This window comes from Oncorhynchus mykiss, chromosome 11, assembly GCF_057628025.1.
Source record: "Oncorhynchus mykiss isolate SJ-2025 chromosome 11, ASM5762802v1, whole genome shotgun sequence".
Classification (NCBI taxonomy): Eukaryota; Metazoa; Chordata; class Actinopteri; order Salmoniformes; family Salmonidae; genus Oncorhynchus; species Oncorhynchus mykiss.
In genome coordinates this window covers 82,281,816-82,425,994 of record NC_143032.1, presented here as the reverse complement: position 1 = coordinate 82,425,994, position 144,179 = coordinate 82,281,816, and the positions used below count along the sequence as shown (strand labels likewise).

Genomic DNA, 144,179 nt, shown 5'->3' with positions numbered 1-144,179 from the left:
TTCAATCTGTAATTGCCATTTAAATACATTCTCCGATTGACCTGACGTATTCACCGTTTACCATGGATGCAGCCTCCGCCGAACGCCTGAACCATGCCTTTAAATTTCAATGGACCTATAGCGCCGAACTTCAGCGATACGCTATAGCCAGCGATACGCTATAGCCAGCGATACGCTATAGCCAGCGATACGCTATAGCCAGCGATACGCTATAGCCAGCGATACGCTATAGCCAGCGATACGGGTTAAATTAAGCCCTAAATTACCACGAGGACAAAAACAACTAACTTTGGTTGCAGGGAGGCATTGTAAAACTGTTATTGTTTCAGAGACAGATTCAGATCCAAGTATCTTGTGGTGGGTTTATTTTGAACATTTTAGGCTACAAAATAACCCATATGTAAGCGTAATTCTTCATCAAAAGTATATATATATATATTTTGTTGTTGCTTTATCTCATGTATTCCTGCCTGCTAGAACATCAACCTCATATCAAAACACAGAATACAGTGTAAATGTATTTAATGTAAAACAGACAAACATTTAAAACAACTGGGTGCGATACTTAAAATTAGACGGCATAATTTGTGTAAATAAAACATATGTTTTAACGGTCTTGTTAACAAATGATTATGGCCATTACCATTGAGACGTGCTGAAGATAAGGAAAATTCTCGAAGCTGACTTTGGACAAATTAACAAATTGTGTATGCACCATTTCTGAAAAACATAAAGGAATGCATTTGTTAATGGAATAGACAAAATGTAACGTAACATTATTTTCGATTGACCTTTTAGTTGTAGCTGATTCACCAAAACTTCCTTTCCTGAGTGCTTAATAAGCATGTTTGTCTTGTCAGAAGTTCCACAGAGCCCCCCATACACGATGCATCAGAGCCCCCCCCATACACGATGCATCAGAGCCCCCCCCCATACACGATGCATCAGAGCCCCCCCATACACGATGCATCAGAGCCCCCCCCATACACGATGCATCAGAGCCCCCCCCATACACGATGCATCAGAGCCCCCCCCCATACACGATGCATCAGAGCCCCCCCATACACGATGCATCAGAGCCCCCCCCATACACGATGCATCAGAGCCCCCCCATACACGATGCATCAGAGCCCCCCCCATACACAATGCATCAGAGCCCCCCCCCCCCATACACAATGCATCAGAGCCCCCCCATACACGATAAATCAGAGCCCCCCCCATACACGATGCATCAGAGCCCCCCCCATACACGATGCATCAGAGCCCCCCCCCCCCCCATACACGATGCATCAGAGCCCCCCCCATACACAATGCATCAGAGCCCCCCCCCCCCACATACACAATGCATCAGAGCCCCCCCATACACGATGCATCAGAGCCCCCCCCATACACGATAAATCAGAGCCCCCCCCCCCCATACACGATAAATCAGAGCCCCCCCCATACACAATGCATCAGAGCCCCCCCATACACGATGCATCAGAGCCCCCCCCCATACACAATACATCAGAGCCCCCCCCATACACGATGCATCAGAGCCCCCCCCCCATACACAATGCATCAGAGCCCCCCCCCATACACAATGCATCAGAGCCCCCCCATACACGATGCATCAGAGCCCCCCCCCCATACACGATAAATCAGAGCCCCCCCCCCATACACAATGCATCAGAGCCCCCCCCCCATACACAATGCATCAGAGCCCCCCATACACAATGCATCAGAGCCCCCCCATACACAATGCATCAGAGCCCCCCCCCATACACGATGCATCAGAGCCCCCCCCCCCCCCATACACGATGCATCAGAGCCCCCCCATACACAATGCATCAGAGCCCCCCCCCCCCCCCATACACAATGCATCAGAGCCCCCCCATACACAATGCATCAGAGCCCCCCCCCCCCCCATACACAATGCATCAGAGCCCCCCCATACACGATAAATCAGAGCCCCCCCCATACACGATGCATCAGAGCCCCCCCCATACACAATGCATCAGAGCCCCCCCCCCCCCCATACACAATGCATCAGAGCCCCCCCATACACGATAAATCAGAGCCCCCCCCCCCCATACACAATGCATCAGAGCCCCCCCATACACGATAAATCAGAGCCCCCCCCATACACGATGCATCAGAACCTCCCCCCCCCCATACACGATAAATCAGAGCCCCCCCCATACACGATGCATCAGAGCCCCCTCCCCCATACACAATGCATCAGGGCCCCCATACATGATGCATCAGAGCCCCCCATACACAATGCATCAGAGCCCCCCCCCCCCATACACGATGCATCAGAGGCCCCCCATACACAATGCATCAGAGCCCCCCCCCCCCATACACAATGCATCAGAGCCCCCCCCCCCCATACACAATGCATCAGAGCCCCCCATACACGATGCACAGAGCCCCCCCCCCCCATACACGATGCATCACAACAATACATTTCACAGGTGCAATGAAGGGACTTTCAGAAATTGCAATGCACTATGGGACATCACATGGAATCTAGGGCTTCTGGTTAGTTACCTCTGATTTTCTGGAGTGTCATCATAGCTGGTTCCCTAAGTTTAGCCACTAGTCTTTGAACAACGCGTTTAAATTCCATGTAGTTAGTGAATCCTGGCAGCTCACTTCCCCTGTGCTTCAGATCATATTCATCCACCACTTGTTGCACTACTTCGTGGTCTAAATGGAGAGAAAAAATACAGAGATTTAGAGAAATTGTTAAATGTTAATAATTTTGGAAAATATAATCGATTATAATTACTTTTTGTATGACGTTACTATTAGTATAATAACAATAATATTGTGATTGATTAATTCTGTTGTACACAGTGGTGTAGTAGAGGGTAAATGCCTGTAGGTGGCGTTTCGCAGAAAAATGCTTTGAAAATACAAGGGACGTTTTTTTTTTTTCTTCACCGCGAACAGCGATCAATGTTTACTCACCAATTTATTGTTGTGCATCTTACTGGTTGTGTGTCTTACACAGTTAACAGTACTAGTGTACATGTCTGTGTACGTGTACTGTAGTATCAGTACAAGTTATGGATATAGACATGTTGAGCTGTAGCCTGTCTATTCAAAAGTGTACCTACAATCTGGCTTGGCGTTTTGAAGACTTTTCATCCAATCTGCAAATTCACTTCGCATGAGGACAAATAGATTTTCCTCGACAGTATTATCCCCGGTGGACAGACGAGTAATCTTCTCATTGAACTCTGTTATGATCTGAAGGGAGAAAAATAACATAAACAACTTCTGACTCCTCTGTAGTTCACATGATAATCCTCTTTTAAAGAACTAAAGTTAGTTATAGTATTACTTTTAGTAGCAAAGTTTATTAATTTTTTTATTTAAACTTGATTTAACTAGGCAATTCAGTTAAAGAACAAATTCTTATTTACAATGACATCCTACCAAAAGTCAAAAGACCTCCTGCGGGGACGGGGGCTGGGATTAAAAAATATATATATATATGTGTAAAACTCTAGGACAAAACACACATCATGACGAGAGAGATTACACAACATTACATAAAGAGAGACCTAAAACAACAACATAGCAAGGCAGCAACACATGACAACACAGCATGGTAGCAACACAACATCACAACAGCATGGTAGCAACACAACATCACAACAACATGGTAGCCGCACAACATCACAACAACATGGTAGCCGCACAACAACATGGTAGCCGCACAACATCACGACAACATGGTAGCCGCACAACATCACAACAACATGGTAGCCGCACAACATCACAACAACATGGTAGCCACACAACATCACAACAACATGGTAGCCGCACAACATCACAACAACATGGTAGCCGCACAACAACATGGTAGCCGCACAACATCACAACAACATGGTAGCCGCACAACATCACAACAACATGGTAGCCGCACAACATCACAACAACATGGTAGCCGCACAACAACATGGTAGCCGCACAATATCACAACAACATGGTAGCCGCACAACATCACAACAACATGGTAGCCGCACAACATCACAACAACATGGTAGCCACACAACATCACAACAACATGGTAGCCGCACAACATCACAACAACATGGTAGCCGCACAACATCACAACAACATGGTAGCCGCACAGCATCACAACAACATGGTAGCCGCACAACATCACAACAACATGGTAGCCGCACAAAACATGGTACAATGTAATGTTTTAAATTTGAGCAATAATATTGACAACGTTGTGTTATTTGTATGGAGAAAAAAATACTTTACTCCTACTAATGGTGTGTTTGGATCCTTTTCTGAGGAACTCGTAGTTGGTGAAGGCATACGAGTGCTTTTGAAGTCGGAAAAACAATGAAACCAAAGAGATTTTAACTAGATTTGAGCTAGATGCCTAAACTAGCTAACATTGGTAATAATATTAGTTTCCTAGGAACGCGAAGCGAGGCGGCCATCTCTGTCGGCGCCGGAAGAGGCGCCGACAGAGATGAATTGGTCCACTCACACAGACAGCATCGTGAAGAAGGCGCAGCAGCGCCTCTTCAACCTCAGGAGGCTGAAGAAATTCGGCTTGTCACCAAAAGCACTCACAAACTTCTACAGATGCACAATCGAGAGCATCCTGGCGGGCTGTATCACCGCCTGGTATGGCAACTGCACCGCCCTCAACCGTAAGGCTCTCCAGAGGGTAGTGAGGTCTGCACAACGCATCACCGGGGGCAAACTACCTGCCCTCCAGGACACCTACACCACCCGATGTCACAGGAAGGCCATAAAGATCATCAAGGACATCAACCACCCGAGCCACTGCCTGTTCACCCCGCTATCATCCAGAAGGCGAGGTCAGTACAGGTGCATCAAAGCTGGGACCGAGAGACTGAAAAACAGCTTCTATCTCAAGGCCATCAGACTGTTAAACAGCCACCACTAACATTGAGTGGCTGCTGCCAACACACTGACACTGACTCAACTCCAGCCACTTTAATAATGGGAATTGATGGGAAATGATGTAAATATATCACTAGCCACTTTAAACAATGCTACCTTATATAATGTTACTTACCCTACATTATTCATCTCATATGCATACGTATATACTGTACTCTATATCATCGACTGTATCCTTATGTAATACATGTATCACTAGCCACTTTAAACTATGCCACTTTGTTTACATACTCATCTCATTTGTACATACTGTACTCGATACCATCTACTGTATCTTGCCTATGCTGCTCTGTACCATCACTCATTCATATATCCTTATGTACATATTCTTTATCCCCTTACACTGTGTACAAGACAGTAGTTTTGGAATTGTTAGTTAGATTACTTGTTATTACTGCATTGTCGGAACTAGAAGCACAAGCATTTCGCTACACTCGCATTAACATCTGCTAACCATGTGTATGTGACAAATAAAATTTGATTTGCTTATGTTGACATTGGGTCAAACTAGATACATTGTCCATATTATTGGGGTTGTCAATATTGTAACGACTCTGGGTTTATAGGTCGGAAATCGGCATGCTTTTGCGGCACAGTCGATAGCGCACCGGACCTCGGGCTCGAATGTCAAGGTTTCGAGACCTGCTCCCTGCTGTTTCATTACATTGGTGTCAGAAGTGATCGGACCTCGCATCCACGACAGTGCGTGTGCTTGGCCGGCGCGTTCCTGTAAGACGTAGACTCGCAAGCTAGCGCGAGGACGCGCTCTTTGAAACGACCCTGGGTTTATAAGCGCGGAAATCGACTCTGCGGCACAGTCGATAGCTCGAAGGTCGAGGGTTCGAGACCTGCTCCCTGCTGTTTCATTACAATATGTTTTACCATCTTTTGGTCGGAAAGGTGAGTGATGAAACATAAACAACGCGCAAACTCGGTATAATCATTCTGGTCCGAGTTTTCCATTTCGAACTCGGAGGATCATTCTAGTAGCTATTTCTAACTCGTATCTCAGAGTTTCCGATAGCATCCTAACGCATCAGCAATTGATGTGTAAACCAACGTGTTTCATTTGCTAAGCGTCCTTGTGAGAGTAACGCAAAATTAACATAAGTAAGACACAACTTTCCATAGAAAATAATATTGTAATATAAGGTGTTTATTTTATTGAACAAGTAATTTTTACTGGACCCCTACACTGCTCATAAGGGTTTTATATCTTTGTTATCTGTTATATTACTGTTTACTCCTGAAGAATCAATGGGCACCATTGGATTGGTTGAAATTGAACTGACCATTGAACAGTAGGAAATATACCAGATGTGCTTTATGTTAGTTAACATAGACTTAACATTTGGAAGACGGGGAAAAAATATGTATATTTATTATGATGTCATAGTATAGGTGGAGACGGGGAAAAAACATGTATATTTATGATGTCATAGTATAGGTGGAGACAGGAAAAAATATGTATATTTATGATGTCATAGTATAGGTGGAGACGGGGAAAAATATGTATATTTATGATGTCATAGTATAGGTGGAGACAGGAAAAAATATGTATATTTATGATGTCATAGTATAGGTTGAGACGGGGAAAAATATGTATATTTATGATGTCATAGTATAGGTGGAGACAGGAAAAAATATGTATATTTATGATGTCATAGTATAGGTGGAGACGGGGAAAAATATGTATATTTATGATGTCATAGTATAGGTGGAGACAGGAAAAAATATGTATATTTATGATGTCATAGTATAGGTGGAGATGGGGAAAAAACATGTATATTTATGATGTCATAGTATAGGTGGAGACAGGAAAAAATATGTATATTTATGATGTCATAGTATAGGTGGAGACAGGAAAAAATATGTATATTTATGATGTCATAGTATAGGTGGAGACGGGGAAAAATATGTATATTTATGATGTCATAGTATAGGTGGAGACGGGGAAAAATATGTATATTTATGATGTCATAGTATAGGTGGAGACAGGAAAAAATATGTATATTTATGATGTCATAGTATAGGTGAAGAATATTGCACAGAAAATAATCTTCCAAAGTTGATACAGGTGAAAGACAGAGAAAGGTGAATGGTTACTTACGCCAATGAGGAACTCCTTCCTTTCTGCCAGGTCTGACGGAGGCCCACCCTCACACTCTACCAACGCCTTCCTCACGTTCCACAGCTGCTTTTTAATCTGATTGGACATATCTGGTAGGGATTTCTGACCAAAAAACAAACAAATACACAACTTAAACAGGCTGTCAGACACCAGACCTGGGGTGTACATGAGGCATACGGTAAAGGACAGATGATCGAATGATAATAGCACGTGGCTGGACTAACTTTGATGTGGCTGACCAGGGTATAGGTTAGCTTTGTGGCTAGGTGCTTGGTGGTTGCCCTTTCCTCAAGCAGGAGGGATCTTGATACATTGAAAAGGAGAGGAATTGAATTAACACATTTTAAAGTGTTACAAAAATGTAGTCACAATAATATGTCAACATGTACAGTTAGGTCCACAATTATTGGCACCCTTGATAAATATGAGCAAAATAGGCTTTATAAAGTATATAATTCAAATACTGAGCTATGTTGTATGCTAAAAATAATGAAAAATTATATTATTTATACTAACCCAATTGCTCAAAAAAAATATATTTTGTTTAATAAGTAAAAACATGTTTTTCAAAATTACTGGCACCCCTGTTTTCAATACCTCACCTTGCCAGGATAATGGCACTGAGCCTTTTTCTCAAATGTTTTTTGAGAATGGAGAACTGATTAGGAGGGGTCTTAGACCATTCCTCCATGCAGAATCCTTCCTTGATATCCTTCATCTGCACTTATAGACTGTCACGCCCTGACCATAGTTTACTTTGTATTTTCTATGTTTTGATTGGTCAGGGTGTGATCTGAGTGGGCATTCTATGTTACATGTCTAGTTTGTCTAGTTCTATGTTCGGCCTGATATGGTTCTCAATCAGAGGCAGGTGTTTGTCATTGTCTCTGATTGGGAACCATATTTAGGTAGCCTGGGTTTCACTGTGTGTTTGTGGGTGATTGTTCCTGTCTATGTGTTTTTTCACCAGATAGGCTGTTTTAGGTTTTCGTTACGTTCATCACGTTCTTTATTTTGTAGTGTTTGCATTGATTCGTGTTTTACGTTTGTTCATTAAAACATGGATCGCAATCTACACGCTGCATTTTGGTCCGACTCTCCCTCACATACAGAAAACCGTTACAGAATCACCCACCACAAAAGGACCAAGCAGCGTGTCAACAGGCAGGAGCAGCGCGAGGAGATGCGCAATAAGGATTTCTGGACATGGGAGGAAATCCTCGACGGGAGAGGACCCTGGGCTAAACCAGGGGAGTGTAGCCGCACCAAGGTGCAGCAGGAGAAGGAACAGAGGCAGCAGCAGGAGCAGCAGCAGCTGCAGTGGGAGAGGCTGCACCACCTGGAGAAATGGACATGGGAGGAAGAACTGGACGGTAAAGGACCCTGGGCTCAGCCTGGAGAATATTGCCGCCCCAAGGAAGAACTGGAGGCTGCGAAAGCTGAGAGGCGCAGATATGAGGAGGCAGCTCGACGTAGCGGATGGAAGCCTGAGAGGCAGCCCCAAAAATTTCTTGGGGGGGGGGGCTAACAGGGAGTATGGCTACGCCAGGTAGGAGACCTGGGCAGACTCCCTGTGCTTACCGGGGGGCTAGAGAGACCGGACAGGCACCGTGTTATGCAGTGGTGCGCACGGTGTCTCCAGTGCGGGTGCATAGCCCGGTGCGGTATATTCCAGCTCCGCGTGTCGGCCGGGCTAGATTGAGCGTCGAGCCTAATGCCATGAAGCCGGCTCTACGCAGCTGGTCCCCAGTGCGTCTCCTTGGGCCGGCTTACATGGCACCAGCCTTGCGCTCGGTGTCTCCGGTTCGCCTGCATAGCCCAGTGCGGGCTATTCCACCTCGCCGCACTGGCAGGGCGACCGTGAGCATTCAACCAGGTAAGGTTGGGCAGGCTCGGTGCTCAAGAGCTCCAGTGCGCCTGCACGGTCCGGTTTTTCCAGTACCACCTCCACACCCCAGCCCTCCGGTAGCAGCTCCCCGCACCAGGCTTCCTGTGCGTGTCCTCGACCCAGTACCACCAGTGCCAGCACCACGCATCAGGCCTCTAGTGCGCCTCGCCTGTCCAGCGCTGTCAGAGCCTTCCTCCTCTCCAGCGCTGTCGGAGTCTCCCGCCTGTTTAGCGCTGTTAGAGCCTTCCTTCTCTACAGCGCTGCCGGAGTCTCCCGCCTGTTCAGAACTGCCAGTTAGCATAGAACTGCCAGTTAGCATAGAGCTGCCAGTTAGCATAGAGCTGCCAGTTAGCATAGAGCTGCCAGTCTGCAAGGAGCTGCCAGTCTGCAAGGAGCTGCCAGTCTGCAAGGAGCTGCCAGTCTGCAAGGAGCCGCCAGAGCTGCCTGTCTGCAGGATGCCGCCAAAGCTGCCAGTCTGCAAGGAGCCGCCAGAGCTGCCAGTCTGCAAGGAGCCGCCAGAGCTGCCAGTTAGCATGGAGCAGCCAGGGCCGCCAGTCAGTATGGAGCAGCCAGGGCCGCCAGTCAGCATGGAGCAGCCAGGGCCGCCAGTCAGCATGGAGCAGCCAGGGCCGCCAGTCAGCATGGAGCAGCCAGGGCCGCCAGTCAGCATGGAGCAGCCAGTCAGCATGGAGCAGCCAGTCAGCATGGAGCAGCCAGAGCAGCCAGTCAGCATGGAGCAGCCAGAGCTGCCAGTCAGCATGGAGCAGCCAGTCAGCATGGAGCAGCCAGGGCCGCCAGTCAGCATGGAGCAGCCAGGGCCGCCAGTCAGCATGGAGCAGCCAGGGCCGCCAGTCAGCATGGAGCAGCCAGTCAGCATGGAGCAGCCAGATCTGCCAGTCGACCAGACTCTTCCAGATCTGCCAGTCGACCAGACTCTTCCAGATCTGCCAGTCGTCCAGACTCTTCCAGATCTGCCAGTCGTCCAGACTCTTCCAGATCTGCCAGTCGTCCAGACTCTTCCAGATCTGCCAGTCGTCCAGACTCTTCCAGATCTGCCAGTCGTCCAGACTCTTCCAGATCTGCCAGTCGTCCAGACTCTTCCAGATCTGCCAGTCGTCCAGACTCTTCCAGATCTGCCAGTCGACCAGACTCTTCCAGATCTGCCAGTCGACCAGACTCTTCCAGATCTGCCAGTCGACCAGACTCTTCCAGATCTGCCAGTCGACCAGACTCTTCCAGATCTGCCAGTCGTCCAGACTCTCTCAGATCTGCCAGTCGTCCAGATTCTCCCAGATCCGCCAGTCGTCCAGATTCTCCCAGATCCGCCAGTCGTCCAGATTCTCCCAGATCCGCCAGTCGACCAGATTCTCCCAGATCCGCCAGTCGACCAGATTCTCCCAGATCCGCCAGTCGACCAGATTCTCCCAGATCCGCCAGTCGACCAGATTCTTCCAGATCTGCTAGTCGACCAGGATCTGCTGAAACCGCCAGCCAGCCAGGTTCTGGTAGTTTCTACTACCTGCCTGGGCTTCTTCTCAGTGCTGAGCTTCTTCTCAGTGCTGAGCTTCCTCTCAGTGCTGAGCTACCCATCTGTCCCGAGTTACCTCTGTCCCGAGCTGTCCCTCTGTCCCATGTTATCATTGTGGTGGGTAACCTATTTAGGGACATTTAGGAGGGGGATTAAAACTGTCATGGAGTGGGGTCCACGTCCAGCGCCAGAGCCGCCACCGCGGACAGATGCCCACCCAGACCCTCCCCTATAGGTTCAGGTTTTGCGGCCGGAGTCCGCACCTTGGGGGGGGGGTACTGTCACGCCCTGACCATAGTTTACTTTGTATTTTCTATGTTTTGATTGGTCAGGGTGTGATCTGAGTGGGCATTCTATGTTACATGTCTAGTTTGTCTAGTTCTATGTTCGGCCTGATATGGTTCTCAATCAGAGGCAGGTGTTTGTCATTGTCTCTGATTGGGAACCATATTTAGGTAGCCTGGGTTTCACTGTGTGTTTGTGGGTGATTGTTCCTGTCTATGTGTTTTTTCACCAGATAGGCTTTTTTAGGTTTTCGTTACGTTCATCACGTTCTTTATTTTGTAGTGTTTGCATTGATTCGTGTTTTACGTTTGTTCATTAAAACATGGATCGCAATCTACACGCTGCATTTTGGTCCGACTCTCCTTCACATATAGAAAACCGTTACATAGACTGCCCTCTTCAATTCAAACCACAGGATTTCAATGAGGTTCAAGTCAGGAGACTGAGGTGGACATTGCAAAATGTTGATTTTTTTGGGTCAATTAATCATTTCTTTGTGGATTTTGATGTGTCCTTGGGGTTATTGTCTTGCTGAAAGATCCACTTGGGGACAAGATTCAGCCTCCTGGCAGAGGCAGCCAGGTGTCTGGCCAAAATGTCCTGGTACTTGGTAAAGTTCATGATGCCGTTGACCTTAACGTGGGTTTAAGTACCATTGAGACTTGCCGCAAGTGGATCTTCCAGCAAGACAATAAGTTGAAAGTCATGGCTTGCTATTAAAAAGGTTGTAATGGTCAATCATAGCATAATGCATTTGAAAAACAACAACAATTAAAATGTACTTTACAAAACGCTACAGGCGTTAGGTACTATCAAATAAATGCCTTGTACATCTGAGCAGTGATCTGGTACTGGTACTTCCTGTATATAGCTCCACATTGATCTGGTACTTCCTGTATATAGCTCCACATCGATCTGGTACTTCCTGTATATAGCAACATTCTTGTGATTTTATTATATTCCTCGTCTTACTATTTTATTTTGTATTATTATTCTTATTATTATTTTTACACTCTGCATCTTTGGGAAGAGCTCGTAAGCAAGTATTTCAGAGAAAAAAGTCTACACCAGTTGTATATTCGTGGCATGTGCCATTTGTTTTTGTTGTTGATTTCGTTAGAAATTTTACTTGAAGTGCTCGTGATCTTGGAAGAAGTCCAACTCCTCTTCAAGTGCCTGAGCTATGGACATTTTATCATCAATCTGCTTCTGACCACGACATTTCACAATGACGTAGCCCATATTCAGAGGAAGGGTTTTATTGCGGACAATTTCCAACACGTCCTTCTCCGTCCCCTTGTCTATCAGGTCTGGCTTCGTCAGAATGGCTGGAAGACCAAATGAAAGAAATGAAAAGCGTTACAATACGTAGATATCTAAGTGCTTAATTGTGACTATAACCATTTTCATCAACTGTAAAAAAATATATAAAATTGTTTTTAAAAAAGGAAAGAAAACTCATCTTTATCATTTTTTTTACCCAGAGTTCTCGTTCCTTCAGGATCCACTTTTTGCACCATTTTCAGGGCTTCTGTCGTTGCTATGTCATTATAACATGGTATTACCACTAAGTTAATGGTTTTCTTTTTAGAAATGTATTTCATGATTAGACTTTTGATCTGCGGAAAAAAGTAGAAGAGCAGGGAGCCACGTGGTACATTATCATTTCGTGTTACATTATCGTTACGTGATACATTATCATTACGTGTTACATTAGCGTTATTTGGTACATTATCGTTTTGTGTTACATCGTCATTACGTGGTACATTATCATTGTGTGTTACATTATCATTACGTGGCACGTTATCATTTTGTGGTACATTATCATTACGTGGTACATTATCATTACGTGGTACATTAGCATTACGTGGTACATTATCAGTACGTGGTACATTATCATTACGTGGTGCATTATCATTACGTGGTACATTATCATTACGTGGTACATTATCATTACGTGGTACATAATCAGAAATAACACTGCTTTCCTTTCCTTCACCTTCTACTAATCATTACCAGGAAACAACAGAAACATGACTCATTTTAAGGTTAATTCACATCTGCATGAAGTTAAACCTCCGTAATCAAAATGGTGGACTGTTATGATGAACTACAGTACGAGATAACCAAGCAAGTCTACTGGACAAACTCCAAAAAGTGATCAACTCGAGACTCACTTGGGCTTCAATGTCCTCTGGTTGTCCTGGTACTGGTACCCTGGCGATCCCAGGCAAGTCGATCAGACTGAGATCACACACTGTGGAAGACTTGATTTTGAGAGTGATCAGATCTTCACATATCCCCACTCCCCTTCCAGCTAACTCGTTCTGAGCTGTTGAATCAATGTGAAAATTGTGATGGAATACATCTGCCTCATGCACAGAAAAACTGTAAAAAAAAAAAAAAACACAAAGGACAAAGGAAAATCCCTGATATCACAATCGTACACTGTGTAAACCAGGATTGGTCAACCATTCTCCCGGAGTGCGACTGAGTGTGCTCCTCAAAGAGGTAGTTTCCGTCCTCGTTTTTACCCATCATACCTTGCTCAACGTGCCTCGCGACTTCTTCTCGGTCATCAAATTCAAAAGTTTTGTTTTTGTATGAGATGACAGCCTTCCACACCACTCCACTGACATAACAGAGTCTGAGTTCCAGTGGACACCTGGTGACGATACCTGGATGGGGAACAAGGCCGTACTAATGACAGATCATGATATGATAATATAACTCTGTCACGTCTAGCCCAAAGAGGTTTTAATGCCCTGACAAGACATACCCCTATCTGACACCTAAAATGATTGGTAGTGTATATTAAATAGTCTCTCAGTGATAAATCATGGCAATTCTAAGAGAACAGTCAACAGGTTATGCTATAGCTTACACACAACAAAAAAAATACTTCACCGTTTGATAATGACATTGTGCCCACATAATACTCACCATTCCCTCTGGGCAGTGCCACCCCAGATAGGGCCTCAAGCACAGAGCTCTTTCCTGAACTCTGGTCTCCAACCACAGCAATGGATGGCAGGGGCAGCTCTTTCTCTATCCCAATGGATCTCAGGTAGTCTATTAATTCAATGAAGGGCCGGACCTTCTTCGCCAACTGGTCTTGGAACATGCTTGGGGTCATGTCGGGTACAAAACGATGACATGTTAAATGGTCAATTCATTTTTTTTAAATATTTTTTTTACATTTTTATTTCACCCCCTTTTTCTCCCCAATTTCGTGGTATCCAATTGTTGTAGTAGCGGGCTCGGGAGAGACGAAGGCTGAATGTCATGCATCCTCCGATACACAACCCAACCAGCCGTACTGCTTCTTAACACAGCGCGCATCCAACCCGGAAGCCAGCCGCACCAATGTGTCGGAGGCTACACCGTGCACCTGGCAACCTTGGCTAGCGCGCACTGCGCCCGGGCCGCCACAGGAGTCGCTGGTGCGCGATGAGACAAGGAGATCCCTACCGACCAATCCCTCCCTAACCCGGACGACGCTAGGCCAATTGTGCGTCGCCCCACGGACCTCCCGGTCGCGGCCGGTTACGACAGAGCCTGGGCGCGAACCCAGGGACTCTGATGGCCCTTAACCACTGCGCCACCCGGGAGACCCAAATAGTTAATTTGTTGATTAGACTAATGTATGGCTAAATTGATTGAAAATGCAGCCGATGTAAAACTATTGTGGTACAGATCCATTTTTTATTATTGCGCTGCGAGACTGCAATAACAGATTGTAAATAGAGGCCAGTAATGCCTTTGTCATTAAAAACCAAAAACTGAAAGAATGTTGTCCCACCTAGGTCCATCTTCATCATCTGACATTTCTTGTCCTGTCCGGAATCCAAGAGAGGGCCTAAATGAAATACCATTTTAGATTAAATGAAACAACTGTTTCATTAAATGTTTTCTCTAGATAGATAGATAGATAGATAGATAGATAGATAGATAGATAGATAGATACCCAAGCATATGTCACAGTTCATCAATGTATTTAAGTATACAGAAGTATGTCTGTGATAAATATACTCGAGTATATTTAAAATGATTTAAATTGGAACAATTTTAAATAGATTTAATGCATTTTAATGCTAACTTAATTAGTGTTTTGTTAACATTTATGTATTATAAATGCATAAATTATCTACATTTTGTGTCTTTTACTTTCGGTTTTGTACACCAGCTTCAAACAGCTGAAAATACAATATTTTTCAGATATTGAAAATATATTTTAAAGCGGTTTAGTGTGTACACGGATTCTCTACAACTATACTTGGTTGTTTTGTCACATAAACTAAAATAACGCCAACAAATTCGGAATTTTTTAGAAAATGGCGCAGCGATTTCTGCATAGTGCGTCTTCAAGTGCAATGCCAGTGAACATACAGTATACTTAAAGACCGACAAACAATGCATTAAAAATACCCCTTTAATAAGTGTGTTGAAGTCTAATGATAGTATATGTATAGTATACTTAAGATGTACTAGAAAAGTGAATATCCTATTTAAAGTATATTATATGAATTAGTAGTATTTGTAATATATAAAAATATACTTCCCCCCCCCCCCCCCCCCCCGCTTGGGTAGATAGATTGAAAGAAACTACTTATGAAACTACCTATGCCCAGTTCTGAAGTATAAAATGTAACCTACAACATAACATTTCCATGAATAAAACCGACTTGAATTTGTCTTTAAAATAATCATACCTCGTTTTAAATCGAATCACTTAAGACACTAAACTGACCTCAGTCAAGACGTTATCTTGTGGTTTCTCTTGGGGATACTATGAAAAATGACTTGTTCAATTGCATTTTATAATCCAGGCAGTTCAAAGAGTAATGATATGAAGCATATTAAGTCTAGGTTCAAATTCCTCAGGTCAATGTGACTTTCCATTGGTTTCTAAGGTCCAACTCAGTTAAAATACAGTAAAATCAACATTAAATGTAAATTAAATGGAGAATACATATTCATTTGATTTAATGCTTGTCCTGCAGTGATGAAATATAGGTGTGTTTAGCTTAAACATTCTCAGATTACAATTGGCTCATTTATCCCCCCTCTTCTCCCCTCTAACTATTCCCCAGGTCTTTGCAGTAAATGAAAATGTCTTCTCAGTCACCTTACCTGGTAACATAAATGTAAAATAAAATAAAATATTGATTGATTTACATATGCAGAGTAGGACTATTGGTCGTAGAATTATCTAGGAACAAGGCAGGGGCTTCCCCTATTAGCTTATGTGTTTTGATCATGGAGTATAGCGTTTTGGGGATCAGAGTAATTGACACATACATCATGGCAGCTTGACCTTGTATTAACTTTTGAGTTGATAGAAGAAGCTCCATATTATGGATGTTAGGTACTGTAGTAAAGCTATAATCCTATGAATCTTTATATACAGTATATTGGCCCGACTTTTATGATTTCCTTCGAGGGTTGTTATTGTCATTTGTGAAGACTGAAGAATCAAATCAAATCAAATCAAAATGTGTTAGTCACATGCGGGGGGGGCGGGGGCCGTCAGGAGGTCCAGGATCCAGTTGCAGAGTGAAGTGTTTAGTCCCAGGGTCCTTGATTTTATTGATGAGCTTTGAGGGCACTATGGTGTTGAACGCTGAGCTGTAGTCGATGAACAGCATTCTCACATAGGTGAGTAGGTAGTTACAGAAGTTAAAGACGCAGACAGATGGACAGAAAGAAGACAGTTGGTGAACAAGAGAAGATGATGGGAATAAAGGTGACAACATGAAGACAAATCATTTGAAGATAAAGGGGAGGAGACAAAAATAAAAAAACAGAGTCGGGTTGGGCCGGCAAGCAGTAATGCCATATACCAGTTGTGGTTTATTACTCGAGTCATTCATACTGTGAATTTTTTATAAACTTACAGTTGAAGGTATAATGTTTTTATGGATTTACAATGCTGCTATCTGTCGTTGGACGAATGCTGACTTGCGTCTTTCAAAAGCCACTTTAGAGGGTTGCCAGGGTGATGACGCTTACTGGCGGCCATGTTGGAAGACCACCACATCAATTCTTCTGTCAACAACAGCTGAGTGGCTACCCCAAGCTGTATGACAGGAATGGGAAGTCATTGCCAAAGACCTGGCACAGCAGCTGTGGCACTGTTAAACAAGAATGGAATTGGAGGAGGCACGGATGGTCTCATCCTTCCTGGAGAGGAGCGAACAGGGAGTTGACCTGACCTCCACTCCACATGGACCTGACCTATCTGCCTTTCTTTCCCAATCTGCACCTCTGGTACAGCATGGCACACAGTCCACGGAGGCTCCCGAGGTCAACAGCCAACACGGAGCACGGGGGACAGGCCACTCCGCCAACGCCCTCTATGCCAGTGACACAAGTTAGCATACCTCCATCTAGACAAAGCACCACTCCTTCACCTGAGTTGGAGGCATGCATGGCCACGCAGTCATGGGTGAACAGGTTAGTACAGGAAGGGGCTGAGCACGCACTCTTGTGAGGCCACAATGTTGAGGATCAGCGAAGTGGAGATGTCGTTTCCTATCTTCACCAGCTGGGGGGGGCGGCCCGTCAGGAAGTCCAAGACCCAGTTGCACAGGGCGGGGTTCAGATCCACAGCCTCAAGCTTAATGATGAGCTATGGTGTTGAATGCTGAGCTGTAGTCAATGAACAGCATTGTAAATATGTATTCCTCTTGTCTAGATGGGAAAGGGCAGTGTGATTGCAATTTTTTATAAAATTGAAAAAACATCTGTTTTTCCTTTGCCTTCATGTGGTATTCTGTGTAGATTGATGAGAAAGACAAACAATTTAATTCCTTTTATAGTGAGGCTGTAACGCAACAAAATCTGGAAAAAGTCAAGGGGTCTGAATATTTCCGAATGCAATAGGTGGACATTTATGATTTCCTTTCTCTTTGATGGTACGGCAACTGGTCCGCCCACAACCGTAAGGCTCTCCAGAGGGTAGTGAGGTCTGCTCCGCCCACAACCGTAAGGCTCTCCAGAGGGTAGTGAGGTCTGCTCCGCCCACAACCGTAAGGCTCTCCAGAGGGTAGTGAGGTCTGCTCCGCCCACAACCGTAAGGCTCTCCAGAGGGTAGTGAGGTCTGCTCCGCCCACAACCGTAAGGCTCTCCAGAGGGTAGTGAGGTCTGCTCCGCCCACAACCGTAAGGCTCTCCAGAGGGTAGTGAGGTCTGCTCCGCCCACAACCGTAAGGCTCTCCAGAGGGTAGTGAGGTCTGCTCCGCCCACAACCGTAAGGCTCTCCAGAGGGTAGTGAGGTCTGCTCCGCCCACAACCGTAAGGCTCTCCAGAGGGTAGTGAGGTCTGCTCCGCCCACAACCGTAAGGCTCTCCAGAGGGTAGTGAGGTCTGCTCCGCCCACAACCGTAAGGCTCTCCAGAGGGTAGTGAGGTCTGCTCCGCCCACAACCGTAAGGCTCTCCAGAGGGTAGTGAGGTCTGCTCCGCCCACAACCGTAAGGCTCTCCAGAGGGTAGTGAGGTCTGCTCCGCCCACAACCGTAAGGCTCTCCAGAGGGTAGTGAGGTCTGCTCCGCCCACAACCGTAAGGCTCTCCACAGGGTAGTGAGGTCTGCTCCGCCCACAACCGTAAGGCTCTCCAGAGGGTAGTGAGGTCTGCTCCGCCCACAACCGTAAGGCTCTCCAGAGGGTAGTGAGGTCTGCTCCGCCCACAACCGTAAGGCTCTCCAGAGGGTAGTGAGGTCTGCTCCGCCCACAACCGTAAGGCTCTCCAGAGGGTAGTGAGGTCTGCTCCGCCCACAACCGTAAGGCTCTCCAGAGGGTAGTGAGGTCTGCTCCGCCCACAACCGTAAGGCTCTCCAGAGGGTAGTGAGGTCTGCTCCGCCCACAACCGTAAGGCTCTCCAGAGGGTAGTGAGGTCTGCTCCGCCCACAACCGTAAGGCTCTCCAGAGGGTAGTGAGGTCTGCTCCGCCCACAACCGTAAGGCTCTCCAGAGGGTAGTGAGGTCTGCTCCGCCCACAACCGTAAGGCTCTCCAGAGGGTAGTGAGGTCTGCTCCGCCCACAACCGTAAGGCTCTCCAGAGGGTAGTGAGGTCTGCTCCGCCCACAACCGTAAGGCTCTCCAGAGGGTAGTGAGGTCTGCTCCGCCCACAACCGTAAGGCTCTCCAGAGGGTAGTGAGGTCTGCTCCGCCCACAACCGTAAGGCTCTCCAGAGGGTAGTGAGGTCTGCTCCGCCCACAACCGTAAGGCTCTCCAGAGGGTAGTGAGGTCTGCTCCGCCCACAACCGTAAGGCTCTCCAGAGGGTAGTGAGGTCTGCTCCGCCCACAACCGTAAGGCTCTCCAGAGGGTAGTGAGGTCTGCTCCGCCCACAACCGTAAGGCTCTCCAGAGGGTAGTGAGGTCTGCTCCGCCCACAACCGTAAGGCTCTCCAGAGGGTAGTGAGGTCTGCTCCGCCCACAACCGTAAGGCTCTCCAGAGGGTAGTGAGGTCTGCTCCGCCCATAACCGTAAGGCTCTCCAGAGGGTAGTGAGGTCTGCTCCGCCCACAACCGTAAGGCTCTCCAGAGGGTAGTGAGGTCTGCTCCGCCCACAACCGTAAGGCTCTCCAGAGGGTAGTGAGGTCTGCTCCGCCCATAACCGTAAGGCTCTCCAGAGGGTAGTGAGGTCTGCTCCGCCCACAACCGTAAGGCTCTCCAGAGGGTAGTGAGGTCTGCTCCGCCCACAACCGTAAGGCTCTCCAGAGGGTAGTGAGGTCTGCTCCGCCCACAACCGTAAGGCTCTCCAGAGGGTAGTGAGGTCTGCTCCGCCCATAACCGTAAGGCTCTCCAGAGGGTAGTGAGGTCTGCTCCGCCCATAACCGTAAGGCTCTCCAGAGGGTAGTGAGGTCTGCTCCGCCCACAACCGTAAGGCTCTCCAGAGGGTAGTGAGGTCTGCTCCGCCCACAACCGTAAGGCTCTCCAGAGGGTAGTGAGGTCTGCTCCGCCCATAACCGTAAGGCTCTCCAGAGGGTAGTGAGGTCTGCTCCGCCCACAACCGTAAGGCTCTCCAGAGGGTAGTGAGGTCTGCTCCGCCCACAACCGTAAGGCTCTCCAGAGGGTAGTGAGGTCTGCTCCGCCCATAACCGTAAGGCTCTCCAGAGGGTAGTGAGGTCTGCTCCGCCCACAACCGTAAGGCTCTCCAGAGGGTAGTGAGGTCTGCTCCGCCCACAACCGTAAGGCTCTCCAGAGGGTAGTGAGGTCTGCTCCGCCCACAACCGTAAGGCTCTCCAGAGGGTAGTGAGGTCTGCTCCGCCCATAACCGTAAGGCTCTCCAGAGGGTAGTGAGGTCTGCTCCGCCCACAACCGTAAGGCTCTCCAGAGGGTAGTGAGGTCTGCTCCGCCCATAACCGTAAGGCTCTCCAGAGGGTAGTGAGGTCTGCTCCGCCCACAACCGTAAGGCTCTCCAGAGGGTAGTGAGGTCTGCTCCGCCCACAACCGTAAGGCTCTCCAGAGGGTAGTGAGGTCTGCTCCGCCCATAACCGTAAGGCTCTCCAGAGGGTAGTGAGGTCTGCTCCGCCCACAACCGTAAGGCTCTCCAGAGGGTAGTGAGGTCTGCTCCGCCCACAACCGTAAGGCTCTCCAGAGGGTAGTGAGGTCTGCTCCGCCCACAACCGTAAGGCTCTCCAGAGGGTAGTGAGGTCTGCTCCGCCCATAACCGTAAGGCTCTCCAGAGGGTAGTGAGGTCTGCTCCGCCCATAACCGTAAGGCTCTCCAGAGGGTAGTGAGGTCTGCACAACGCATCACCGTGGGCAAACTACCTGCCCCACCCGATGTCACAGGAAGGCCAAAAAGATAATCAAGGACAACCACCCGAGCCACTGCCTGTTCACCCCGCTATCATCCAGAAGGCGAGGTCAGTACAGGTGCATCAAAGCTGGGACCGAGAGACTGAAAAAGAGCTTCTATCTCAAGGCCATCAGACTGTTAAACAGCCATCACTAACATTGAGTGGCTGCTGCCAACACACTGACTCAAATCTCTAGCCACTTTAATAATAAAACATTGGATGTAATACATGTATCACTAGCCACTTTAAATAACGCCACTTTATATAATGTTTACATACCCTACATTACTCATCTCATATGTATATACTGTACTCTATACCATCTACTGCATCTTGCCTATGCCGTTCGGCCATCCCTCATTCATATATCTCTATATGTACATATTCTTATTCATTCCTTTACACTTGTGTGTGTATAAGGTAGTTGTTGTGAAATTGTTAGATTACTTGTTAGATATTACTGCACGGTTGGAACTAGAAGCACAAGCATTTCTCTACACTTGCATTAACATCTGCTAACCATGTGTATGTGGCAAATAACATTTGATTTGATTTGAAGCCACCCTAGTCATAGACTGTTCTCTCTGCTACCACACGGCAAGCAGGTACAGGAGCGCCAAGTCTATTTTTGTTCCTCTTTTATCTTTTACTTTAATTTATTCAGTGAATATTTATTTTCTTAACCCTTATTTTTCTTAAACATTGTTGGTTAAGGACTAAGCATTTCACTGTAAGGTGAAACACCTGTTGTATTCGGCGCATGTGACAAATAATATTGCATTTTATTTTTATAATGAAGTCAACAAACATAAAGACAAAGAATGTGAAGAAAGGGAGGAGACAAAAATAAAAATTTGAGCGGTATATCATTTCTGGTTTATTACTCGAGTCATTCATACTGTACATTTTTATATACTTACAGTTGAAGGTATAAAGTTTTTATGGATTTACTATGCTGTTATCTGTCGTTGCTGGAATGCTGACTTGCCTCTTTTCAAAGTTAGTATTACTTAATTCTTTCAATGTGTCATTATGCTCATATGATCACATATCACATGTCAGAATTATTTTTTTATGTAGTTTTACGAAAGTTCAATCCGGTGGGCTGGTCTGAGTGCTCATCGTCATTCAGTATAACATGATTCCCTTTGTTTCCTTTTCTACAGGCGCAGTGGGAATGAATACAAAACATATCATCATCAGTGTCACGGTCGTCATCGTGAAAATGACTGGACCAAAGCGCAGCGTGGTGAGCGTACATTTTCTCTTTATTTATAAAAATGTCGCCAACAAAACAAGAAAGAAAGAAACGACCGTGAAGCTTACAAGGGCTGTAGTGCCACTAACAAAGACAACTACCCACAATAACAAAAGAGAAAAAGGCTACCTAAGTATGATTCCCAATCAGAGACAACGATAGACAACTGTCCCTGATTGAGAACCACACCCCGGCCAAAACATAGAAACAGAAAAACATAGAAATTAAGAAACTAGAATGCCCACCCTAGTCACACCCTGGCCTAACCAAAATAGAGAAATAAAACATCTCTCTAAAAGTCAGGGCGTGACAATCATAGTGGGAATGTTTCTTCTCCTCTTTCCAATGTACGGAATGTTGTTCAGCAACATTTTTCGAATAACGGGCTTTCCGTGTTGTTTAAGTCATTTCAGACGCCGAAAGGGTCGATTTTAATACATTTTAGACGAAGGCTGCAATGTAAGAAAAATGTGGAGAAAAAAAAAAATCACGGGGTCTGAATACTTTCCAAATGCACTGTGTAATATACACAGGATAGACTTCACCGTTCAATTTAAAATGCTTACTGGCAGCAATCTCATTCTCTCATCAAGTCTATTTGAATCACGTTTCTTCCAGGTGTCCTACTCTTTCCTCTTACCGTGTCGTTCTGTTTCCTCTCCCCTCGCCACCACTCTCCTCGTATCTCTTATCAATTATATTTGAATGTAGGGAACGCCATGTAACACCTGAAACACAACCAAAACAAACAAACAAAATGCATCCCAAAAAGTTTGAAGAGTCACAAGTTTGAGGTAATCATTGCGTGGTAGGAATATGGGACCAAATATTAACCTTTTGACTATTTTAATACACATATACGTGAATATGTCCCAATACTTTTGGTCCCCTAAATTGGGGTGAGTACGTACAAAAAGTGCTGACATTTCTAAACGGTTCACCCGATATGGATGAAAATACCTTCAAATTAAAGCTGACAGTCAGGCACTTTAACCTCACAGGCATTGTATCGTTTCAGAGTACAGAGCCAAAACAACAAAACTATTGTCACTGTCCCAATAATCAACTGAGAACTGTGACTTTCAGCTTCAGTTATGTTGCCTGTAGCCTATTCATGTTAATTATCATTCTAATCATTTCTTTCATTGTTACAGGTGAAGTTTCTAAGAACTGAGTTACATCTAGCCCAAACTGATTCGGGGAAATGCATCTCTATGCAAGCTTCAAACCTCCTACCCATCTAACAACGGTTGGTCCCACAGTCACCAACCTCTGTTTGCAAATGAAAGCTACCCAGCAATGGATTCGACCTCTGTGTTTCCCTTACTGCTGGCGGGGCCAAGGTTAATTTGGAACCTGCGTGTCCTGTTTTAGCACTCAGCACTTCATAACACTTTTACTCAAGTGCCTTTTCACGGTTGGTTTTACAGTTTCTATGGATTATCAGGCAGATTATGCCTGATAACGTCGAGATCTCGTTATGTGTTAGACAGTTGGCCCTCCGAGTACAGGTTTACTACGGTGATTCCCAGCCGTGTACTTTTAGGGGATTTTCAGGCTCAGTGGTCTGCAGTTCATTGACCTTACGTTACTCTATAGTGGGCCTCAACTCATAGGCCTAGCCAAAGCACACTAGGTGATTCACAGTATTTCAGGCAACTATTAGGTCTGGTTGCTTTGTCTCGTGCCACTTTTGCCCATTCATATTCAATCAGCATGACTGATACTAAGCTACGTTCTATCCTATAGCGTATGCTCGCAGCCCTCAGACAAAGCGGTTTCCCTCCGCGTTGACAACGTCTCAGTGGGTTTCCTATCACTTTTATTCCTTCAGGTGATTTAGTTGTTTTCTAATCCGGTCTTTTCAACCTTAATCACTATATAGCTTCACTCTTAAGCTAAATCAGGTTCCCCCGAGGGGGGGGTACTATCATAATAACTCATAATAACTCATAATAACTCGCATTGACACTCAATAAAAATCCATTCTCTTGCTTTAAATGTTAATATATCTTCACGCATGACCCCGTTCTGCTCCTCATCATCGTTCTCTATTCATCCCTCTTCTTCAACCCCCCCGATCTGCTTTTACTTCTCTTCTTTCTTAATATAAAAGGTGTTCTCTTTCGTCTCAACCATCTCAGCTGGTGACTCGTTTCGAACTGGATCAACAACCACAGCAGCCGCACTAGGCGCTTACACCTCATATGTTAGACCCAATCCATTGGTAATCCTCTCAGGTCAATGGGGCGGCAGGGTATCCTAGTGGTTAGAGCAGTTGGACTAGTAACCGGAAGGTTGTAAATTCAAACCCCCGAGCTGACAAGGTACAAATCTGTCGTTCTGCCCCTGAACAAGGCAGTTAAACCCACTGTTCCTATGACTGTGCCGTCATTGAAAATAAGAATTTGTTTTTAACTGACTTTTCCTGGTTAAATAAAGGTCAAATAATGTAACAATTTTGAAGCATTCACAGGCCGGCATAGAGTCAGACACTTTATCATGTGTCCCTATTGTTTCATACTCCATGCATGATATGGTTCAAATCACAGTACAGCATAGGTGGTGTTGTTCTATGGCTAAACACATCAGCAAATGTTTGATTCGGGCACTCAGTGCGCCATACTTTATTAAAACATTTAATATGATACTTTCCGTTACAGAAAAATCTCACTTTTGTTATTTTCCTTGCATGCATCTCTTTTTTTTTTTTTACCTCAAATTAATAATTGATTTCAATATTTAGATCCAATTGTTGTTTAGTGGCGTCCCCTGTCCTGCGCCTGACTCCTTCACCGAGACGCACCTTATCACATTTTATTTGACCAGGCAAGTCAGTTAAGAACAAATTCTTATTTTCGATGACGGCCCTAGGAACAGTGGGGTTAACTGCCTTGTTCAGGGGGCAGAACGACAGATTTGTACCTTGTCAGCTCGGGGGTTTGAACTTGCAACTTTCCAGTTACTAGACCAACGCTAACCATGAGGCTACCCTGCCGCCTCGTAAGTAACTTACATAAATTCCACCCTCGCTCTCCAGAAACTAGGTTACCGGTCATGCTCTGCTACACCTCATATGTCTGGCCCAAGCCCAATCTATTGGCTATCCTCTAAGCTCAATGGTCCTTTTACCATAGCTAGCCATGGCTACATTAGTTGGCAAGTGTCCAATTACACTCATGCATATAGCTGCAGGGGCCCTTCATTATTGTATTTGCAAAGCACTCAGCAGGTCTGAACTGGACGGAGACTTTTAAAGACTGGGACTTTTCCCGCATTTCGGCACTATTGGGTTCAACAGCTAGCGTTTCATGTTAATCATACATATCACATTACGTGGTTGGGTACATGTTGTCGTGACTTTACTTTCGTTAATCTGATGACTGTTACTTATTTAGTCCACTTACTATGTTTAATTGTTACCCGATTAAATGAATCATGTAACAATTAACTCATTAGGAATTTGTGGCACAACGGAAGAGTTTATTTAACTTCATTGGGATAGGGGGCAGCATTTTCACTTTTGGATGAAAAGCGTGCCCAGAGTAAACGGCCTGCTACTCAGTCCCAGATGCTAGTATATGCATATTATTAGTAGTATTGGATAGAAAACCCTCTGAAGTTTCTAAAATTGTTTGAATGATGTCTGTGAGTATAACAGACATCAGGCAAAAATCTGAGAAAAAAAATCCAATCAGGAAGTGGGAAATCTGAGGTTTGTAGTTTTTCAACTCAGCCCCGATTGAAGATACAGTGGGATATTGGTAATCTTGCACTTCCCAAGGCTTCCACTAGATGTCAACAGTCTTTAGAACATTGTTTCAGGCTTCTACTGTGAAGGGGGGCTGAATGAGAGTTGCTTGGGTCAGGTGTCTGGCAGAGAGCCACGGGCGCGGTCATGTGAAAGTTACCTCTCGTTCCATTGCTTTTCTACAGACAAAGGAATTCTCCGGTTGGGACATTATTGAAGATTTACGTTAATCAATCTATAGGATGTTGTTTTGTACTTCATTTAATATGTTTCTACAACCAATAATATCACTTTTTGGACTTTGGACCTTTCCGCTGGACTTGCACGCGTGTTTGGATTTGTTTACCAAATGCCCTAACAAAAGGAGGTATATGGACATAAATGATAAACTTTATCGAACAAATCAAACATTTATTGTGGAACTGGGATTCCTGGGAGTGCATTCTGATGAAGATCATCACAGGTAAGTGAATATTTATAATGCTATTTCTGACTAATGTTGACTCCACAACATGGCGGATATTTCTTTGGCTGGTTTGGGCTCTGAGCGCTGTACTCAGATTATTGCATGGTATGCTTTTTCCGTAAAGTTTTTTTGAAATCTGACACAGCGGTTGCATTAAGGAGAAGTTTATCTAAAGTTCCATGTATAATAGTTGTATCTTTTATCAATGTTTATTATCAGTATTTCTGTAATTTGATGTGGCTCTCTGCAAAATCACTGCAGTGCTACTGAACATAACACGGCAATGTAAAATGAGATTTTTGGATATAAATATGCACTTTATCGAACAAAACATACATGTATTGTGTAACATGAAGTCCTATGAGTGTCATCTGATGAAGATCAAAGGTTAGTGATGCATTTTATCCATATTCCTGCTTTTTGTGACTCCTCTCTTTGACTGGAAAAATGGCTGTGTTTTTCTGTGACTTGTTGGCGACCTAACATAATCGTTTGTGGAGCTTTCGCTGTAAAGCCTTTTTGGAATCAGACACTGTGGCTGGATTAACAAAAATGTTATCTTTAAAATGGTGCCTAATACTTGTATGTTTGAGAAATTTGATTTATGAGATTTCGGTTGTTCCCCTCTGTGGGAGAGATGGAGGCCTGGTTACTGTCACCTCCCACCAGTCTGATCTGACCATTCTGATCCTTACAGGACAGTCATGAAATTGCAGATGTCTGATTTCAACCAATCACATTAAACAATGTTTTTGATTTCTGCACTCAGTGCGCTTTCATTAATAAACATTTCCTATAATAATTTATTACAGCGTAAAACACTTTTGTTCTATTCTTCACATGCATCTGTTTTACATCTAATTATCATTGTCTTTAATCTTCAGATCCAACTGTTGCTCCCTGTGTCCCTTCCCCTTAGTGAGTAAGTTATTTATGTTTGGGGGGGGGGGGGGGGGGGGGTTCGGGCTAACTGTCATCAGCATTTGGCCCCGAGGAGCATTCCTTCGGAGATGAGACCATAGACCAAACTATTTAATAAAATTAAACAATAATAAATAAAAGCCCATAATGCATTCTATCTCTGGTGTTCATTCATTTAAGCCAGTACTCGATGAAACTGTACTTTAGTGTGCTATTCTGTACATTACAATGCACTTTTAAATTAAATGTTGTAGGATTTAATACAATTTATTGTGGCGCATTTGAGGGGTAGCCCCGACCTGGTCTTGAACACAGGTCCCTGCAACTGTCAGTCTAACACCGTCAGGGTCGTTCGACCAATTAGGTGCCTTTTTGGAGTGTAACTTGGTAAAAAACAAACATGTTATTTCACCTAATTTTAACATTCTGTCATAAAGACCACATGTCATTTCACCTCATTTTAACATTCTGTCATAAAGAGCACATGTTATTTCACCTAATTTTAACATTCTGTCATACTGAGCACATGTTATTTCACCTCATTTTAACATTCTGTCATAAAGAGCACATGTTATTTCACCTCATTTTAACATTCTGTCATAAAGAGCACATGTTATTTCACCTCATTTTAACATTCTGTCATAAAGAGCACATGTTATTTCACCTCATTTTAACATTCTGTCATAAAGAGCACATGTTATTTCACCTCATTTTAACATTCTGTCATAAAGAGCACATGTTATTTCACCTCATTTTAACATTCTGTCATAAAGAGCACATGTTATTTCACCTCATTTTAACATTCTGAGTGTGCTATTCTGTACATTACAATGCACTTTTAAATGAAATGTTGTAGGATTTAATACAATTTATTGTGGCGCATTTGAGGGGTAGCCCCGACCTGGTCTTGAACACAGGTCCCTGCAACTGTCAGTCTAACACCGTCAGGGTCGTTCGACCAATTAGGTGCCTTTTTGGAGTGTAACTTGGTAAAAAACAAACATGTTATTTCACCTCATTTTAACATTCTGTCATAAAGAGCACATGTTATTTCACCTAATTTTAACATTCTGTCATACTGAGCACATGTTATTTCACCTCATTTTAACATTCTGTCATAAAGAGCACATGTTATTTCACCTCATTTTAACATTCTGTCATAAAGAGCACATGTTATTTCACCTCATTTTAACATTCTGTCATAAAGAGCACATGTTATTTCACCTCATTTTAACATTCTGTCATAAAGAGCACATGTTATTTCACCTCATTTTAACATTCTGTCATAAAGAGCACATGTTATTTCACCTCATTTTAACATTCTGTCATAAAGAGCACATGTTATTTCACCTCATTTTAACATTCTGTCATAAAGAGCACATGTTATTTCACCTCATTTTAACATTCTGTCATAAAGAGCACATGTTATTTCACCTCATTTTAACATTCTGAGTGTGCTATTCTGTACATTACAATGCACTTTTAAATGAAATGTTGTAGGATTTAATACAATTTATTGTGGCGCATTTGAGGGGTAGCCCCGACCTGGTCTTGAACACAGGTCCCTGCAACTGTCAGTCTAACACCGTCAGGGTCGTTCGACCAATTAGGTGCCTTTTTGGAGTGTAACTTGGTAAAAAACAAACATGTTATTTCACCTCATTTTAACATTCTGTCATAAAGAGCACATGTTATTTCACCTAATTTTAACATTCTGTCATACTGAGCACATGTTATTTCACCTCATTTTAACATTCTGTCATAAAGAGCACATGTTATTTCACCTCATTTTAACATTCTGTCATAAAGAGCACATGTTATTTCACCTCATTTTAACATTCTGTCATAAAGAGCACATGTTATTTCACCTCATTTTAACATTCTGTCATAAAGAGCACATGTTATTTCACCTCATTTTAACATTCTGTCATAAAGAGCACATGTTATTTCACCTCATTTTAACATTCTGTCATACTGAGCACATGTTATTTCACCTCATTTTAACATTCTGTCATACTGAGCACATGTTATTTCACCTCATTTTAACATTCTGTCATACTGAGCACATGTTATTTCACCTCATTTTAACATTCTGTCATAAAGAGCACATGTTATTTCACCTAATTTTAACATTCTGTCATAAAGAGCACATGTTATTTCACCTCATTTTAACATTCTGTCATAAAGAGCACATGTTATTTCACCTCATTTTAACATTCTGTCATAAAGAGCACATGTTATTTCACCTCATTTTAACATTCTGTCATAAAGAGCACATGTTATTTCACCTCATTTTAACATTCTGTCATAAAGAGCACATGTTATTTCACCTCATTTTAACATTCTGTCATAAAGAGCACATATTATTTCACCTCATTTTAACATTCTGTCATAAAGAGCACATGTTATTTCACCTCATTTTAACATTCTGTCATAAAGAGCACATGTTATTTCACCTCATTTTAACATTCTGTCATAAAGAGCACATGTTATTTCACCTCATTTTAACATTCTGTCATAAAGAGCACATGTTATTTCACCTCATTTTAACATTCTGTCATAAAGAGCACATGTTATTTCACCTCATTTTAACATTCTGTCATAAAGAGCACATGTCATTTCACCTCATTTTAACATTCTGTCATAAAGACCACATGTTATTTCACCTCATTTTAACATTCTGTCATAAAGACCACATGTCATTTCACCTCATTTTAACATTCTGTCATAAAGAGCACATGTCATTTCACCTCATTTTAACATTCTGTCATAAAGAGCACATGTTATTTCACCTCATTTTAACATTCTGTCATAAAGAGCACATGTTATTTCACCTCATTTTAACATTCTGTCATAAAGAGCACATGTTATTTCACCTCATTTTAACATTCTGTCATAAAGAGCACATGTTATTTCACCTCATTTTAACATTCTGTCATAAAGACCACATGTCATTTCACCTCATTTTAACATTCTGTCATAAAGACCACATGTCATTTCACCTCATTTTAACATTCTGTCATACTGAGCACATGTTCAACTTAATAAAAATCACATCTTAAGATGTAAATATATATATATATATATATATAGTAAGGGCCTATTAAAGTAATAGGGATTGAAATAATCCTAAATCAGCCATAAATCCCCTTTGTGACAGGGGGAATGCAAGCTTGTTGTGTGCAACAGAGAGGGGCAATTGAAAACAAGCTTCACAAAAAAAAATTGAAATTGTTAGAAACGTTTCTATCCTGTCTATCTACGGTTAACAGGGTTTATGTGTTATGCTCAACTTGCTCAGTTTTCCACCACAAAAACACCAGACAGAGTAGAACCAGCTCACCTGCTTTTGATTTAGATATTCAATGTTTCTTTTGGAGAAAAAAAACTATTCACCATATTAAAACAAGAGTTCAGTTCACGTAACAGGGTAGACCTTAAAATGAGGGACATGGTTGCGTTACAACGATTGTGAGACTTGGAGAAATTTTTGGGGGCTTAGGTGGATTAAAATCATCCTAGAAGATATGTCAAAATTATGAATTAGCAAGTCTTTATTCATATAACACAATCGGATTTATTGAATTGTTCATGTGGTCTATATTAAAGGGCACTTCATGCAATATCACAGGCTTTTGAAAAATTCTATATTTGTGCACAATTTATACTTAAAATATCGAACTGACGCAAAAGGCACTAATTTCATGGAACGACCCTTTAAACCAATATGCCAAAAAAGGTCAAAACCTCTTTTGAAAAGTCGCTAGGTATTGTACAGTCACTACACTACACCCTTTCTTCGTCTACAGAAAACAGTTTAATTGGCCTCACTCAGTGCAATCCCATTTCTGACACCAATGTAGGTCTCTGGCGAAATCAGGGGTGACCCTGGCCAAGACTTGAACCCGGAAACCTGAGATTTTTAAGAATGATTTTTTTGTTGTTGTTGCTAAAGATGGCAAAAACACACACAAAAATACATTAAGAAACACATTTTTAATGAGACAAAGTTTAACTGACGAAGGTGAATGTAGGTGAGAATGTCAGGGAAGCAGCCATACAGTTTATAGATCTCAATAAAAGTCGGATGGTTCTAAAATGATTACGGTTTATATCGATTGCATTCTTCAAAATGTTGCCAACTGAAACTGTTATGTAAAGCCGTTATTGTTGCTGAGTTGATCAGTGAAACCGATGATCTGATTGGCTCTTCCTATAGAGATAAAAGTTACGTCCACTCACTGTTTCCTTTCTCCGCCAGGGATCTGAAATGTTGAACTGACTGATTTCACCTTGATTTTCTTCTGCCTCATTAAGAAATTTGACCGAGAAGAGAATTTTGGGGAATTTTAAAACACTTCTGTTTGTTTTTTTCTGATTTTTTGTATAATCCTATCCAAGTCTATAAACTGACAATTTTACGAATACAAGTAGCTTTGTACCCTAGGCATTACCATCCTGTGTTAGTGGGCGTGATTGAAATCAAAACCCAACCATTAAATATGCCAAGGAAAGTGGAGACGTCATCGATTCCTTAAATCTCAGATATTCTCGTAAAAAAAAAAAAAATGATGACTTCATGACCAAAGTTATCCAATTTACAGTTTTTAGTCGATTCTGGGACTCAAACGGACGTTAATGACTTCCACCACTCGCCAGATAGACCGTTTATTTTACCAGGTTTATTTGTTTATTTTTGCTTAATGCCCCTTTAAATTCCGTTTTTTTAAGTATTTTGTTATTGTAAACTTATTAGAGATCACTTTGGAAGTAGAAAACAGACAGCACACATTTTTTTTAGGGGGGGGGGGCAAACTTCTAAATATTTACCCCTGACACCCAAACTACTTCAATTTGCAAGTTTGACCGTTGGTGTAAGTAGAATGTTCTAGAATGCCACCAATATTATTTTACAACTCCGAGGATATCACCATCAGCAATCAGGAAAAAGAATGGGTGGTGTGCAAGCACTTTGGAACAATATCACAACTACGCTGAGGTTTATGGGTATTCGGGACAAAATGCATGTGATTGAGCCGTCGTTTTCATAGAAGTGATTTCATCCAAGAGAACATACTCTTATTAACTTTTTTTTGTTGTTTCCTTGGCAATTCACTTTTTTAAAAATGAGGTGAGATTATTTTAAAACGAATCCAAACCACTTGTTGAATAGTTCTTGTGTACAATATTTTGATATTTTATATGATTTTGTTGATACAAATTCTAAGTTTAGGAACTGGGCATGTACATAAATTACAACAGTAAACAGTCATAATCTAAATGTAAAATGTGATTGAATGATATATTGTGTTGAGAGGGAAAGGATAATAAACAAGGTAATGTTAAATAAACAAATCATGAGGATGGATCAGGTGTAACGTTATTGCAGGTTGTGACAATGACATACTGGCTTCATTTCTAACTTCTTTAGGCACCGTAACAATGTACAAAAACACTGTATTGCTCACAAAATGTGAAGATATTCTGAAAACTCTCATTTATTTAAAAAATAATAATAATATATATTTTTTAAAATTAAAATAAAAAAAATCTGCATGTGTAACTACATTTTTTCACGCAATAATACATCGGCTGAATGTTTTGAATACCTGCATTTGGCAAAAGGATTCAACCTTTAGTCCATGATAATTATTCATGCATATATTAAGTAAACAGTGTGAAAGTGTGTAAATCTAACTGTAATTAATAGAACATGTGTTCCTTTGTGCATTGTATGTTCCAATTAGTGGAAAATCTATTTAGCCATACATTGGTCATTTCAAATAATCATTCATCCTTTCAATCAACCAACAAATCAAATGTATTTATAAAGCCCTTTTTTACATCAACCGATGTCACAAAGTGCTTATACAGAAACCCAGCTTAACCCCCCCCCAAACAAGCAAGCAATGCAGATGTAGAAGCACATTTCATTGCTTTAAATGCTTTTTCCAGTGAACCAATAAGTGGACAATTCCAGGACCAGATGGCTGAGCGGGTCAGGCCCTACATTGACTTAATAGACTACCTGAGATCCATTGGGATAGAGAAGGAGCTGCCTCTGCCATCCATTGCTGTGGTGGGAGACCAGAGTTCAGGAAAGAGCTCTGTGCTTGAGGCCCTATCTGGGGTGGCACTGCCCAGAGGGAATGGTAAGATACTCTGTTCTGTGGCGTCTAATGTTATTATGGAACTATAGGCTATATAGCGATCCAGTTATCGAAACTGTTCCATTACTTGAGTGAATGTTAATTTTTTTGGCGATATTTCTTTGTTTTGTTGTTGGTCTATTTTGACAAAAAAAAGCTTCGTTATAAATGTAAACTAGATTATCCTTGTGACATTGTTACCAACAAGGATATACTATGACATTTAAAATACTTAATTTAATAAAACAACAAACTTAAAAAAAAAAAAAAACAGTTTTTAATACTGGTGCATTGACTTACTTCTGCTGTGCATTTATCCCTCCTGGCTGCCCTAACAGTGGTATACTGTTGTCCCCACTTCAAATAGCAATTCCACGCATGTACCTAACAGAGTTTCCACAAGACCTGACACAGATCCAATGGCGGACTGGCCGTCGGGAGCACCGGGACATTTCCCGGTGGCCTGAGGGTAATTTTGGCCTGCGGTGAATAGTCAATTTAACCAGCAATAATATAGCAAGCAGGAATAGACTACCTGAGATTCATTGGGATAGAGAAGGAGCTGCCCCTGCCAGCTGCCCCTTGTCTGTTCCTAGGCCGTCATTGAAAATAAGAATTTGTTCTTAACTGACTTGCCTAGTTAAATAAAGGTAAAATAAAAAAATTAGTTGACGGAGAATCCACGCCTCAGGCGCGACTAGAATCCACGCCTCAGGCGCGACTAGAATCCACGCATAAGGCGCGACTAGAATCCACGCATAAGGCGCGACTAGAATCCACGCATAAGGCGCGACTAGAATCCACGCATAAGGCGCGAATCTCGCTGCAGTGTCCCCGCACCAAAAATGACATCAGGTCTCTCCGCAACGCACATAGCCAACCGTCTACGGTCTACCTGCCTCTCTACAGATAACATTTGAGACAAGTCGCACGGCGAAATGGACGGTCAGAAGAGGGAAGGTGGAGCAGAGAGGGAGAGAATATAACAAAAAAGAGAAAGGCCCTTGCCACAGACGCTGCAAAATAAGTGACATGTTCGCCAGTAAGGGACCAGGTCAGTCAAAAACACTAGCTAAACCACTGACACACACACACACACACACACTAACACCCAGCATGTCTAACTAAGTAGCCTAGCTAATAATAGTGATACAACGGCCGGTAGACTAAACAGTTTGCACGTCTTACGTCTTCGTGGAGGAATTATATCATAGCAATGAGTGCAACATAGCGATCATAATATGACATTGAAGGCAATATGTTTCAACTAGTAAAAAAAAAGTCAGTCTAGACTATGGACTTGCCAGCATTAGGTCATGACTCATGCCACATAAACTAGGGAAAGTGCACATCCACTGTATAGCGAAACAGGCTACAGTAACCTAACCATAAAACATAATGAACGCAACACAGTAGCCTGTGTGACACAGCACAGGCAATGACAAAGATCATTAACACCATTAGTACCATTATTACAAGTTACTACAATCATATACAGCTCTGGGAGAAATTAAAAGAGGCCACTCCAAATTAAAAGAGGCCACTCCAAATTAAAAGAGGCCACTCCAAATTAAAGAGACTACTCCAAATGAAAAGAGGCCACTCCAAATTAAAAGAGGCCACTCCAAACAAATTAAAAGAGGCCACTCCAAATTAAAAGAGGCCACTCCAAATTAAAGAAGACCACTCCAAATTAAAAGAGGCCACTCCAAATTAAAAGAGGCCACTCCAAATTAAAAGAGACCACTCCAAATTAAAGAAGACCACTCCAAATTAAAAGAGGCCACTCCAAATTAAGATAGGCCACTCCAAATTAAGAGACCACTCCAAATTAAGAGACCACTCCAAATTAAGAGACCACTCCAAATTAAGAGACCACTCTTAATGTAGCCTACTGATACACTAATGATAGTGAGTATGATAATATAATATTTTCTTTGCAAAGGTGCAGAAGGAAGCAGCAGCACTAGAGCTTCAGGTGCTCCTGCAGAACGTGGAGATGGTGGTCAGTTCAGAGTCAGACTCGGAGCAGGAACCTTCAGAGCACAAACCTAAACATGGAGGCTATGATTTTAGATTAATATGTGCTTTATTATGAGATTATCAGTAGGACTATAATCGGGGAGGGACATACAAATCGATGACTGCACAAGTAATACAAGTTTAAGTTATTTACAATGTTAATCTCATTCTGCAGAGCAACTAGATGTGCAGAGAGAGAGAGAGAGAGAGACAGAGAGAGAGAGACAGACAGACAGAGAGAGAGAGAGAGAGACATACAGAGAGAGAGACAGACAGACAGACGAGAGAGATAGAAAATAGAAAGGGACAGCGAAAGCACTGAAAATCCATTTCATTATGTTGCCCGTCCTCAGTCCAAGGATTTGTTTTGTGTGTCTAGCCTTGTACATTTGTATGTGCTATGATTGGTGTATTCCTAGAGAGTTTATGAGGGTGCACCCATAGCACATACATTACCTTGAAAACTCAGTGTTCAGATAGGCTACTTGTTGGTCAGTCCCAAATGTTTTTATTTTGTAATGTGGATAACTTTCTTCCCAGATGAACATAGTGGCCAAATTTATAACCAGTTTGGTATCCGTTACATCAACAAATAGGGTTAGCCTACAAAATTAGTGTTCTGGTGGTTTGCGTGAACAGGGTGGCTTGGGATGGAGTCAAATTCCCGGCCTGAATGATTGTTTCAGTCTGCCCCTGCACAGATCAATGCTCACCAGAAAAATTTTAATTTTTATATAGCGTTGGTTGTATTGTAATTTCATGTTAAATTTTCAGGTATCGTCACCAGGTGTCCACTGGAACTCAGACTCTGTTATGTCAGTGGAGTGGCGTGGAAGGCTGTCATCTCATACAGAGACAAACGTATTAATATTGGTGACCCCTCAGAAGTCGCGGGACACGTTAAAGAAGGTTAGACTAAATGTTACTATTTGTATAATCTACTTAAAAAAAAAACAGCATAAACTCTTGTAGAAACGATGTATTGCATAAAAAAAGTGTTAGATTAAATGTTACGATTTGTGTAATCTATTTAAAAAATAACATCAAATCTTGTAGAAACGATGTAAAGTCTTATTTAAATCAGCCACCAATTGTGCAAGTTCTCACACTTAAAAAGATGAGGTCTGTAATTTTCATCATATATACACTTCAACTATGGCAGACAAAATGAGGGAGAAAAAAAATCCAGAAAAATCACATTGTAGGATTTTTAATTAATTCATTTGCAAATTATGGTGGCTGACTAAATACTTTTTTGCCCCACTGTACATATTTCTTCAATTTGATTTAACAGCCCAGAACGAGTTAGCAGGAGAGGGAGTGGGTATATGTGATGAACTGATCAGTTTGAAGATCATGTCCTCTTCAGTGTGTGACCTGACACTGATAGACTTACCTGGGATCGCCAGGGTACCAGTACAAGGACAACCCGAAGACATTGGAGCCCAAGTGAGACTTGATTTTGATAACTTTCGGATTTTAGCCAATCTTTTTTTTCGATTCAAGTAGTGTGATATCGACATATCAATACATTAAAAACATCCATAAAAAGTGACATTACCAAAGATTGATAAAACAAAACCACACCAGTCATGTCTTCTGGCTTTTCTCTCTAGATTAAACGTCTCATTCTGAAAATATTATCAAAACAAAAAACCATTAACTTGGTGGTGGTGCCATGCAATGTTGACATAGCAACAACAGAAGCTCTGAAAATGGCCAAAGAAGTGGATCCTGAAGGCACAAGAACTCTGGGTAAAGAAATCATACAAAGTAGACTAAATAATAACAACATACTACAGGGAAGGTTTATTTGCACTGAAATGTCTTCAATGTGTTGTTGTTGTTGTTGTTGTTGTTGTTGCTCTAAGAGTAATGTTTTCCTTATGCGTGTCTTTTTCTGTCTTACAGCCATTCTGACGAAGCCAGACCTGATTGACAGGGGGACAGAGAAGGACGTGTTGGACATTGTTCGCAATAAAATCATCCCTCTCAATATGGGCTACGTCATTGTGAAATGTCGTGGTCAGAAACAAATTAACGATGGCGTCACCATAAATGACGCCATCGAGGAGGAGAGGGACTTCTTCGAAAATCACGACGAATTCAGGTGAACCGTTTACCCGTTTCTCGACCTCTTGACACTCAAGGTACAATGTATGTTCTTCCACTATATCTTGTCTCTCTCTTTTTCAATGTATAGCTCCCTCCTGGATGAAGAAAGGGTAACCACCAAGTGCCTAGCCGCTAGACTCACCCAAACCCTGGTCAACCACATCCAAGTTAGGCCAACTTCTAATCATCTGTCCCTTATGCATTCTAGTTTGGAATGGAGGGAGTTATTTGCTTAAGGAGCACAGTTAGATGTGCTAGATAGATAGAACACTTCCACATCCCATCCCCAGGGGGCAGTAGCAACCAGAATAGGTGCTTAACCTCTATTGACACCCCATCCCGTGAACGGGACCGTTGTCATCATCTGACAATAATTAGCATAACGCAACAGACATAAATCTTCCTAGAATATATTCCTATTGATGAAAATCACAAGTGAAATATATTGGAACACAGCTTAGCCTTTTGTTAATCACCCTGTCATCTCAGATTTTCAAAATATGCTTTACAGCCGAAGCTAGACAAGCATTTGTGTAAGTTTATCGATAGCCTAGCATAGCATTATGTCCAGCTAGCAGCAGGCAACCTTGTCACGAAAATCAGAAAATAAATCAAATTAAATCGTTTACCTTTGATGAACTTCGGATGTTTTCACTCATGAGACTCCCAGGTAGATAGCCAAAGTTCATTTTTTCCCAAAATATTATTTTTGTAGGCGAAATAGCGCCGTTTGTTCTTCACGTTTGGCTGAAAAATCGACCGGAAATTGCGGTCACGACAACGCCAAAAATATTCCAAATTAGCTCCATAATATCGACAGAAACATGGCAAACGTTGTTTATAATCAATCCTCAAGGTGTTTTTCAAATATGTATTCGATAATATATCAACTGGGACAATTGGTTTCTCAGTAGAAGCGTTTGGAATAATGGCTACCTCTGTATTTTACCTGAGAATTTCTCTGGGAGCATCAGGTGACCACTTGCGCAATGAAGCCGCCTACCGGTATTCTTCAACATAAATGCGTAAAACTACGTCACAATGCTGTAGACACCTTGGGGAATACGTAGAAAGCGTAATCTGGTTGATCGGGCATTCACAGCTCAATAGGGACACATCGGAACGCAGGGCTTTCAAAAGATGAGTCACTTCCGGATTGGATTTTTCTCAGGCTTTATACTCACAGACAATATTTTTACAGTTTTGGAAACTTTAGAGTGTTTTCTATCCTAAGCTGTCAATTATATGCATATTCTAGCATCTTGTCCTGACAAAATATCCTGTTTAATTTGGGAACGTTATTTTTCCAAAAATGAAAATACTGCCCCCTAGTACCAACAGGTTTCTTGAACGACAATAATGTTATATATCATATATATATTTTTTTGTCTTTCAGAAATCCATGCCACAGATGGCTGATCAGATAAAACAGCAGCTGTGGGTTTATCAGACGGAATTGACTAAGTATGAGGGTGGTCCTCCCGTGGATCCTGTAGGGAAGAGGAAGTACCTTATTGAGGTGAGTAATCACTCAACCTATCAGCTGTCATCATTAATATAAAGTTGTATCGGTATGAATCGGGCGCCGATTCATTTTCAAATAAAATAAAAGCTTGAGTCTGTAAAGTTGGTTTAAAAAAAAAACCCACATCACCTGTTATTTACTGTGGTCTGTTTCACCTGTTATTTACTGTGGTCTGTTTCACCTGTTATTTACTGTGGTCTGTTTCACCTGTTATTTCCTGTGGTCTGTTTCACCTGTTATTTACTGTGGTCTGTTTCACCTGTTATTTACTGTGGTCTGTTTCACCTGTTATTTACTGTGGTCTGTTTCACCTGTTATTTACTGTGGTCTGTTTCACCTGTTATTTACTGTGGTCTGTTTCACCTGTTATTTACTGTGGTCTGTTTCACCTGTTATTTACTGTGGTCTGTTTCACCTGTTATTTACTGTGGTCTGTTTCACCTGTTATTTACTGTGGTCTGTTTCACCTGTTATTTACTGTGGTCTGTTTCACCTGTTATTTACTGTGGTCTGTTTCACCTGTTATTTCCTGTGGTCTGTTTCACCTGTTATTTACTGTGGTCTGTTTCACCTGTTATTTACTGTGGTCTGTTTCACCTGTTATTTACTGTGGTCTGTTTCACCTGTTATTTACTGTGGTCTGTTTCACCTGTTATTTACTGTGGTCTGTTTCACCTGTTATTTACTGTGGTCTGTTTCACCTGTTATTTACTGTGGTCTGTTTCAGGTGATAAAACAGTTCAATTACAAGATTGATCAGCTGTGCAGAGGGGAGCTGAAGAACGATGAAAATCTATTCATTAACATGCAAAACATATTTGCAAAATGGTTTGAAAAGCTTGGACACTCCAGGGCAGGTTGTAAGTACACCATTTTAAATCGATAAACAGGTTATTGATCGGGATATTGCACAGCAATAACTATTTTCACTTTATTTCACAAATATTCATAGTTTGTACTTATACTATAAACATATTTAATGCTGGTAAGTGTGTAAGCATGCACCCCCTCATAAATCAATTCTTATTCGCAATAAGTAATGGAACACAATAGTATTTATTTCTCATTATTTAATTTATTTTACCCCCCCCAAAAATGATTATAACTTCCATTTCCCTCAATTTAGACCACAAAATGACCCAAGATGTGGTCAATGAATTTGACCAGAAGCACAGAGGACGAGAACTCCCAGGTTTCAATAACTACACTTTATTTGAAAGTGTAGTTCAGAAACTGGTGGGGGAACTGAAAAATCCAGCTATGGACACACTACAGAAAATCAAAGGTACTTTCACTTCATTTTTTACTATACTGATTTTGTTTTTAATACACTAATATTTGGCAAAAAAATATTTCATCATGTCATAGCTTCAGGAACAGTGAGGGACAGTGAGGGACAGTGAGGGACAGTGAGGGACAGTGAGGGACAGTGAGTGACCATTTAGATATCAATATTTCATCATGTCATAGCTTCAGGAACAGTGAGTGACAGTGAGGGACAGTGAGGGACAGTGAGGGACAGTGAGGGACAGTGAGGGACAGTGAGGGACAGTGAGGGACAGTGAGTGACCATTAGATATCAATGTTTCATCATGTCATAGCTTCAGGAACAGTGAGTGACAGTGAGTGACCATTAGATATCAATATTTCATCATGTCATAGCTTCAGGAACAGTGAGTGACCATTAGATACCAATATTTCATCATGTCATAGCTTCAGGAACAGTGAGTGACAGTGAGTGACCATTAGATACCAATATTTCATCATGTTGAGGGACAGTGAGGGACAGTGAGTGACCATTAGATACCAATATTTCATCATGTCATAGCTTCAGGAACAGTGAGTGACCATTTAGATACCAATATTTCATCATGTCATAGCTTCAGGAACAGTGAGTGACCATTAGATACCAATATTTCATCATGTTGAGGGACAGTGAGGGACAGTGAGTGACCATTAGATACCAATATTTCATCATGTCATAGCTTCAGGAACAGTGAGGGACAGTGAGGGACAGTGAGGGACAGTGAGGGACAGTGAGGGACAGTGAGTGACCATTAGATATCAATGTTTCATCATGTCATAGCTTCAGGAACAGTGAGGGACAGTGAGGGACAGTGAGGGACAGTGAGGGACAGTGAGGGACAGTGAGTGACCATTAGATATCAATGTTTCATCATGTCATAGCTTCAGGAACAGTGAGTGACAGTGAGTGACCATTAGATATCAATATTTCATCATGTCATAGCTTCAGGAACAGTGAGTGACCATTAGATACCAATATTTCATCATGTCATAGCTTCAGGAACAGTGAGTGACAGTGAGTGACCATTAGATACCAATATTTCATCATGTTGAGGGACAGTGAGGGACAGTGAGTGACCATTAGATACCAATATTTCATCATGTCATAGCTTCAGGAACAGTGAGTGACCATTTAGATACCAATATTTCATCATGTCATAGCTTCAGGAACAGTGAGTGACCATTAGATACCAATATTTCATCATGTTGAGGGACAGTGAGGGACAGTGAGTGACCATTAGATACCAATATTTCATCATGTCATAGCTTCAGGAACAGTGAGTGACAGTGAGTGACCATTAGATACCAATATTTCATCATGTTGAGGGACAGTGAGGGACAGTGAGTGACCATTAGATACCAATATTTCATCATGTCATAGCTTCAGGAACAGTGAGTGACCATTAGATACCAATATTTCATCATGTCATAGCTTCAGGAACAGTGAGTGACCATTAGATACCAATATTTCATCATGTCATAGCTTCAGGAACAGTGAGTGACAGTGAGTGACCATTAGATACCAATATTTCATCATGTTGAGGGACAGTGAGGGACAGTGAGTGACCATTAGATACCAATATTTCATCATGTCATAGCTTCAGGAACAGTGAGGGACAGTGAGTGACCATTAGATACCAATATTTCATCATGTCATAGCTTCAGGGACAGTGAGGGACAGTGAGTGACCATTAGATACCAATATTTCATCATGTCATAGCTTCAGGAACAGTGAGGGACAGTGAGTGACCATTAGATACCAATATTTCATCATGTCATAGCTTCAGGAACAGTGAGGGACAGTGAGTGACCATTAGATACCAATATTTCATCATGTCATAGCTTCAGGAACAGTGAGGGACAGTGAGTGACCATTAGATATCAATATTTCATCATGTCATAGCTTCAGGAACAGTGAGTGACCATTAGATATCAATATTTCATCATGTCATAGCTTCAGGAACAGTGAGTGACCATTTAGATACCAATATTTCATCATGTCATAGCTTCAGGAACAGTGAGTGACCATTAGATACCAATATTTCATCATGTCATAGCTTCAGGAACAGTGAGTGACCATTAGATACCAATATTTCATCATGTTGAGGGACAGTGAGTGACCATTAGATATCAATATTTCATCATGTCATAGCTTCAGGAACAGTGAGTGACCATTAGATACCAATATTTCATCATGTCATAGCTTCAGGAACAGTGAGTGACCATTAGATACCAATATTTCATCATGTCATAGCTTCAGGAACAGTGAGTGACAGTGAGTGACCATTAGATACCAATATTTCATCATGTTGAGGGACAGTGAGGGACAGTGAGTGACCATTAGATACCAATATTTCATCATGTCATAGCTTCAGGAACAGTGAGTGACCATTAGATACCAATATTTCATCATGTCATAGCTTCAGGAACAGTGAGTGACCATTAGATACCAATATTTCATCATGTCATAGCTTCAGGAACAGTGAGTGACCATTAGATACCAATATTTCATCATGTCATAGCTTGAGGGACAGTGAGGGACAGTGAGGGACAGTGAGGGACAGTGAGGGACAGTGAGGGACAGTGAGTGACCATTAGATATCAATGTTTCATCATGTCATAGCTTGAGGGACAGTGAGGGACAGTGAGGGACAGTGAGTGACAGTGAGTGACCATTAGATACCAATATTTCATCATGTCATAGCTTCAGGAACAGTGAGTGACAGTGAGTGACCATTAGATACCAATATTTCATCATGTCATAGCTTCAGGAACAGTGAGTGACCATTAGATACCAATATTTCATCATGTTGAGGGACAGTGAGTGACCATTAGATATCAATGTTTCATCATGTCATAGCTTGAGGGACAGTGAGTGACAGTGAGTGACCATTTAGATATCAATATTTCATCATGTCATAGCTTCAGGAACAGTGAGTGACCATTAGATACCAATATTTCATCATGTTGAGGGACAGTGAGTGACCATTAGATATCAATGTTTCATCATGTCATAGCTTGAGGGACAGTGAGTGACAGTGAGTGACCATTTAGATATCAATATTTCATCATGTCATAGCTTCAGGAACAGTGAGTGACAGTGAGTGACCATTTAGATATCAATATTTCATCATGTCATAGCTTCAGGAACAGTGAGTGACAGTGAGTGACCATTTAGATATCAATATTTCATCATGTCATAGCTTCAGGAACAGTGAGTGACAGTGAGTGACCATTTAGATATCAATATTTCATCATGTCATAGCTTCAGGAACAGTGAGGGACAGTGAGTGACCATTTAGATATCAATATTTCATCATGTCATAGCTTCAGGAACAGTGAGTGACAGTGAGTGACCATTAGATACCAATATTTCATCATGTCATAGCTTGAGGGACAGTGAGTGACAGTGAGTGACCATTTAGATATCAATATTTCATCATGTCATAGCTTCAGGAACAGTGAGTGACAGTGAGTGACCATTTAGATATCAATATTTCATCATGTCATAGCTTCAGGAACAGTGAGGGACAGTGAGTGACCATTTAGATATCAATATTTCATCATGTCATAGCTTCAGGAACAGTGAGTGACAGTGAGTGACCATTAGATACCAATATTTCATCATGTCATAGCTTCAGGAACAGTGAGTGACCATTAGATACCAATATTTCATCATGTTGAGGGACAGTGAGGGACAGTGAGTGACCATTAGATACCAATATTTCATCATGTCATAGCTTCAGGAACAGTGAGTGACCATTAGATACCAATATTTCATCATGTCATAGCTTCAGGAACAGTGAGTGACCATTAGATACCAATATTTCATCATGTCATAGCTTCAGGAACAGTGAGTGACCATTAGATACCAATATTTCATCATGTTGAGGGACAGTGAGTGACAGTGAGTGACCATTAGATATCAATATTTCATCATGTTGAGGGACAGTGAGTGACCATTAGATACCAATATTTCATCATGTCATAGCTTGAGGGACAGTGAGTGACAGTGAGTGACCATTAGATACCAATATTTCATCATGTCATAGCTTCAGGAACAGTGAGTGACCATTAGATATCAATATTTCATCATGTTGAGGGACAGTGAGTGACAGTGAGTGACCATTAGATATCAATATTTCATCATGTCATAGCTTGAGGGACAGTGAGTGACCATTAGATACCAATATTTCATCATGTCATAGCTTCAGGAACAGTGAGTGACCATTAGATACCAATATTTCATCATGTCATAGCTTCAGGAACAGTGAGTGACCATTAGATACCAATATTTCATCATGTCATAGCTTCAGGAACAGTGAGTGACCATTAGATACCAATATTTCATCATGTCATAGCTTGAGGGACAGTGAGTGACCATTAGATACCAATATTTCATCATGTTGAGGGACAGTGAGGGACAGTGAGTGACCATTAGATACCAATATTTCATCATGTCATAGCTTGAGGGACAGTGAGTGACCATTAGATACCAATATTTCATCATGTTGAGGGACAGTGAGGGACAGTGAGTGACCATTAGATACCAATATTTCATCATGTCATAGCTTCAGGAACAGTGAGTGACCATTAGATACCAATATTTCATCATGTCATAGCTTCAGGGACAGTGAGTGACCATTAGATACCAATATTTCATCATGTCATAGCTTCAGGGACAGTGAGTGACCATTAGATACCAATATTTCATCATGTTGAGGGACAGTGAGTGACCATTAGATACCAATATTTCATCATGTCATAGCTTGAGGGACAGTGAGTGACAGTGAGTGACCATTAGATACCAATATTTCATCATGTCATAGCTTCAGGGACAGTGAGTGACCATTAGATACCAATATTTCATCATGTTGAGGGACAGTGAGTGACCATTAGATACCAATATTTCATCATGTCATAGCTTGAGGGACAGTGAGTGACAGTGAGTGACCATTTAGATACCAATATTTCATCATGTCATAGCTTGAGGGACAGTGAGTGACCATTTAGATATCAATGTTTCATCATGTCATAGCTTCAGGAACAGTGAGTGACCATTAGATACCAATATTTCATCATGTCATAGCTTGAGGGACAGTGAGTGACCATTAGATACCAATATTTCATCATGTCATAGCTTCAGGAACAGTGAGTGACCATTAGATACCAATATTTCATCATGTTGAGGGACAGTGAGGGACAGTGAGTGACCATTAGATATCAATATTTCATCATGTCATAGCTTCAGGAACAGTGAGTGACCATTAGATACCAATATTTCATCATGTCATAGCTTGAGGGACAGTGAGTGACCATTAGATACCAATATTTCATCATGTCATAGCTTCAGGAACAGTGAGTGACCATTAGATACCAATATTTCATCATGTCATAGCTTCAGGAACAGTGAGTGACCATTAGATACCAATATTTCATCATGTCATAGCTTGAGGGACAGTGAGTGACCATTAGATACCAATATTTCATCATGTCATAGCTTCAGGAACAGTGAGTGACCATTAGATACCAATATTTCATCATGTCATAGCTTCAGGAACAGTGAGTGACCATTAGATATCAATATTTCATCATGTCATAGCTTCAGGAACAGTGAGTGACCATTAGATACCAATATTTCATCATGTTGAGGGACAGTGAGGGACAGTGAGTGACCATTAGATACCAATATTTCATCATGTCATAGCTTCAGGAACAGTGAGTGACCATTAGATACCAATATTTCATCATGTTGAGGGACAGTGAGGGACAGTGAGTGACCATTAGATACCAATATTTCATCATGTCATAGCTTCAGGAACAGTGAGTGACCATTAGATACCAATATTTCATCATGTTGAGGGACAGTGAGGGACAGTGAGTGACCATTAGATACCAATATTTCATCATGTCATAGCTTCAGGAACAGTGAGTGACCATTAGATACCAATATTTCATCATGTTGAGGGACAGTGAGGGACAGTGAGTGACCATTAGATACCAATATTTCATCATGTCATAGCTTCAGGAACAGTGAGTGACCATTAGATACCAATATTTCATCATGTTGAGGGACAGTGAGGGACAGTGAGTGACCATTAGATACCAATATTTCATCATGTCATAGCTTCAGGAACAGTGAGTGACCATTAGATACCAATATTTCATCATGTTGAGGGACAGTGAGGGACAGTGAGTGACCATTAGATACCAATATTTCATCATGTCATAGCTTCAGGAACAGTGAGTGACCATTAGATACCAATATTTCATCATGTTGAGGGACAGTGAGGGACAGTGAGTGACCATTAGATACCAATATTTCATCATGTCATAGCTTGAGGGACAGTGAGTGACCATTTAGATATCAATGTTTCATCATGTCATAGCTTGAGGGACAGTGAGTGACAGTGAGTGACCATTAGATACCAATATTTCATCATGTCATAGCTTCAGGAACAGTGAGTGACCATTAGATACCAATATTTCATCATGTCATAGCTTCAGGAACAGTGAGTGACCATTAGATACCAATATTTCATCATGTCATAGCTTCAGGGACAGTGAGTGACAGTGAGTGACCATTAGATATCAATATTTCATCATGTTGAGGGACAGTGAGGGACAGTGAGTGACCATTAGATACCAATATTTCATCATGTCATAGCTTCAGGAACAGTGAGTGACCATTAGATACCAATATTTCATCATGTTGAGGGACAGTGAGGGACAGTGAGTGACCATTAGATACCAATATTTCATCATGTCATAGCTTCAGGAACAGTGAGTGACCATTAGATACCAATATTTCATCATGTCATAGCTTCAGGGACAGTGAGTGACCATTAGATACCAATATTTCATCATGTCATAGCTTCAGGAACAGTGAGTGACCATTAGATACCAATATTTAATCATGTCATAGCTTGAGGGACAGTGAGTGACAGTGAGTGACCATTAGATACCAATATTTCATCATGTCATAGCTTCAGGAACAGTGAGTGACCATTAGATACCAATATTTCATCATGTTGAGGGACAGTGAGGGACAGTGAGTGACCATTAGATACCAATATTTCATCATGTCATAGCTTCAGGAACAGTGAGTGACCATTAGATACCAATATTTCATCATGTTGAGGGACAGTGAGGGACAGTGAGTGACCATTAGATACCAATATTTCATCATGTCATAGCTTGAGGGACAGTGAGTGACCATTAGATACCAATATTTAATCATGTCATAGCTTGAGGGACAGTGAGTGACAGTGAGTGACCATTAGATACCAATATTTCATCATGTCATAGCTTCAGGAACAGTGAGTGACCATTAGATACCAATATTTCATCATGTTGAGGGACAGTGAGGGACAGTGAGTGACCATTAGATACCAATATTTCATCATGTCATAGCTTGAGGGACAGTGAGTGACCATTTAGATATCAATGTTTCATCATGTCATAGCTTGAGGGACAGTGAGTGACAGTGAGTGACCATTAGATACCAATATTTCATCATGTCATAGCTTCAGGAACAGTGAGTGACCATTAGATACCAATATTTCATCATGTTGAGGGACAGTGAGGGACAGTGAGTGACCATTAGATACCAATATTTCATCATGTCATAGCTTGAGGGACAGTGAGTGACCATTTAGATATCAATGTTTCATCATGTCATAGCTTGAGGGACAGTGAGTGACAGTGAGTGACCATTAGATACCAATATTTCATCATGTCATAGCTTGAAGGACAGTGAGTGACCATTAGATACCAATATTTCATCATGTTGAGGGACAGTGAGTGACAGTGAGTGACCATTTAGATATCAATATTTCATCATGTTGAGGGACAGTGAGTGACAGTGAGTGACCATTTAGATATCAATATTTCATCATGTTGAGGGACAGTGAGTGACAGTGAGTGACCATTAGATACCAATATTTCATCATGTTGAGGGACAGTGAGTGACAGTGAGTGACCATTAGATACCAATATTTCATCATGTCATAGCTTGAGGGACAGTGAGTGACAGTGAGTGACCATTAGATACCAATATTTCATCATGTCATAGCTTGAGGGACAGTGAGTGACCATTAGATACCAATATTTAATCATGTCATAGCTTGAAGGACAGTGAGTGACAGTGAGTGACCATTAGATACCAATATTTCATCATGTCATAGCTTGAAGGACAGTGAGTGACCATTAGATACCAATATTTAATCATGTTGAGGGACAGTGAGGGACAGTGAGTGACCATTAGTGAGGGACAGTGAGTGACCATTAGTGAGGGACAGTGAGTGACCATTAGTGAGGGACAGTGAGTGACCATTAGATAGAACACACACACACACATGCTATTCTTTGGATGTACATCATTACATGATTTACTTTTGATATATAAATATTTTTTTTAAACACACAAAACACTTAATTACCTCCACATGATACTGATCCTCACTCCGTGGTGGGGGGGTTCGGGTGTAGGAGGTGAATGACACAGCCGTCCAGAGACCCCCTGCTAGTCGAAGACAACAAACACTCCCATTCATGTTTTTCATTTTTCTTTCCATTTGTATGTCTTGTAAATGTTTTGGATGCTTTGAAAATACATAATGCCTGAATGTCAATAAAGCAACATTAAATAGTACCTTAGTGGTGGAGGGAAGGGAATTGAATAGTGCCTTAGTGGTGGAGGGAAGGGAATTGAATAGTGCCTTAGTGGTGGAGGGAAGGGAATTGAATAGTGCCTTAGTGGTGGAGGGAAGGGAATTGAATAGTGCCTTAGTGATGGAGGGAAGGGAATTGAATAGTGCCTTAGTGGTGGAGGTAAGGGAATTGAATAGTGCCTTAGTGATGGAGGTAAGGGAATTGAATAGTGCCTTAGTGATGGAGGTAAGGGAATTGAATAGTACCTTAGTGGTGGAGGTAAGGGAATTGAATAGTGCCTTAGTGATGGAGGTAAGGGAATTGAATAGTACCTTAGTGGTGGAGGTAAGGGAATTGAATAGTACCTTAGTGGTGGAGGTAAGGGAATTGAATAGTACCGTAGTGGTGGAGGTAAGGGAAATGAATAGTACCTTAGTGGTGGAGGTAAGGGAAATTAATAGTACCTTAGTGGTGGAGGTAAGGGAAATGAATAGTACCGTAGTGGTGGAGGTAAGGGAAATGAATAGTACCTTAGTGATGGAGGGAAGGGAATTGAATAGTACCTTAGTGGTGGAGGTAAGGGAAATTAATAGTACCTTAGTGGTGGAGGTAAGGGAATTGAATAGTGCCTTAGTGGTGGAGGTAAGGGAAATGAATAGTACCTTAGTGGTGGAGGTAAGGGAATTGAATAGTGCCTTAGTGATGGAGGTAAGGGAAATGAATAGTACCTTAGTGGTGGAGGTAAGGGAATTGAATAGTGCCTTAGTGATGGAGGTAAGGGAAATTAATAGTACCGTAGTGGTGGAGGTAAGGGAATTGAATAGTGCCTTAGTGATGGAGGTAAGGGAATTGAATAGTACCTTAGTGGTGGAGGTAAGGGAAATGAATAGTACCTTAGTGATGGAGGTAAGGGAATTGAACAGTGCCTTAGTGATGGAGGTAAGGGAATTGAATAGTGTCTTAGTGGTGGAGGTAAGGGAATTGAATAGTACCTTAGTGGTGGAGGTAAGGGAATTGAACAGTGCCTTAGTGATGGAGGTAAGGGAATTGAACAGTGCCTTAGTGATGGAGGTAAGGGAATTGAATAGTGTCTTAGTGGTGGAGGTAAGGGAATTGAATAGTACCTTAGTGATGGAGGTAAGGGAATTGAATAGTGTCTTAGTGGTGGAGGTAAGGGAATTGAATAGTGTCTTAGTGGTGGAGGTAAGGGAATTGAATAGTACCTTAGTGGTGGAGGTAAGGGAATTGAATAGTGTCTTAGTGGTGGAGGTAAGGGAATTGAATAGTACCTTAGTGGTGGAGGTAAGGGAATTGAATAGTACCTTAGTGGTGGAGGTAAGGGAATTGAATAGTACCTTAGTGGTGGAGGTAAGGGAATTGAATAGTGTCTTAGTGGTGGAGGTAAGGGAATTGAATAGTGTCTTAGTGGTGGAGGTAAGGGAATTGAATAGTACCTTAGTGGTGGAGGTAAGGGAATTGAATAGTGTCTTAGTGGTGGAGGTAAGGGAATTGAATAGTACCTTAGTGACGGAGGTAAGGGAATTGAATAGTACCTTAGTGGTGGAGGTAAGGGAAAACATCATAAGTCCTTAACGTATGCATTTGTATGCGTTTTTCCAGATCTGGTGCAGAAGCACTTTTTTGTTGTGTCCAAAAACAGCTTTGAGAATTATCCTTGCCTTCAGCGTTTTTCAATGGTAACGTAACAGTACATTAACAACTCTGGTATGATCTGTCACAATACACACTGCTCATCCGTCTAAATGCTGTTTTTTTTGTTTTTAACGTAATTTTATTTTGTGAATAGCCGTTTCTACACCTATTACGTGAAATTAGTTGTTTTTACCTCATTTTTAAAAAATATTGGTTTTTATATATATACTACATCCTTACTCTTTGTTTGATCTCCTAGACCAACATTGATGACATCCAGAAACAGCAGTTAACCACTGTGATGGACAGGATCGAGGAGCAGTTTGAGATGGAGATGCAGATGTACACACAGGATGAAATCTTTGCCCGAACACTGACGCCAGCACAGAAGGAAACCCCAGGGAAAACCGACTGCTCAGGTTATGACACCAGGAGCAAGTACCCTGAACTCCTCAATTCATACTTTGAGGTACAACGCAACGCTAGTTTACAACATGGAGATCCAAATGTCAGCAGACATAGATTAAAGAGCGCAGGACGAGTTGTGCCAGGCAGCCGTCTCTAGCGCCAGTGATGACAGATTGTATTTTGAATGAAAAGATGAATTGGAGATGGTTAGGACGGCAGCAGTAGGAATCCCAGCGTGTTGTTAATCTAAGCCAACCCCTTTAATTCTACAAACCGTAGTGGCTAAAATAGCGGACTCTTAAGTCGCTAATTAACCCCCAACTAATTAACCCATAACAACTTCGATCGCTAACTAGCTCTGATGTTCACACGCTAGCTTTGACGAAACCAATGTTTACATCTAAATCGTTAGTCCTCTCCCTCGCGCCTTACCTCTCCCTCCCGCCCTTCCTCTCCTCTCCTGCCTACCTCTCTCTCAGATCGTGGTGCAGCGACTGGCGGACCAGGTGCCCATGCTGATCCGTTACTTCATCCTGAAGGAGTCAGCCAGGATCCTGTCCAGTGAGATGCTGGGCCTGCTGAACAGAGAAGACTTGGACGAGATGCTGAAGGAGGAATCAGAGATTGGCCGGAAACGTGAAGCCTTGAGGGATAAAGTCAAGCGTCTTGGACTGGCCAATAACAAGATCAGTAGCCTCTGGGATCAGAGTGGTTGACATTGTGATGTAACCAACAAGGGCTGAATAACTGTCCCACAATCATTTTACCTGCAATTAATCAACATACAGAATATTTTAAAAGATGGACATTTTAGTGCTGTCAAATTTCAGATTCAGAGCACTGAAAATGATATGCCCATTGTTACAGAACACAACTATACTCTCAAGAGCTCTGGCCTGTTATACTATCATCACATATCCGCAAAATATTTCATCTCAAAATTGACAAATGAAAGATGTTAAGACTGTTTTTGATATGATTAAAACTGACAAATCATCGCTGATGTACAGTGAGTAAACCTTGTATCTCCAAAATGTAAACAGCCGTACCATTAATGATCATACAAGCAACAAAACTTCAGAAGCTATTTGAGTACACACTGTGAAAAGGGACTACTTATAATTAATGTAAACATGTTGGGCAAAAATTAGAGTCGCAGGGTTTTCTTTTTCGACAGCAACGAATGGAAATACATGTTGTATCCCGTCCTTTTCTAATTGGTCGAAGGGGCATCAGCATTGAGAATAATGTTATGATGGCATCATGTATACTTGATGCCTGTAAATAACAACGGTGAAAATGGACACACTTGTCTGGTTCCTCTTTGCAACTGGAATGGCTTAGATGTACTCATTAGTTAAATCTGCTGTTTTGAGATATTTGTATATTAAATTGTATTCAGTTGATTATAAAACAGACCTATTCCAGGGTGATTTTAAGGAACAGAGGAGACTCTAGCAGAGCCTAATAATGTTGGGTGAACTGCAATGAAATAGCAATCGATTATTTGGTCCCAAATGAGGACTCAGCCGAGAAGAGATCAACATCCGACGAGCTTCTCCTTCACGTCTCTATGGATTAAAATGACAATATTTTACAACAAAAGGATTTTATTGGACCAGTATGTTTGTATAAACACTTAAAATAGAACCAATATCCAAATTACTACAATTCAGATGAAAGATGGATTTTGTACATAACCTTTCTAGTCAAAATAAAGAAAAACCCTTGAATGAGTAGTTATTCTAAAACTTTTGATCGGTAGTTTGTATTTCCTGATAAAACATTTTTTTTTTTATAAAATAAAATAATATTAGCAGATGTTATTGCGAGTGAAGCGAAATGCTTGTGCTTCTAGTTCCGACAGTGCAGCAATATCTAACAGGTAATCGAATAATAGTGAAGACATCAAAACTATGAAATATGCCTCCCTTTGCCTTGATGACAGCTTTGAATACTCTTGTCATTCTCTCAACCAGCTTCATGAGGTTGTCACCTGGAATGCATTTCAATTAACAGGTGAGCCTTCTAAAAAGTGAATTTGTGGAATCTCTTTCCTTCTTAGTGCGTTTGAGCCAATCAGTTGTCTTGTGACAAGGTAGGGGTGGTTTTGTCACGTCTTGACCTTAGTTCCTTTTTATGTCTCTGTTTTAGTTTGGTCAGGGCGTGAGTTGGGGTGGGCATTCTGTTTTGTTCTGTGTTATATTTCTAGGTGTTTGGCCTGGTATGGTTCCCAATCAGAGGCAGCTGTCTATCGTTGTCTCTGATTGAGAACCATACTTAGGCAGCCTGTTTTCCCACTATGGGTTGTTTTCCGTTTCAGTGTTTGCACCATATGGGACTGTTTCGGTTTTCATTTATTCTCTTGTTCTTTTGTATTTAGTGTTCAGTTAATTAAAGGAAATATGAACACGTACCACGCTGCACCTTGGTCCTCACCTTCTTCCACCAAAAGCCGTTACAGGTATACAGAAGATATCCCTATTTGGTAAAAGACCAAGTCCATATAATGGCAAGAACAGCTCAAGTAAGCAAAGACAAATGACAGTCCATCATTACTTTAAGACATGAAGGTCAGTCAATAGGGAAAATGTCAAACTTTGAAAGTTTCTTCAAGTGCAGTCGCAAAAACCATCAAGCGCTATGATGAAACTGGCTCTCATGAGGACCGCCACAGGAAAGGAAGACCCAGAGTTCCCTCTGCTGCAGATGATAAGTTCATTAGAATTACCAGCCTCAGAATTTGCATCCCAAATAAATGATTCACAGAGTTCAAGAAACAGACACATCTCAACATCAACTGTTCAGAAGAGACTGTGTGAATCAGGCCTTCATGGTCAAATTGCTATAAAGAAACCAATACTAAAGAACACCAATAATAAGAAGAGACTTGCTTGGGCCAAGAAACACGAGCAATGGACATTAGACTGGTGGAAATCTGTCCTTTGGTCTGGAGTTCAAATGTGAGATTTTTGGTTCCAACCGCCGTGTCTTTGTGAGACGCAGAGTAGGTGAACAGATGATCTCCACATTTGTGGTTCCCACCATGAAGCAATGAGGAGGAGGCGTGTTGGTGCAGAGGTGTTTTGCTGGTGACACTGTCTGTGATTTATTTAGAATTGAAGGCACTCTTTACCAGTATGGCTACCACAGCATTCTGCAGCGATACGCCATCCCATCTGGTTTGGGCTTAGTGGGACTATCATTTGTTTTTCAACAGGATAATGACCCAATACACCTCCAGGCTGTGTAAGGGATATTTTACCATGAAGGAGAGAGATGGAGTGCTGCATCAGATGACCTGGCCTCCACAGTCACCCGACCTCAACTGAGATGGTTTGGGATGAGTCGGACCTCAGAGTGAAGGGAAAGCATCCAACAAGTGCTCAGCATATGTGGGAACTACTTCAAGATTGTTGGAAAAGCATTCCAGGTGAAGCTGGTTGAGAGAATGCCAAGAGTGTGCGAAGCTGTCATCAAGGCAAATTGTGACTATTTGAAGAATCTCAAATATATTTTGATTTGTTTAACACTTTTTTGGTTACTACATGATTCCATATGTGCCATTTCATAGTTTTGATGTCTTCACTATTATTCTACAATGTAGGAAATAGTAAAAATAAATAAAACCTTGAATGAGTAGGTGTTCTAACATAGTATATGACATAGTATACATTTTTGGGGACCCATTTTGTCTCCTGGGCGCTACTTTCAGAACAACTCACTAAAAAGTAGGCAAATCTTTCGGGAAAGTCTCTTTACATAGCTCTCAATAATGAAAATGCCCTCCAACATTTTATGAATATTGGTATGAATGACAATTTTCCCCAAAGACGTGTGTGTGCAAGATTACATGGAGAAAGATTCTGTCATCTTAACGATGCCGACAGGAACATGGTTTGGCTGTCATCCTGTTGTTTGTGAGCCTGTACAAATACAAAATACTGCATATTACAAAAACAGAGTGGCCTAGCACGCCGTTAAACGTTAAATCACCTTAAAAACACATTGTTCTCACTTCCCAATCATGAATTAATCATTTTAAAAAAATAGAATTCTAATAGAGAAAGATTTACACAGAGGACGTACAGTGAGCAAACAATCACAACTCACCAAACTGTGTGGCCTTTGCTGGTGGAGACAGCTTTCAGTATTTTCTTACTCAAACAGTTGGAAATTGCATTATGACTTAGACTGAGTGAGTGAGTGAGTGAGTGAGTGAGTGAGTGAGTGAGTAGAGAGGGAGAAAGGAAGGAGAAAGAAAGGAAGAAGAGAGAAAGAGGGGGGGAATAATGTCATTAAGTACAGGGAATATATTGCATAATAATTTCTTTACATACAGTAGCGTAGTACTAGTAAGCAACAGAACATGTCTTCATTAGGGAAGGAAAACTAAGCCCTAGCAGCATGTGCATAGTGCATTAGCAACAGAACATGTCTTCATTAGGGAAGGAGAACTACTAAGCCCTAGCAGCATGTGCATAGTGAATTAGCAACAGAGCATGTCTTCATTAGGGAAGGAGAACTACTAAGCCCTAGCAGCATGTGCATAGTGAATTAGCAACAGAGCATGTCTTCATTAGGGAAGGAGAACTACTAAGCCCTAGCAGCATGTGCATAGTGAATTAGCAACAGAACATACTAAGCCCTAGCAGCATGTGCATAGTGCATTAGCAACAGAGCATGTCTTCATTAGGGAAGGAGAACTACTAAGCCCTAGCAGCATGTGCATAGTGCATTAGCAACAGAACATGTCTTCATTAGGGAAGGAGAACTACTAAGCCCTAGCAGCATGTGCATAGTGCATTAGCAACAGAACATGTCTTCATTAGGGAAGGAGAACTACTAAGCCCTAGCAGCATGTGCATAGTGCATTAGCAACAGAACATGTCTTCATTAGGGAAGGAGAACTACTAAGCCCTAGCAGCATGTGCATAGTGAATTAGCAACAGAACATGTCTTCATTAGGGAAGGAGAACTACTAAGCCCTAGCAGCATGTGCATAGTGCATTAGCAACAGAACATGTCTTCATTAGGGAAGGAGAACTACTAAGCCCTAGCAGCATGTGCATAGTGAATTAGCAACAGAGTCTTTTTGGATGCGCCACATTATGCTGATGATTGGAGCAAATAACATTTTCTTAAAAGATGCACAAGCAGTGAGTGAAACGTTGTGTTTTTATAAAATGTTAAAACCACATTCGCATTGTAATCCTTTATATACCCAACATCACAATCTATTGACGTTCCCAAAATATATGCTTTTTTTTATTTAAAACTAGTAATATGTATTTTCTTGAGTTTGATTTTCATTATGATCTTCAAAAACACTCACTCCAGGACTTGGACTTTGTGCAGGTGTGCGAGCAGAGGCTGTAGGTGGTGGTCTGTGAGTTGGCAGCGGCTGAGGTCCAGTTCTGATAGCCCCTTTGAATACTCCAGAACCAGGGCCAGAGAACTACAGGCCTTCTGATCCAGCATGGTCTCACTGAGGTCCATCTCCCCGCCCAGGGCTCTGACCAGGGATCCTGCATGATGCACTGCATTTTTCTTGTTACAAGTTTGTACAAGTTGAACCAATATGGCTTTACTGGGGCTGAGTCAGAGAGAAACGAGAGAGACAAGGTCGGCCCGTTTAGATGGAGAGATGCAACGTTTTTGAAAAGGCAAAATGTCATTCATAACCAAGCCTGTAAAGCTAAAGTCTGGGATTCTAAAAAGAACAAATTAGCCTGGACTGATCTATTGAACAGATGTGTCTCTAACCTGAGATGAACTCTGCGTGGGATTTTCAGCAGCAGCTTCCTGAGTGCTCTGTCTGAAATCTCACAATCGCGTAGGATCAGCTCTGTGACGTAACGGCCCTGCTTCAGGACTCTGGCGATGGCCCTGCAGTCAGCAGAGCTCAGACACAGAGGCTTCCCCTGGTCCTTTGTTGACAGGTCCACGGAGGAGGAGAAGTCCAGTCTGTGCTGCAGAGCCCCAAGCAGGGCTGTTGCCCCTGGCTGGATCTTTGAGGCAGAGTAGCAGTGGAGGAACAGCAGCAGCAGATTCCTCTCAACACTGCACCATGGGAAACAAGTCACTGCTCTTTTAAAATGACGGTTCTTAACACGAAAACCAATGTATTTAGTTTCTTAAGATAAACTAGGATATAAAAGGTGGCAAACAGGAAATACCTCTTTAAAATAATCCTGCCCAGAAAGGGACGAAGATCTGTGATGTTTCTCTCTGAAAGCCTGTTCTCTCTGAGATTCACAGTGATGTGTTGGTTTGAATACTGCAGCAGAGAAAGAAGCACTTCCCAGTCCAGCCTGCAGGAGGTCAGGTCTCCACCAACTTTCTTTAAGAATGAATGAGTCAGATCCTTGTCCCGAGCTTCATGCACAGCTACAGCCAGCTGCTGAAGAGTGTCTGGACACAGTCTGTCAGGTGAGAACATACATTTTTGTATTTTACTAGTGATAGGTGAAAATTGTCTGTTAATTGAATGACTAGAATATTCCGCACCTGAAACATATAATTGTATGGAATTGATTAGAATGTATGAAATCATAATCAATAAATGTGTAGTCCGAGTCAGAATCAGGGTAAAACAATATGTCTTTATGGTATTATAAACACAGACTGTCTGAGCTCGGTGCCGACCTGACGAGAGATTTGGGAGAGAACAGGGAGTATGTCTCAAGGACAAGGTCACTATCTCTGTTGGCTGGGTAGTGTGACAGACAGTGTAGCAGGACAAGGTCACTATCTCTGTTGGCTGGGAAGTGAGACAGACAGTGTAGCAGGACAAGGTCACTATCTCTGTCGGCTGGGTAGTGAGACAGACAGTGTAGCAGGACAAGGTCACTATCTCTGTCGGCTGGGTAGTGAGACAGACAGTGTAGCAGGACAAGGTCACTATCTCTGTCGGCTGGGTAGTGAGACAGACAGTGTAGCAGGACAAGGTCACTATCTCTGTCGGCTGGGTAGTGAGACAGACAGTGTAGCAGGACAAGGTCACTATATCTGTCGGCTGGGTAGTGAGACAGACAGTGTAGCAGGACAAGGTCACTATATCTGTCGGCTGGGTAGTGAGACAGACAGTGTAGCAGGACAAGGTCACTATCTCTGTCGGCTGGGAAGTGAGACAGACAGTGTGTGTAGCAGGACAAGGTCACTATCTCTGTCGGCTGGGTAGTGAGACAGACAGTGTGTGTGTGTAGCAGGACAAGGTCACTATCTCTGTCGGCTGGGAAGTGAGACAGACAGTGTAGCAGGACAAGGTCACTATCTCTGTCGGCTGGGTAGTGAGACAGACAGTGTAGCAGGACAAGGTCACTATCTCTGTCGGCTGGGTAGTGAGACAGACAGTGTAGCAGGACAAGGTCACTATATCTGTCGGCTGGGTAGTGAGACAGACAGTGTAGCAGGACAAGGTCACTATCTCTGTCGGCTGGGAAGTGAGACAGACAGTGTAGCAGGACAGGACAAGGTCACTATCTCTGTCGGCTGGGTAGTGAGACAGACAGTGTAGCAGGACATGGTCACTATCTCTGTCGGCTGGGTAGTGAGACAGACAGTGTAGCAGGACAAGGTCACTATCTCTGTCGGCTGGGTAGTGAGACAGACAGTGTAGCAGGAAATGGTCACTATCTCTGTCGGCTGGGTAGTGAGACAGACAGTGTGTGCGTAGCAGGACATGTGTGCGCGTCTGTTTGTGTGCATATGTGCGTCTGATTGTGTGTGTGTGTGCGTATGGCTGTGTGTATGTGTGGGCGTGAGAAGTCAGTATAAAATGAATTGATTTGTATTCTTGACTTCAGAACGTTCTGAATAAACTGTACTGTACCGTTTATATGAGCTGAGTCTTTGACTAATTATTATTATACCCATGGTCTTACAAACCTCGGGGATTGGTCAGAGCTATTGGTTGTTTATTATTATACCCATGGTCTTACAAACCTCTGGGATTGGTCAGAGCTATTGGTTGTTTATTATTATACCCATGGTCTTACAAACCTCTGGGATTGGTCAGAGCTATTGGTTGTTTATTATTATACCCATGGTCTTACAAACCTCGGGGATTGGTCAGAGCTATTGGTTGTTTGTTATTATACCCATGGTCTTACAAACCTCGGGGATTGGTCAGAGCTATTGATTGATTGTTATTATCATTGGGATTGGAAATTCTCTTATCAACTAGGCAAGTCAGTTAAGAACAAATTCTTATTTACAATGACGGCCTAGGAACAGTGGGTTAACTGCCTTGTTCAGGGGGCAGAACAACATACTTTTACCTTGTCAGCTCGGGGATTCGATCTAGCAACCTTTCGGTTACAGGCCCAACGCTCTAAACCACTAGGCTACCTGCCGCCCCACATACATAAGAGCACGCACACATATAAATCGTAAAACATAAACCTTTCACCAGACTACAGCAATAACGGTCTTCTGCAGACTCACTTGAGTTTCAGAGGTCCCCGGTGACCCAGCAACAGGATGAGAGAGTGACCGTGGATAGTACACTTCGTCAGGTCCAGACGCTGCACAGTCCAGACTCTCAGCAGGGACGCCACACTACTCAGGACCCTAGAAAGTACGTCTTCCGATAGTTGTGAGTTCTCAATAACCAGTGAAATCTCCTCAACCCCCATTGGAGCACTGACTCTACCAGTCGCAAGCAGTCTGGTCAGTTTCACGGTCATGGTCTCATTTAGTCTGAAAATTGGAATAATAACAAAAAACTGTGATTAGCAATGAAAACGTGAGGGAAAAATCTATTAAATGTATAGATTTGTGTTTGTTGGAGTATTGATACATTTGCATACATGAGGTTGTGTAGCACCAACGGATGTCTGAAGAGAATCGAAGCTCCTCTGAGAGAAATCTTGCTGGGTGTGAGACCGAGTTTCACTCCTGAGGTACAGAGGGCCAAGATTCTCCCCACAGAAGTGCAGGTTTGCCTGGGTAACTCTCCTCCCAATGACAGGGTAAAACCATGAGCTTGGAAGAGAGCGGCAAACTGCTCGGCCTGCTCTCTATTTTTCCGTAGGAAGTACACGAGATCGTTGTCGTTAAAACTGAAAAACACAAAATAAAATACACAATATTAACACATGTTGAAAGCTGGAAGCAAAGATGTTAAGTTTTGTTGCACACAATATACATTTTTGTACTTCAGGCGAATTGAAATGATCACTCTCGTCTGTCTTGATGATGTGTACTGCTACAGATATTCCCTGGGCACTACTTTCATTTAACAGTGTATCGTTTCATGGTCATTTCACTGATTGTTCTTATCAATGTTTATTTTAGATACCAGTGTTTGTCTGAGGTGGATAACTCACCTCAGCTGTGAGACGTAGGCCAGACACTGAAGGAAACTCCTCACTTCACTTTCTTTATCTGACCAACATTTCACCTGCATTGGCCTTTTCACTGGTTGGAGTTTCAGAACTTCGAGGAAGACGGAGGCCTTTCTTCTAGCCAGATTCACGTACCAGACTGCTGGAGCTGACTGGTAAACTGGCCGAAGTAATGGAACGAGACTCCTGCCCTTTCTAATCCCAGATGCCGTTGCACACGAGTAAAGATCCAGAAGGAAGTGACATTGATCTGAAGGATGAACATCTTCATTGAATGGGAAGGAGCTGTAGCTCCATACCAGGGACAGGAACTCCGACCAATTCCATCCTGTCCTTGCATCGTGGTCTGCTGCTGCGACACTCAGATTGAGCACAAACTGGATAACGCCTGCGTTGTTGTTGTTGTTCACAAACCTCATTTTAAGCAAAGAAACACATTTTAATATCATTACCCACTGTTAAAAAACAGATTCAATCCATTTTGTTCCCACGTCATTTTAACCAACAAAAATCTATGTATTTAAATCAACACAGGAAACTGATTCGATTTGCAGAAAGTCATCTACGTAAGGTATAATTTTATTATTATTATTTTAAATCACTCAACTTTTAACCCAAATCCAATGACATTTAGTTAGTTGACAACTCAACCAAATGTACTTCAAAACTAGGATGTTAGAACTATGATTTATTGGCAAATGTTTATTAGGCCATTTAAAACACTAATAAACATTTTTATATCACTAAATAAATCCCTAACTCATTAATACATTCTTACATCCGGGAACAAATAGAAATGATATGATTCTGAGACATTTCGTCGGGTAAGGCATTTCAGATGTATACTACTCAGCCACCAGGGGGAGACTCGTCAAGGCCTGGTGACAGACATACATCACGAGGCGATGGCTCCATCTGCTGGACGTGCCAGGTCTCGACGGGCTCTCCGGCCAGAACTCATTGGGGCTGATTGGGAGTTCGTGAGTAATCAAGGGCTGATTGCTCACCAGCCGTGCGAGGCCCATAAAGCTGCCAGAAGGGCAGCACACCGGGGAGAGATTGGGGGGGAGGAAAGGACTCCAGTATAGTTGGGGACGCTTGCAGAGGTATGAGTTCAGTTTTTTTGTGCCCGACAGGATACAGCAAGACCCGGAGCCCAGAAGACGGTGTCCCGGAGAGGGTCTCATGTGGGAAACCTATCCTTTTGTTTTTTGATTTATTATTTAAATAAAACACCCTTGAAACCGAACTAATCCTACTCTGTCCGTGTCCGATCTGTGTCAACGTCGACCAAAACCCCTTGGTCTGCCACAGGGAGTAATGGGTTTGCACTCAAAGATGTTGCATAATGCTTAAATCAAATAAAATTGTTTTTGTCACATGTGCCGAATACCATGAAACACTTACAAGCCCGTAACCAACAATTCAGTTTAAGAAAATGATTTACTTAAACTAAACAACAAAAAAAAACGATAAAATAACAATAAGGCTATATACAGGGGGTACCGGTACCCTTACTACCTGGGGGAAGCCCGTTCAGGATCCAGTTGCAAAGGGAGATGTTTAGTCCCAGGGTCCTTAGCTTAGTGATGTGTTGATCGCTGAGCTGTAGTCAATGAACAACAGTCTCTCATGGTCACCTCCACCGGGTGGATGAACCTTTTTCGATCCCAACGCGACGCAATTGTCTGTCAGAGCAGCTCACAGATTACTGTACATAGCCCACCTATAATTTAGCCCAAACAACTACCTCTTCCCCTACTGTATTTTGCTCCTTTGCACCCCATTATTTTTATTTCTACTTTGCACATTCTTCCACTGCAAATCTACCATTCCAGTGTTTTACTTGCTATATTGTATTTACTTTGCCACCATGGCCTTTTTTTTTGCCTTTTAGAAGAAAGAGAAACGCACACCTGTTAAGACGAGGTGCTGGCTAGCGGAGTAGACACCTATTAAGACGAGGTGTTGGCTAGCGGAGTAGAACACCTATTAAGACGAGGTGCTGGCTAGCGGAGTAGACACCTATTTAGACGAGGTGCTGGCTAGTGGAGTAGAACACCTATTAAGACGAGGTGCTGGCTAGTGGAGTAGAACACCTATTAAGACGAGGTGCTGGCTGGTGGAGTGGAACACCTATTTAGACGAGGTGCTGGCTAGCGGAGTAGAACACCTATTAAGACGAGGTGCTGGCTGGTGGAGTGGAACACCTATTTAGACGAGGTGCTGGCTAGCGGAGTAGACACCTGTTAAGACGAGGTGCTGGCTAGCGGAGTAGAACACCTATTAAGACGAGGTGCTGGCTAGCGGAGTAGAACACCTGTTAAGACGAGGTGCTGGCTAGCGGAGTAGAACACCTGTTAAGACGAGGTGCTGGCTAGCGGAGTAGAACACCTGTTAAGACGAGGTGCTGGCTAGCGGAGTAGAACACCTATTAAGAAGAGGTGCTGGCTAGCGGAGTAGAACACCTGTTTAGGCGAAGTGCTGGCTAGCGGAGTAGAACACCTATTTAGGCGAGGTGCTGGCTAGCGGAGTAGAACACCTATTAAGACGAGGTGCTGGCTAGCGGAGTAGAACACCTATTTAGGCGAGGTGCTGGCTAGCGGAGTAGAACACCTATTTAGACGAGGTGCTGGCTAGCGGAGTAGAACACCTGTTAAGACGAGGTGCTGGCTAGCGGAGTAGAACACCTATTAAGAAGAGGTGCTGGCTAGCGGAGTAGAACACCTGTTTAGGCGAAGTGCTGGCTAGCGGAGTAGAACACCTATTTAGGCGAGGTGCTGGCTAGCGGAGTAGAACACCTATTAAGACGAGGTGCTGGCTAGCGGAGTAGAACACCTATTTAGGCGAGGTGCTGGCTAGCGGAGTAGAACACCTGTTAAGACGAGGTGCTGGCTAGCGGAGTAGAACACCTATTAAGACGAGGTGCTGGCTAGCGGAGTAGAACACCTATTAAGACGAGGTGCTGGCTAGCAGAGTAGAACACCTATTAAGACGAGGTGCTGGCTAGCGGAGTAGAACACCTATTAAGACGAGGTGCTGGCTAGCGGAGTAGAACACCTGTTTAGGCGAGGTGCTGGCTAGCGGAGTAGAACACCTATTAAGACGAGGTGCTGGCTAGCAGAGTAGAACACCTATTAAGACGAGGTGCTGGCTGGTGGAGTGGAACACCTATTAAGACGAGGTGCTGGCTAGCGGAGTAGAACACCTATTAAGACGAGGTGCTGGCTAGCGGAGTAGACACCTATTAAGACGAGGTGCTGGCTAGCGGAGTAGAACACCTATTAAGACGAGGTGCTGGCTAGCGGAGTAGAACACCTATTAAGACGAGGTGCTGGCTAGCAGAGTAGAACACCTATTAAGACGAGGTGCTGGCTAGCAGAGTAGAACACCTATTAAGACGAGGTGCTGGCTAGCAGAGTAGAACACCTATTAAGACGAGGTGCTGGCTAGCGGAGTAGAACACCTGTTAAGACGAGGTGCTGGCTAGCGGAGTAGAACACCTATTAAGACGAGGTGCTGGCTAGCGGAGTAGAACACCTATTAAGACGAGGTGCTGGCTAGCAGAGTAGAACACCTATTAAGACGAGGTGCTGGCTAGCAGAGTAGAACACCTATTAAGACGAGGTGCTGGCTAGCGGAGTAGAACACCTATTAAGACGAGGTGCTGGCTAGCGGAGTAGAACACCTGTTAAGACGAGGTGCTGGCTAGCGGAGTAGAACACCTATTAAGACGAGGTGCTGGCTAGCGGAGTAGAACACCTATTTAGACGAGGTGCTGGCTAGCGGAGTAGAACACCTATTTAGGCGAGGTGCTGGCTAGCGGAGTAGAACACCTGTTTAGGCGAGGTGCTGGCTAGCGGAGTAGAACACCTATTTAGGCGAGGTGCTGGCTAGCGGAGTAGAACACCTATTTAGGCGAGGTGCTGGCTAGCGGAGTAGAACACCTATTAAGACGAGGTGCTGGCTAGCGGAGTAGAACACCTGTTAAGACGAGGTGCTGGCTAGCGGAGTAGAACACCTATTTAGGCGAAGTGCTGGCTAGCGGAGTAGAAAACTTGAAAATAAAGAGAGCCGCACACTAAGAGCTCAGATGCAAAAATGTAATTACCAACGTTTCGAAAGCCAAGCTGTCTGGGTATAATCACAAACACTGCGGGATGACTCATTTATATAGTGTCAAAAGACACAGGTGTCTGTAATCATAGCCAAGAGTGGCCTAATATCATTGGTTAATTATCTAATATTAAAATGTCATACAAAGAACAGCATACAAACAACAAGTGGATAGCATACGATCATAGATTCATTAGACTACACAAGTTCACAAACAATTACAATGGCAAAGTCACAATAATCACAAGAATGGCTTCAGATCAAAGTCTACGTTGAGACCGAAGGGCGCAAGGGTCTTTAAATTAAAGTCTTTAAGTCTCTTTTTTTACCTTTACCTCCCTTATCTCACCTCATTTGCTCACATCGTATATAGACTTGTTTATACTTTATTATTGACTGTATGTTTGTTTTACTCCATGTGTAACTCTGTGTTGTTGTATGTGTCGAACTGCTTTGCTTTATCTTGGCCAGGTCGCAATTGTAAATGAGAACTTGTTCTCAACTAGCCTACCTGGTTAAATAAAGGTGAAATAAATAAATAATAAATAAAATAAAAATTCTTGAATACAATTATTTTGTTCTATAAAGGGTCTCGCAATTTGGTGAGGTGATATCTTGACTTCCAATAGTGGATTTATGACTATGGCCATCATTTCCAAAGAGCAGCCATGTGGATATAAATAGAATTATGTATTTCCACACGGTTTAAAGAAATAAATCGATTTCACCTCCTTCCTATGAGTAACATTTAGACTGTTATACAAGAACACTGTGCATATCAGATTTTTTATATCGTTTATGAGTTGGCCTCGTATATTTATGAATGGATATGCCTGATGTTCTTTGTGGTGGGCCGTCTCATGAATTGATGTGATGTATTTAGGTGAGCGGGCACCTGGGACGATTGATTTGTGAATTGGCCTTGGTGCCTGCTCCCACATTCTATAATTCTGTATTTCTTTCTAACTAATTTGTACACCGGTAGATCGGGAAAAGCCACATCCCTGATTGACAGATGACTGACAACCCTGATTAGATTCACCTGCTGTTTATGTGCTGTTCTTCACAAATGCTGTTTTAAATTAAATTAAAATAGAATTATACCTACACCCTGAAGAAGGCTGTATAAAGCCACAACGTCTGTGTACAATCCCTGATGCATTGAAAATGTTTTTAAAAACACAAAATAATGAATTTTTATGCGACATCTTTTTGAGTGCAAACCCTTTTGTTTGTCAACAAATACCTTCCCAGAGCTTCTCAAATGAACGTCATATGTGAGTAATTCTGAGTCAGAAACGGTTCAGCCAATGACTAGCTCTTAGAGGGAGATTTTATACGGCAGGGACACAAAAGGAAGAGTCGCTCACTAGTAAAACAATGATGCTCTTCTAGTTGCAGGGAAAACACTCACCTCAGCTGTGAGATGTAGGGCAGACACTGAAGGAAACTCCTCACTTCACTCTCGTCATCTGACCAACCCTTCAGCTCTACTGGTTTCTTCTCTGGTTGGAGTTTCAGCACTTCTCGGAGGAAGGAGGCTTTCCTTTGTGAGAGGTCTATGGACCAGACTGAAAAAGAGAAATCAATATTGTATGGACTTAAATTGCTTCAATATGATGCATGGAGAATGTTTGCCAGATGGTTAATGCTACTGATTATAGTAATGGATTTTCGAGAATAATCACGTCTTATGAATTAATGATAAATATTAAGTTATAAAATCCATAGTGATTACTCACCTTTTACAGGGATGTCTGTTTCTGTGCTGGGTTTACTTGTGTCCCCCTCTCCATAGACTGCAGAGACTCTGACTCGGTAGCAAGTACTGGAGGTCTGAGATAAAGTGCATGTACGTTCAGGCCCCGTTGTTGACACACGGGACCAGCCTTCAAGCCCTGCCTCTTTGAACTCCACGGCATAATGTAGCACGGGACCGCCATCTTCCTCTTCCGCCATCCGCCATGTGACTCTGACGTCTTCTCCGTCCACCAGTTTCACACAGGGCTGTCCAGGTGTGGACCTTGGGTTTGTCTTTACCATGGTGACCGTGCTGAAGTCACTCATACTAGAGCTGTCCACAGCACTGTATCTAACCTGGTATTTAGTGTCAGGTTTCAAACCGGGCAACTTACAAGTGTTACACTGGTCAGGACCCACAGATCCAGGACCAGGTGGTAAGTATCCAACAGTCCATTGAACATCACTTTCTGCGGTATACTCTATTCTGTACTTCACAGGACTCATGACCTTTGACTGAGGAAATTTCAGACTGAAGCTGGTCTGTTTTATCTCTGTTACTTCGGCTGGATTTGGCTTTGATCCAAGCTTGAAATTGCGGCCGATAAGACGACCATTTTGATACAGACCAATGCGGGATCCAGGAAAGGTGACATCTGGTATAACTGCAACAAGAAAATTGAATTTCTCTCCATCTCTTCTGTCTTCATTGGATGTGGTGAACAAGTGGAGGTCAGACTGTATTTTTTCAGTTAAATCTGGAGGCTTGAAGGCATGCTGTGTCTGCTGCTGTCTGGTGATCCCTGATTGGTTTGTGGTGGTCTCTAGTGCAGAATGTATGTATTGCTTCATGGTGGAAAGGTATGGATCTTCACCCCCCAGTGAGGTGAGCGTGAAGCACAGCGTCCTGTTTGGGGTCGGCACCTCCCTCCCCATGGGGATGTGGTTTGCTTTCTGCTGGACCTCCCTCCCCATGGGGATGTGGTTTGCTTTCTGCTGGACCTCCCTCCCCATGGGGATGTGGTTTGCTTTCTGCTGGATCTCCCTCCCCATGGGGATGTTGTTCGCTTTCTCCTGGACCTCCCTCCCCATGGGGATGTGGTTTGCTTTCTGCTGGACCTCCCTCCCCATGGGGATGTGGTTTGCTTTCTCCTGGACCTCCCTCCCCATGGGGATGTGGTTTGCTTTCTGCTGGATCGCCCTCCATGTGGGGATGTTGTTCGCTTTCTGCTGGACCTCCCTCCCCATGGGGATGTGGTTTGCTTTCTGCTGGACCTCCCTCCATGTGGGGATGTGGTTTGCTTTCTGCTGGATCGCCCTCCATGTGGGGATGTTGTTCGCTTTCTGCTGGACCTCCCGCCTTATGGGGATGTGGTTCGCTTTCTGCTGGACCTTCTTTACAATGGGGATGTTTTTTTCTTTGCAGATAAGCAGAGCCTTTATCTCCTCCTCTTTGTTGTTAAGCCACTGATGTGTGTGCTGAGAACAGAATGGTGATTGGTCACATGGTTCTGGAGAATGTCTCTCAGGCTCTTTTCATCCATCTCTTCACTCTCTCTCACGATCTTTACTGCCATAGCCAGCCCTCTCTTAAACTCAGACTGGTACGTCTGCAGCAGCTCAGAAAATTCTGCACATTTTTCCTTCACACTGGGGAACCATTTCATCACATCATCGTTGACGTCTAATAATGTCATCGTGTCCTGGCATCTCATGGTGACCTGCCTCAGATGCTCCACCACGTCCTCGGCCTCGGAGAGAAAGCCTTGAGTGATCTGAATTGAAGTGTCCAGATTCCTCAGAGGATAGAGCCACGCGTACAGAGGCACTGCTTTCTCTCCCTGTTGTCCAAGGTGCTTCGGGAGAGTTTCAAGAGCTTGTACTGCTTGGCCATAAGTCATGGAGCCAGTGATACGGTCTACATCACTGTGGAGTGTACACTGATACAACAAACTGTTTATTTTCTCATTGTCACTCAAGCTGGATAACATATGATCCGCACTGAAGGAGGACGCCATCTTCTTGATAACACTGTGCATATCGGCTTCTCCTCCACCAGCCCCTTTCTCTCCACCGACGCGTTTGTCAAAGATAAAAAATGCCTGAGCTCCATAGAGAACAGCCAGCACCACGTGCGTTGCCTTTGAATCCCTTTGGACGGTTTCTTCAAATACCCCGCGACTGAGCATGTCCAGCCTGGTAGTGGTTCTGTACTGTAGAGTGACCCGGTCCTTGTTTTTGGACTGAACAGGATGGTTCAGGTATTCAGCAGCACCACCAACCTCCACCAGCCCAGACAAGACACTGGCCCTTAGAGAAGTGGAAACATCCAGAGCCCCGAATCTGTCCTGTAGGGAGTCTCCTTCAATACACGTCACCTCTGTGCGAGGCCGAGGCAGAGACTGACGCATGTTGGCTATTGTGCTCTCATCCCATAGACCGACATCTTAGGAGATAAAAAAGGATATTCATTTCACAGCAGAATTTACAGAATTCCATTATTTTTTTTTTATCTGGGTCAATGTTCTCAAATAATTCAAATGATTTCCCTTCAAAATAAAACCCCACAACCCAACAACTAAATCAAGGTCAGAGAAAAGTCGCAGAGAAAATCAGCAAATCCAGCTGTCTGTAAAGACCTTGCTTGCCAACCTTTGCTTTATTACTAAACATAAACATAAAACATACATAAACAGAAGAAGACTGGCCACCCCACATAGCCTGGTTTCTTCCAAAGGTTCTGGCCTTTCTAGGGAGTTTTTCCTAGCCACCGTGCTTCTACACCTGCATTGCTTGCTGTTTGGGGGTTTTAGGCTGGGTTTCTGTACAGCACTTTGAGATATCAGCTGATGTACGAAGGGCTATATAAATAAATTGGATTTGATATTATTTCAGATATATATATATATATATATATCAAAAACACAATAAGTGTACCTGAGCAAAGACAATCATTGCAGCAGTCGTACATCATCCCAAGGTCTAGGGGACGACCAAGGGCAGCCAGCACAAAACAGTCGGTTGCCCAATCTGAGAATCACAGAACACAACACTACAGTGCCATTGCAGAAAATAATACAAAATAACTGTACTATCATTCAACAGCAGAATTGTATCTTACCTTTGGATGACCTCTTTGCATAACAGATTAACTCAGTGGTTGGATTCTTTACATTCTGGGGAGAAAAATCAAATCAGAATCGCAACTGTCCTGTATAAGTGGGATACTGATTATCTAGTTAATCCGGCCTAGTACCGAGAGGAAATACTATTAGTATTAGTTATTAGTTTCCTCTAGTTAATAAGGTAAAGTGTTGACAAAAGTGTACCTGCTTCAGGTGATTTTTTTGTGTTTTTTCCTCAGCAAACTCAGTATTCATCTGTTCCAATTTAGCTTCCAGCTTTACTGCAATCTGTTGTTCTTCGAAGCAGAGTTTCTGATCCAGGTTTCCAGTCACCTCCACCAGCGTGTGTCTCTGCAGTGCCGCTACGGTGTAGTGCTGCCTAACGTGGCTCTCACAGTAAAAGGCAGCGCAGGTCAGACAGAACTTCACAGCTTTGAGCTGTTTCTCAGCGCAGAGATCACAGGCCACATCTCCGGGTCCAGCGTAGCGGTGAGGGGGAAGTGCAGGGACTTTGAATCCTGTCTGCCGGAGTTTCCGGATCACCTTATCCAAGGCTGAATTTCTGGAGAGATGGGGACATGTTCTGAATCTCTGTTGGCACCCGGGACAGTCGTATACTTGTTTCCTCGCTGGTTTGTTCCAATAGGTCTCAATGCATTGCCTGCAGAAACTGTGTCCACAGGGGATGGAGACCGGCTCGTTGAGAACCTCTGTGCACACTGAGCATCTGAAGTGGTCCTCTGCCAGCAGACTGGCTGTCAGTGCACTGCACAAAGGGGGAGAGATTATGTTAGCTGGTAGCAATAGCATATATAACACGTACTTCCTCAACTTTAACATTCAAGACTGAAAAAAGTACCTGAATACCCCTTAGTTTTAGGTCTTAAAGGGTACCTTGATAAATGGACAAGAGGTTTCCTAACTCACAGTACGCTCCAACAGTATTGGGAAAGTGACACGTGTTTGGTTGTTTTGGCTCTGTACTCCAGTATAATGCATTGTGTCATTTTGGAGTCACTTTTAATATAAATAGGAAGATAATATGTTTCTAAAACACGTCTAAATTCATGTAGATGCTACCATGACTACGGATAATCCTGAATAAATTGTGAATAATAATGAGTGCGAAAGTTACAGAAGCACAAATATCATACCCCCAAGACATGCTAACCTCTCACCATTACAATAACAGTGGAGGTTAGCATTTTATATCATACCCCCAAGACATGCTAACCTCTCACCATTACAATAACAGGGGAGGATAGCATTTTATATCTTACCCCCAAGACATGCTAACCTCTCACCATTACAATAACAGGGGAGGATAGCATTTTATATCATACCCCCAAGACATGCTAACCTCTCACCATTACAATAACAGGGGAGGTTAGCATTTTATATCATACCCCCAAGACATGCTAACCTCTCACCATTACAATAACAGGGGAGGTTAGCATAACTTTGGATTGGAGATGCTTAATGTGAGTCTGGAAGGAGAGTTTACAGTCTAGCCAGACACCTAGGTATTTGTAGTTGTCCACAAATTCTAAGTCAGAACCGTCCAGAGTAGTGATGCTAGTCGGGCGGGCGGGTGTGGGCAGCGATCGGTTGAAGAGCATGCATTTAGTTTTACTAGCATTTAAGAGCAGTTGGAGGCCACAGAAGGAGTGTTGTATGGCGTTGAAGCTCGTTTGGAGATTTGTTAACACAGTGTCCAAAGAAGGGCCAGATGTATACAGAATGTTGAACCCTGTGGCACCCCCATAGAGACTGCCAGAGGTCCGGACAACAGGCCCTCCGATTTGACACACTGAACTCTATCTGAGAAGTAGTTAGTGAACCAGGCGAGGAAGTCATTAGAGAAACCAAGGCTGTTGAGTCTGCCAATAAGAATACGGTGATTGACAGAGTCGAAAGCCTTGGCCAGGTCGATGAAGGCGGCTGCACAGTACTGTCTTTTATCGATGGCGGTTAAGATATTTGTGATTCTATAACTTTTCTCAGTCATCATTTTTCATAATAAAAGTGACTCCAAAATGACACAATACATTATTTACAATTAATTTATATTGGGCACAAAATGATCTGAAACACAACCAAAAACAGCAAATGCATCTAACCCAATTTGTAGAGTCACAAGCTTGATGTAGTCATCGTGTACTATGAATATGGACCCAAATATGTACCTTTTTACTACTTTAAAAATCACAATACTTTCGGGGGGGGGGGGACTATGTACAAAACGTGCTGTCATTTCTAAAAGGTTCACCCGATATGGATGAAAATACCCTCAAATTAAATCTGACATTCTGCACTTTAACATCATAGTAATGATTTAAAATCCAAACTGCCGAAGTACAGAGCCAAAACAACCAAACATGTGTCACTGTCCCACTGTTGGAGCTCTCTGTATGTACACACGGTTCATATAATTAGGAAAATATGGCCTGACATTTTCAGACACTGATACACACCTGACATCTAGAATGGAGGCATCTCTTCCAAACTTAATGTCCCTATCCATGGATTGGTCACTCTTCGTTGACCAACAAGGAGACGGTGAGCGGTTAAATTGACTGAAACAAAGTGGGATACATTTATACATTTAAGCACCTACTGCATTAACCCCCTAAAGTCAATGTCGGCGCAAACATCTAATTAGCATAATAAAACAATCCCCATAAAAATCTGTCTGTTTTTTTTTGCACTGGATGAATCTCAATACCACCGCATCTGAACACTTCCACATCTAGCGAAAGGTGACAGAGCTAGAGCTGTATTTGTTAGACCATGAGATAGCTCGAAAATCGGTCTGTTTTTTTGCATTGGATGAATCTCAATACCACCGCAGCTGAACGCTCGAAAATCGGTCTTCTCACAAAATTATCTGTAGTGTTCAAACGGTTTGGCCTACAAACTATTATGACCCCTCTATGGAAAGATGGGACGGTGTTCTCCGTTTGGCTCAAGACAATCGTCTTCACAACTGTCTTGGTGTGTTTGAACCATTATAGTTTGTTGGTGATGTGGACACCAAGGAACTCGAAGCTCTCAACCTGCTCCACTACAGCCCCGTCGATGAGAATTGGGGCGTGCTCATCATTCCTTTTCCTGTAGTCCATGACCATCTCCTTTGTCTTGCTCCCGTTGAGGGAGAGGTTATTTTTATGGCATCACACTGCCAGGTCTCTGACCTCCTTCCTATAAGCTGTCTCATCGTTGTCGGTGATCAGGACTACCACCATTGTGTCATCTGCAAACGTAATGATGGTGTTGGAGTTGTGCTTGGCCAAGCAGTCGTAGGTGAACAGGGAATAAAGGAGGGGACTAAGCACGCACCCCTGAGGGGCCCCAGTGTTGACGATGAGCGTGGCAGATGTTTTGTTACCTACCCTTAACACCTGGGGTTGGCCCGACAGGAAGTCCAGGATCCAGTTGCAGAGGGAGGTGTTTAGTCCCAGGGTCCTTAGCTTAGTGATATGCTTTGAGGACACTAGGGTGTTGAACGCTGAACTGTAGTCAATGAATTGCATTCTCACATAGTTGTTCCTTTTGTCCAGGTGGGAAAGAGCAGTGTGGAGTGCAATAGAGATTGTGTCATCTGTGGATCTGTTGGGGGGTTATGCAAATTGGAGTGGGTCCATGGTGTCTGGGATGATGGTGTTGATGTGAGCCATGACCAGCCTTTCAAAGCATTTCATGGCTACAGACGTGAGTACAGGCGTGAGCGCTACGGGTGGGTAGTCATTTAGGCAGGTTACCTTAGTATTCTTGGACACAGGGACTATGGTGGTCTGCTTGAAACATGTTGGTATTACAGACTCGGTCAGGGACATGTTGAAAATGTCAGTCAAGACACCTGCCAGTTGGTCAGCACATGCCCGGAGCACACGTCCTGGTAATAAGAATGTTAACCTGTTTAAAAGGTCTTACTCACACGGAGAGTGAGATCACACAGTCGCCAGGAACAGCTGGTGCTCTCATGCAGGGGCAGTATTGCTTGCCTTGAATCGAGCATAGAAGGAACTTCACTCAATCTTGGTCCTGTATTGACGCTTTGTCTGTTTGTCGTCGTGATAGTATATATATATATAAATAGTGTGATTTCTTATAAGCGTCCAATTGAAACTCCCATTCCTCGAAAACGGCAACTCTACCCTTAAGCTAAGTGTGGATATTGCCTGTAATCCATGGCTTCTGGTTGGGGTATGTACGAAATGGGTAGACGTCATCAATACTTTGTTCTGTACAATATTCTCTACCTATATGGTGCTCACACTATTCAAACCAATGAGGGGTTGGAACTTTAAGCCAATTATTTCAGTCATCTTTTTTTGGTGAAAGAACCTCATAATTCTCGGTCATGAAATCTTCCTGTTTTGCATATTCCATTTGAACTAAACTATATTCACATCTTCTATCTATCAATACTTCCCTTTGAATGTTAAACTCACCTGTGGTCTTCAAACAAAAAAAAATCTCTGAAATTAATGGGCTGACCCATTGACTGGTCACTCTTCATGGACAGATAGCTGCGCGCTGGAGATGCTGCTGACTGCACAGACTGGGGGCTGTAATATAAATTGCATCAATGAAAACATGAATCTGCTGAACACAAACCTCATGTTTCTCAGGTACAGTCAATAATATCTAATGTGGGTAACTTTCACATTAAGGTTTACCTGCAATGATTTATAAAAAGGTTTAGAATGTAACGAAGCTTTTGATGGAATTCAATTAGACCTCAACAATGTGTCTTTCAAAAGTAATTTCAGATTGAGCTGACATACAGTGCATTTGGAAAGTATTCAGACCCCTTCCCCTTTTCCACATTTTGTCACGTTACAGCCTTATTCTAACATGGGTTAAATACATGTTATCTTCATCGATCAACACACAATATCCCATAATGACAAACTGAAAACAGGTATTTAAAAATGATTGCAAATGTATTCAAAATAAAAAACAGGATATCTTATTTACAAGTATTCAGACCCATTGCTATGAGACTCTTAATTGAGTTCAGGTGCATCCTGCTTCCATTGATCATCCTTGATGTTTCTGCAACTTGATTGGAGTCCACCTGTGGTAAATTCAATTGATGGGACTTGATTTGGAAAGGTACACACCTGTCTATATAAGGACCCACAGTTGACAGTGCATGTCAGAGCAAAAACCAAGCCATGAGGTTGGAGTTGAGGAGACAGGATTGTGTCGAGGCACAGATCTGGGGAAGGGTACCAAAACATTTCTGCAGCATTGAAGGTCCCCAAGAACACAGTGGCCTCTATCATTCTTAAATGCAAGTTTGGAACCACCAAGAGTCTTCCTAAAGCTGGGCGCCCAGCCAAGCTGAGTAATCGGAGAAGGACCTTGGTCAGGAAGGTGACCATGAACCCGATGGTCACTCTGACAGAGCTCCAGAGATGGGAGAACCTTTCAGACGTACAATCATCTCTGCAACACTCAATCCAAATCAGGCCCTTATGGTAGAGTGGCCAGACGGAAGCCACTCCTCAGTAAAAAGCCCTTATGGTAGAGTGGCCAGACGGAAGCCACTCCTCAGTAAAAAGCCCTTATGGTAGAGTGGCCAGATGGAAGACACTCCTCAGTAAAAAGCCCTTATGGTAGAGTGGCCAGACGGAAGCCACTCCTCAGTAAAAAGCCCTTATGGTAGAGTGGCCAGATGGAAGACACTCCTCAGTAAAAAGCCTTTATGGTAGAGTGGCCAGACGGAAGCCACTCCTCAGTAAAAAGCCCTTATGGTAGAGTGGCCAGACGGAAGCCACTCCTCAGTAAAAAGCCCTTATGGTAGAGTGGCCAGATGGAAGACACTCCTCAGTAAAAAGCCCTTATGGTAGAGTGGCCAGACGGAAGCCACTCCTCAGTAAAAAGCCCTTATGGTAGAGTGGCCAGATGGAAGACACTCCTCAGTAAAAAGCCCTTATGGTAGAGTGGCCAGACGGAAGCCACTCCTCAGTAAAAAGCCCTTATGGTAGAGTGGCCAGACGGAAGCCACTCCTCAGTAAAAAGTCCTTATGGGAGAGTGGCCAGACGGAAGCCACTCCTCAGTAAAAAGCCCTTATGGTAGAGTGGCCAGATGGAAGACACTCCTCAGTAAAAAGCCCTTATGGTAGAGTGGCCAGATGGAAGACACTCCTCAGTAAAAAGCCCTTATGGTAGAGTGGCCAGACGGAAGCCACTCCTCAGTAAAAAGCCCTTATGGTAGAGTGGCCAGACGGAAGCCACTCCTCAGTAAAAAGCCCTTATGGTAGAGTGGCCAGATGGAAGACACTCCTCAGTAAAAAGCCCTTATGGTAGAGTGGACAGATGGAAGACACTCCTCAGTAAAAAGTCCTTATGGTAGAGTGGCCAGACGGAAGCCACTCCTCAGTAAAAAGCCCTTATGGTAGAGTGGCCAGATGGAAGACACTCCTCAGTAAAAAGCCCTTATGGTAGAGTGGCCAGATGGAAGACACTCCTCAGTAAAAAGCCCTTATGGTAGAGTGGCCAGACGGAAGCTACTCCTCAGTAAAAAGCCCTTATGGTAGAGTGGCCAGACGGAAGCCACTCCTCAGTAAAAAGTCCTTATGGGAGAGTGGCCAGACGGAAGCCACTCCTCAGTAAAAAGCCCTTATGGTAGAGTGGCCAGACGGAAGCCACTCCTCAGTAAAAAGCCCTTATGGTAGAGTGGCCAGACGGAAGCCACTCCTCAGTAAAAAGCACTTATGGTAGAGTGGCCAGATGGAAGACACTCCTCAGTAAAAAGCCCTTATGGTAGAGTGGACAGATGGAAGACACTCCTCAGTAAAAAGCCCTTATGGTAGAGTGGCCAGACGGAAGCCACTCCTCAGTAAAAAGCCCTTATGGTAGAGTGGCCAGACGGAAGCCACTCCTCAGTAAAAAGCCCTTATGGTAGAGTGGCCAGATGGAAGACACTCCTCAGTAAAAGGCACATGACAGCCCTCTTGGAGTTTGCCAAAAGCCACGTAATGGACTCTCAGACCATGAGAAACAATATTCTCTGGTCTGATGAAACCAAGATTGAACTCTCCGGCCTGAATGACAAATCAAACCAAGCAAGCATCAAGTCTGGAGGAAACCTGGCACGATCCCTATTGTGAAGGGTGGTGGCAGCACTATGAGGTGTGGATGTTTTTCAGCGGCAGGGACTGGGAGACTAGTCAGGATCGAGTGAAAGATGAACGGAGCAAAGTACAGATATTTTCCTTGATGAAAACCTGCTCCAGAGCACTCAGGACCTCAGACTGGGGCGATGGTTCACCTCCAACAGGACAACAACCCTAAGCACACAGCCAAGAAGATGCAGGAGTGGCTTCGGGACAAGTCTTTGAATGTTCTTGAGTGGTTCAGCCAGAGCCTGGACTTGAACCCAATCGAGCATCTCTGTAGAGACCTGAACATAACTGTGCAGCGACGCTCCCCAACCAACTTGACAGATCTTTAGAGGATCTGCAGAGAACAATGGGAGAAACTCCCCAAATACAGGTATGCCAAGATTGTAGTCATACCCAAGAACGCTCAAGGCTGTAATCCCTGCCAAATGTGCTTCAACAAAGTACTGAGGTAAGAGTCTGAATACATATGTAAATATGATATTTCATTTTATTAATTTTTTTAAATAAATTTGCAAACATTTCTTAAAACCAGTTTTTGCTTTGTCATTGTATTGTATCGTGTGTAGATTGATGAGAATTGTTTCTATTTTGTATTTTATTTTCTATAAAGTGTTAATTACAGTTGAAGTTGGAAGTTTACATACACCTTAGCCAAATACATCTAAACTCCAAGTTTTTCACAATTCATGACATTTAATCCTAGTAAAAATTCCCTGTCTAAGGTCAGTTAGGATCAACACTATTTTAAGAATGTGAAATGTCAGAATAATAGTAGAGATTAATTTATTTCAGCTTTTATTTCTTTCATCACATTCCCAGTGGCTCAGCAGTTTACATACACTCAATTAGTATTTGGTAGCTTTGCCTTTAAATTGCTTAACTTGGGTCAAACGTTTCGCGTAGCTTTCCACAAGCTTCCCTGTCACGTTCGTTGTAAGGATCGGACCAAGGCGCTGCGTGGTTTGCGTACATTCTTATTCATTTAAGAATGAAAACACTGAACAAACTTAACAAAATAACAAAACGAACGTGAAGCTATACAAAATGACTGCTGACAGGCAACTACACATAGACAAGAACCCACAAACACAAAAGGGAAATGGCTACCTAAATATGATCCCCAATCAGAGACAATGATAAACAGCTGTCTCTGACTGGGAACCATATCAGGCCAACATAAACATACAAAAACTCTAGATGACATACAAATCCCTAGACAACATACAAAAACGAGAGTACCCACCCTAGTCACACCTAACCAAAATATAAAGAAGAAAAAGCGACATCTAAGGTCAGGGCGTGACATTCCCACAATAAGTTGGGTGAATTTTTGTCCATTCCTCCTGACAGAACTGGTGTAACTGAGTCAGTTTGCAGGCCTCCTTGCTCGCACACGCCTTTTCAGTTCTGCCCACAATTTTTCCATGGGATTGAGGTCAGGGCTTTGTGATGGCCACTCCAATACCTTCACTTTGTTGTCCTTAAGCCATTTTGACACAACTTTGGAATTTATTTTCCAACATAATTTGCAAATAAATTCATAAAAAAATCCTACAATGTGATTTTCTGGATTTTTCTTTCTCATTTTGTCTGTCATAGTTGAAGTGTACCTATGATGAAAATTACAGGCCTCTCTCATTTTTTTAAGTGGGAGAACTTGCACAATTGGTGGCTGACTAAATACTTGTTTGCCCCACTGTACATTGATTTTACCATTGTCAAATTGGCTTAGTCTCATAGTGAGGAGCCTATAAAACATTGCTAGATTCATAAACATATATTTTGCAATTCTGAAATGTATTGGAATAAATTACCAAACTATAAAACTAGCTACCTGACAGGAGTGCTAGCTAGATACGTTAGCTTACTAGGTACATTAATACTGTAGCTAGCTACCTGACAGGAGTGCTAGCTGGATACGTTAGCTTACTAGGTACATTAATACTGTAGCTAGCTACCTGACAGGAGTGCTAGCTAGATATGTTAGCTTACTAGGTACATTAATAGCTTTAGGTCTGGTTGTTTTTAAGCTCAACTTCAAGATTTCCACCAAGGACGTTGCCTCTCCGATCATCACTCTCCCTCATGTGACGATGTAAAACGTCATTCAAGGGCTGACGGTTTAGGGCCGAGGGATGTCTACTTTGAGTTTTAAACGCAAGCATCGAGTCAACCTCAAATGCTGGTTGTGGAGTCTTCTTCTGCTTTGGTATCATGGCGTACGGACATTTAGTTTGTGCATGCCGCCACCTACTGTGCAGTAGTGTGTGTTCAATCATGTTACATTTTGTGATATAAAAAGGAAAGGGTTAAAGGAAAACATTGCACAACCAACTAACCCTACAACTATATAATATATATATATATACACACACCACTATCTCATAAAAAACACTATTTCATAAAAACCACCAACCCATTCCAACATAGTACATTGACCCTTACTGATACTACACCAGGCTAATGACCTGGGAGGACGGGACTCTTTCATTCATTCATTGTAACTCTTCCGCAGTAAAACCTCTTACACTCAAGTACTTCTCTGCAGCTGCCACCACAACATCTTTTCTCTGTGATTTACATTCCATTTCTGCAGTACAGTTGATAACCATGGCAATGAACGCTAAGAAGCCAACCTTAATGAAGCTCAAATTCATATCACTGTGTCATGACGTGGCCCTCTTTGGGTATAGCTAGTACCCTCCCCCCTGTCTCTCACCACCTCTCTCTCCGGCCTACACCCAGGTTCTGTTATCTCGGGTCGTAAATTCCATGAGGAGACTCTCCTCAGGGCCAGGCAGTATAGAGAGAGGGTTTCACAGTAGAACAAAGGAACATCTTCTACATCACAGAACTTGAGAACTGAACAATGTCCATGTTTTGGAGAATGTGTAAACGGTCGGTGGAGAAACCAGCTACAACCGGTCCGTTTTGTTTTATGATTGTGACCTCAGGAAAGACAATACAGCCACATTACCATAACTCTGTTTATACAGGAGCCTCTGTTCTGAGGTTTGCATCTAATTACTGTATAAAATGAATGAGTAAAGATGAAACTATTTGTGAAATTATGTGAGGTGATGTTGAACCTTTAATGTGAAACAATTGTATTTCTGTTAAAGTTTAACTAAGTCATTGGCCCGCCCCCATGAGCACAGACATCGATCTGGCGACATGGGACATCTCTTTCCTACTGTTATGAATATAACCCCCATCTGAAAGAATTCCCTTCAGACCATGCCTACCTCGGTCAGCTGAGGAGCTAAAGTTTGAGAAGAGACCACAAAAACCACAAGATAAGCTAAGGTTGTAATGGTTGCTGAATTCTTAACCATACCACGTGGTTAAACTCTGAGACTATAGATCTGACAGAATAAGAGCAACTCTTCAATACGAATTACTAGTCTGCAGCTAGAAATGATGTACCATTGAATGCGAAGACCGACAACCACCAAAACATCTATTCTATAAGAACATTTCTGGATGGGACTCTGAAGTATCCACTCTAACCACGAAAGACTTTCCAACAGAAAGACGGACGATTCCAACAGAGATCACGATGACACACTGAGCGTAAATATATATATTGATTGCAATTATTCCCGAATGAGTGAGCGTTCATGTGCAAAGGATTAGCATTTCAATTATAACAATTATCAACTGTGTAGTGACTTTTGTCTTTTGCGCCCTTCTCAGTCCACACCCACTTCCCTTTGTCCACCAAGCCGCCCTATCAGCTTATCATATCGGCTTAGCTCACAGGGGAAAATCCCCTATAATTTCCTTGTAACCATATCTACTGTTTGTTTGTTTATGCATTTCTGTTATTATTTAGTTAGTTAGTAAATAAATGATTAAGACAATTGATGTACGGATGATTCATAGTGAAGGCTGGGTTCGTGCAGATAACCAACAATTTACGACGTTTGGAATGAGACTAACGTGAGGTAAAGAATAATTCATTAATTAGAAGACTAATTGATCAGATATTAAAATATCTGAAAAGTTATAATAGGAAAATTTGTGCCCTGACTTCCTAGTTAATTACATTTACATGATTAGTTTAATCACGTAATAATAATTAGAGAGAATTGATTTGATAAAATAACATTCATCGATTTAATGATGCCAAAGACACGACAACTGTCCTAGACCTACTACTTAGCCTTGACCAATAATTCTCTACTCTCTTCACTGCCTCAGCATATGGCACCTTTTGTTCTACTCTGACCGTGGCAATCTCAACCTGTCTCTCTCTCGCACCGGACACAACAACATGGACACCCCCACAATTGACAGTTTTTTTCCCACCTATATTATACATTCCTTTGGTCCCATGCCCTCCTGCACACTTCTCACATCTCTGAATCTCCCTCCTACACACTACTGCAACATGACCATAAGCTTGGTATCTGAAACACCTTAGTGGGTTCTGCACAAAAGCTGTAACGGGATAACTGACATATCCTAACATGACTATCAGGTAAACACTCTGCTTCAAACTTCAAAAAGGACAGACAATATCTTCTCAGTTTTACCACGCTTCGACACCGAGTCTGCATCGCACTAAACAGTGGGCGTCACAGAGAATCTTCCATTTCAGTTGCCGGGTCAGTTGTCATTTCAGTTGCCGGGTCCCGGGTCCATTTCAGTTGCCCGCCTCCACCTCAACACTTAACGCCACCGCAGCAATGCCCTGCTCCGAAGAGCAAAGCAAGTCACAGATCTTGTCCCTAGTCACGTGACGCAAAGTCCACTTCAAGCTACCTTCACCAATTTAAACAGTACCCAACTTATTTTCTACCCAGCCTGAGACTACATATGGATCAGCCAAAAGACAGGGATCCAATTTTCCCCCCAAAAAATGTTCACTCCCACTGGGCCCAAATCATCCTTTGCTTGACCATCGGGGCAGTTTTGCAGTGAGAACATGCAGGGAGGTATTTTGCCTAAATGTATTTAGGCATATTAAAACATTTGTTTTTCCGATCACGAGTGAGTCATGCTACAAGACAGGTCCCGGGAGAATGCTCGCAAATACATTTTAAATGTTTGGAATATTGGTAGTTGGGATGTCGAGTACATCTTCTCAATGCTAATTTTGGCAAACATCACTATCGAACATACAGTATGAGCCAAGTGGCCACTCGATAAAGGGCTGAGGGGCCAAGAGTTCAGTTTGATATTCCACCATAGACACAGCCGGTCAATGTGGAGGACTTACCAGTGATACGGCCTTCCATTGAAGGTACATGGGTGATCTGTTATATTCTCACTCTTCGTGGAGGCAGACATTTTCCTCTGCTTAGCCCTTCTATTCGAAAAGAGGAAATAGGGATGTGTTATTTACTGTAGGTGAAATATATATACACTGTTCTATATGTCCTGCTGTTTCCTAATGGCTTGCCATCATTTCATGGGGCGGCAGGGTAGCCTAGTGGTTAGAGCGTTGGACTAGTAACCGAAAGGTTGCAAGTTCGAATCCCCGAGCTGACAAGGTACAACTCTGTCGTTCTGCCCCTGAACAGGCCGTCATTGAAAATAAGAATTTGTTCTTAACTGACTTGCCTGGTAAAATAAAAAAAAATGTCTTAATGGCCATGTAAAGCAGAACTTTCTGAAATCAGATTCATATTGTGTGGTGAATTTACACTACTGTCATACAACATGAACGCAAAATTTAAAAAAAGCTCTTAAAGATGGATTAGATGGGGCAAAGCCTCTTGGAGTGTCATTGGACAATCACTTTCACTGAGGTCTGAGGAAGCAGGCGAAGCATCCTTTGTATGGAAAGGATACAAGCAACAGTTCTTCCCCAAAGCGAGAGCTTGACATGATGAGGTTCTATCTGCATTTTTGTCAAAATTTAGCTTTGTTCTGTACAATATTCTCTACCTATATGGTGCTCACACTATTCAAACCAATGAGGGGTTGGAACTTTAAGCCAATTATTTCAGTCATCTTTTTTGGTGAAAGAACCTTATAATTCTCGGTCATGAAATCTTCCTGTTTTGCATATTCCATTTGAACTAAACTATATTCACATCTTCTTTCTATCAATACTTCCCTTTGAATGTTAAACTCACCTGTGGTCTTCAAACAAAAAAAAATCTCTGAAATTAATGGGCTGACCCATTGACTGGTCACTCTTCATGGACAGATAGCTGCGCGCTGGAGATGCTGCTGACTGCACCGACTGGGGGCTGTAATATAAATTGCATCAATGAAAACATGAATCTGGTGAACACATACCTCATGTTTCTCAGGTACAGTCAATAATATCTCATGTGGGTAACTTTCACATTAAGGTTTACCTACAATGATTAATAAAAAGGTTTAGAATGTAACGAAGCTTTTGATGGAATTCAATTAGACCTCAACAATGTGTCTTTCAAAAGTAATTTCAGATTGAGCTGACATACAGTGCATTTGGAAAGTATTCAGACCCCTTCCCCTTTTTCCACATGTTGTCACGTTACGGCCTTATTCTAAAATGGGTTAAATACATTTTATCTTCATCGGTCAACACACAATATCCCATAATGACAAAGTGAAAACAGGTATTTAAAAATTATTGCAAATGTATTCAAAATAAAAAACAGGATACCTTATTTACATAAGTATTCAGACCCATTGCTATGAGACTCTTAATTGAGTTCAGGTGCATCCTGCTTCCATTGATCATCCTTGATGTTTCTGCAACTTGATTGGAGTCCACCTGTGGTAAATTCAATTGATGGGACTTGATTTGGAAAGGTACACACCTGTCTATATAAGGTCCCACAGTTGACAGTGCATGTCAGAGCAAAAACCAATCCATGAGGTTGGAGTTGAGGAGACAGGATTGTGTCGAGGCACAGATCTGGGGAAGGGTCCCAAAACATTTCTGCAACATTGAAGGTCCCCAAGAACAACAGTGGCCTCTATCATTCTTAAATGCAAGAAGTTTGGAACCACCAAGAGTCTTCCTAAAGCTGGCCGCCCAGCCAAGCTGAGCAATCGGAGGAGAAGGACCTTGGTCAGGAAGGTGGCCTCCCGGGTGGCGCAGTGGTTAAGGGCGCTGTGCCACCAGAGACTCTGGGTTCGCGCCCAGGCTCTGTCGTAACCGGCCGCGACCGGGAGGTCCGTGGGGCGACGCACAATTGGCCTAGCGTTGTCCGGGTTAGAGAGGGTTTGGCCGGTAGGGAAATCCTTGTCTCATCGCGCACCAGAGACTCCTGTGCACCAGCGACTCCTGTGGCGGGCCGGGCGCAGTGCGCGCTAACCAAGGTTGCCAGGTGCACGGTGTTTACTCCGACACATTGGTGCAGCTGGCTTCCGGGTTGGATGGCGCTGTGTTAAGAAGCAGTGGGTTGGTTGGGTTGTGTATCGGAGGACGCATGACTTTCAACCTTCGTCTCTCCCGAGCCCGTACGGGAGTTGTAGCGATGAGACAAGATAGTAGCTACTAAAACAATTGGATACCATGAAATTGGGGAGAAAAAGGGGCAAAATTTTAAAAAATATAAAAAATATATAAAATATAAAAAATGAGATGATCTCTTCCAGATCTCTCTTCCAGATCTCTGCAACAATCCAATCAATCCAATCAGGCCCTTATGGCAGTGGCAGCCACTCTTCTCAGTAAAAGGCACATGACAGCCCTTTTGGAGTTTGCCAAAAGTTTGCCAAAAGACACGTAATTGACTCTCAGACCATTCTCTGGTCTGATGAAACCAAGATCGAACTCTCCGGCCTGAATGACAAATCAAACCAAGCAAGCGTCAAGTCTGGAGGAAACCTGTGGTGGCAGCATCATGGGGATGTTTTTCAGCGGCGAGTGAAAGATGAACGGAGCAAAGTACAGATATTTTCCTTGATGAAAACCTGCTCCAGAGCACTCAGGACCTCAGACTGGGGCGATGGTTCACCTCCAACAGGACAACAACCCTAAGCACACAGCCAAGAAGACGCAGGAGTAGCTTCGGGACAAGTCTTTGAATGTTCTTGAGTGGTTCAGCCAGAGCCCGGACTTGAACCCAATCAAGCATCTCTGTAGAGACCTGAAAATAACTGTGCAGCGACGCTCCCCATCCAACCTGACAGATCTTGAGAGGATCTGCAGAGAACAATGGGAGAAACTCCCCAAATACAGGTGTGCCAAGATTGCAGTCATACCCAAGAACGCTCGAGGCTGTAATCGCTGCCAAATGTGCTTCAACAAAGTACTGAGTAAAGGGTCTGAATACATATGTAAATGTGATATTTCATTTTATTAAATTTTTACGAATAAATGTGCAAACATTTCTTAAAACCAGTTTTTGCTTTGTCATTATGGTGTATCGTGTGTATATTGATGAGAATTGTTTCTATTTTGTATGTTTTATTTAATACATTTTAGAGTAAGGCTGTAACATAACAAAATGGAAAAAGTGAAGGGGTCTGAATACTTTCCGAATCAAATCAAATCAAATGTATTTATAAAGCCCTTCTTACATCAGCTGATATCTCAAAGTGCTGTACAGAAACCCAGCCTAAAACCCCCAAACAGCAAGCAATGCAGGTGTAGAAGCACGGTGGCTAGGAAAAACTCCCTAGAAAGGCCAAAACCTTTGGAAGAAACCTAGAGTAAATGCACTGTACATTTACTGTGAATCTCCACTAATGCAGGAAGATTGCCTTTAAATGCCGGATTGTCAACCACCCTCAGTCAGATTGAATCCTGACCCTAGTTTATAAAGGGTTAATTAGTTATGATAACAGTATTATTCTTGACTGCAACTGTGAAACATAAAGACACCATTGTTTTTATGTTAAACAGACAAATCATAACACATTTATTGTTTGTTTCATTTAATATTCCTTTTAAAATATAATTCTCAATGCAAAATGAAGCTGAGCTTGCCACGGTGACAATCCTGTTAGCCATCATCAATTCAGTTTGCCTTCATTTACAATGATGCTGATATGATTACCATAAAAACATGTACCAAATACAGGCTTTGAGTTGTGAAACTTAAACTACAGTTGAAAAACATTAATACAGTAAGAGTTATAAAAATGTAGAATAATAAAAATGTAGAATAATGTTTATAGAACCTCATTTCATTGTGGTTATTGTTCCACCTGCTGGCCATTTATATTAGCACCACTGCAACCAGTGTTTAAAGGCGTTAACTGGCACATTACAAATGTGTTTTCTGCCATCACTATTATCCTGGAATCTGTTTAAATAACCTAAAAAAACAATCATTACCCAAACCTGGGAACTGAATGACTCGCTGGACCTTGTAAAACAAATGTGTGAATAATTGCAATCAAGAAGATATTGGAAGATATTGATTCATTAGAAATGAATGAGTTGTATATTTCGGTGTCTAATAGAAATGGCTTAATTAGAACCAAAGCCAATAACAAATAGAATATCAGAAGCAGATGATGCTCCTCCTAACAGCCTTTGTATTGAGAGGTAAAGTAATATTCTAGAAAATAAATCTTCCTGTTTTGCCTTTTCAGTTGAATCTAAACTGTATTCAGACCTTTCTAATACCACGTCCCGGTGCAACATGTTAAACTCACCGAAACCCTCCATCCAAAGCTCTATCTCTGAAATTAATGGGCTGACCCATTGACTGGTCACTCTTCATGGACAGATAGCTGCGTGCTGGAGATGCTGCTGACTGCACAGACTGGGGGCTGTAATATAAATTGTATAAATGAAAACATGAATCTGGTGAACACAGTCGTTGTAAATAAAAATACAAATAAATGAATAACAAACCTCATGTTTCTCGGGTACAGTCAATAAATGTGTAGTTTGGGTAACACTCACATTAAAGGAAAAGTGAGCCCGGAAAACTATCTTTTGCTGTTTGTGTCATTAGTCCATTAGTTGATATAGTCCCAAAATGTTTCGCATATCAGCAATCAAGTTAAAATATATAACCTTCAGTAATGTATTAATACAGCCGGCATAATGCATTTTGCATCCTGATGTTGCATCATACTGGCTGTATTTCTGTATTTTTATTTTATTTTATTTCACCTTTATTTAACCGGGTAGGCGAGTTGAGAACACCTTTATTTAACCAGGTAGGCCAGTTGAGAACACCTTTATTTAACCGGGTAGGCCAGTTGAGAACACCTTTATTTAACCGGGTAGGCTAGTTGAGAACAAGTTCTCATTTACAACTGCGACCTGGCCAAGATAAAGCAAAGCACTGCAACACAAACAACACAGAGTTACACATGGGATAAACAAACGTACAGTCAACAACACAATAGGAAAATCTAAGGCAATAAATAGTCCATAGAGGCAAAATAATTACAATTTAGCATTAACACTGGAGTGATAGATGTGCAGATGGTGATGTGCAAGTAGAGCTACTGGGGTGCAAAAGAGCAAGAGGGTAAGTAATAATATGAGGATGAGGTAGTTGGGTGTGCTATTTATAGATTGGCTGTGTACAGGTACAGTGTTCTGACAGCTGATGCTTAAAGTTAGTGAGGGAGATATAATACTCCAACTTCAGTGATTTTTGCAATTCGTTCCAGTCATTGGCAGCAGAGAACTGGAAGGAAAGGTGGCCAAAGGAAGTGTTGGGGATGACCAGTGAAATATACCTGCTGGAGCGCGTGCTATGGGTGGGTGTTGCTATGGTGACCAGTGAGCTGAGATAAGACGGGGCTTTACCTAGCAAAGACTTATAGATGACATGGAGCTAGCAGGTTTGGCGACGAATATGTGGTGAGGGCCAGCCAACGAGAGCATACAGGTTGCAGTGGTGGGTAGTATATGTGGCTTTGGTGACAAAACGGATGGCACTGTGATAGACTACATCCAGTTTGCTGAGTAGTGTGTTGGAGGCTATTTTGTAGATGACATCGCCGAAGTCAAGGATCGGTAGGATAGTCAGTTTTACGAGGGTATGTTTGGCAGCATGAGTGAAGGAGGCGTTGTTGTGAAATAGGAAACCGATTCTAGATTTAATTTTGGAATGGAGATGCTTAATGTGAGCCTGGAAGGAGAGTTTACAGTCTAACCAGACACCTAGGTATTTGTAGTTGTCCACATATTCTAGATCAGAACCGTCCAGAGTAGTGATGCTTGTCGGGCGGGAGGGTGTGGGCAGCAATCGGTTAAAGAGCATGCATTTAGTTTTACTAGCATTTAAAAGCAGTTGGAGGCCACGGAAGGAGTGTTGTATGGCGTTGAAGCTCTTTTGTAGGCTTGTTAACACAGTGTCCAAAGAAGGGTCAGATGTATACAGAATGGTGTCGTCTGCATAGAGGTGGATCAGAGAATCACCAGCAGCAAGAGCAACATAATTGATATATTACGAGAAAAGAGTCGGCCTGAGAATTGAACCTTGTGGCACCCCCATAAAGACTGCCAGAGGTCCGGACAACAGGCCCTCCGATTTGACACACTGAACTCTATCTGAGAAGTAGTTGGTGAACCAGGCGGGGCATTCATCTGAGAAACCAAGGCTATTGAGTCTGCTGATAAGAATGCGGTGATTGACAGAGTCAAAAGCCTTGGTGTAGAGGTGTATTTAGAGGGCAAGTTGGTCAGGATGATGTCTAAGAGGGTGCCCATGGTTACGGAATTAGGGTTGTGCCTTGTAGGTTCCTTGATAATTTGTGAGAGATTGAGGGCATCTAGCTTAGATTTTAGGGCAGCCGGGGTGTTGAGCATGTCCCAGTTTAGGTCACCTAACAGTACGAACTCTGAAGATAGATGGGGGGGCGATCAATTCACATATGGTGTCCAGGGCACAGCTGGGGGCTGACGGGGGTCTATAACAAGCGGCAACGGTGAGAGACTTGTTTCTGGAAAGGTGGATTTTAAAAGTAAAAGTTCAAATTGTTTGGGCACAGACCTGAATAGTATGACAGACCTCTGCAGGCTGTCTCTGCAGTAGATTGCAACTCCTCCCCCTTTGGAAGTTCTATCTTGTCGGAAAATGTTATAGTTAGGGATGGAAATTTCAGGATTTTTGGTGGCCTTCCTAAGCCAGGATTCAGACACGGCTAGGACATCCGGGTTGGTGGAGTGTACTAAAGCAGTGAATAAAACAAACTTAGGGAGGAGGCTTCTAATGTTAACACACATGAAACCAAGGCTTTTACGGTTACAGAAGTCAACAAATGAGAGTGCTTGGGGAATGGGAGTGATGCTGGGGGCTGCAGGACCTGGATTAACCTCTACATCACCAGAGGAGGAGTAGGATAAGGATACGGCTAAAGGCTATAAGAACTGGTCGTCTAGTGCGTTCGGAACAAAGAGTAAAAGGAGCAGGTTTCTGGGCACGGTAGAATAGATTCAAGGCATAATGTACAGAGAAGGGTAAAGGTAGGATGTGAGTACAGTGTTGGTAAACCTAGGCATTGAGTGACGATGAGAGAGGTTGTGTCTCTGGAGGCACCATTTAAGCTAGGTGAGTTCACCACATGTGTGGGGGTGGAACAAAAGGACTAGCTAAGGCATATTGAGCAGGGCTGGAGGCTCTACAGTGAAATCAGACAATAATCACTCACCAAAACAGCAATAGACAAGGCATATTGGCATTAAAGAGAGGCATGTGTAGCCTAGTGATCATAGGGTCCAGTGAGTAGCTAGGCAAGCTGGAGACACGGCGAATCAGACAGCTAGCGGGCCGGGGCAAGCAGGCTAGCAGTTGGGCCTGCGGGGGACATTGCAGCAGAACAGCCTGTTGAAACCCCCTCGGACGGTTACATGGGCAGACCAGTCGTGATGGATCGGCAGAAAAGGGTCCAGGCCAATTGCCAAAAGAGGTATCGAAGCCCAGGAATTGTCTGATGGATCTCTTCGGATAGCCGGGAGATGGACCTAGCTCGATGCTAGCTCCAGGCTAACTAGCGCTTGCTTTGGTACAGAGACGTTAACCAGGAGTAGCCACTCGGATAGCAGCTAGCTAGCTGCGATGATCCGGTGTAAAGGTTCAGAGCTTGCGGTAGGAATCCGGAGATGTGGTAGAGAAAGAGCAATCGGATATGCTCTGGGTTGATATCGCGCTGTGCAGCGCTGGTGTCCGAGTTAACGGTGATGACCGCTAGCAGTGACTGTCTACTAGCTAGTAGCTAGTTAGCTTCTGATGGGGGTTCCGGTTCTAAAGTATAAAAAATAGCAGACCCTTACCACATTGAGTGAGGCGGGTTGCAGGAGTCCGTAGATGGAAATTGAGATTAAAAAATATGAAAAATATATTAAATATATACGAAGAAAACTGTATATACACGGGATGGGACAAGACAAAACAAATGTCTGTCTGCTACGCCATCTTGAAAGTTATATATCTTGAAAACTTGATTGCTGACGTGCAAAACATTTTGGGTGTATATCAACAATGGACTAATGAAACAAATAGAAAAATATAGTTTTTAGGTGAAATTTTCCATTAAGGTTTACCTACAATAATTTCTGAAAGGTTTATAATGTACATTACAGGTCTAAAGTTTGGCCACACCTACTCATTCAAGGGTTTTTCTTTATTTTTACTATTTTCTACATTGTGGTGTAACAGTGAAGAAATCAAAACTATGAAATAACACATATGGAATCATGTAGTAACCAAAAACTTGAATACAGACTCAAGCTCATTACCATAACGCAACGTTAACTATTCATGAAAATCGCAAATGAAATGAAATAAATATGCCATCTCTCAAGCTTAGCCTTTTGTAAACAACACTGTCATCTCAGATTTTCAAAATATGCTTCTCAACCATAGGAAAACAATCATTTGTGTAACAGTAGCTAGCTAGCGTAGCATTTAGTGTTAGCTTTAGCGTTAGCATCCAGCAGGCAACATTTCAACAAAAAACAAGAAAAGCCTTCAAATAAAATAATTTACCTATGAAGAACTTCGGATGTTTTCAATGAGGAGACTCTCAGTTAGATAGCAAATGCTCAGTTTTTCCAAAAAGATTTGTGTATTAGAAATAGCTCCGTTTTGTACATCACATTTGGCTACCAAAAAAACTCGAAAATTCAGTCCTCAAAACGCGAACTTTTTTCCAAATTAACTCCATAATATCGACTGAAAACATGGCAAATGTTGTTTAGAATCAATCCTCAAGGTGTTTTTCACATATCTCTTCGATGATATATCGTTCGTGGAAGCCTGGTTTCTCCTCTCTATCAAATGGAAAAATACTTGCACCTGGCGTTGCGCACCAATTTCGACGCAGGACACCAGGCGGACACTTGGAAAATGTAGTCTCTTATGGTCAATCTTCCAATGATATGCCTACAAATACGTCACAATGCTGCCGACATCTTGGGGCAACGGCAGAAGGTCTAAGCTTATTCCTGTCGCATTCACAGCCATATAAGGAGACATTAGAAAACAGAGCTTCAGAAATTCTGCTCATTTCCTGTTTGACGTTTCATCTTGGTTTCGCCTGTAGAATGAGTTCTGGGGCACTCACAGACAATATCTTTGCAGATTCTGAAACTTCAGAGTGTTTTCTTTCCAAAACTGTCAATAATATGCATAGTCGAGCATCTTTTCGCGACAAAATATTGCGCTTAAAACAGGAACGTTTTTTATCCAATAATGAAATAGCGCCCCCATAGACTCAACTGGTTTAAACAAATCAAAATATATTTTATATTTGAGATTCTTCAAAGTAGCCACCCTTTGCCTTGATGACAGCTTTGGACACCCTTGGCATTCTTTCAATCAGCTTCAACTGAAATGCTCTTCCAACAGCCTTGAAGGAGTTCCCACATATGCTGAGCACTTGTTGGCTGCTTTTTCTTCACTCTGCAGTCCAACTCATCCCAAACCATCTCAAAATGGGTTGAGGTCAGGTGATTGTGGAAGCCAGGTCATCTGGTGCAGCATATTTTAATACATATACATTTACATTTACATTTAATACATATACATTATAAAATAATATAATAAAACATATATATGGGTTATTTACATAGTGTTGATGTCTTCACTATTATGTAGATTATGTAGAATGTAAACCCAATTGAGATGGTTTGGGATGAGTTGGATGGCAGAGTGAAGGAAAAGCAGCCAACAAGTGCTCAGCATATGTGGGAACTCCTTCAAGACTGTTGGAAAAGCATTCCTCATGAAGCTGGTTGAGAGAATGCCAAGAGTGTGCAAAGTTGTCATCAAGGCAAAGGGTGACTACTTTGAACAATGTAAAATATAGTTGGATTTGTTTAACACTTTTTTTTGGTTACTACATGATTCCATATGTGTTATTTCATAGTTTTCTACAGTGTAGAAAATAGTAAAAATAAAGAAAATACCTTGAATGAGTAGGTGTTGGGAAACTTTTGACTGGTACTGTATATAGGCCTAGTTTATAAACTGTTAATGACTTATTTATTGCAATATTACTATTTACTTCAACTGTGAAAGATAAGATGTATTTTTCATTATGTTAAACGGACAAATTATAACAGTCATGTTTTATTTAATATTCCTGTTAATATATTACTAGATATGAATGAGGCTGTGACATGCCAGTAAGCCATCATCAATTCAGTTTGCCTTAATTTACAACGGGTATGCTGACAAAAATTACAATTGAAAAAAGCGTGTAGGGGCTTACCTGCTTTCCACACCACCCTCATCTTCCTGTGAGGAACTCATGATTGAGGGCTGATACGGGACACTCAGCGTAGTCTTTGTGGTCTAGACATTTTTGTCTAGTCTATCTATTCTAGAGGGAGGATACAAGATACAGGTGTACTGTGTTAATTTGATCACTCTGTTGTCAAAGATACATTTCCTGGGAAGCAACAAATGCAAATTGCAGTGTATTCGAGTTTTAAAAAAGCCTTCTAAATTTTGTAATTTCCACATTAAAATGTAAGACTTGATTTATCCTAACAAAAAAATGTATCAGCTCCTACAAAAATGACCATAATTAATTCACATTTCCTGTTGCTGCAGGATTATTTTCCTGTTGTGAGAAGCTGGTCAAATTATGACATCTATCTGTAGCAAGACATCACATAATAGTTTATGTGTCGGGGGGCTAGGGTCAGTTTGTTATATCTGGAGTACTTCTCCTGTCCTATTCGGTGTCCTGTGTGAATCTAAGTGTGCGTTCTCTAATTCTCTCCTTCTCTCTTTCTCTCTCTCGGAGGACCTGAGCCCTAGGACCATGCCCCAGGACTACCTGACATGATGACTCCTTGCTGTCCCCAGTCCACCTGGCCGTGCTGCTGCTCCAGTTTCAACTGTTCTGCCTTATTATTATTCGACCATGCTGGTCATTTATGAACATTTGAACATCTTGGCCATGTTCTGTTATAATCTCCACCCGGCACAGCCAGAAGAGGACTGGCCACCCCACATAGCCTGGTTCCTCTCTAGGTTTCTTCCTAGGTTTTGGCCTTTCTAGGGAGTTTTTCCTAGCCACCGTGCTTCTACACCTGCAATGCTTGCTGTTTGGGGTTTTAGGCTGGGTTTCTGTACAGCACTTTGAGATATCAGCTGATGTACGAAGGGCTATATAAATAAATTTGATTTGAAATTTGACATAATCCACAATAGCAACTGGTTTAAAAAAGTATGTTGTACTTGTAAATAAGGTAACGTTATTATTATTGTTTGTGTCCAGGCTACTATTTTTCCGATTGACAGCTGAGTGTCTGACAGGAAGTAGTAGTAGGAAAAATAGGATCCGTGAAAAGGCTCTTATTTATTACTTTATGCAACAACAACATTACATCGCGCCTACTCGTTGTTAAAATCAAATCTGAGATGGGGTTTGACCAGAAAGCATGTTCAGGACTATAATTTCCTCCTCATATTGTAGCCTACAATATGTGTCTCCACACACCTAGGCCTAGGATATTAATGGATTCAAGACAGGTCGTTTTTATTGATGTCAGATTCTCAGTCCTGTCAGTGTCAAAGTAGCCTGCCATTTCGATCACTTGTGCGGTATTAAACGAGATTCTGCCAAAGTCTCCAGTCATGTAAAATGATGTAGAATTGCATGAAATGTGTTTATAAAAGGCCAGATTTTCCTCAGATCCTATAAATGTTCCCCATATTATGCATCTTCAGTAAGTGTCTCTCCTCTACTGCTCTATGCCGCTACGCAAATGCGATGATATGCATGCAATGTTTATTATAAAACTCCCCAGGTCACTCCCCTCTCACGCTCACTTTGTGTTCTGGTACCTCAGAACTCCCCAGGTCACACCCCTCTCACGCTCACTTTGTGTTCTGGTACCTCAGAACTCCCACACACCCCTCTCACGCTCACTTTGTGTTCTGGTACCTCAGAACTCCCACACACCCCTCTCACGCTCACTTTGTGTTCTGGTACCTCAGAACTCCCCAGGTCACTCCCCTCTCACGCTCACTTTGTGTTCTGGTACCTCAGAACTCCCACACACCCCTCTCACCCTCACTTTGTGTTCTGGTACCTCAGAACTCCCCCACACCCCTCTCACGCTCACTTTGTGTTCTGGTACCTCAGAACTCCCACACACCCCTCTCACACTCACTTTGTGTTCTGGTACCTCAGAACTCCCCCACACCCCTCTCACGCTCACTTTGTGTTCTGGTACCTCAGAACTCCCCCACACCCCTCTCACGCTCACTTTGTGTTCTGGTACCTCAGAACTCCCACACACCCCTCTCACCCTCATTTTGTGTTCTGGTACCTCAGAACTCCCCTACACCCCTCTCACGCTCACTTTGTGTTCTGGTACCTCAGAACTCCCACACACCCCTCTCACGATCACTTTGTGTTCTGGTACCTCAGAACTCCCCAGGTCACTCCCCTCTCACGCTCACTTTGTGTTCTGGTACCTCAGAACTCCCACACACCCCTCTCACCCTCATTTTGTGTTCTGGTACCTCAGAACTCCCCTACACCCCTCTCACGCTCACTTTGTGTTCTGGTACCTCAAAACTCCCACACACCCCTCTCACCCTCACTTTGTGTTCTGGTACCTCAGAACTCCCCCACACCCCTCTCACGCTCACTTTGTGTTCTGGTACCTCAGAACTCCCACACACCCCTCTCACCCTCACTTTGTGTTCTGGTACCTCAGAACTCCCCCACACCCCTCTCACGCTCACTTTGTGTTCTGGTACCTCAGAACTCCCACACACCCCTCTCACGCTCACTTTGTGTTCTGGTACCTCAAAACTCCCCAGGTCACTCCCCTCTCACGCTCACTTTGTGTTCTGGTGCCTCAGAACTCCCCCACACCCCTCTCACGCTCACTTTGTGTTCTGGTACCTCAGAACTCCCACACACCCCTCTCACCCTCACTTTGTGTTCTGGTACCTCAGAACTCCCACACACCCCTCTCACCCTCACTTTGTGTTCTGGTACCTCAGAACTCCCCCACACCCCTCTCACGCTCACTTTGTGTTCTGGTACCTCAGAACTCCCACACACCCCTCTCACGCTCACTTTGTGTTCTGGTACCTCAAAACTCCCCAGGTCACTCCCCTCTCACGCTCACTTTGTGTTCTGGTACCTCAGAACTCCCCCACACCCCTCTCACGCTCACTTTGTGTTCTGGTACCTCAGAACTCCCACACACCCCTCTCACGCTCACTTTGTGTTCTGGTACCTCAAAACTCCCCAGGTCACTCCCCTCTCACGCTCACTTTGTGTTCTGGTACCTCAGAACTCCCCCACACCCCTCTCACGCTCACTTTGTGTTCTGGTACCTCAGAACTCCCACACACCCCTCTCACCCTCACTTTGTGTTCTGGTACCTCAGAACTCAAACACACCCCTCTCACCCTCACTTTGTGTTCTGGTACCTCAGAACTCCCACACACCCCTCTCACCCTCACTTTGTGTTCTGGTACCTCAGAACTCCCCAACACCCCTCTCACGCTCACTTTGTGTTCTGGTACCTCAAAACTCCCACACACCCCTCTCACCCTCACTTTGTGTTCTGGTACCTCAGAACTCCCACACACCCCTCTCACCCTCACTTTGTGTTCTGGTACCTCAGAACTCCCCCACACCCCTCTCACGCTCACTTTGTGTTCTGGTACCTCAGAACTCCCCCACACCCCTCTCACGCTCACTTTGTGTTCTGGTACCTCAGAACTCCCCCACACCCCTCTCACGCTTACTTTGTGTTCTGGTACCTCAGAACTCCCACACACCCCTCTCACCCTCACTTTGTGTTCTGGTACCTCAGAACTCCCCCACACCCCTCTCACGCTCACTTTGTGTTCTGGTACCTCAGAACTCCCACACACCCCTCTCACGCTCACTTTGTGTTCTGGTACCTCAAAACTCCCCAGGTCACTCCCCTCTCACGCTCACTTTGTGTTCTGGTACCTCAGAACTCCCCCACACCCCTCTCACGCTCACTTTGTGTTCTGGTACCTCAGAACTCCCACACACCCCTCTCACGCTCACTTTGTGTTCTGGTACCTCAAAACTCCCCAGGTCACTCCCCTCTCACGCTCACTTTGTGTTCTGGTACCTCAGAACTCCCACACACCCCTCTCACGCTCACTTTGTGTTCTGGTACCTCAGAACTCCCCCACACCCCTCTCACGCTCACTTTGTGTTTTGGTACCTCAGAACTCCCCCACACCCCTCTCACGCTCACTTTGTGTTCTGGTACCTCAGAACTCCCACACACCCCTCTCACGCTCACTTTGTGTTCTGGTACCTCAGAACTCCCCCACACCCCTCTCACGCTCACTTTGTGTTCTGGTACCTCAGAACTCCCCCACACCCCTCTCACGCTCACTTTGTGTTCTGGTACCTCAGAACTCCCACACACCCCTCTCACCCTCACTTTGTGTTCTGGTACCTCAGAACTCCCACACACCCCTCTCACCCTCATTTTGTGTTCTGGTACCTCAGAACTCCCCTACACCCCTCTCACGCTCACTTTGTGTTCTGGTACCTCAAAACTCCCACACACCCCTCTCACCCTCACTTTGTGTTCTGGTACCTCAGAACTCCCCCACACCCCTCTCACGCTCACTTTGTGTTCTGGTACCTCAGAACTCCCCCACACCCCTCTCACGCTCACTTTGTGTTCTGGTACCTCAGAACTCCCCCACACCCCTCTCACGCTCACTTTGTGTTCTGGTACCTCAGAACTCCCACACACCCCTCTCACCCTCACTTTGTGTTCTGGTACCTCAGAACTCCCCCACACCCCTCTCACGCTCACTTTGTGTTCTGGTACCTCAGAACTCCCACACACCCCTCTCACGCTCACTTTGTGTTCTGGTACCTCAAAACTCCCCAGGTCACTCCCCTCTCACGCTCACTTTGTGTTCTGGTACCTCAGAACTCCCCCACACCCCTCTCACGCTCACTTTGTGTTCTGGTACCTCAGAACTCCCACACACCCCTCTCACGCTCACTTTGTGTTCTGGTACCTCAAAACTCCCCAGGTCACTCCCCTCTCACGCTCACTTTGTGTTCTGGTACCTCAGAACTCCCCCACACCCCTCTCACGCTCACTTTGTGTTCTGGTACCTCAGAACTCCCACACACCCCTCTCACGCTCACTTTGTGTTCTGGTACCTCAAAACTCCCCAGGTCACTCCCCTCTCACGCTCACTTTGTGTTCTGGTACCTCAGAACTCCCCCACACCCCTCTCACGCTCACTTTGTGTTCTGGTACCTCAGAACTCCCACACACCCCTCTCACCCTCACTTTGTGTTCTGGTACCTCAGAACTCCCCCACACCCCTCTCACGCTCACTTTGTGTTCTGGTACCTCAGAACTCCCACACACCCCTCTCACGCTCACTTTGTGTTCTGGTACCTTAAAACTCCCCAGGTCACCCCCCTCTCACGCTCACTTTGTGTTCTGGTACCTCAGAACTCCCCCACACCCCTCTCACGCTCACTTTGTGTTCTGGTACCTCAGAACTCAAACACACCCCTCTCACCCTCACTTTGTGTTCTGGTACCTCAGAACTCCCACACACCCCTCTCACCCTCACTTTGTGTTCTGGTACCTCAGAACTCCCCAACACCCCTCTCACGCTCACTTTGTGTTCTGGTACCTCAAAACTCCCACACACCACTCTCACCCTCACTTTGTGTTCTGGTACCTCAGAACTCCCACACACCCCTCTCACCCTCACTTTGTGTTCTGGTACCTCAGAACTCCCCCACACCCCTCTCACGCTCACTTTGTGTTCTGGTACCTCAGAACTCCCCCACACCCCTCTCACGCTCACTTTGTGTTCTGGTACCTCAGAACTCCCCCACACCCCTCTCACGCTTACTTTGTGTTCTGGTACCTCAGAACTCCCACACACCCCTCTCACCCTCACTTTGTGTTCTGGTACCTCAGAACTCCCCCACACCCCTCTCACGCTCACTTTGTGTTCTGGTACCTCAGAACTCCCACACACCCCTCTCACGCTCACTTTGTGTTCTGGTACCTCAAAACTCCCCAGGTCACTCCCCTCTCACGCTCACTTTGTGTTCTGGTACCTCAGAACTCCCCCACACCCCTCTCACGCTCACTTTGTGTTCTGGTACCTCAGAACTCCCACACACCCCTCTCACGCTCACTTTGTGTTCTGGTACCTCAAAACTCCCCAGGTCACTCCCCTCTCACGCTCACTTTGTGTTCTGGTACCTCAGAACTCCCACACACCCCTCTCACGCTCACTTTGTGTTCTGGTACCTCAGAACTCCCCCACACCCCTCTCACGCTCACTTTGTGTTCTGGTACCTCAGAACTCCCCCACACCCCTCTCACGCTCACTTTGTGTTCTGGTACCTCAGAACTCCCACACACCCCTCTCACCCTCACTTTGTGTTCTGGTACCTCAGAACTCCCCCACACCCCTCTCACGCTCACTTTGTGTTCTGGTACCTCAGAACTCCCACACACCCCTCTCACGCTCACTTTGTGTTCTGGTACCTCAAAACTCCCCAGGTCACTCCCCTCTCACGCTCACTTTGTGTTCTGGTACCTCAGAACTCCCCCACACCCCTCTCACGCTCACTTTGTGTTCTGGTACCTCAGAACTCCCACACACCCCTCTCACCCTCACTTTGTGTTCTGGTACCTCAGAACTCAAACACACCCCTCTCACCCTCACTTTGTGTTCTGGTACCTCAGAACTCCCACACACCCCTCTCACCCTCACTTTGTGTTCTGGTACCTCAGAACTCCCCAACACCCCTCTCACGCTCACTTTGTGTTCTGGTACCTCAAAACTCCCACACACCCCTCTCACCCTCACTTTGTGTTCTGGTACCTCAGAACTCCCACACACCCCTCTCACCCTCACTTTGTGTTCTGGTACCTCAGAACTCCCCCACACCCCTCTCACGCTCACTTTGTGTTCTGGTACCTCAGAACTCCCCCACACCCCTCTCACGCTCACTTTGTGTTCTGGTACCTCAGAACTCCCCCACACCCCTCTCACGCTTACTTTGTGTTCTGGTACCTCAGAACTCCCACACACCCCTCTCACCCTCACTTTGTGTTCTGGTACCTCAGAACTCCCCCACACCCCTCTCACGCTCACTTTGTGTTCTGGTACCTCAGAACTCCCACACACCCCTCTCACGCTCACTTTGTGTTCTGGTACCTCAAAACTCCCCAGGTCACTCCCCTCTCACGCTCACTTTGTGTTCTGGTACCTCAGAACTCCCCCACACCCCTCTCACGCTCACTTTGTGTTCTGGTACCTCAGAACTCCCACACACCCCTCTCACGCTCACTTTGTGTTCTGGTACCTCAAAACTCCCCAGGTCACTCCCCTCTCACGCTCACTTTGTGTTCTGGTACCTCAGAACTCCCACACACCCCTCTCACGCTCACTTTGTGTTCTGGTACCTCAGAACTCCCCCACACCCCTCTCACGCTCACTTTGTGTTTTGGTACCTCAGAACTCCCCCACACCCCTCTCACGCTCACTTTGTGTTCTGGTACCTCAGAACTCCCACACACCCCTCTCACGCTCACTTTGTGTTCTGGTACCTCAGAACTCCCCCACACCCCTCTCACGCTCACTTTGTGTTCTGGTACCTCAGAACTCCCCCACACCCCTCTCACGCTCACTTTGTGTTCTGGTACCTCAGAACTCCCACACACCCCTCTCACCCTCACTTTGTGTTCTGGTACCTCAGAACTCCCACACACCCCTCTCACCCTCATTTTGTGTTCTGGTACCTCAGAACTCCCCTACACCCCTCTCACGCTCACTTTGTGTTCTGGTACCTCAAAACTCCCACACACCCCTCTCACCCTCACTTTGTGTTCTGGTACCTCAGAACTCCCCCACACCCCTCTCACGCTCACTTTGTGTTCTGGTACCTCAGAACTCCCCCACACCCCTCTCACGCTCACTTTGTGTTCTGGTACCTCAGAACTCCCCCACACCCCTCTCACGCTCACTTTGTGTTCTGGTACCTCAGAACTCCCACACACCCCTCTCACCCTCACTTTGTGTTCTGGTACCTCAGAACTCCCCCACACCCCTCTCACGCTCACTTTGTGTTCTGGTACCTCAGAACTCCCACACACCCCTCTCACGCTCACTTTGTGTTCTGGTACCTCAAAACTCCCCAGGTCACTCCCCTCTCACGCTCACTTTGTGTTCTGGTACCTCAGAACTCCCCCACACCCCTCTCACGCTCACTTTGTGTTCTGGTACCTCAGAACTCCCACACACCCCTCTCACGCTCACTTTGTGTTCTGGTACCTCAAAACTCCCCAGGTCACTCCCCTCTCACGCTCACTTTGTGTTCTGGTACCTCAGAACTCCCCCACACCCCTCTCACGCTCACTTTGTGTTCTGGTACCTCAGAACTCCCACACACCCCTCTCACGCTCACTTTGTGTTCTGGTACCTCAAAACTCCCCAGGTCACTCCCCTCTCACGCTCACTTTGTGTTCTGGTACCTCAGAACTCCCCCACACCCCTCTCACGCTCACTTTGTGTTCTGGTACCTCAGAACTCCCACACACCCCTCTCACCCTCACTTTGTGTTCTGGTACCTCAGAACTCCCCCACACCCCTCTCACGCTCACTTTGTGTTCTGGTACCTCAGAACTCCCACACACCCCTCTCACGCTCACTTTGTGTTCTGGTACCTTAAAACTCCCCAGGTCACCCCCCTCTCACGCTCACTTTGTGTTCTGGTACCTCAGAACTCCCCCACACCCCTCTCACGCTCACTTTGTGTTCTGGTACCTCAGAACTCAAACACACCCCTCTCACCCTCACTTTGTGTTCTGGTACCTCAGAACTCCCACACACCCCTCTCACCCTCACTTTGTGTTCTGGTACCTCAGAACTCCCCAACACCCCTCTCACGCTCACTTTGTGTTCTGGTACCTCAAAACTCCCACACACCACTCTCACCCTCACTTTGTGTTCTGGTACCTCAGAACTCCCACACACCCCTCTCACCCTCACTTTGTGTTCTGGTACCTCAGAACTCCCCCACACCCCTCTCACGCTCACTTTGTGTTCTGGTACCTCAGAACTCCCCCACACCCCTCTCACGCTCACTTTGTGTTCTGGTACCTCAGAACTCCCCCACACCCCTCTCACGCTTACTTTGTGTTCTGGTACCTCAGAACTCCCACACACCCCTCTCACCCTCACTTTGTGTTCTGGTACCTCAGAACTCCCCCACACCCCTCTCACGCTCACTTTGTGTTCTGGTACCTCAGAACTCCCACACACCCCTCTCACGCTCACTTTGTGTTCTGGTACCTCAAAACTCCCCAGGTCACTCCCCTCTCACGCTCACTTTGTGTTCTGGTACCTCAGAACTCCCACACACCCCTCTCACGCTCACTTTGTGTTCTGGTACCTCAGAACTCCCCCACACCCCTCTCACGCTCACTTTGTGTTCTGGTACCTCAGAACTCCCCCACACCCCTCTCACGCTCACTTTGTGTTCTGGTACCTCAGAACTCCCACACACCCCTCTCACCCTCACTTTGTGTTCTGGTACCTCAGAACTCCCCCACACCCCTCTCACGCTCACTTTGTGTTCTGGTACCTCAGAACTCCCACACACCCCTCTCACGCTCACTTTGTGTTCTGGTACCTCAAAACTCCCCAGGTCACTCCCCTCTCACGCTCACTTTGTGTTCTGGTACCTCAGAACTCCCCCACACCCCTCTCACGCTCACTTTGTGTTCTGGTACCTCAGAACTCCCACACACCCCTCTCACCCTCACTTTGTGTTCTGGTACCTCAAAACTCCCACACACCCCTCTCACCCTCACTTTGTGTTCTGGTAACTCAGAACTCCCACACACCCCTCTCACCCTCACTTTGTGTTCTGGTACCTCAGAACTCCCCCACACCCCTCTCACGCTCACTTTGTGTTCTGGTACCTCAGAACTCCCCCACACCCCTCTCACGCTCACTTTGTGTTCTGGTACCTCAGAACTCCCCCACACCCCTCTCACGCTCACTTTGTGTTCTGGTACCTCAGAACTCCCACACACCCCTCTCACCCTCACTTTGTGTTCTGGTACCTCAGAACTCCCCCACACCCCTCTCACGCTCACTTTGTGTTCTGGTACCTCAGAACTCCCACACACCCCTCTCACGCTCACTTTGTGTTCTGGTACCTCAAAACTCCCCAGGTCACTCCCCTCTCACGCTCACTTTGTGTTCTGGTACCTCAGAACTCCCCCACACCCCTCTCACGCTCACTTTGTGTTCTGGTACCTCAGAACTCCCACACACCCCTCTCACCCTCACTTTGTGTTCTGGTACCTCAGAACTCCCCCACACCCCTCTCACGCTCACTTTGTGTTCTGGTACCTCAGAACTCCCACACACCCCTCTCACGCTCACTTTGTGTTCTGGTACCTCAAAACTCCCCAGGTCACTCCCCTCTCACGCTCACTTTGTGTTCTGGTACCTCAGAACTCCCACACACCCCTCTCACGCTCACTTTGTGTTCTGGTACCTCAGAACTCCCCCACACCCCTCTCACGCTCACTTTGTGTTCTGGTACCTCAGAACTCCCCCACACCCCTCTCACGCTCACTTTGTGTTCTGGTACCTCAGAACTCCCACACACCCCTCTCACCCTCACTTTGTGTTCTGGTACCTCAGAACTCCCCCACACCCCTCTCACGCTCACTTTGTGTTCTGGTACCTCAGAACTCCCACACACCCCTCTCACGCTCACTTTGTGTTCTGGTACCTCAAAACTCCCCAGGTCACTCCCCTCTCACGCTCACTTTGTGTTCTGGTACCTCAGAACTCCCCCACACCCCTCTCACGCTCACGTTGTGTTCTGGTACCTCAGAACTCCCACACACCCCTCTCACGCTCACTTTGTGTTCTGGTACCTCAAAACTCCCCAGGTCACTCCCCTCTCACACTCACTTTGTGTTCTGGTACCTCAGAACTCCCACACACCCCTCTCACGCTCACTTTGTGTTCTGGTACCTCAGAACTCCCCCACACCCCTCTCACGCTCACTTTGTGTTCTGGTACCTCAGAACTCCCACACACCCCTCTCACGCTCACTTTGTGTTCTGGTACCTCAAAACTCCCCAGGTCACTCCCCTCTCACGCTCACTTTGTGTTCTGGTACCTCAGAACTCCCACACACCCCTCTCACGCTCACTTTGTGTTCTGGTACCTCAGAACTGCCACACACCCCTCTCACGCTCACTTTGTGTTCTGGTACCTCAGAACTCCCCAGGTCACTCCCCTCTCACGCTCACTTTGTGTTCTGGTACCTCAGAACTCCCCCACACCCCTCTCACGCTCACTTTGTGTTCTGGTACCTCAGAACTCCCACACACCCCTCTCACGCTCACTTTGTGTTCTGGTACCTCAAAACTCCCCAGGTCACTCCCCTCTCACGCTCACTTTGTGTTCTGGTACCTCAGAACTCCCACACACCCCTCTCACGCTCACTTTGTGTTCTGGTACCTCAGAACTCCCCCACACCCCTCTCACGCTCACTTTGTGTTCTGGTACCTCAGAACTCCCACACACCCCTCTCACGCTCACTTTGTGTTCTGGTACCTCAAAACTCCCCAGGTCACTCCCCTCTCACGCTCACTTTGTGTTCTGGTACCTCAGAACTCCCACACACCCCTCTCACGCTCACTTTGTGTTCTGGTACCTCAGAACTCCCACACACCCCTCTCACGCTCACTTTGTGTTCTGGTACCTCAGAACTCCCCAGGTCACTCCCCTCTCACGCTCACTTTGTGTTCTGGTACCTCAGAACTTCCCCACACCCCTCTCACGCTCACTTTGTGTTCTGGTACCTCAGAACTCCCACACACCCCTCTCACGCTCACTTTGTGTTCTGGTACCTCAGAACTCCCCCACACCCCTCTCACGCTCACTTTGTGTTCTGGTACCTCAGAACTCCCACACACCCCTCTCACGCTCACTTTGTGTTCTGGTACCTCAGAACTCCCACACACCCCTCTCACGCTCACTTTGTGTTCTGGTACCTCAGAACTCCCCAGGTCACTCCCCTCTCACGCTCACTTTGTGTTCTGGTACCTCAGAACTTCCCCACACCCCTCTCACGCTCACTTTGTGTTCTGGTACCTCAGAACTCCCACACACCCCTCTCACGCTCACTTTGTGTTCTGGTACCTCAGAACTCCCCCACACCCCTCTCACGCTCACTTTGTGTTCTGGTACCTCAGAACTCCCACACACCCCTCTCACCCTCACTTTGTGTTCTGGTACCTCAGAACTCCCACACACCCCTCTCACGCTCACTTTGTGTTCTGGTACCTCAGAACTCCCCAGGTCACTCCCCTCTCACGCTCACTTTGTGTTCTGGTACCTCAAAACTCCCCCACACCCCTCTCACGCTCACTTTGTGTTCTGGTACCTCAGAACTCCCACACAACCCTCTCACGCTCACTTTGTGTTCTGGTACCTCAGAACTCCCACACACCCCTCTCACGCTCACTTTGTGTTCTGGTACCTCAGAACTCCCCAGGTCACTCCCCTCTCACGCTCACTTTGTGTTCTGGTACCTCAGAACTCCCCCACACCCCTCTCACGCTCACTTTGTGTTCTGGTACCTCAGAACTCCCACACACCCCTCTCACGCTCACTTTGTGTTCTGGTACCTCAGAACTCCCCCACACCCCTCTCACGCTCACTTTGTGTTCTGGTACCTCAGAACTCCCACACACCCCTCTCACCCTCACTTTGTGTTCTGGTACCTCAGAACTCCCACACACCCCTCTCACGCTCACTTTGTGTTCTGGTACCTCAGAACTCCCCAGGTCACTCCCCTCTCACGCTCACTTTGTGTTCTGGTACCTCAAAACTCCCCCACACCCCTCTCACGCTCACTTTGTGTTCTGGGTACCTCAGAACTCCCACACACCCCTCTCACGCTCACTTTGTGTTCTGGGTACCTCAGAACTCCCACACACCCCTCTCACGCTCACTTTGTGTTCTGGTACCTCAGAACTCCCCAGGTCACTCCCCTCTCACGCTCACTTTGTGTTCTGGTACCTCAGAACTCCCCCACACCCCTCTCACGCTCACTTTGTGTTCTGGGTACCTCAGAACTCCCACACACCCCTCTCACGCTCACTTTGTGTTCTGGGTACCTCACGATTTACAACTACGTCACTGGCTACGGAACAATTACGTGTTTTGGAGAAATCATTGAGTTATTTAAGTAAGCCACGACTGTGATATGTTTTTTTTTTTTTCGAACTTGAACACAACTAGAGGCGTAGAATTCGATGTCTCAACACTTTAAACACGAAGCAATGGAACCTAATTCAGAGTAAATCCATATATATATATAGTCTTAGAGTGAACGCACTGTTTCCTCCGCTCATTTAACTTACCTCTGAATTTAGGTTAACGCAGGAGAAAGAAAATCTAGTTTTAATGTACTTATTAATCAAAGTTATGTATTGAATCCGATGTGCCTTTTGTGTGCTAAAATGGCAGATGTGAAACTTTACTTTCACCTTTGATTTCCTTATTGTTACGCGTGTCAACTCATTGAAAAAGGATCCACCCACTCACCCGTAAACTGGTAGTAGTGGACTCATCTGGAATACCACGATGTCTTGTCACTATCTGCGTGTGCTAAACGTGTCCAGCAGAGGGAGGTAGACTTCTGTCAATGATTTGCCGCAGAGCTGGCAGGTCCCTGGGTCTGTAAACTACTGTAAGGACAGGAAGAACAGAGTGCTGCCAATCTGTGACAGAATGGATGGAGCACATGTTGAAATCGCAGTGAGTCAATCTTTAGGACTAGATCAGGACAAGAGCTAGAACCCATGGCAAGGGATTTTATCATGTTAAATGATATAGAGGCTGAATAAAGAGAAAAACCGATACCAACGTTGCTTGGGTGCAAATGCTTTAAAAAACTGAATTGTGAGAGTAAAGTTAGGACAGTATCAAGGAGTAGTTACAGGAAGCTGTCACAGGAAGCTTTCACAGGAAGCTGTTAGAGGAAGCTGTCACAGGAAGCTTTCAATGGAACCTGTTACAGGAAGCTGTCACAGGAAGCTGTCACAGGAAGCTTTCACAGGAACCTGTTACAGGAAGCTGTCACCGAAAGCTGTCACATTGTCAGTACCAGGGATCCAAAGCTATTATAGCCGCTCAGATTAAGCTCAACGTTAATATATTCACATATATTAATATTCACATATATAACCATATTCACTAACGTGTCTTTCTGTCTATGAAATCACTGTGACTTCACTTATTCCTTATATCTCCTAGCGGAGCCAAAAGCCTTATATGAACTCTGTGTAAGTGGAGAGGAGACATTCTGCTGGCAGATGCTGAACCTGGGGTTATTGTTATGGTTGGCTCCTCAGGGCACTGTTCCGTCCCTAACTGGGAGGAAGGTTGGTTGGTTGCTCGCCCATCTGTTGCGATGCGGGGAGTCCCAGGTGGTTTTTCTCAGAAGCCGCAGTGTAAACGCTTCTCAGAGTCCTCGGCCGGAGCAAGAGCACCGTCAGGGCTTTCCTCTTCGCGGTCGGAGCACCAAGCTGGAGCATGGCCAGTGTCAACCATGTTATTGACTGACGTGGAGAACCAAGGTTTAATGGGTTTCCCTGGTACTTGATGGTACCTATCGTACTTTAGTTCTGAAAAGTGCTTGTGATGGGGAAATGTGGGGTCGTTAGTGCGTGTCTTGTCCAGTCCACTGTACACAGTGAAGAGACACAGCCATTTCATATATCTTGTATTGTCATTTGCATTGTACTATGTATTAGACCTAGATATTGTGCGTATGTACTGATACGTAGGCTATGTGTGACGTTTTAAACTGCTGCATTTCAGTCCTTGACTAATAGTGTTCTGTACTATGTATGATGTCATGTATGATGTATGACGTCATGCATGATGTATGATGTCATGCATGATGTATGATGTCATGTATGATGTATGATGTCATGTATGATGTATGATGTCATGCATGTATGATGTCATGTATGATGTATGATGTCATGTATGATGTATGATGTCATGTATGATGTATGATGTCATGCATGTATGATGTCATGTATGATGTATGATGTCATGTATGATGTATGATGTCATGCATGATGTATGATGTCATGTATGATGTATGATGTCATGTATGATGTATGATGTCATGCATGTATGATGTCATGTATGATGTATGATGTCATGTATGATGTATGATGTCATGCATGATGTATGATGTCATGTATGATGTAATGTATGATGTATGATGTCATGTATGATGTATGATGTCATGTATGATGTATGATGTCATGTATGATGTATGATGTCATGTATGATGTATGATGTCATGCATGATGTATGATGTCATGTATGATGTATGATGTCATGTATGATGTATGATGTCATGTATGATGTATGATGTCATGTATGATGTATGATGTCATGCATGATGTATGATGTCACGAAAACCAAGCATGTACTCTCTAGCTGTTGTCCCGATAGAACTCATCTGTATATGGATAAGCTCAAACTGTACTTACTGCTCTGAAGAGGTCAGTGTATAACCATAACAGTCACATCCTGGATGGAATAGACAACACACGGCATCATCATCATCATCATCACCCTCATCATCATTACCACCATCATCCCGGTGATGACCGGGATCCAACTGTTTAGTTCCTCCAACATTAGCATATCAAAGACTTTGTGTGTGTGTGCGTGTGTGTGTGTGTGTGTGTGTGCGTGTGTGCGTGCGTGTGTGTGTCTGGGCATGCTTTCCAGTAAGTTGCTTTTGATGTGTCCGGATATGACACGTCCATGTGCTTACATCTGTATGTTTAGTTTCATATAAATACATTTCTGTTAGCGTGAGGGGGTTGTGTGTGTGTGTTTGTCTGTCTGTGTGTGTGTGTGTGTGTGTTTGTCTGCATGTCTGTCTGTCTGTGTGTGTGTGTGTGTTTGTCTGTCTGTGTGTGTGTGTTTGTCTGCATGTCTGTCTGTGTGTGTGTGTGTGTGTGTTTGTCTGCATGTCTGTCTGTGTGTGTGTGTGTGTGTGTTTGTCTGTCTGTGTGTGTGTGTTTGTCTGCATGTCTGTCTGTGTGTGTTTGTCTGTCTGTGTGTGTGTGTGTGTGTGTTTGTCTGCATGTCTGTCTGTCTGTGTGTGTGTGTGTGTGTTTGTCTGTCTGTGTGTGTGTGTGTTTGTCTGCATGTCTGTCTGTGTGTGTGTGTGTTTGTCTGCATGTCTGTCTGTGTGTGTGTGTGTTTGTCTGCATGTCTGTCTGTCTGTGTGTGTTTGTCTGTCTGTGTGTGTGTGTGTTTGTCTGCATGTCTGTCTGTCTGTGTGTGTGTGTTTGTCTGCATGTCTGTCAGTGTGTGTGTGTGTGTCTGTCTGCATGTCTGTCAGTGTGTGTGTGTGTCTGCATGTGTGTGTCTCCCTCCTTGCCTCTGCCACAGTGCTGCACAGCACCCATCTCAGCCGCAGTTACAGCAGCATTCACCACCGCTCCTGTGTGGTCTCTCAGAAAGAACCTCCTTTCGACCTGGGAGGAGCCATGGAAACAGGCAGCGACCCCAGCGTTCACCTTTAGGTATCCGGGAGTCCAGAACGGCAGGGTGATGTCACTTACCGGAAGGCTGAAAGCAGCAGAGATGGAGGTGGCGGAGAGAGCGTGAAGCGGGTTTCAGGGGTCTTCTCATTGATGTCTGGGAAAACAGAGCAGCCGTTCTCTGTGGGTCGGGCTGGGGGGATGTTATTAAAAGAGGCCTTTCGGAGATGGGTGATGCTACTGTGCAAGCTCTTTTGAAAAAGTGGTATGATAACTAACAGGAAACGTAAACTAGGTGCCTTGTTGACGTGTGTATATGTAGTCCAGAGTGTTTAGGAGTGTCTGTCACAGTAACAGAGTTGTCTTTCAGCTCTGCAGGGCCCTTAAGGAGAGAGTCCAGGTCCACTTTGGGTACGTCACTCCTCTCTCCAGCCAACGCACTCTTCAGGAGGCAAGAATCTCCCTCAGCTTCTGGACAATGGAACTATCTCCTACTAACAACTACCTCCCTAAACATTACAGAATATAACTACCTCCCTAAACATTACAGAATATAACTACCTCCCTAAACATTACAGAATATAACTACCTCCCTAAACATTACAGAATATAACTACCTCCTACTAACAACTACCTTCCTAAACATTACAGAATATAACTACCTCCCTAAACATTACAGAATATAACTACCTCCCTAAACATTACAGAATGTAACTACCTCGGTAAACATTACAGAATGTAACTACCTCCCTAAACATTACAGAATGTAACTACCTCCCTAAACATTACAGAATGTAACTACCTCCTACTAACAACTACCTCCCTAAACATTACAGAATATAACTACCTCGGTAAACATGACAGAATGTAACTACCTCCCTAAACATTACAGAATGTAACTACCTCCCTAAACATTACAGAATATAACTACCTCCCTAAACATTACAGAATGTGACTACCTCCCTAAACATTACAGAATATAACTACCTCGGTAAACATGACAGAATGTAACTACCTCCCTAAACATTACAAAATATAACTACCTCGGTAAACATGACAGAATGTAACTACCTCCTACTAACAACTACCTCCCTAAACATTACAGAATGTAACTACCTCCTACTAACAACTACCTCCCTAAACATTACAGAATATAACTACCTCCCTAAACATTACAGAATATAACTACCTCCCTAAACATTACAGAATGTGACTACCTCCCTAAACATTACAGAATGTGACTACCTCCCTAAACATTACAGAATGTAACTACCTCCTACTAACAACTACCTCCCTAAACATTACAGAATATAACTACCTCCCTAAACATTACAGAATGTGACTACCTCCCTAAACATTACAGAATATAACTACCTCCCTAAACATTACAGAATATAACTACCTCCCTAAACATTACAGAATATAACTACCTCCTACTAACAACTACCTCCCTAAACATTACAGAATATAACTACCTCCCTAAACATTACAGAATGTAACTACCTCCCTAAACATTACAGAATGTGACTACCTCGGTAAACATTACAGAATATAACTACCTCTGTAAACATTACAGAATGTGACTACCTCCCTAAACATTACAGAATGTAACTACCTCCCTAAACATTACAGCATATAACTACCTCCCTAAACATTACAGAATGTGACTACCTCAATAAAAACATTACAGAATGTGACTACCTCCCTAAACATTACAGAATATAACTACCTCCCTAAACATTACAGAATGTAACTACCTCCCTAAACATTACAGAATATAACTACCTCCCTAAACATTACAGAATGTAACTACCTCCCTAAACATTACAGAATGTAACTACCTCCCTAAACATTACAGAATGTGACTACCTCCCTAAACATTACAGAATATAACTACCTCCCTAAACATTACAGAATATAACTACCTCCCTAAACATTACAGAATGTAACTACCTCCCTAAACATTACAGAATGTAACTACCTCCCTAAACATTACAGAATGTGACTACCTCCCTAAACATTACAGAATGTAACTACCTCGGTAAACATTACAGAATGTAACTACCTCCTACTAACAACTACCTCCCTAAACATTACAGAATATAACTACCTCCCTAAACATTACAGAATATAACTACCTCCCTAAACATTACAGAATGTAACTACCTCCTACTAACAACTACCTCCCTAAACATTACAGAATATAACTACCTCCCTAAACATTACAGAATGTAACTACCTCCCTAAACATTACAGAATGTAACTACCTCCCTAAACATTACAGAATATAACTACCTCCTACTAACAACTACCTCCCTAAACATTACAGAATATAACTACCTCCCTAAACATTACACAATGTAACTACCTCCCTAAACATTACAGAATATAACTACCTCCCTAAACATTACAGAATGTAACTACCCCCCGAAAAATTACAGAATGTAACTACCTCCCTAAACATTACAGAATATAACTACCTCCCTAAACATTACAGAATATAACTACCTCCTACTAACAACTACCTCCCTAAACATTACAGAATATAACTACCTCCCTAAACATTACAGAATGTAACTACCTCCCTAAACATTACAGAATATAACTACCTCCCTAAACATTACAGAATGTAACTACCCCCCGAAACATTACAGAATGTAACTACCTCCCTAAACATTACAGAATGTAACTACCTCCCTAAACATTACAGAATGTAACTACCCCCCGAAACATTACAGAATGTAACTACCTCCCTAAACATTACAGAATATAACTACCTCCCTAAACATTACAGAATATAACTACCTCGGTAAACATTACAGAATGTAACTACCTCCCTAAACATTACAGAATATAACTACCTCCCTAAACATTACAGAATGTAACTACCTCCCTAAACATTACAGAATATAACTACCTCCCTAAACATTACAGAATATAACTACCTCCTACTAACAACTACCTCCCTAAACATTACAGAATATAACTACCTCCCTAAACATTACAGAATATAACTACCTCCCTAAACATTACAGAATATAACTACCTCCTACTAACAACTACCTCCCTAAACATTACAGAATATAACTACCTCCCTAAACATTACAGAATATAACTACCTCCCTAAACATTACAGAATGTAACTACCTCGGTAAACATTACAGAATGTAACTACCTCCCTAAACATTACAGAATGTAACTACCTCCCTAAACATTACAGAATGTAACTACCTCCTACTAACAACTACCTCCCTAAACATTACAGAATATAACTACCTCGGTAAACATGACAGAATGTAACTACCTCCCTAAACATTACAGAATGTAACTACCTCCCTAAACATTACAGAATATAACTACCTCCCTAAACATTACAGAATGTGACTACCTCCCTAAACATTACAGAATATAACTACCTCGGTAAACATGACAGAATGTAACTACCTCCCTAAACATTACAAAATATAACTACCTCGGTAAACATGACAGAATGTAACTACCTCCTACTAACAACTACCTCCCTAAACATTACAGAATGTAACTACCTCCTACTAACAACTACCTCCCTAAACATTACAGAATATAACTACCTCCCTAAACATTACAGAATATAACTACCTCCCTAAACATTACAGAATGTGACTACCTCCCTAAACATTACAGAATGTGACTACCTCCCTAAACATTACAGAATGTAACTACCTCCTACTAACAACTACCTCCCTAAACATTACAGAATATAACTACCTCCCTAAACATTACAGAATGTGACTACCTCCCTAAACATTACAGAATATAACTACCTCCCTAAACATTACAGAATATAACTACCTCCCTAAACATTACAGAATGTAACTACCTCCTACTAACAACTACCTCCCTAAACATTACAGAATATAACTACCTCCCTAAACATTACAGAATATAACTACCTCCTACTAACAACTACCTCCCTAAACATTACAGAATATAACTACCTCCCTAAACATTACAGAATGTAACTACCTCCCTAAACATTACAGAATGTGACTACCTCGGTAAACATTACAGAATATAACTACCTCTGTAAACATTACAGAATGTGACTACCTCCCTAAACATTACAGAATGTAACTACCTCCCTAAACATTACAGAATATAACTACCTCCCTAAACATTACAGAATGTGACTACCTCAATAAAAACATTACAGAATGTGACTACCTCCCTAAACATTACAGAATATAACTACCTCCCTAAACATTACAGAATGTAACTACCTCCCTAAACATTACAGAATATAACTACCTCCCTAAACATTACAGAATGTAACTACCTCCCTAAACATTACAGAATGTAACTACCTCCCTAAACATTACAGAATGTGACTACCTCCCTAAACATTACAGAATATAACTACCTCCCTAAACATTACAGAATATAACTACCTCCCTAAACATTACAGAATGTAACTACCTCCCTAAACATTACAGAATGTAACTACCTCCCTAAACATTACAGAATGTGACTACCTCCCTAAACATTACAGAATGTAACTACCTCGGTAAACATTACAGAATGTAACTACCTCCTACTAATAACTACCTCCCTAAACATTACAGAATATAACTACCTCCCTAAACATTACAGAATATAACTACCTCCCTAAACATTACAGAATGTAACTACCTCCTACTAACAACTACCTCCCTAAACATTACAGAATATAACTACCTCCCTAAACATTACAGAATGTAACTACCTCCCTAAACATTACAGAATATAACTACCTCCCTAAACATTACAGAATGTAACTACCCCCCGAAACATTACAGAATGTAACTACCTCCCTAAACATTACAGAATATAACTACCTCGGTAAACATTACAGAATATAACTACCTCCCTAAACATTACAGAATATAACTACCTCCCTAAACATGACAGAATGTAACTACCTCCCTAAACATTACAGAATATAATTACCTCCCTAAACATTACAGAATATAACTACCTCCCTAAACATTACAGAATATAACTACCTCCCTAAACATTACAGAATATAACTACCTCCCTAAACATTACAGAATATAACTACCTCGGTAAACATTACAGAATATAACTACCTCCCTAAACATTACAGAATATAACTACCTCCCTAAACATGACAGAATGTAACTACCTCCCTAAACATTACAGAATATAATTACCTCCCTAAACATTACAGAATATAACTACCTCCCTAAACATTACAGAATATAACTACCTCCCTAAACATTACAGAATATAACTACCTCCCTAAACATTACAGAATATAACTACCTCCTACTAACAACTACCTCCCTAAACATTACAGAATATAACTACCTCCCTAAACATTACAGAATGTAACTACCTCCCTAAACATTACAGAATGTAACTACCTCCCTAAACATTACAGAATATAACTACCTCCTACTAACAACTACCTCCCTAAACATTACAGAATATAACTACCTCCCTAAACATTACACAATGTAACTACCTCCCTAAACATTACAGAATATAACTACCTCCCTAAACATTACAGAATGTAACTACCCCCCGAAAAATTACAGAATGTAACTACCTCCCTAAACATTACAGAATATAACTACCTCCCTAAACATTACAGAATATAACTACCTCCTACTAACAACTACCTCCCTAAACATTACAGAATATAACTACCTCCCTAAACATTACAGAATGTAACTACCTCCCTAAACATTACAGAATATAACTACCTCCCTAAACATTACAGAATGTAACTACCCCCCGAAACATTACAGAATGTAACTACCTCCCTAAACATTACAGAATGTAACTACCTCCCTAAACATTACAGAATGTAACTACCCCCCGAAACATTACAGAATGTAACTACCTCCCTAAACATTACAGAATATAACTACCTCCCTAAACATTACAGAATATAACTACCTCGGTAAACATTACAGAATGTAACTACCCCCCGAAACATTACAGAATGTAACTACCCCCCGAAACATTACAGAATGTAACTACCTCCCTAAACATTACAGAATATAACTACCTCCCTAAACATTACAGAATATAACTACCTCCCTAAACATTACAGAATATAACTACCTCGGTAAACATTACAGAATGTAACTACCTCCCTAAACATTACAGAATATAACTACCTCCCTAAACATTACAGAATATAACTACCTCGGTAAACATTACAGAATGTAACTACCTCCCTAAACATTACAGAATATAACTACCTCCCTAAACATTACAGAATATAACTACCTCGGTAAACATTACAGAATGTAACTACCTCCCTAAACATTACAGAATATAACTACCTCCCTAAACATTACAGAATATAACTACCACCCTAAACATTACAGAATATAACTACCTCCCTAAACATTACAGAATGTAACTACCTCCCTAAACATTACAGAATGTAACTACCTCCCTAAACATTACAGAATATAACTACCTCCTACTAACAACTACCTCCCTAAACATTACAGAATATAACTACCTCCCTAAACATTACAGAATATAACTACCTCCCTAAACATTACAGAATGTAACTACCTCCCTAAACATTACAGAATATAACTACCTCCTACTAACAACTACCTCCCTAAACATTACAGAATATAACTACCTCCCTAAACATTACAGAATATAACTACCTCCCTAAACATTACAGAATATAACTACCTCCCTAAACATTACAGAATGTAACTACCTCCCTAAACATTACAGAATGTAACTACCTCCCTAAACATTACAGAATATAACTACCTCCTACTAACAACTACCTCCCTAAACATTACAGAATATAACTACCTCCCTAAACATTACAGAATGTAACTACCTCCCTAAACATTACAGAATATAACTACCCCCCGAAACATTACAGAATGTAACTACCCCCCGAAACATTACAGAATGTAACTACCCCCCGAAACATTACAGAATGTAACTACCCCCCGAAACATTACAGAATGTAACTACCCCCCGAAACATTACAGAATGTAACTACCCCCCGAAACATTACAGAATGTAACTACCTCCCTAAACATTACAGAATATAACTACCTCGGTAAACATTACAGAATGTAACTACCTCCCTAAACATTACAGAATATAACTACCTCCCTAAACATTACAGAATATAACTACCTCGGTAAACATTACAGAATGTAACTACCTCCCTAAACATTACAGAATATAACTACCTCCCTAAACATTACAGAATATAACTACCTCCCTAAACATTACAGAATATAACTACCTCCCTAAACATTACAGAATGTAACTACCTCCCTAAACATTACAGAATATAACTACCTCCCTAAACATTACAGAATGTAACTACCTCCCTAAACATTACAGAATATAACTACCTCCCTAAACATTACAGAATATAACTACCTCCCTAAACATTACAGAATGTAACTACCTCCCGAAACATTACAGAATGTAACTACCTCCCTAAACATTACAGAATATAACTACCTCGGTAAACATTACAGAATGTAACTACCTCCCTAAACATTACAGAATGTAACTACCTCCCTAAACATTACAGAATGTAACTACCTCCCGAAACATTACAGAATGTAACTACCTCCCTAAACATTACAGAATATAACTACCTCGGTAAACATTACAGAATGTAACTACCTCCCTAAACATTACAGAATATAACTACCTCGGTAAACATTACAGAATGTAACTACCTCGGTAAACATTACAGAATGTAACTACCTCCCTAAACATTACAGAATGTAACTACCTCCCTAAACATTACAGAATATAACTACCTCCCTAAACATTACAGAATATAACTACCTCCCTAAACATTACAGAATATAACTACCTCGGTAAACATTACAGAATGTGACTACCTCCCTAAACATTACAGAATGTGACTACCTCCCTAAACATTACAGAATGTGACTACCTCCCTAAACATTACAGAATGTGACTACCTCCCTAAACATTACAGAATATAACTACCTCCCTAAACATTACAGAATATAACTACCTCCCTAAACATTACAGAATATAACTACCTCGGTAAACATTACAGAATGTGACTACCTCCCTAAACATTACAGAATGTGACTACCTCCCTAAACATTACAGAATGTGACTACCTCCCTAAACATTACAGAATATAACTACCTCCCTAAACATTACAGAATATAACTACCTCGGTAAACATTACAGAATGTAACTACCTCCCTAAACATTACAGAATGTGACTACCTCCCTAAACATTACAGAATGTAACTACCTCCCTAAACATTACAGAATGTAACTACCTCCTACTACCAACAATAGTCTAAAAGTAGTAGGCCTACGTCTGTGTCCAGGTTTCAGCTAGTCTAAACTAGGCAGAGATCCAGGTTTCAGCTAGTCTAAACTAGGCAGAGATCCAGGTTTCAGCTAGTCTAAACTAGGCAGAGATCCAGGTTTCAGCTAGTCTAAACTAGGCAGAGATCCAGGTTTCAGCTAGTCTAAACTAGGCAGAGATCCAGGTTTCAGCTAGTCTAAACTAGGCAGAGATTCAGGTTTCAGCTAGTCTAAACTAGGCAGAGATCCAGGTTTCAGCTAGTCTAAACTAGGCAGAGATCCAGGTTTCAGCTAGTCTAAACTAGGCAGAGATCCAGGTTTCAGCTAGTCTAAATTAGGCAGAGATCCAGGTTTCAGCTAGTCTAAATTAGGCAGAGATCCAGGTTTCAGCTAGTCTAAACTAGGCAGAGATCCAGGTTTCAGCTAGTCTAAACTAGACAGAGATCCAAGTTTCAGCTAGTCTAAACTAGGCAGAGATCCAGGTTTCAGCTAGTCTAAACTAGGCAGAGATCCAGGTTTCAGCTAGTCTAAACTTGGCAGAGATCCAGGTTTCAGCTAGTCTAAACTAGGCAGAGATCCAGGTTTCAGCTAGTCTAAACTAGGCAGAGATCCAGGTTTCAGCTAGTCTAAACTAGGCAGAGATCCAGGTTTCAGCTAGTCTAAACTAGGCAGAGATCCAGGTTTCAGCTAGTCTAAACTAGGCAGAGATCCAGGTTTCAGCTAGTCTAAACTAGGCAGAGATCCAGGTTTCAGCTAGTCTAAACTAGGCAGAGATCCAGGTTTCAGCTAGTCTAAACTAGGCAGAGATCCAGGTTTCAGCTAGTCTAAACTAGGCAGAGATCCAGGTTTCTGCTAGTCTAAACTAGGCAGAGATCCAGGTTTCAGCTAGTCTAAATTAGGCAGAGATCCAGGTTTCAGCTAGTCTAAACTAGGCAGAGATCCAGGTTTCAGCTAGTCTAAATTAGGCAGAGATCCAGGTTTCAGCTAGTCTAAACTAGGCAGAGATCCAGGTTTCAGCTAGTCTAAACTAGGCAGAGATCCAGGTTTCAGCTAGTCTAAACTAGGCAGAGATCCAGGTTTCAGCTAGTCTAAACTAGGCAGAGATCCAGGTTTCAGCTGGTCTAAACTAGGCAGAGATCCAGGTTTCAGCTAGTCTAAACTAGGCAGAGATCCAGGTTTCAGCTGGTCTAAACTAGGCAGAGATCCAGGTTTCAGCTAATCTAAACTAGGCAGAGATCCAGGTTTCAGCTAATCTAAACTAGGCAAAGATCCATAAAAACAGGTGACAAAAACATCACAAAATGAACAAACTTGCCCATTGATAAGACCATTTAACACAGTTCACAGTGTGAATATTTCTCAGAATCGTGCAATACACACAAGTGTTGCTACACTACTTTTTGTGTGTGGTCATTATGCTCCTGGGAAGAGATCACTAAGATCTCCTGTGAGTAAGACTGTTACCCATCCCAGCCGCGGTGAGGCGAAAACATATTTATACGGGTAGGTTGGTTCTCTCTGCTGTGACACAACGTCTCTTAGAGGTTTGGAATCATATCTCCATATGCACTGACAAGCATTTCGCCACACTCGCATTAACATCTACTAAATCGTGTGTATGTGACCAATACAATTTGATTTGACACACATACACACAAACGCACAAAACAAAATCTTATTTCCGCACAGTCACACATTATAGAGACAGACTATCGCCGTCCGTTCTTTTAAACTTCCTTACGCGACCCTCACTTTCAAGACGCCAAAACTTTCTTCGTCTTTAATCATATCAGTCTTGATTGAGGCTTTTCATTTATCTGCCTTCCATTAATCTGCATGTCCAGCCATTATATTTAGCCTTACAATTAAGTAACTGTTTCACCATTTTTCCGTTCAGCACAACCAGGGCTACAAGTAGAACACAACACTATTTGATATAAAAATAAAAAAAGTGTCATCCAGGAGTTTAATTGACAAATGTCAATTTAAAAAAAAAAGTTAAGTCAAAGCAAAAACATGATAAAAAATTAATTTATATGAATTCTCTAAGTACATAAATAGTTTGCTCACTGGGGAATTAATATCTAACTAGTCAGTGACAAGTATGTTGAGTTTTGTGACAGCAACTATGTGAGCTTCTTATACCCTTACCTTCTAACGAATCTCATGTAGCTAGTGTAGCCCAGCCCCCCCTGTCAATCACACAGACTCCTGGTTGGTATCTACGGATGCAGAAGAAGGAATGACGAATCCAACGATATAACCCAGCACTCTGTTTTAATAAAGGAGGAATTCTAAAACGTACCCGGACGTTACGGAAGGACTCATTGGGTTAACTCTCTCAGCGTCAGGTCAGAAAGGACGTTCTCCGTGTAGTCACTTCTGTGTGTTCCCTTTTCTCAATATTATGACCGGGAAAATGACTCATGTTATTAAATTGATACCGTTTCATTATTTTCAATTCTAAAAGTTATTTTTCTTCCCTAAGGAAGTTGAAACAAAAAGATGGGCTGACATCAACTTTACTTTACAGTTTCTTTCGTTGTGCTGGTCAAATTATGATAGTACATCTGTACATGCACAGTGCTGTTGAAGAGATGTTTGAAGAAAACAGTCTGTCAATTGCGCTGTGTGAAGAGCTCTGTGTATATACAGATGTACTATCATAATTTGACCAGTTTCTCACAGCAGGGAAAATAATCCTGCAGCATCCAGAAATGTGAATTATTATGTGGATTATAATTCATGGAAATGTTCTGACAGCTAGATAAGAGTAACACAGTTGAAAAGAGTTCAGAAGAACTAATCCAAGGACAACCTAGAGACACACTGTTCCTTTGTCTCAGCTTTCACACACACACACACACACACACACACACACACACACACACACACACACACACACACACACACACACACACACACACACGCACGCACGCGCCCCAACTCAAGTTATACTGATGACTCAATCACTGCAATGACGCAAAGGATGTGGGTTCTCTTGGCTCTGAATGATAGAGACAGGCTGAGGAATCATTCCTACCCATACTACTGTAAATATCCTTCAGGAATCATTACTGCCAATATTACTGTATATATCCTTCAGGAATCATTCCTGCCCATACTACTGTAAATATCTTTCAGGAATCATTCCTGCCAATATTACTGTATATATATCCCACAGGAATCATTCCTACCAATTCTACTGTGTATATCCCACTAGGAATCATTCCTGCCAATATTACTGTATATATATCCCACAGGAATCATTCCTTCCAAAAATACTGTTCATATCCCACAGGAATCATTCTTGACAATAATATATATCCCACTAGAATCAATCCTGCCAATACACTTAGGGTCGTTGTCCTGTTGGAAGGTGAACCTTCGCCTCAATCTGAGGTCCTGAGAGCTCCGGAGCAGATTTCCATCAAGGATGTCTCTGAACTTTGCTCCGTTCATCTTTGCCCCAATCCTGACTAGTCTCCCAGTCCCTGATTTCCTCCAGACGTGACGCTTGGTCTGAGAGTCTATAGGTGACTTTTGGCAAACTCCAAGCGGGCTGTCATGTGCATTTTACTGAGGAGTGGCTTCTGTCTGGCCACTCTACCATAAAGGCCTGATTAGTGGTGTGCTGCAGGGATTATTGTCCTTCTGGAAGGTTCTTCATCTCCACAAAGGAACTCTAGAGCTCTGTCAGAGTCACCTCCCTGACCAAGGCCCTTCTCCCCCGATTACTCAATTTGGCCGGGCGGCCAGCTCTAGGAAGAGTCTTGGTGGTTCCAAACTTCTTCCATTTAAGAATGATGGAGGCCACTGTGTTCTTGGGGACCTTCAATGCTGCAGAAATGTTTTGGTACCCTTCTCCAGATCTGTGCCTCGAAAGTATTCGGCCCCCTTGAACTTTGCAACCTTTTGCCACATTTCAGGCTTCAAACATAAAGATATAAAACTGTATTTTTTTGTGAAGAATCAACAACAAGTGGGACACAATCATGAAGTGGAACGACATTTATTGGATATTTCAAACTTTTTTAACAAATCAAAAACTGAAAAATTGGGCGTGCAAAATTATTCAGCCCCTTTACTTTCAGTGCAGCAAACTCTCTCCAGAAGTTCAGTGAGGATCTCTGAATGATCCAATGTTGACCTAAATGACTAATGATGATAAATACAATCCACCTGTGTGTAATCAAGTCTCCGCATAAATGCAACTGCACTGTGATAGTCTCAGAGGTCCGTTAAAAGCGCAGAGAGCATCATGAAGAACAAGGAACACACCAGGCAGGTCCGAGATACTGTTGTGCAGAAGTTTAAAGCCGGATTTGGATACAAAAAGATTTCCCAAGCTTTAAACATCCCAAGGAGCACTGTGCAAGATAATATTGAAATGGAAGGAGTATCAGACCATTGCAAATCTACCAAGACCTGGCCGTCCCTCTAAACTTTCAGCTCATACAAGGAGAAGACTGATCAGAGATGCAGCCAAGAGGCCCATGATCACTCTGGATGAACTGCAGAGATCTACAGCTGAGGTGGGAGACTCTGTCCATAGGACAACAATCAGTTGTATATTGCACAAATCTGGCCTTTATGGAAGAGTGGCAAGAAGAAAGCCATTTCTTAAAGATATCCATAAAAAGTGTTGTTTAAAGTTTGCCACAAGCCACCTGGGAGACACACCAAACATGTGGAAGAAGGTGCTCTGGTCAGATGAAACCAAAATTGAACTTTTTGGCAACAATGCAAGACGTTATGTTTAGCGTAAAAGCAACACAGCTCATCACCCTTAACACACCATCCCCACTGTCAAACATGGTGGTGGCAGCATCATGGTTTGGGCCTGCTTTTCTTCAGCAGGGACAGGGAAGATGGTTAAAATTGATGGGAAGATGGATGGAGCCAAATACAGGACCATTCTGGAAGAAAACCTGATGGAGTCTGCAAAAGACCTGAGACTGGGACGGATATTGGTCTTCCAACAAGACAATGATCCAAAACATAAAGCAAAATCTACAATGGAATGGTTCAAAAATAAACATATCCAGGTGTTAGAATGGCCAAGTCAAAGTCCAGACCTGAATCCAATCGAGAATCTGTGGAAAGAACTGAAAACTGCTGTTCACAAATGCTCTCCATCCAACATCACTGAGCTCGAGCTGTTTTGCAAGGAGGAATGGGACAAAATTTCAGTCTCTCGATGTGCAAAACTGATAGAGACATACCCCAAGTGACTTACAGCTGTAATCGCAGCAAAAGGTGGCGCTACAAAGTATTAACTTAAGGGGGCTGAATAATTTTGCACGCCCAATTTTTCAGTTTTTGATTTGTTAAAAAAGTTTGAAATATCCAATAAATGTCGTTCCACTTCATGATTGTCTCCCACTTGTTGTTGATTCTTCACAAAAAAATACAGTTTTATATCTTTATGTTTGAAGCCTGAAATGTGGCAAAAGGTCGCAAAGTTCAAGGGGGCCGAATACTTTCGCAAGGCACTGTATATATACTACAGAAGTCATTCCTGCCAATACTATATATACTACAGAAGTCCTTCCTGCCAATACTATATATACTGCAGAAGTCATTCCTGCATATACTATATATACTACAGAAGTAATTCCTGCCAGTACTATATATACTACAGAAGTCATTCCTGCCAATACTATATATACTACAGAAGTCATTCCTGCCAATACTATATATACTACATAAGTCCTTCCTGCCAATACTATATATACTGCAGAAGTCATTCCTGCCAATACTATATATACTACAGAAGTAATTCCTGCCAATACTATATATACTGCAGAAGTCATTCCTGCCAATACTATATATATACTACAGAAGTCATTCCTGCCAATACTATATATACTACAGAAGTCATTCCTGCCAATACTATATATATACTACAGAAGTCCTTCCTGCCAATACTATATATACTGCAGAAGTCATTCCTGCCAATACTATATATATACTACAGAAGTCATTCCTGCCAATACTATATATACTACAGAAGTCCTTCCTGCCAATACTATATATACTGCAGAAGTCATTCCTGCCAATACTATATATACTACAGAAGTAATTCCTGCCAATACTATATATACTACAGAAGTCCTTCCTGCCAATACTATATATACTGCAGAAGTCATTCCTGCCAGTACTATATATACTACAGAAGTCATTCCTGCCAATACTATATATACTACAGAAGTCCTTCCTACCAGTACTATATATACTACAGAAGTCAGTCCTGCCAATACTATATATACTACAGAAGTCCTTCCTGCCAGTACTATATATACTACAGAAGTCATTCCTACCAGTACTATATATACTACATAAGTCATTCCTGCCAATACTATATATACTACAGAAGTCCTTCCTGCCAATACTATATATACTACAGAAGTCATTCCTGCCAGTACTATATATACTACAGAAGTCATTCCTGCCAATACTATATGTACTACAAAAGTCCTTCCTGCCAGTACTATATATACTACAGAAGTCCTTCCTGCCAGTACTATATATACTACAGAAGTCCTTCCTGCCAGTACTATATATACTACAGAAGTCATTCCTGCCAATACTATATGTACTACAAAAGTCCTTCCTGCCAGTACTATATATACTACAGAAGTCCTTCCTGCCAGTACTATATATACTACAGAAGTCCTTCCTGCCAGTACTATATTATACTACAGAAGTCATTCCTGAACTTCACTGGTCCCACAGTAAAACAAAACTATGTCAAACCAAATAAATAAAAACTGAAATCGTGCCGTCTGGTTTGCTTAATATAAGGAATTTGAATTTTTTGATACTTTTACTCTTGATACTTAAGTATATTTGAGAAATTACATTTACTTTTAAAACCAAATACTTTTAGACTTTTACTCAGGTACTATTTTACTGGGAGACTTTCACTTTTACTGGAGTCATTTTCTATTAATGTATCTTTACTTTTACTCAAGTATGACATATGGGTACTTTTTCCACCACTGCAGGCACGCACGCACGCACACACACACACATGCACACACATTACACACACACACACACACACACACACACACACACACACACACACACACACACACACACACACACACACACACACACACACACACACACACAAACTGCAGAGCCAGTTGAGACATGGAAACGGTAAAGCAATTACAGGGCCTCATTCCAAACTGTATCAGGTTCAAACTGCACCCTAACTCTCTGTTGCTCTGCGTTCCAAATGGAACCCAACTGAGTTCCAAATGGAACTCTATTGCATTCCAAATGGAACCCTATTGCAGTCCAAATGGAACTCTATTGCATTCCAAATGGAACTCTATTGCATTCCAAATGGAACCCTATTGTCTACATACTGCACTACTATGGGCCTTGGTCTAACGTAGTGGACTATGTAGGGGCTATGGTGCCATTTGGGAATCATGGTTGGTCTTCACAGAGGTAAAGATAGAGAGCTGTCAGTGCCAAAGGGTTTCATTTTAAACTGCGTCCAGAGAAAATTCTAGTCGTCATTAGTGAAACTGAATCGCAGTAAATATTCCAGTTCACTAAGTGCTTCTTTGGAAAGGTTACCATAACCATGCTATTACCTCCCTGTATATAGTCATGTCATTACCTGGTACTCCCTGTATATAACCATGTTATTACCTGGTACTTCATGTATATAGCCATGTTATTACCTCCCTGTATATAGCCATGTTATTACCTGGTACTCCCTGTATATAGCCATGTTATTACCTGGTACTCCCTGTATATAGCCATGTTATTACCTCCCTGTATATAGTCATGTTATTACCTGGTACTTCCTGTATATAGCCATGTTATTACCTGGTACTCTCTGTATATAGCCATGTTATTACCTGGGACTCCCTGTATATAACCATGTTATTACCTGGTACTCCCTGTATATAGCCATGTTATTACCTGGTACTTCCTGTATATAACCATGTTATTACCTCCCTGTATATAGCCATGTTATTACCTGGGACTCCCTGTATATAGCCATGTTATTACCTGGTACTCCCTGTATATAGCCATGTTATTACCTGGTACTTCCTGTATATAACCATGTTATTACCTGGTACTCCCTGTATATAGCCATGTTATTACCTGGTACTCCCTGTATATAGCCATGTTATTACCTGGTACTTCCTGTATATAACCATGTTATTACCTCCCTGTATATAGCCATGTTATTACCTGGTACTTCCTGTATATAGCCATGTTATTATCTACTCCCTGTATATAGCCATGTTATTATCTACTTTCTGTATGAAGTCATGTTATTAACTGGTACTCCCTGTATATAGCCATGTTGTTATCTACTTCCTGTATATAGTCACGTTGTTACCTACTTCCTGTATATAGCCATGTTGTTATCTACTTCCTGTATATAGCCATGTTGTTATCTACTTCCTGTATAAATCCACATTGTTATCTACTTCCTGTATATAGCCACGTTGTTATCTACTTCCTGTATATAGCCACGTTGTTATCTACTTCCTGTGTATAGCCACGTCGTTATCTAATTCCTGTATATAGCCACGTCGTTATCTAATTCCTGTATATAGCCACGTCGTTATCTACTTCCTGTATATAGCCACGTTGTTATCTACTTCCTGTATATAGCCACGCTGTTATCTACTTCCTGTATATAGCCACGTTGTTATCTACTTCCTGTATACAGCCACATTGTTATCTAACTTCCTGTATATAGCCGTGTTGTTATTTTGACTCATCATTGTTATTTGTTATTTACTGTGTATTTCTTCTACGTGTCAATATTTCTGTTTTTTTTAAATATTTTTTATATTTATCTGTAGCTCTGTTGGAAATAGACCTATAAGTAAGCATTACACTGTTACCCTAGACTTAGACTGTTAGTCTACCCCTATTGTTTACAAAGCATGTGACAAGTAACATTTGATTTGATTTGATTATTGACACAGTAGCAGTATGGTATCTACGGGCGAGAACTTCAGTAGCAGAGACTTCTGTGCTCATTCTACAGAGTTCACTAACCCTTCCGCCCTCTCCCCCTCTCCCTCTCCCCCTCCCCCGTCCTTTTCACCCTCTCCCCAGAGAGGCAAACTTAATCTCCCCCCTCCCCCACATAGTGGATGAAACCCTAAACCACCCAAAGGCCATGTTCACACCCCCACACACAACCTTTGTCACTGGAGACCCCTGACACACAGCACGGAGTGGGGTGGTCTGATGTTTGCAGGGAGTGGGAGTGGGTGGGTATACACATGGGCAGAGTTACTGTGTGAAGTGTGTGTGTCTCTGTGTGAGAGAGAGACAAACACAAACAAACCCCACAGAGCCCCAGGACAGCAGCACAATTAGACCCAACCAAATCATGAGAAAACAAAAAGATAATTACTTGACACATTGGAAAGAATTATCAAAAAAACAGAGCAAACTAGAATGATATTTGGCCCTAAACAGAGAGTACAGAGTGGCAGAATACCTGACCACTGTGACTGACCCAAATTTAAGGAAAGCTTTGACTATGTACAGACTCAGTGAGCATAGCCTTGCTATTGAGAAAGGCCGCCGTAGGCAGACCTGGCTCTGAAGAGAAGACAGGCTATGTGCTCACTGCCCTCAAAATGAGGTGGAAACTGAGCTGCACTTCCTAACCTCCTGCCCAATGTATGACCGTATTAGAGAGACATATTTCCCTCAGATTACACAACTCCACAAAGAATTCGAAAACAAACCCAATTTTGACAAACTCCCATATCTACTGGATGAAATTCCACAGTGTGCCATCACAGCACCAAGATTTGTGACCTGTTGCCACGAGACAAGGGCAACCAGTGAAGAACGAACACCATTGTAAATACAACCCATATTTATACTTATTTATTTTCCCTTGTGTACCCTTAACCATTTTTACATCGTTTTATATACGTAATATGACATTTGTAATGTCTTTATTGTTTTGAAACTTCTGTACGTGTAATGTTTACTGTTAATATTTATTGTTTATTTCACTTTTGTATTGTATCTACCTCACTTGCTTTGGCAATGTTAACACGTTTCCCAGGCCGTCAGGAAGTCCAGGATCCAGTTGCAGAGGGAGGTGTTTAGTCCCAGGATCCTTAGCTTAGTGATGAGCTTTGAGGGCACTATGGTGTTGAACGTTGAGCTGTTGTCAATGAACAGAATTCTCACATAAGTGTTTCCCTTTGTCCAGGTGGGAAAGGGCAGTGTGGAGTGCAATAGAGATTGCATCATCTGTGGATCTGTTGGAGCGGCATGCAAATTGGATTGGGTCTTGGGTTTCTGGGATAATGGTGTTGATGTGAGCCATGACCAACCTTTCAATGCCTACGGACGGTCTGTAGTCATTTAGGCAGGTTGCCTTTGTGTTCTTGGGCACAGGGACTATGGTGGTCTGCTTGAAACATGTTGGTATTACAGACCCAATCATGTTGAAAATGTCAGTGAAGACACCTGCCAGTTGGTCAGCACATGCCCTACTATCCTAGGGTTCAAATGTTAGCTACTATTCAGGGTCAGTTCCCTGTTCCCTGCGTGCAGTGAGGAAACTGAGCACACGTATACAGTACGCCAACATGATGGAAATGCACACACCCACAGTGGGGAAAGTACATAGAATACAACCTCTCCTTCCACCACTACAGGTTTACAAACACAGTGTTAACAGCACATGAAGACATATAGACAAGGAGACAGACCCTGACATTTTAGGACACGTGTGAAACAATCACTTTTGTTAAATGAGTAATAATTTTTTTACTGGTTTTTACATGGACATTGTTCATTTAGAAATTATTATTATTATTATTATTATTATTATTATTATTATTTTTATTATTTTTTTTATTTATTTTTTTCACCAGCTACATCTGGTCTCCCATCCAGGGACCAACTAGGACCAACCCTGGTTAGCTTCAGAGGCAAACCAGCTGTGGGACGCAGGTTGTTATGTTAATGGTATGAATGTGCCAAAACTGGCAACTGAAGAGAAGCCAGTGAAAGCAAAGGACAGAGTAACATAATCAAAGATATGGAAAATTACAGGAAAGAGGGAGGTCAAATTCCTAGACTACACTATGCATGGAAGGACTGTCCACCACGACGTCAACATATAGTTTTAACAATGGTTTTATTTTCTACAGCGTTTTAATATATATATATTTTTACATTTAGGTTATTTACAAACATTGGAGTAAAACAAGCTTATATGGTGGGTTCTGATAGGGTACGACAGTTGAACTAAGGTCAAGAGGCATTAGTAAGTCCACAAATGCAGAATGAGGAGACAAGGCGAGACGCAAATACAGACACGGGAGGCAGATTGTTGAGCTCCGATATTTATTATAACAAGGGAGTAGGCAAAGGCAGATCGGGGACAGACGAGAGTTCATAAACCAGGTCAGAGTCCAAAACAGTACCAGGCGATAGGAAGGCTCGAGGTCAGGCCAGGCAGGGGTCAGAAACCAGGTCAGAGTCCAAAACAGTACCAGGCGATAGGAAGGCTCGAGGTCAGGCCAGGCAGGGGTCAGAAACCAGGTCAGAGTCCTGACTGCGAGTCAGGCCTAATCGCCCAACATCAGTGCCCGACATCACAAATGCTCTTGTGGCTGAATGGAATCAAGTCCCCCGCAACAATTTTCCAACATCTAGTGGAAAGCCTTCCCAGAAGAGTGGAGGCTGTTATAGCAGCAATGTTCCTACATCTAGTGGAAAGCCTTCCCAGAAGAGTGGAGGCTGTTATAGCAGCAATGTTCCAACATCTAGTGGAAAGACTTCCCAGAAGAGTGGAGGCTGTTATAGCAGCAATGTTCCTACATCTAGTGGAAAGCCTTCCCAGAAGAGTGGAGGCTGTTATAGCAGCAAAGGGGGGGGGGGGGGGGGGGACCAACTCCATATTAATACCCAGGATATTTGAATGAGATGTTCAACAAGCAGGTGTCCACATACTTTTGGTCATGTAGTGTATACAAATGACATTAGTGATGCCTCCCAATTTCTAGCCTCTCTCAGAGCCCACTTCTCTTCCATCTCCAACCCTGTGGAATATCCCAGTCATCCAACCTCCAGCTCAAACCCTGTGGAAAATCCCAGTCATCCAACCTCCAGCTCCAACCCTGTGGAATATCCCAGTCATCCAACCTCCAGCTCCAACCCTGTGGAAAATCACAGTCATCCAACCTCCAGCTCCAACCCTGTGGAATATCCCAGTCATCCAACCTCCAGCTCCAACCCTGTGGAATATCCCAGTCATCCAACCTCCAGCTCCAACCCTGTGGAATATCCCAGTCATCCAACCTCCAGCTCCAACCCTGTGGAATATCCCAGTCATCCAACCTCCAGCTCCAACCCTGTGGAATATCCCAGTCATCCAACCTCCAGCTCCAACCCTGTGGAATATCCCAGTCATCCAACCTCCAGCTCCAACCCTGTGGAATATCCCAGTCATCCAACCTCCAGCTCCAACCCTGTGGAATATCCCAGTCATCCAACCTCCAGCTCCAACCCTGTGGAATATCCCAGTCAGCGTCGTCCATTCTCATGTCATGACGAGAGCTCCACGATACAAAGAGGAAGACCGTTATGGAAAAACAGTTTAATACTGTTGACTGTTCTTGACAGCCTGTTATATGGTTCTGCATGGGAGGTGGAAACATGTTATTCTCTTCACAGTCGAATACTGTTGACTGTTCTTCCTTATATAGTTCTGCTTGTGTCTGTAGTAGCCCTCTCTGTGTCTTTAGAAGTATTCCACTGGGCACAGATCAATTCAACGTCTATTTCACGTTGGTTCAAGATCATTTCATTGACATTACGTATAAACAATGTTGATTCAACCAGCGGGGGCCAGTGAGTCTCTATTCTGTCTGAGTCTGTAGTTAGTGGTAACCCCAATTTTGATCCTCTGGCATCGATAACGTTTATTCATAATGGAGCTTCTATGATCAAATACAGACATTGTCTGTGATGAAACTCAGCAGTTTTGCACTTAAAGAATTTGAAGGCTCAGTTTCATTCAAAAACTTGACTTTCCTGTGTTTTACACCGAGTGTACAAAACATTAGGAACAACTTCCTAATATTGACAAACCATTAGGAACACCTTCCTAATATTGACAAACCATTAGGAACACCTTCCGAATATTGACAAACCATTAGGAACACCTTAGTAATATTGAGATGCACCCCCTCAGAACAGCCTCAATTCGTTGGGCATGGACTCTACATGGTGGTCGAAAGCGTTCCACATGTCAAGTTGGCTGGATGTCCTTTTAAAAAAATGCATTTAACTAGGCAAGTCAGACCGATGCGCCACTCGGGAGCCCCCCTTCAGGTGGTGGACCATTCTTGATACACAAATATAAACTCAACAGACAACCATTTCAAAGAGTTTACTGAGTTACAGTTCATATCAGGAAATCAGTCAATTAAAATAAATTCATTAGGCCCTAATCTATGGATTTCACATGACTGGGGGTACAGATATGCATCTGTTGGTCACAGATACCTTTAAAAAGTCTGTATCTGGAAAACCAGTCAGTATCTGGTGTGACCACCATTTGCCTCATACACCGCGACACATCTCCTTCACATAGAGTTGATCAGGCTGTTGATTGTGGCCTGTGGAATGTTGTCCCACTCCTCTTCAATGGCTGTGAGAAGTTGCTGGATATTGGCGGGAACTGGAACATTCTGTCGTACAAGTCGATCCAGAGCATCCCGAACATGCTCAATGGGTGACATGTCTGGTGAGTATGCAGGAAGAACGGGGACATTTGAGTTTTCCAGGAATTGTGTACAGATCCTTTGCAACATGGGGCTGTGCATTATCATGCTGAAACGTGAGGTGATGGCGGCGGATGAATGGCACAACAACAACGGGCCTCAGGATCTTGTCACAGTATCTCTGTGCATTCAAATTGACATTGCTAAAATGCAATTGTGTTTGTTGTCCGTAGCTTATACCCGCTCATACCATAACCCCACCACCACCATGGGGCACTCTGTTCACAACGTTGACATCAGCAAACCGCTTGCCCACATGACGCCATGCACGTACTGTACGTGGTTTGCGGTTGTGAGGCCAGTGGACGCACAGCCAATTTCTCTAAAACGACGTCGGAGGTGGCTTATGGTAGAGAAATTAACATTAAATTATCTGGCAACAACTCTGGTGGACATTCCTGCAGTCAGAATGCCAATTGCACGCTCCCTCAAAACTTCAGACGTGTTTTGCTTTGTGTTGTGTGATATAACATTTTAAAGTGGCCTTTGATTGTCCCCCAGCACAAGGTGCACCTGTGCAATGATCATGCCGTTTAATCAGCTTCTTGATATGCCGTATGGATCGATTGGCAAAGGATCTTGGCAAATGAGAAATGCTCACTAATAATCAAATGTATTTACATGTCTCAAAGTGCCATACAGAAACCCAGCCAGAAACACCAAACAGCCAGCAATGCAGATGTAGAAGCACGGTGGCTAGGAACAACTCCCTAGAAAGGCAGGAACCTAGGAAGAAACAGGGATGTACACTCATTTGTGAACAACATTTGAGAGAAATAAGCTTTTTATTGCTTATGGAACATTTCAGGGATCTTTTATTTCAGCTCCATGAAACATGAGACCAACACTTAACATGTTGCGTTTATATTTATGTTCAGTGTAGTTAATAGACCAATAAGAAAGAGAGTTCCAAACCTCTCAGCCAATTACAGTTTGTTTTTAGATTTCCCCTCCCCACCCAGACCACACCCAGACAATCCTAGTAAAATTCTTGCTTGAGAAATGGCTCTTTGCCAAGAAGCTATTTGTAGTTATTTTTGACCATTTTAAATGAAAACAATCACAGTAAGATACCTAAATGTGATCCAGAAATGGTTTGATATTGAGATAAAAACGACTGCATTGACCCTTTAAAAGCATTTAAAGTCTGGTATTAAAACTACTTCTTCAGCATTACCTCTGTCTGGTCACCCAGATCACACCAGATCAACTTCAGTATTCAACGTTTGTCCAGGTCCCCAGGATATCAGGAGATGCCTTCATATCGTCCACTAGGGGGCAACGTGAGCACCTATTACCATCTAGTAGGGAGATGTCTTCAATATCGTCCACTAGGGGCAACGTAAGCACCTATTACCATCTAGTAGGGCTTGTGTGTCTTGCTAGGCCCTGGTATTGGGGATAGAGGAAGAGCCTAAACCGCACGCTCGGGCTCTGAGGACCGCCGGCACAATCCCAGTGCTAGGCACTTGTTTTCATTGTTTCTGTTTTAACTCAAACCTTAACCAGTTGGAATTCATTCTTAAACTCAACCTAACCTTTGTCCACTGGCTAACCTTAACCAATGGACAAACGTCGAATACTGAAGTCAGACCGTGATACCTTGCTGGTCTGGTATGAAGACTACCCGTCTCATGCAACCTTCATGAGATGACGGGAAAACGTTAGCTAGCTGCTCATCTGTGTGAAGGGAATAATATAAACGGTGGGAAACACGTGGCATAGATGGTCCTTTACACAGTGACCTGTCTTTGTCTTCATGGACCATTCATCTGAAGGAATCCCAGACACACAAACATCTGAATGCTTTGTTATATTTGCCTTTTTACCCTTCATTTCTTGTCTTGGGTGTATTTTGGAGGGCACTGTATAGTACATGTGTGTGTGTGTGTGTGTGTGTGTGTGTACGTGTGTGTGTGTGTGTGTGTGTGTGTGTGTGTATGTACGTGTGTGTGTGTGTGTGTATGTACGTGTGTGTGTGTGTGTGTGTATGTACGTGTGTGTGTGTGTGTGTATGTACGTGTGTGTGTGTGTGTGTATGTACGTGTGTGTGTGTGTGTGTGTGTGTGTGTGTGTGTGTGTGTATGTACGTGTGTGTGTGTGTGTGTATGTACGTGTGTGTGTGTGTGTGTGTGTGTGTGTGTGTGTGTGTGTGTGTGTGTGTGCGGACGTGTGTGTGGGTGTGTGTGTGTGTGTCTGAAGCAGAATTCAATCTAACAGAGCTCTGTTGTAATCAGACAGAGGTGTTCTGCACGTGCCCAGTGAGGCTCATGTGGTCCCCAGCTGTCCAGGCTGTGTCAGGAAAAAAAGCCCCTAAAAATTGTCAGACTCCAGCCACCCAAGTCACAGACTGTTCTCTCTGCTACCGCACGGCAGGCGGTAACGATGCACCAAGTCTGGAAGCAAAAAGGATCCTGAACAGCTTCTAACCCCAACTTATAAAGACTGCTAATTAGTTAGTCAAATAGTTAACCAATAGCAAGACAGAATATCTACACTGACCCTTTTTGTTTTGACTCATCACACATGCTGCTGCTGCTGTTAATTCTCTCTCCTGTTGCCTAATCACGTCATCACCTACAGTATATGTACATATCTACCTCAATTACCTCGTACCCCTGCACATCGACTCGGTACCTGTACCCTGTGTATATAGCCAGGTTATTACCTCGTACCCCTGCACATCGACTCGGTACCTGTACCCTGTGTATATAGCCAAGTTATTACCTCGTACCCCTCCCTGCACATCGACTCGGTACCTGTACCCTGTGTATATAGCCAAGTTATTACCTCGTACCCCTCCCTGCACATCGACTCGGTACCTGTACCCTGTGTATATAGCCAAGTTATTACCTCGTACCCTTGCACATCGACTCGGTACCTGTACCCTGTGTATATAGCCAGGTTATTACCTCGTACCCCTGCACATCGACTCGGTACCTGTACCCTGTGTATACAGCCAAGTTATTACCTCGTACCCCTGCACATCGACTCGGTACCTGTACCCTGTGTATACAGCCAAGTTATTACCTCGTACCCCTGCACATCGACTCGGTACCTGTACCCTGTGTATATAGCCAAGTTATTACCTCGTACCCCTGCACATCGACTCGGTACCTGTACCCTGTGTATATAGCCAAGTTATTACCTCGTACCCCTGCACATCGACTCGGTACCTGTACTCTGTGTATACAGCCAAGTTATTACCTCGTACCCCTGCACATCGACTCGGTACCTGTACCCTGTGTATATAGCCAAGTTATTACCTCGTACCCCTGCACATCGACTCGGTACCTGTACCCTGTGTATACAGCCAAGTTATTACCTCGTACCCCTGCACATCGACTCGGTACCTGTACCCTGTGTATACAGCCAAGTTATCGTTACTCATTGTGTGTTTATTCATTGTGTAATTTTTCTATTATTTTGCTTTAGTTCTCTCTGCATTGTTGGAAAGGGTCCGTAAGTAAGCATTTCACTGTTAGCCTACACCTGTTGTTTTACGAAGCTTGTGACAAACACAATTTGATTTGATTGATTTGATCTGAACGGGTCTCTTGGATCCGAACCAGAATGGGTCTGTTTTTTCCACTGGCCTTTTCGGAACAGGTCTGACTGACAATTGGCCCATTCGGAACGGATCTGACTGTCATCTGGCCCATTTCTGTTTTTTTATGTTTATTGATGCATAACTGGCTGGGTGGGAAAGCCACAGGTCCATTTCGAAATGGGTCTAACTTTAACTTCTAACTGTAGGTAGCTGACACATTGTTTATGAACTGTACCCAGACCTACTCAGAGGAGGAGGGGAGGGAGGGGGGGTCCTACTCAGAGGAGGAGGGGAGGGGGGGGGGTGTCCTACTCAGAGGAGGAGGGGAGGGAGGGGTCCTACTCAGAGAATTTCAGATAGATAAATACATACAAATAAATACAAATCTCTATATATATATTTATATATATATAGATATATATATATATATATATATATATATATATATATATATATCCTTTTTAGATAAAACCTTACTAAAACCTTACTAAATATGTTCACATATTTGTCACCAAGTACCTGATTAAAACACACTGTTTTGCAATGAAGGTCTACAGTAGCCTCAACAGAACTCTGTAGGGTAGCACCATGGTGTAGCCGGAGGACAGCCATTTCCATCCTCCTCTGGCTACATTGACTTCAATACAAAACCTAGGAGATTTGTGCTCCTCACCCCCTTCCATAGAACTACATGATTGTAATGACGACTTCCAGAGGACGTCCTACAACCAATCAAAGCTGTTGTAGAATGAAATAACATGTCCATACAATCAAAGGATCAGAGAATGAACCTAGTACTTACACGTGACAAAGAAGCTTGGTGAATTTGTGACATTGTTGAATATAATTATTTTTATTTATTCATATTAGCTTATTCAAACTACAGGAGTATGGAGGAGGAAGATTATATTTAGTTTTCTTGGTTTTAAAACTTCATTTTGTGCTGAGTTTGACCATTTATTTCAATTTGCCCTAACTAGCTAGCCCCAGTCTGAGGTCCTCAGCACTCTGGAGCAGGTTTTCATCAAGGATCTCTCTGTCCTTTGCTCCGCTCAGTCTCCCAGTCCCTGCCACTGAAAAACATCCCCACAGAATGATGCTGCCACCACCATGCTACCAGGTTTCCTCCAGACGTGACGCTTGGCATTCAGGCCAAAGAGTTCGATCTTGGTGTCATCAGACCAGAGAATATTTTTTCTCATGGTCTGAGAGACCTTTCGGTATCTTTTGGCAAACTAAGCGGGCTGTCATGTGCCTTTTATTCAGGAGTGGCTTCCGTCTGGCCTCTCTACCATAAAGGCCTGATTGGTGGAGTGCTGCAGAGATGGTTGTCCTTCTGGAAGTTTCTCCCATCCCCACAGAGGAACTTTGGAGCTCTGTCAGAATGACCATCGGGTTCTTGGTCACCTTCCTGACCAAGGTCCTTCTCCTCCGATTGCTCAGCTTGGCTGGGCGGCCAGCTTTAGGAAGACTCTTGGTGGTTCCAAACTTCTTGCATTTAAGAATGATGGAGGCCACTGTGTTCTTGGGGACCTTCAATGCTGCAGAAATGTTTTGGTACCCTTCCCCAGGTTTTTGCCTCGACACAATCCTTTTTCCTATTCGACCTCACGGATTGGTTTTTGTTCTGACATGCACTGTCAACTGCGGGTCCTTATATACACAGGTGTGTACCTTTCCAAATCAAGTCCAATCAATTGAATTTACCACAGGTGGACTCCAATCAAGTTGTAGAAACATCTCAAGGATGATCAATGGAAACAGGATGCACCTGAGCTCAGTTTCAAGTCTCATCGCAAAGGGTCTGAAAAGGTATGTAAAAACCTCTTTTTGCTTTGTCATTCTGGGTTATTGTATTTGTATTTATTATGGATCCCCATTTGCCAAGGCAGCAGCTACTCTTCCTGGGGTTTATTATGGATCCCCATTAGTTCCTGCCAAGGCAGCAGCTACTCTTCCTGGGGTTTATTATGGATCCCCATTTGCCAAGGCAGCAGCTACTCTTCCTGTGGTCCAGCAAGATGTATGTTTCATTTAATCTATTTTAGAATAAGGCTGTAATGTAACACAATGTGTAAAAAGGGAAGGGGTCTGAATACTTTCCGTATGCACTGTACGTAGGGCAGCAGTCTGTAAGGTGCAGGGTAGAGTACCGGGTGGAAGTCGTCTAGTAACTGTGACTAAATTCAGGGCAGGGTACTGGGTGGAGGCCGACTAGTAACAGTCAATACGGTTCAGGGCAGGGTACTGGGTGGAGGCCGGCTAGTAACAGTCAATACGGTTCAGGGCAGGGTACTGGGTGGAGGCCGGCTAGTAACAGTCAATACGGTTCAGGGCAGGGTACTGGGTGGAGGCCGGCTAGTAACAGTCAATACGGTTCAGGGCAGGGTACTGGGTGGAGGCCGGCTAGTAACAGTCAATACGGTTCAGGGCAGGGTACTGGGTGGAGGCCGGCTAGTAACAGTCAATACGGTTCAGGGCAGGGTACTGGGTGGAGGCCGGCTAGTAACAGTGACTACGGTTCAGGGCAGGCTACTGGGTGGAGGCCGGCTTTGATGCACTTGTACTGTCTCCGCCTTCTAGATGGTAGCGGGTTGAACAGGACGTGGTTCAGGTGGCTGAGGTTCTTGATGACCTTCTAGATGGTAGCGGGGTGAACAGGCCGTGGCTCGGGTGGCTGAGGTCCTTGATGATCTTCTAGATGGTAGCGGGGTGAACAGGCCGTGGCTCGGGTGGCTGAGATCCTTGATGATCTTCTAGATGGTAGCGGGGTGAACAGGCCGTGGTTCAGGTGGCTGAGGTCCTTGATGATCTTCTAGATGGTAGCGGGGTGAACAGGCCGTGGCTCGGTGGCTGAGGTCCTTGATGACCTTCTAGATGGTAGCAGGGTGAACAGGACGTGGTTCAGGTGGCTGAGGTTCTTGATGACCTTCTAGATGGTAGCGGGGTGAACAGGCCGTGGCTCGGGTGGCTGAGGTCCTTGATGATCTTCTAGATGGTAGCGGGGTGAACAGGCCGTGGTTCAGGTGGCTGAGGTCCTTGATGATCTTCTAGATGGTAGCGGGGTGAACAGGACGTGGCTCGGTGGCTGAGGTCCTTGATGACCTTCTAGATGGTAGCGGGGTGAACAGGCCGTGGCTCGGGTGGCTGAGGTCCTTGATGATCTTCTAGATGGTAGCGGGGTGAACAGGCTGTGGCTCGGGTGGCTGAGGTCCTTGATGATCTTCTAGATGGTAGCGGGGTGAACAGGCCGTGGCTCGGGTGGCTGAGGTCCTTGATGACCTTCTAGATGGTAGCGGGGTGAACAGGCCGTGGTTCAGGTGGCTGAGTTCCTTAATGACCTTCTAGATGGTAGCGGGTTGAACAGGACGTGGCTCCGGTGGCTGAGGTCCTTGATGATCTTCTTGGCCTTCCTGTGACACCGGGTGCTGTAGATGTCCTGGAGGGCAGGCAGTGTGTCCGCTGTGATACGTTGAGCTGACCGCACCACCCTCTAGAGAGCCTTGCGATTGCGGACGGTGTAATTGCCGTACCAGGCGGCGATACAGCCTGACAGGATGCTCTCAATGGTGCATCTGTAGAAGTTTGTTGCGGTTTTATGGGCCAATCTCGTCTTTTGACCCTCTCCAATGCGACCATGTCGTTTCCACCGTAATTTTTTTGCATATTTAAAGATAAAAAGATCCCATCTTGTCTAGCATATTTTGTTTTGTTGACATTGGAAAGTTTACCTACACATTTGTTGTTTCCATCAGGCTTGTCGTGATTTTTCTTTTAAAAATCCGACATGTACTTTACTCTCAATAAAAGGATGGAAACCTGGTTACTGACAGACAGACAGAGACAGACAGAAAGAAGAAGGTCTACAGACAAATATTTGTGTGAAATAGAGAGAGAATAAACAGGACTCTGTCAGCACGTCACAGGCTCGGCGATGCTTACAATTTGGGTAAATACCTGGAATTAGGGATTACAACATTATGATCAAGCTGTGTTTACCAAACAACAGAATAAACAACAATATAAACACATCCACACGAAAACACACGCACTCATGTGCCCTCGGACCAAAACCTTACTCACCTTGCGTGACCTTCATACCATATGTAAATTCCCGGGCCCGTATATAGTAGCTTAAGCTTAAGAAGCTTCAGAAGAAAACCACAGTCTGGCACCTGTAGAGCTTTCACTTTGGAATGGAATTCCCACGTGTTTACTGTAAGCAGAGATTAAGTTTCACAAAAGTATACCTTATCTACTTTGAAGAATAAGCAAAATGATTTCCTCAGACAGCTCTGCAGCATACTTAGGCAGGCTAGCCTAGCTAAATAGCATGACTACAGACAGTACCGTATGGGCAGCACAGAGATATCCTTAGATGGTCTGGCTGGCTGGCTGGCCGATACTGCCTGAGCAGAGATGATGACTTTAAGGAGAGCACAGATATAACCTAGATGATCTGGCTGGCACTGCCTGAGCAGAGATGATGACTTTAAGGAGAGCACAGAGATAACCTAGATGATCTAGCTGGCTGGCTGATACTGCCTGAGCAGAGATGTTGACTTTAAGGAGAGCACAGAGATAACCTAGATGATCTGGCTGGCTGGCTGATACTGCCTGAGCAGAGATGATGACTTTAAGGAGAGCACAGAGATAACCTAGATGATCTGGCTGGCACTGCCTGAGCAGAGATGATGACTTTAAGGAGAGCACAGAGATAACCTAGATGATCTAGCTGGCTGGCTGATACTGCCTGAGCAGAGATGATGACTTTAAGGAGAGCACAGAGATAACCTAGATGATCTGGCTGGCACTGCCTGAGCAGAGATGATGACTTTAAGGAGAGCACAGAGATAACCTAGATGATCTGGCTGGCTGGCTGATACTGCCTGAGCAGAGATGATGACTTTAAGGAGAGCACAGAGATAACCTAGATGATCTGGCTGGCACTGCCTGAGCAGAGATGATGACTTTAAGGAGAGCACAGAGATAACCTAGATGATCTGGCTGATACTGCCTGAGCAGAGATGATGACTTTAAGGAGAGCACAGAGATAACCTAGATGATCTGGCTGATACTGCCTGAGCAGAGATGATGACTTTAAGGAGAGCACAGAGATAACCTAGATGATCTGGCTGGCTGGCTGATACTGCCTGAGCAGAGATGATGACTTTAAGGAGAGCACAGAGATAACCTAGATGATCTGGCTGGCTGGCTGATACTGCCTGAGCAGAGATGATGACTTTAAGGAGAGCACAGAGATAACCTAGATGATCTGGCTGGCTGATACTGCCTGAGCAGAGATGATGACTTTAAGGAGAGCACAGAGATAACCTAGATGATCTAGCTGGCTGGCTGATACTGCCTGAGCAGAGATGATGACTTTAAGGAGAGCACAGAGATAACCTAGATGATCTGGCTGGCTGATACTGCCTGAGCAGAGATGATGACTGATATATTGTATTATTTCATAGTAATTTCTTGTTTCTCTGTTGATGTCTACCCAATGTGGACCTGACAGAGACAATGGAACATTTTCAATGTTCTGGCAATTGAATGTTCACTATTTTTTGTCTTTTGAATTTCCATTAAAAAGCTCTAAAATCATTCTAATGTTATTATTTCATAACACATTTAATGTAAAAAATATATATATAAAAATACAATACAAATCAAAACCAAAAAAACGTGATTATTTCTTTACATAATCAAACCGATACGACTTCAAAAAAGACTAATCGTTCAGCACTACACATGCTAAACACAGTACTCTTCCATTTCCGATATATGCTGTTGAAAACGATGCCTCCTTAACCCTCTCTCTGGCCCTGGGAGAGGCACAAATTTTGTAGATTTTACTTGCTGAGGTAGGCTACCATCCCCTGCCTCAGCCTGACCCTATTGTTAGTGTTAGGGACCAGGTTGCCAAGGAACAAAGTCGGCTGAACAAGGCCAGCCAATCACAGGCTCTACTTAATTGGGGGATAACAGAGCCCTCATTCCAGCTTGCGCTTTAGTTGTTCCTAGGAGGGCAGGTTGAGAATGTCTCTATAAAATCCTGTCCTCCACTACATCTCATAACTGGACCTTTCCTGAAGAGACAAGGACCTCCCTGGACCTCCTACCTGTGTTAGTGCGTGACTACCCTTACGACTAGTCTCCTCTTCCGAGTTCGCTGTGTGTGTGTCTCATCGGGGTTTGGTAATAAAGTGTGGATCGTATCCCTGTCCCCTGCTGGTCATCCACATCCTCTAATCAAGACACTAGGACAGTTGCAACTACAGCATATCTTAACCGGCACCTCTATTGGAGTCCGCCACCAATAGGTGGCGCTCTTTTCAATGTATTGAGTATTTCTAAGCATTACGGTATTCTATGCATTCAGTTGAAATGGAATTGATCCCGACTCTGGACGTAAGAGGGTCAATAAATTCAGAATCAGAGATTCTGGGCCCTTAGAGTAGGAGTACTGATCAGTTTCGCCTTTTACATCATAACGAATAAGATTATGGCAGGAAGGGGGGGGGGGGGGCGGGTGTGATCCTAGATCAGCATTCTCAGACGTTTTATACATACAGTATGAGCCCAGTAATAGGCCTCCCCCTGATGGCCAGCATCCCAACGAGGGACAAAGTCCTTTTGTTTGCCAAGCAAGTCACCACACATTCACTGGTGTGGGATCAGGGGTGTTTGGGGATTAGGGTCAGCAGTCAGGAAAAGGTCAGGGGTTGGCATATAGGGATGTGGGCCCTCCTATCCCTGGGCTGGACCTAGATCACTGGGCTGGTTGGTACTGTTTGGAGGGCGAACGGAATGTCTCAACTCAGATCGCAGCAGTTTCACTGGACTGTACAGCCAATATAGCTGAACATAGACATAGAATTTCTAGGAGGGCTGTCAATAAGTCTGTCAACTCCATTCCTGTCACTCTATATCAATGTGTCTGAAAGCCCCTCAGACCACAGAAATGTGACTGTAGTTAATGGGCACAATGACTCAATATGGCCAAAGACTAAAGGGGAAACCCAGATATGACACATGATACAACACATTATTGTTTTTTAATAAACAGTGAGCAGCTGCTCTTGTTCATTGTCATTTAATTTTTCTAGGCAAGAACAAATTCTTACTTTCAATGACGGCCTAGGAACAGTGGGTTAACTGCCTTGTTCAGGGGGCAGAATGACAGATTTGTACCTTGTCAGCTTTGGGATTCGGAATTGAAACCTTTCGGTTACTAGTCCAACGCTCCAACCACTAGGCTACCCTGCCGCCTCACGAAGCCACACCCGTCCCATCACGTTAGATGTTCAGAACGAGGAAGTGTAGGCTATGTAGAAATAATGAGGATTTCTATCAGCCTAATCGAGGTGTAGATTAAGTCTCAGACTCCTTGCTTGTTCTGCACACTGTGCATCATTTGCTCCCATTGTAAATGATGCAGATGTCCTATCTTGAGTTTGTTATAAGAATCTTTGATGTGTCCATTCTAGTTTTTCTACGGGTCTGAACGGCCCTTCAACCACAACTCATGGGTACAGTTAGCAATTTCTGTTACTCTTCAATTACAGAAACCCCAGAGCAAATCAGGGGGGAGGGAAATAGGTTTCTTCGAAGAGGACAAATCATACAGGGTGGTAGATGATCATTCTCCCCTGTCCTCGGTGATTCTCTCCTGGGATTCTCTCTACACAGAACAAAGGGACAGCGTGTAGTTTTATAACCCAGCCCTTAGCCTGTGGTTGGCCAATTAGAATTCCTTGCAATAAAACTAGCCAATGGCCAAATAAGAAGTATCCTATTTCAGAAGACATACTTCTCCCATGTCTCTGAACCATGGATCAATAATTCCCTATTACAGAAAAAAAAAAAATATTTCCATTGATCGTTATTGACTCTCATCCTCGTAATTTAAAGGCAATGTTCCTGGGTCAGCGGAGACTGCATTCACAGTAAACGCTGCAGATTTCAGCTCAATAGGAAATGACTTGTACATTTCTATTGCGTAACCTGTAACCCTTCAGCGATATACATACATGAAAAAACACTTTACGTTCACTTTACGAGCGACACAATGCTTAACTATAGCATACAACTCTCTAATGGGCAATAACTCCCCGAGGGGGGGGGACGACATGATGTAGTGCCAGGACAATGGGTGATGGTAAAGACATATGTGACAGATACATTAGGGACAATATGGCAAGGTCCTTACAAAGTTTAGCTTATAACGAGGTCGGCAGTAAAAGTCCAGGGAAAATCAAGATGGTTGCATGTCACTCATTGAAAGGTTGGGTAGGTTAGTGGTTAGAGCGTTGGACTAGTAACCAGAAGGTTGCAAGTTCACACCTCTGAGCTGGCAAGGTATAAATCTGTCCTTCTGCCCCTGAACAGGCAGTTAACCCACTGTTCCTAGGCCGTCAATGAAAATAAGAATTTGTTCTTAACTGACTTGCCTAGTTAAATAAAGGTTAAATATGAATTGCAAGATTTGGATGACAAAGCAGAGCCTGGAGAATTAAGAACTGATTGATTAGCAGGGAGGGTCAATTTCAGCTTTTATGTTGTATACCTCAGTCATCATATTAGGGATATCTAGGTGAAATTAGGGATATTTTTTTATTTAACCTTTATTTAACTAGGCAAGTCAGTTAAGAACAAATTCTTATTTTCAATGACGGACTAGGAACAGTGGGTTAACTGCCTGTTCAGGGGCAGAACGACAGATTTGTACCTTGTCAGCTGGGGGGGTTTAAACTTGCAACCTTTCGGTTACTAGTCCAACACTCTAACCACTAGGCTACCCTGCCGCCCCATATTAGGGATATCTAGGTGAAACGTTTTCCTGAAACCCGGGACATGTTACATTCATTTTTTTGGTTTCCTTCGTTACAGGGTATGAGAATCTATCGTCTGAGGCTGCAGCAATATCCCTTAGATACACAAGATCCCCGGTGAAGTGGTCATTAGAAACCAGATGAACCAGATGAACGGAAGATGAATTTCTCACTACCTGCAGACTGTCAGAACATCATGTCTAATAGTTATCTATGGGACTGATACCAGTGTGGAAGAGCTGGTCATGTCTAATAGTTATCTATGGGACTGATACCAGTGTGGAAGAGCTGGTCATGTCTAATATTTATCTATGGGACTGATACCAGTGTGGAAGAGCTGGTCATGTCTAATAGTTATCTATGGGACTGATACCAGTGTGAAGAGCTGGTCATGTCTAATAGTTATCTATGGGACTGATACCAGTGTGGAAGAGCTGGTCATGTCTAATAGTTATCTATGGGACTGATACCAGTGTGGAAGAGCTGGTCATGTCTAATAGTTATCTATGTGGGACTGGTCATGTCTAATAGTTATCTATGGGGCTGATACCAGTGTGGAAGAGCTGATCATGTCTAATAGTTATCTATGTGGGACTGGTCATGTCTAATAGTTATCTTTGGGACTGATACCAGTGTGGAAGAGCTGGTCATGTCTAATAGTTATCTATGTGGGACTGATACCAGTGTGGAAGAGCTGGTCATGTCTAATAGTTATCTATGTGGGACTGATACCAGTGTGGAAGAGCTGGTCATGTCTAATAGTTATCTATGTGGGACTGATACCAGTGTGGAAGAGCTGGTCATGTCTAATAGTTATCTATGTGGGACTGGTCATGTCTAATAGTTATCTATGGGACTGATACCAGTGTGGAAGAGCTGATCATGTCTAATAGTTATCTATGTGGGACTGGTCATGTCTAATAGTTATCTATGTGGGACTGGTCATGTCTAATAGTTATCTATGGGACTGATACCAGTGTGGAAGAGCTGGTCATGTCTAATAGTTATCTATGTGGGACTGGTCATGTCTAATAGTTATCTATGGGACTGATACCAGTGTGGAAGAGCTGGTCATGTCTAATAGTTATCTATGTGGGACTGGTCATGTCTAATAGTTATCTATGGGACTGATACCAGTGTGGAAGAGCTGATCATGTCTAATAGTTATCTATGTGGGACTGGTCATGTCTAATAGTTATCTTTGGGACTGATACCAGTGTGGAAGAGCTGGTCATGTCTAATAGTTATCTATGTGGGACTGATACCAGTGTGGAAGAGCTGGTCATGTCTAATAGTTATCTATGTGGGACTGATACCAGTGTGGAAGAGCTGGTCATGTCTAATAGTTATCTATGTGGGACTGATACCAGTGTGGAAGAGCTGGTCATGTCTAATAG

The 144,179-nt window shown here is 43.3% G+C and overlaps 3 protein-coding genes across 4 annotated transcripts in view; 1 reads left to right on the top strand and 2 right to left on the bottom strand.

The window, feature by feature from the left end:
• LOC110536471 (interferon-induced GTP-binding protein MxB) overlaps positions 1-15,605 on the bottom strand; it is a 17,476-nt gene extending 1,871 nt beyond the window's left edge. Inside the window, exons 1-12 of the mRNA XM_090191248.1 lie at positions 15,527-15,605; positions 14,579-14,635; positions 13,720-13,901; positions 13,320-13,454; positions 12,954-13,108; positions 12,257-12,395; positions 11,906-12,104; positions 7,300-7,378; positions 7,055-7,177; positions 3,105-3,237; positions 2,533-2,691; positions 644-720 (exon numbers count right to left, since the gene is read on the bottom strand). Of these exons, the coding sequence (XP_090047374.1) occupies positions 644-720; positions 2,533-2,691; positions 3,105-3,237; positions 7,055-7,177; positions 7,300-7,378; positions 11,906-12,104; positions 12,257-12,395; positions 12,954-13,108; positions 13,320-13,454; positions 13,720-13,901; positions 14,579-14,604 (1,407 nt within the window). The 5' untranslated portion in view covers positions 14,605-14,635; positions 15,527-15,605. The remainder of the gene's footprint in view (positions 1-643; positions 721-2,532; positions 2,692-3,104; positions 3,238-7,054; positions 7,178-7,299; positions 7,379-11,905; positions 12,105-12,256; positions 12,396-12,953; positions 13,109-13,319; positions 13,455-13,719; positions 13,902-14,578; positions 14,636-15,526) is intronic.
• Positions 15,606-31,225: 15,620 nt separating this feature from the next.
• On the top strand, positions 31,226-51,799 carry LOC110536470 (interferon-induced GTP-binding protein Mx2). Of its 2 annotated transcripts, XM_021622241.3 has the most exons (13): positions 31,226-32,104; positions 32,929-33,125; positions 35,919-36,053; positions 36,439-36,593; positions 36,761-36,899; positions 37,056-37,254; positions 37,348-37,426; positions 38,656-38,778; positions 39,512-39,644; positions 39,911-40,069; positions 50,362-50,438; positions 50,654-50,863; positions 51,282-51,799. In XM_021622241.3, the coding sequence occupies exons 1-13, from the start codon at positions 32,100-32,102 to the stop codon at positions 51,516-51,518; spliced, it is 1,848 nt and encodes a 615-aa protein (XP_021477916.2). In that variant the 5' UTR covers positions 31,226-32,099; the 3' UTR covers positions 51,519-51,799. The 2 variants fall into 2 exon arrangements, 1 of the variants encoding a protein (XP_021477916.2); XR_016484724.1 differs by lacking the exon at positions 50,362-50,438.
• A 601-nt stretch (positions 51,800-52,400) lies between these two features.
• On the bottom strand, positions 52,401-105,229 carry LOC110536469 (uncharacterized). The gene is given in 21 exon segments (XM_036936496.2): positions 52,401-54,728; positions 54,916-54,996; positions 56,138-56,398; positions 56,569-56,865; positions 56,982-57,227; positions 59,251-59,505; positions 59,616-59,867; positions 60,135-60,566; positions 65,683-65,839; positions 66,011-67,448; positions 67,451-68,454; positions 68,946-69,038; positions 69,130-69,184; positions 69,338-69,899; positions 71,608-71,709; positions 73,588-73,704; positions 81,497-81,586; positions 82,359-82,475; positions 85,831-85,947; positions 91,855-91,965; positions 105,071-105,229. Coding segments are annotated over 20 exon segments (5,769 nt in total). The 5' UTR covers positions 91,896-91,965; positions 105,071-105,229; the 3' UTR covers positions 52,401-54,676.
• Positions 105,230-144,179: the final 38,950 nt, after the last annotated feature.

Excerpts from the sequence above, each read along its gene's own strand:
- LOC110536470 (XM_021622241.3), top strand. Across the intron at positions 37,255-37,347 it reads GAAAATCACGACGAATTCAG|CTCCCTCCTGGATGAAGAAA; the intron begins GTGAACCGTTTA and ends TTCAATGTATAG. Across the intron at positions 38,779-39,511 it reads AGAGGAAGTACCTTATTGAG|GTGATAAAACAGTTCAATTA; the intron begins GTGAGTAATCAC and ends GGTCTGTTTCAG.